This window comes from Raphanus sativus, chromosome 2 (genome assembly GCF_000801105.2).
Source record: "Raphanus sativus cultivar WK10039 chromosome 2, ASM80110v3, whole genome shotgun sequence".
Lineage (NCBI taxonomy): Eukaryota > Viridiplantae > Streptophyta > Magnoliopsida > Brassicales > Brassicaceae > Raphanus > Raphanus sativus.
The window spans coordinates 22,008,263-22,136,718 of NC_079512.1; the positions used below are offsets into that span (position 1 = coordinate 22,008,263).

At 32.0% G+C, this 128,456-nt stretch overlaps 10 protein-coding genes, 1 non-coding gene and 2 pseudogenes across 12 annotated transcripts; 8 read left to right on the forward strand and 5 right to left on the reverse strand.

Moving 5' to 3' along the window:
• Nucleotides 1–1,950: 1,950 nt before the first annotated feature.
• On the reverse strand, nucleotides 1,951–2,057 carry LOC130508807 (small nucleolar RNA R71). Its single transcript, XR_008942987.1, has one exon. It is a non-coding gene; the product is annotated as a small nucleolar RNA R71 (small nucleolar RNA).
• Nucleotides 2,058–21,759: 19,702 nt separating this feature from the next.
• On the forward strand, nucleotides 21,760–22,641 carry LOC108837556 (glycine-rich cell wall structural protein 1.8). Its single transcript, XM_018610593.2, has one exon. The coding sequence runs from the start codon at nucleotides 21,760–21,762 to the stop codon at nucleotides 22,639–22,641; it is 882 nt and encodes a 293-aa protein (XP_018466095.2).
• A 10,191-nt stretch (nucleotides 22,642–32,832) lies between these two features.
• On the reverse strand, nucleotides 32,833–34,384 carry LOC108840714 (uncharacterized). Its single transcript, XM_018613541.2, has 2 exons — nucleotides 34,227–34,384; nucleotides 32,833–34,135 (listed from the first exon to the last, which is right to left on the reverse strand). Exons 1-2 carry the CDS (start codon nucleotides 34,260–34,262, stop codon nucleotides 33,083–33,085), a joined length of 1,089 nt encoding a protein of 362 aa, XP_018469043.1. The 5' UTR covers nucleotides 34,263–34,384; the 3' UTR covers nucleotides 32,833–33,082.
• Nucleotides 34,385–37,740: 3,356 nt separating this feature from the next.
• LOC108833821 (uncharacterized) lies at nucleotides 37,741–38,943 on the forward strand. Its single transcript, XM_057002613.1, has 2 exons — nucleotides 37,741–38,366; nucleotides 38,583–38,943. The coding sequence occupies exons 1-2, from the start codon at nucleotides 38,152–38,154 to the stop codon at nucleotides 38,917–38,919; spliced, it is 552 nt and encodes a 183-aa protein (XP_056858593.1). The 5' UTR covers nucleotides 37,741–38,151; the 3' UTR covers nucleotides 38,920–38,943.
• LOC108835381 (xyloglucan endotransglucosylase/hydrolase protein 24) lies at nucleotides 38,814–40,377 on the reverse strand. The gene is made up of 3 exons (XM_018608641.2): nucleotides 39,740–40,377; nucleotides 39,452–39,645; nucleotides 38,814–39,375 (listed from the first exon to the last, which is right to left on the reverse strand). The coding sequence occupies exons 1-3, from the start codon at nucleotides 40,001–40,003 to the stop codon at nucleotides 38,982–38,984; spliced, it is 852 nt and encodes a 283-aa protein (XP_018464143.2). The 5' UTR covers nucleotides 40,004–40,377; the 3' UTR covers nucleotides 38,814–38,981.
• Nucleotides 40,378–43,423: 3,046 nt separating this feature from the next.
• LOC108833822 (xyloglucan endotransglucosylase/hydrolase protein 22) lies at nucleotides 43,424–44,568 on the forward strand. Its single transcript, XM_018607220.2, has 2 exons — nucleotides 43,424–43,748; nucleotides 43,835–44,568. Exons 1-2 carry the CDS (start codon nucleotides 43,488–43,490, stop codon nucleotides 44,423–44,425), a joined length of 852 nt encoding a protein of 283 aa, XP_018462722.1. The 5' UTR covers nucleotides 43,424–43,487; the 3' UTR covers nucleotides 44,426–44,568.
• A 240-nt stretch (nucleotides 44,569–44,808) lies between these two features.
• On the forward strand, nucleotides 44,809–46,318 carry LOC108833823 (probable xyloglucan endotransglucosylase/hydrolase protein 25). Its single transcript, XM_056992212.1, has 3 exons — nucleotides 44,809–45,143; nucleotides 45,432–45,625; nucleotides 45,723–46,318. Exons 1-3 carry the CDS (start codon nucleotides 44,829–44,831, stop codon nucleotides 46,102–46,104), a joined length of 891 nt encoding a protein of 296 aa, XP_056848192.1. The 5' UTR covers nucleotides 44,809–44,828; the 3' UTR covers nucleotides 46,105–46,318.
• A 2,701-nt stretch (nucleotides 46,319–49,019) lies between these two features.
• LOC108837485 (putative xyloglucan endotransglucosylase/hydrolase protein 13) lies at nucleotides 49,020–50,093 on the forward strand (annotated as a pseudogene).
• An 11,332-nt stretch (nucleotides 50,094–61,425) lies between these two features.
• LOC108841158 (zinc finger protein 2-like) lies at nucleotides 61,426–62,335 on the reverse strand (annotated as a pseudogene).
• Nucleotides 62,336–79,582: 17,247 nt separating this feature from the next.
• LOC108841241 (uncharacterized) lies at nucleotides 79,583–80,257 on the forward strand. The gene has a single exon (XM_056996368.1). The coding sequence runs from the start codon at nucleotides 79,665–79,667 to the stop codon at nucleotides 80,055–80,057; it is 393 nt and encodes a 130-aa protein (XP_056852348.1). The 5' UTR covers nucleotides 79,583–79,664; the 3' UTR covers nucleotides 80,058–80,257.
• Nucleotides 80,258–83,989: 3,732 nt separating this feature from the next.
• Nucleotides 83,990–87,262, reverse strand: LOC108841523 (auxin-responsive protein IAA33). Its single transcript, XM_018614284.1, has 2 exons — nucleotides 86,820–87,262; nucleotides 83,990–84,068 (listed from the first exon to the last, which is right to left on the reverse strand). The coding sequence occupies exons 1-2, from the start codon at nucleotides 87,260–87,262 to the stop codon at nucleotides 83,990–83,992; spliced, it is 522 nt and encodes a 173-aa protein (XP_018469786.1).
• Nucleotides 87,263–95,856: 8,594 nt separating this feature from the next.
• LOC108837599 (uncharacterized) lies at nucleotides 95,857–102,109 on the forward strand. Its single transcript, XM_057004218.1, has 3 exons — nucleotides 95,857–95,941; nucleotides 100,811–101,368; nucleotides 101,810–102,109. The coding sequence occupies exons 1-3, from the start codon at nucleotides 95,857–95,859 to the stop codon at nucleotides 102,016–102,018; spliced, it is 852 nt and encodes a 283-aa protein (XP_056860198.1). The 3' UTR covers nucleotides 102,019–102,109.
• Nucleotides 102,110–115,746: 13,637 nt separating this feature from the next.
• Nucleotides 115,747–119,255, forward strand: LOC108841979 (AP2-like ethylene-responsive transcription factor AIL5). Of its 2 annotated transcripts, none has more exons than XM_057002614.1 (9): nucleotides 115,747–116,210; nucleotides 116,592–116,980; nucleotides 117,118–117,200; nucleotides 117,423–117,431; nucleotides 117,579–117,667; nucleotides 117,766–117,839; nucleotides 117,938–117,988; nucleotides 118,089–118,165; nucleotides 118,244–119,255. In XM_057002614.1, exons 1-9 carry the CDS (start codon nucleotides 116,010–116,012, stop codon nucleotides 118,894–118,896), a joined length of 1,626 nt encoding a protein of 541 aa, XP_056858594.1. In that variant the 5' UTR covers nucleotides 115,747–116,009; the 3' UTR covers nucleotides 118,897–119,255. The 2 variants fall into 2 exon arrangements, with proteins under 2 accessions (XP_056858594.1, XP_018470271.2); XM_018614769.2 differs by having other exon boundaries at nucleotides 115,749–116,210; nucleotides 116,581–116,980.
• Nucleotides 119,256–128,456: the final 9,201 nt, after the last annotated feature.

Sequence of the window (128,456 nt, forward strand, 5' to 3'; positions counted from 1 at the left end):
TTAGACATGTTTAGGTTGCATTATGCATACATATGTCTCTATCAGGTATTGGAGCACCTCATGAGGTTATTGGAGACATTTGGATGCATTTGGAGCTCAAAAGAAGAATAAGAGTTGATCTTTGGACGAAGCCGACCGGAGCGACCACCTCAGAGCGACTAGGCGACATCGCTCCAGACGGAGCGACCTCAAGGCTCAATCTCAGAGCGACGCCATGAAGTTGCTCGCCTTTTTATCGCTTCGGACATCCGTAAATCACCCTGGAGCGACCCCTCAGAGCGACCACCCGAGGTCGCTCCCGAAGCCCAGAGCGACCTCTCGGAGCGACTGGACGAGGTCGCTCCGCGTTATCAGTTCACGATTTTTATTATTTTCAAGGACCTTTTTGCAATTTATTGTGCACGTTTTTGCACTGAAAAACCTAATGTTTAAGTATGCTTTGTAGCCACCATTGACAGATTATCTTTTATCTATTGAAGAACACAAAACTCTCTCAAGAAAAGTTGTCTTTTGGATTTGATTGTTCTTGTGTTCTTGTGATTTTCTTTCTACATCTCTATATGATTCATCTGAAATCCATCATGGGTTTAAGAGGAATCATGGAGATTAGTGAGTAATCACCTTTTGAATTCATGGGTTAGGGTGATTAAGGGTGATTAGGCTAGTTCTAGGATGTTTTAGGTATAGATCATACTTGTTCCTTGCATAGTAGAGTGATCTTAATGCATCATTTGAGTAGGCCACTCAAAGGGTGATCTCTAGGCATTTCTCGCCCGACAGGTGTTTGATGAAATGCCTGAGTCAACTCTCCTAGGCTTTTAGTGTACTTTGCCAAAGAGATTTGTTGTTAAAGATGCTAAGATAGCTAATAGACTTGCTAGTAATGATTGCTTGCATGTTATTCAACCAAAGACATTTGATGTTTGAGACATATTAGCAAATGAGCATTCATCTAGACATAGAGCTTGCTTAGAATTGTGTCTAGGCTTAAGGTTGATAGTTTGATTTATCATTTACATTCCTTAGTTCGAAACCTGATCACCCAAGGTCTAAATCCCTATACCCATGAGTTCTCTTTTCCAATAGCTTAAAAGTATCATTTCTGTTACTTGCATTCTAGTTTTAGTTTAAAAACCATCCAATTCACTGATTGCACTTAGATTAGGCAAATACTTGCATTCTCTCTTTCATTTGAATCCCTCAGAACTGGTTCGACAAACAACTTCCACTATACTATCATTTGACTTAGGAGCCTCAAAACTCCTAACATCAAATTGGCACCGTTGCCAAATTCTGAGTTTGATTTGAACATTGAGATTTAGTCATTTGCTTGAGACTAAGTCATTTTTATTTTTGTAAGTTACTGATTCTCTTCTTCATCTCTTTGTGATTTTCAGGTGTATGAACTTGAGGAGAAAGGGTACATCAAACCTTGTTCCAAGAGCCGCATACATCAGAGCTTTAGAGAGAGAGTGTGCTAGAAAAAGAAGAGAAGAAGAGCAACAAGCTCAACTGCAGCCACTGGAAGCTGCAATGGAAGAACAACAAAATCTTCAGAACCCCAATGGACCTCAACAGCGACCAGCTCGCCCCATTGACACTTATGACCGCCCCAACATCCATGGTCCTAGACTTGGAATCCGATCACCAGCTGTGGCTGCTAACAACTTTGAGATCAAGTCAGGACTGCTAAACTGCATAGAGAACAACAAGTATCATGGTCTGGCTGTGGAGGACCCATTTGATCACTTGGATAAGTTTGACAGCTACTGTGGTATGTCAAAGACTAATGGTGTGTCAGAGGATGTCTTAAAGCTCAAGCTATTCCCTTTCTCTTTGGGGGATAAGGCACGTCAATGGGAGAAGTCTCTATCAAGTGACTCCATCACCACTTGGGAAGACTGCAAAAGGGCATTCTTGGAGAAGTTCTTCTCTACCTCAAGAACTGCTAAGTTGAGGAATGAGATCTCCAGCTTCCAACAGAAGAACTTGGAAGGATTCAGCGAAGCTTGGGAGAGATTCAATGGTTACCAAGCTCAGTGCCCACACCATGGATTCTCTAAGGAGAGCTTGCTGAGCACATTCTACAGAGGTGCTCTTCCTAAGTACAGAGCCAGACTGGATACAGCTAGCAATGGGTTCTTTTTGGGGAGAACTGAGGAAGAGGCAGAGGCTCTGGTTGACAACATGGTTAAGAGTGATGCAGTCTACAGTGGAGACCATGACAGAAGCAATAGAGGTGATGACAAGCAAACAAGGAATGAGATAAAGGCTCTTCAGGAGAAGATTGACAAACTCATTGCTGATAAGGCCACACAAGCGCAGGTGAACTTTGTTGGTAACCCACAACAGGAGATACCTCCTACTGTCAATGAGGTTGATGGTTTGGAAGGGCAAGAAGAATTGTGTTTCATCAACAGCAATGGTAGCTGGTACAAGAAGGAACCCAACTTTCAGTACAACAACTACCAACAGAAGCCCTATTCAAACAACCAACACAATGGTTATCAGCCTAGAAACAACCAGCAGAGCAACTATCAGCCTCAGCAAAACTCTTCTCCTAGCTCTTCTGCTCCTCAAGAGAGCAGCACTGATGCCTTGCTGAAACAGATCTTGGAGTCTCAGACTAGAAGTGAGAAGCATGTTGGCTATGAGCTGAAGAATCTCCACTCCAAGATCGATGGAAGCTACAATGAGCTCAACAACAAATTCTCCAACCTTGCTTCTTCTGTCAAGAATTTGGAAATCAGTTTGCTTCCATGAGCTCCCACCAGAACCGCCAGTAAGGATCTCTACCTGGAAAGTCAGATTAAAACCCCAAGGAAGCAAAAGCTGTCACACTTAGGAGTGGTAAGAAGTTGACTCCTGTAACCCTCACCAAGGATGCTGAGAAACAAGGTGAGGAGGTGGTCATCAACCTGGATGATGAAGTGGTCATTGTTGATGAGAAGACAGATGCTGAGATCTTGGAGAAGATTGTGAAAGCCAAGGGTAAAGGAAAGGTTGGAGAAGAGAAGAAAACAACAAAAGATGGTGAATCTGCTGCTCCAGCAAGTGAGAGCTCTCCTGTCCCTCCTCCCTATGAACCCAAGCTTCCATTCCCTGGTAGATTCAAGAAGCAGCTGCTACAGAAGTACAAGGCTTTGTTTGAGAAGCAGATGAGTGAAGCTCAGGTTACAATGCCCATCATTGATGCTTTCATGCTGATTCCTCAATACAGCAAACTCCTGAAAGATGTTGTAGCTGCTAAGAAGAAGGAGATGGAGGGCATGATGGTTCTGAGTCATGAGTGCAATGCCATCATTCAGAGGCTTGATGCTCCAGAGAAGCTAGAGGATCCAGGATGCTTCACACTCCCTTGTGCTCTTGGACCTATGGTATTTGAGAAATGTCTCTGCGATTTGGGAGCTAGTGTCAGCTTGATGCCTTTGTCTGTGGCAAAGAAGCTTGGCTTCACTCAGTACAAGAAGTGTAGACTCTCTTTGGTGTTGGCTGATCGTTCAGTGAAGTACCCTGTGGGCATCCTAGAGAACCTCCCTGTGAAGATTGGAAGGTATGAGATACCTACAGATTTTGTGGTGCTTGAAATGGGTGAGGAGGCTCAAGACCCATTGATTCTTGGAAGACCATTCTTAGCTACAGCAGGAGCTATTGTGAATGTGAAGGAAGGGAAGATTGACCTCCATTTGGGCAAGGAGAACATCCTCCACTTTGACATCAAGGAGAAGATGAGGAACCCCAATGTATTTGGACAAGCTTTCACCATTGAAGAGATGAATCCTCCTCCTGCTGATGATCACTTTGATGAGCTACCACCTGAGGAAGATGGGGTGTCAACTCCACTCTCTGCACCTAGTCTAGCCTGATCTAAAGGAGGCAAAGTCAAGCTAGAGACTTAAAACAAGCTCACTTGGGAGGAAGTCCCATGAGTATCCTTGTATATATTGCATTAGTATTTGCATTATCATTCTATCTCATAAAACAATGGGAAAGTGAAGTTGTGTGCAGGTATTGAGCAGAAAGTCGGACACCAGAGCGATCTCATCGCAGCGACACCTCTAGGTCGCTCCACCTGGGAGCGACATGTCCAGAGCGAGATGCTGAGGTCGCTCGCGTCATACGCGAGTGGAAACACAGAAACTGACCGTGGAGCGAGGTCTCCGCAGCGACGTCACGAGGTCGCTCCAGCTGGGAGCGACCTGCCGCAGCGACCCATCCACCTCGCTCCCGTCTCAGGTAACTGGAAACTCCCCTTCTCCCATCTTTTCTTTGTATTTCACATTTCCATTGGGTACCTCACTCACACAGAGACTGTGTGATTTAAGTGTGGGGGAGGTACCAAGTATTTGATCATGTTTGTTTTATGATTTTGAGTCTCATGCATTGCATATTACATTCTTATTTGCATAGAAAAATCCAAAAAAATAAAAAAAAATTGAAAAACACAAAAAGAATCATTTAGTTGCATCATTTGCATTTTTAGGATTGAGTCTAGAAGCATATAGGTTGCACTCATGCATTAGGGGGATTTCAACCTTGTAAAGAGCTCATGCTAAGTACTGAATTTGTTGACCTTTGTAATCATGACAAGTAGCTTGAGCACCCTTTAGAAAGCTTGTAAACTTCGCGCCTTGAATGCTCCTCTTGAAACTCATTTGACTGTTGATATTCTCTCTTTGAAGCAAGCTCCTGTTTTAATGTCTCTTGCATATGGTCCCTTGTGTACTAAGTCATGGATATACACACTTGAGTTGTCCCATCTGTTTTACCAATCTTTTTGACAAACTCAAGTGGTACTCCACTCCCAAAACCCATACCTCCTTTTTAAACCATCATTATTTGTTGAGTGAGGCCTCTTTGGAAAGCTTTACATGTGCATAATGTTGAGAGTATTGGGAACGATAATGCTTAGTCTCCATTCTTGCTAGATTAGTTACTCTATTGTCTAGCTATAGGAAGGGGGTGAGTGTTGTGATTGTGATTTGGGAATATGAAAGGTTTGATGCTTAAATGATTAGTCTTTTTGGGATAAGTGGAGAAGTATCTAGCTCTTATTGTGAAAAGCCTTGGCCCCCAAATATAAAAAAAGAAAGAAAAAAAAAGAAAAAAAAAAGAGAAAAAAAAGAGAATAAAAAGGGGGCTAGCAAAGTTGTTAGGAGCTCAGATTTGTTTTAAAGTTGTGAAAATCCCTTATTGATTTCAAAAAGAAAGAGTCTGATGTGAAGAATGTTCTTGGGATCTTTTGGTGAGAGATGTGAGTTGGGTTTGACATTGAGGAATAATTGAATATCTTGTGTGTTTGGGAAATGGTAGAACAATGGAGATTGAGCATTGTATGCATGAGTTGATCCCTTTCTTAGATATATTATGTGTAATGTCAAAGATACTTTGTTTTGAGAGTAAACCACCTTAAAAGATCATTTTGAACCTCTGATTTCTCTTGCATTGAAGCCTTTGTCTTACCAAACCAAATGACTTGGACCAGTTGACCATTTGTGAGATGTCTATTGAGTTTGCTTCATAAATGTTAGAGAGATGTGGATTTGTGGTTTGTAGATGCATGATTAATGAGTGTAGAGATCAAAGGAGCTGAGATAGGCCTAGAGAAGTTAGAGATGGATAAAATCTTTGCTCTTTCTATTTGGTATGATTATGCAAGGTTGTTAGGTTGAGAACTAAGAAGAGTTTCTTTTGGTTATGAGTCCCCACCTTCAAACTTCTTCTCCTTGGTTCTTGAAAGTTTACTTGTGGACAAGTAAAGGACTAGTGTGGGGGAGTTGATGTCTCGCATATTTGCATTGTTTTAACCATTCATTCAAAAGCATTTTCATCATATAGAATAGGATTTAGACATGTTTAGGTTGCATTATGCATACATATGTCTCTATCAGGTATTGGAGCACCTCATGAGGTTATTGGAGACATTTGGATGCATTTGGAGCTCAAAAGAAGAATAAGAGTTGATCTTTGGACGAAGCCGACCGGAGCGACCACCTCAGAGCGACTAGGCGACATCGCTCCAGCCGGAGAGACCTCAAGGCTCAATCTCAGAGCGACGCCATGAAGTCGCTCGCCTTTTTATCGCTTCGGACATCCGTAAATCACCCTGGAGCGACCCCTCAGAGCGACCACCCGAGGTCGCTCCCGAAGCCCAGAGCGACCTCTCGGAGCGACTGGCCGAGGTCGCTCCGCGTTATCAGTTCACGATTTTTATTATTTTCAAGGACCTTTTTGCAATTTATTGTGCACGTTTTTGCACTGAAAAACCTAATGTTTAAGTATGCTTTGTAGCCACCATTGGCAGATTATCTTTTATCTATTGAAGAACACAAAACTCTCTCAAGAAAAGTTGTCTTTTGGATTTGATTGTTCTTGTGTTCTTGTGATTTTCTTTCTACATCTCTATATGATTCATCTGAAATCCATCATGGGTTTAAGAGGAATCATGGAGATTAGTGAGTAATCACCTTTTGAATTCATGGGTTAGGGTGATTAAGGGTAATTAGGCTAGTTCTAGGATGTTTTAGGTATAGATCATACTTGTTCCTTGCATAGTAGAGTGATCTTAATGCATCATTTGAGTAGGCCACTCAAAGGGTGATCTCTAGGCATTTCTCGCCCGACAGGTGTTTGATGAAATGCCTGAGTCAACTCTCCTAGGCTTTTAGTGTGCTTTGCCAAAGAGATTTGTTGTTAAAGATGCTAAGATAGCTAATAGACTTGCTAGTAATGATTGCTTGCATGTTATTCAACCAAAGACATTTGATGTTTGAGACATGTTAGCAAATGAGCATTCATCTAGACATAGAGCTTGCTTAGAATTGTGTCTAGGCTTAAGGTTGATAGTTTGATTTATCATTTACATTCCTTAGTTCGAAATCTGATCACCCAAGGTCTAAATCCCTATACCCATGAGTTCTCTTTTCCAATAGCTTAAAAGTATCATTTCTGTTACTTGCATTCTAGTTTTAGTTTAAAAATCATCCAATTCACTGATTGCACTTAAATTAGGCAAATACTTGCATTCTCTCTGCATTTGAATCCCTCAGAACTGGTTCGACAAACAACTTCCACTATCCTATCATTTGACTTAGGAGCCTCAAAACTCCTAACATCACAAGATTCAAAGCCAAGTGAAGCGCAGACTTGCTATCACAAAACAAAGTTACTGGAAGTTTGATGGTGACTCTGAAAGCATCAAGCAGTTGCTTCAACCAAATAAGATCACAAGTCGGGTTAACAAGACTTCGATACTCCGCTTCAGCACTCCTACGACTAACGACACCTTGCTCTTGGACTTTTAGGATATCAACGAGCCACCGAGAAAGACACAATAACCAGAAACATAGCGACGAGAGTCTGGACATTCACCCAAATCGGCATCCGCAAAAAGCAGCGAGAGTTAAGTCCGGTGTGGTAGTGAATAAGAGACCTTGACCTGGATCATTCTTAATGTACTGAAGAACCTTATGAGCAGCCTGCAAGTGTAGATCCTTCGGCTTAGAGACAAACTGGCTCAAGCGATTAACTGCATATGTCACGTCAGGACGTGTTATCGTCAAATAGAGGAGACGACCAATAAGCTCCCTATACGGAGTAGAATTCTCCAGAGGAATTCTATCTTCAATGCTCAGATGAATCTTAGGATTCATAGGAACAGAACTAGACTTGCATCCTGTGAAGCCAACGTCTTGTAAGATCGAGAGAGCATACTTAAGCTGAAAACAGAGATGCCCTTAGCTGATCGAGCAACTTCCAAGCCAAGAAAGAATCGGAGAGGACCAAGATATTTGATCTTGAAAGCATGATGCAGAACTTCTAAAAGCGCAGAAACGGCCTTATCATCATTACTAGTGATCACAATATCATCAACATATAATAGCACAACGATGAAGCTCCCACCAAGAAGTCTGAAGAATAATGTTAATCAGCTTGGGACTGATCAAACCCAACATCGAGAAGCACCTTTGAGAAGGTATGGTACCATTGCCGACTTGAATGTTTCAACCCATAAATAGATTTCTTGAGTTTACATACGGCATTAGGAGGAAGAGTAACCCCTGGACGTGGCGTGTATCCAAGAGGAAGACTCATGTATATTTCCTTGTCCAATGTACCATGTAAGAACGCATTGTTGACATCCATTTGAGTCAAACTCCAGTTGTCAAATGCAGCTAGTTTGAGAAGCATCTTAACAGTGACAAGGTTGGAAACAGAGGAGAATGTGTCAATATAGTCAACACCAGGTTGTTGGTGTAACCCTTAGCCACAAGACGAGCCTTGAAACGCTCAATAGTACCGCCAGCATTAAACTTGATCTTGTAAACCCATTTGTTACCAATGGCATGTTTCCCTTCAGGTAGTGAAACTACATCCCAAGTGTATGTATCCTCAAAAGAAACCAGTTCCACATTTATCGCTTTAGTCCACTTCTCTGATTTCATAGCCTCAAGGAAGGATTTGGGTTCAAGATCGAAACTAAATTGAAAGATATAATTTTGAAAATAGGAAGCAATGTTATCATAGGTAAGGACATTTGAAAGATGATAAGGAGTTGTGGAAGGAGAAGAGTTAAAATCATGAGCTTGAGTGAGATAGCAATGGTACTCAGTAAGATATTTAGGTGTTTTAGCTGCACGCCAAGTTTTATTTGTTGCAACTGAAACTGAACCAATGTTTTGGGGAGAAGATGTGGAAGGTGATATGGTACTAGGAATATGAGACGCAGACGGAAGTATTTCGGGTGGATTTGATTTAGATGGATGTGATGCAGGCGGGTGTGATGTAAACGTGTGTGATGCAGGCGTGTGTGATGCAGGCGGGTGTGATGTAAATGTGTGATGCAGGCGTGTGTGATGCAGGCGGGTGAGATGCAGATGGATGTGAAGAAGATGGAGGAAATGAAGGAGATAAAGGTGGTGATGGTGCAGATGAATGAGAACTAGATGTATCTACTCAAAAATATGTAGATGAAGTATGTACATGCAAACCATACGTGGAACATGAACGGGAAAAGCAGGAGAATAGAAGAGTGAAAGAAGTCAAAAGGAGGACTCACAGTATCAGACATGAAAGGAAAAATATGTTCATTAAAAACAACACCACAAGAAATATATATGACATTTGAATCTAAATCTAGCACCCTATAGCCTTTATAACCAATGGGGTAACCAAGGAAAACAGATGCACGAGCACGTGGAGAGAATTTTTTAAGAAACTTTGGATATGTAGAGACGTAACAAAGACAACCAAACGTTCGTAAAACGAATAATCAGGAGCTTTGTTCATCAGCAGTTCATATGGAGATTTGTTGTTCAAAACCGGGGAATGCATTCGATTGATTAAATGAGCAGCAGTAGAGACGCAAGCAGACTAGTAAATCAAGGGAATGTTGGACTGAAACAACAGAGAACGAGCAAAATTCAACAAATGTTGATGCTTTCGTTCAACAACAGAGTTTTGTTGTGGCCTATCAACCCAAGAAAAGTAATGAAAAAATCCATTCATCTTAAGATAATCAGTAAAAGTAAGCATTATCCCATCTAATGTCCTTAATGAAAGTACCAAATTGCATTTAAATAAGAGTAACAGAGGATGAAAAAATTGTCTTAACATCACTTTTATGTCTAAGCAAATATATCCATGTAACTCTAGAGAAATCATCAACTACAGTCAAGAAATATCGAAAACCTTCTACAAAATCTTGAGAAAAAGGACCCAAGATGTCCAAATGTATTAAATCAAATGGTTTCTCAGTATGATTATTATGAGATAGAAAAGGTAAACGATTTTGTTTAGCTAGAGGATAAACCATACAAGGAGTTTCTTTATTAAAACTAATTTTAGGTAAAGACAACTTTTCAGATAAAAGAGATAGTTTATCAAGAGAGGGATGAGCAAGTTGATGGTGCCACAAATCTCCATCAGTAAATGCAGAACCACAAAATAGAGAGTGATTCAACTCAGCATGATTGAGAATGTAGTCGATGTTGTACGCTACCACTGCCAATCATCCAGACCTGAGAAAAGTCTTGAAGAATGCAAAAATTAGGGTAAAAATGAGAAGATGCATTACTAGCATGAAGCAAAGAACTCACACTAATCAGGTTAAAATGGAATGATGGACAATAGAACATCACGTAGAATGAGCATGTTAGATAAATGCACAGTGCCTATATGAGAAATGCATTCCCTAGTACCATTAGGGAGAGTGACTGTAGTATGAGACATTGGTTTAGTATCCTGAAATAAATATAGATCAGAGCAAACATGGCTCATAGCCCCACTATCAATTATCGAAGCACCAATAGGAAAAGATGATATGAGAGATGAATAACACTTATTGTTGGAAGCTAAGACGATTATTTTCAAACTGAAGGCTAGAGGAGGGAAGAGGAATGTTACCAATGGTGGAAAGAGATGCCATGGCACCATGAGTAGTGATTTGAGGATGAGGAAGGAGCTGAGAGATTTTGAGAACTAACTTGAGTGGTTAGTTGATTGATCACATGCGTACCATCAGTCATCAAATTCTAATCCAGTTGCTGTAGATCAGCGCAAACAATCTGCTGATAACCAGAGTAATCTTGTTGAGTATCAGCAGAAACGAAGGCAACATTAGGAGCCCTTTGAATATAAGTTTTTTGAGAAGACTGAGGTGGTCGTTGAGAAGCCTGAAAATTCTTCTATTGAGGAGGCCAGCAGAAACCTGAAAGTGATGTTGCTGAGAAGGTTGTTGCTTGTATCCAGCAAGAACACACTGTTGAGGACGAAAGCCAGCACCAAAATTCAGAGCCATGTATCCAGAAGAATAGCCATAAATCTGGTAACATTTGTTGACTATGTGTCCCAACAAGCCACAATGCGTGCAAAGGGTCGCTTAGAGCGATAAGCATTGTAAGTTGCAGCAAATTCAACAACGCCAGGATCAACAGAAGAGTCATGGCCAATAGTGGATCGAGTCTGAGCATAAAAGATTGCAGGATCAACAGAAGACTTCATCGTATTTTGACGCTCATCTTGTGCTACAATATTGTAAGCATTTTCCATAGAAGGAAGTGCTTTGAGCATAATGATGTGACGATGAGTCTGTTCGTAAGAGTCATTAAGACCCATGAGGAACTTAGTAACCTTGCTACATTCCTGAAGACGTTCCCAGAACACTGCAATACTACACTCACACTTTCCACACATGCATAAGGGAAGCTCCACACGTGCATAACAGAGAATCAGGCGATGGAACAGAGAAGATAGATCGAAAACGAATGGAGGAGAACAATGATGAAGTGTAAAACATGAAGAAAAAAGAGATCAGTGAGCGAAGCATTCATGATCATGGATATTCTCGAGGCTCTGATACCATATTGATAGAGATGAAAAGGATAATGTAAAATGAATAATTAGTTAATCTGTACATTGTACAACAACTTAGTTATATACTAGGTGATAAAATAGTCGTCTAACTGACTCCTACAATATGTACACGTATACTCATAACTAATAACCGATAAACTAATACAAGTCATCGAAAGACTATGAGTGGAGAAAAATGTGAAAATTGTTCTCTTATGTATTAGACTACTTACAATGGACATGTTAAATAAATCATTCAACAGTTTAAAACAATGTAATAGGGTGTTGAATTAAAAAGAAGTACATGTGGAGTAAACACTAGTTGAATAACTTCAACGTGTTAAAGAAAAAACAGATGGGACGCATGTTGCTTTATATTCACTTCTCGTCGGTTGTTTACATTTTAGTGTTTTTTTTTATTTTCACCAAATTCTTAGAACTTAATTATTTTATAAAAAAAAAAAAATTATAGCAAAATTCATCATTTTTGTAACCTATCATTAGAGATTTGTTTCATTTTATTTGGATATATATTAAAATTTTCACTTTTTCTTTATGTTTTTATTTTTTTATTTTTAGTCAAGTGTTTTGGTATTTTTAAACTTTTTTTTGTTAAATAGGTATTAATTATAATATTTTAATATCTTAAATAATTATCAATATGTAATTACCAAATTATAATTGATAAGTATGAATAAAAATAATAAAGTAGGGTGTTGAATTTTATTAAACAAAATTATTGTAGAATATAAAAATGAAGTGTGTGTTGAATAATAGGTGGAATAGAGAGAATATGATATGAAATGTGAAAAATAGAAAAAAATAGGGTGTTGAATAAGCTAACCATTGTGATAGTCTTAAGTGTTAGTATAAAATATACAAGGGGACAATTGATGTCTAACTTTTATGTAAATAAAACTACATTCATATTATTTTAATAAGGTCTTTTATCAATGTTCCTCTGTTACAACTTACAAATCACACATGTAATAAACAAACAAATATCTCTCATTTTCCCAAAGCATCCATGTTTTTGAATAAGTATTACTCTCTCTGTTTTAAATTATAGGTAGTTTTAGCTAAAATATTAATATTAAAAATTGATTATTTATTTAAAAGTATCATTTAATACATAACTTCAACTAATTATAAGATAATCAATATAATTTAATTGGTTACACTATATTCAATAAACGAATGCCAACTTTGATTTAGGGTATAGTTTCAGTTTTTATGGTTTACAGTATAGTATTAAAAGTTTTAAATTAAGATTTAAGCTTTAGTATATATGATTTAGGGTATATATTAGGATTTAGGACATACAATATAAGGTAAGAGAGTAGAAGGTACAGTGTATAGTAGGTATTCGGTTTAAGGTTTGGCAATTTTTGGCACTTGTATGTGATATTCAAATAGAATACTTCATCATATTCACTTTCGTCATGTAATCATGTATACTATATGGTTTCAAAAAAATCATGTATACTATATGATACTGTGACTTAAGTTTAGGATATTGAGTTTAGGGTTTGACAAATTTTGGCATTTGTATGTGATCTTCAAATAGAATACTTCATCATTTTCACTTTCGTCATGCAATCATGTATACTATATGATACTGTTTTTTCGTTTTTTTGTCACACATACTATATGATACTGTTTAAAGGTAGTAAAAACAGAAAGAAAGCAAGAAATGATCCACAACGGGGATCTAGAGAGAGAAAGGCATTAAATTCTCCCAGGCGAGCTTCCCAATGAACGGTCACCAAACTCCTCTTTTTTGAAATTTCCACCGCAGATCCTTCGCTTCCACCGTAAAAAAGAGGAGCTCCTCCGCAACTAACCCTCTCCGATGACCTAATTTCGAGTGAAGAAAATTTGGGTCCGATCAATCGATAGATCTGGTAATGGCGATTCCCCTAATGTATCTCTTTCCCCGAAGTTATCTCTCCCTCTACAGTTCTACAGAAGAAAAGAAATCAGCTACAGTATATTTCTCGAAGAACTAGAAGCTCGGGCGTCAACAAAAAATTTCCCAGTTTTACCTCAGTTTGAGGAGCTCTCACAAGTTTTAAGCACCTGTTGTCTTGTACAAAACAGACAAGATAACTTTCTGTTCAGTTATGGCGCATAAGTACTCTCGAGCAGAGAAAGGAAAATGGGTCTCTGACTCATCGAAGACGGAAAGAAGGAGACCGATTCAACTCCCTCAAAGTGATAACTCAGCTCTTATCGAAGACAATAAACTCACTCTCATAGGAAGAGTTACAAACCCAGCTGTCCAGAAGACACAGTGGGTGGTGGAATGGCTATTGCAGTACTGGAGCGTGGAAGGAGAGCTTACAGGAAGAGAGCTAGGACCAGAGCTCTTCCAAATTCGATTCACATCAGAAGAGGCACTTCAAACAGTTCTTAGGAAGGGTCCTTACCACCACAAACGCTGGATGATACTTTTACAGCGATGGGAACCAGTGGTATCCAACTCTTTCCCAAGAAGGATCGCCTTCTGGATCAGATTTCATGGGTTGCCTCTCCATTTCTGGACCGATGAAGCTCTGGAGACAATAGGAAAGGAACTGGGACCAGTTCTAGATAAAGATGTTAACCATGGAAGAATCAGAATCCATATTGATGGCTTAAGCAATCTGGAGATGAGCCTCCCCATCCAATGCTCTCCAGAAGAAGTCATCTCAGTGGATTTGGAGTACGAAAAACTCGAAAAACACTGTTTCGTCTGCTTTTCTCTCTGCCATGAGAAAGAAAATTGCCCCAGGAATGGGGACTCTACTCACCCCCAAGCGGGCTCCCAAGGAATAAGCCAACAGAATACGTTGCGGAAGCTAGAAGAGCATCATCGTAGACATGATACTCGCATAACAGACTCCCTTACTTCTCGGGACAGAGACTTCGATTCCAGAACACAGAGAAACAACCAGAGCTCCATTCGCTCAAGGCTTCAAGAGGCACACCGAGGTACAAACCAACATATGGACAGGCCAAGAGTGCAACACTCTAGAGACAGGGAACGCCGAAGTTATGAAGATCAGAGAAGAGAGAGAGAGAGGCAGCCAATTAGAGAACTCTCATCGCAGCATAGCTATCCCTCGCAGAGATACCGGCCTCCACAAAGAAGGGTCACAGGAGGATCACCCCCGTCTTACAAGAGCCGAGAGGATCGAAGGACTCACCAGAAAAGTCACAGAACACAGAGTTCGAGAACACCACCTCCTCGCCCCCTTAGAGAGGAGATGAATCTACCGGTGGTTCCGGAGCATGAAGAAGTCAACAGTAGATCCCGAGAGCGAGTCTCAGCTTTGAATAGACTGGAAGAAGCTAACAACCAATCAAGAGAAAGAGTCCCCGCTCTTGAAAGGATAGAACAACCTAGAGAAGAGAATGATCATTCATCAGGAAGAGTCTCTGTTCTTGAGAGAATCGAAATCCCAGGGGAGGCACCACCAAGACCTACAGGTCTATCTAGCTCACTGTTGGCCAGACTTCAAGATGTCGAAGTCATTTATGAGGATGAAGAGCACCAGAGCCCTTACTTATGGGAGAATCCTGCAAGAACAACTCCAATCCCTATAAGCCCGATAAGTCAACAGGACAGTCTAAGGACTCTAGCTACTCTCAGGCTGGGAGCCTCCTCAAGCGCTGGAAAAAGAAAAATTCCCGCTAGAGAAGCAGCAAAGAAGGGAACAGGGACTACTCAAAAGGCAAAAAGACCACCAACGGGAAAGATCACGGGAGCTACAAAAACCAGAGGAAACAGAAGCCCCCTGCAAGGAGGAAAAGCTTCTAAAAAGTTAGCTGCAACTACAAACACACGACCTCCAGCTCGCAAGAAGTTATGTGTGGGGAAAAATGACCAGAATAAAAACTTACCTTTGAATAAGGATGTGGGATCACAGGCAGCAAAGAATGGAGAAGGTACAAGCAGAGGGAAGGTGGATTTTCAAAAGCCACCAAGCCAAATTCCTTAGCCATTTTGAGTTGGAACTGTCAAGGATTGGGAGGTGAATTGAAAGTTCCAAGATTCCGGGAGCTGAAACGTGTTCATGCACCGGATATTTTGTACTTAATGGAAACAAAAAATCAATCTGACTTTGTACTTTCTCATCTATCTCCTGAATACAATAAGCATTGTATATTACCCCCTGTGGGACTTAGCGGAGGGTTAGCACTGGCGTGGAAAGATGATATTGATCTCACTGTGCTAAAATCATCACAAAACTTAATTGACTCAAGGATCATCTACAAAAGGAAAGCCTTCTACCTCAAATTTATCTACGGTGAACCACAACAAGAGAACAGAGAAGCCTTTTGGGAGGAAATCTCTAGGTTGGGCCAAGGAAGAGAGGAAGCGTGGGCCTTAACAGGAGACTTTAATGATATCTTGGACAACTCTGAGAAGACTGGAGGCCAAGTAAGATGTGAAGGATCCTTTATACCATTTAGGAGTTTTGTGTCAGGAAATGGGCTCTGGGATGTTAAACACATAGGAAATCAACTCTCCTGGAGGAGGAAACGCCACACTCACGACGTCAAATCCCGGTTAGACAGAACCCTTGCAAATGTGGAGTGGTTTGAGCTCTTTCCATCAGGAAGCAGCAATTACCTCAGGTTTGAAGGGTCGGATCACCGGCGACTAATCACCTATCTTGAATCTCACAAAGTCAAGAAAAGAGCTCCTTTCAGATATGACAGAAGGTTGAACGATAATGAAGAAGCACGGAAGATCATAGAACGGGCCTGGAGAGAAAGAGTGGAGGAGAGTGTGGATTTAAAAATCTCAAGATGTAGACATGAGATCATCAAATGGGCCAAAGAACAAAAGGAAATCACAGCTAAAGAAGTGCTTCAAAATCAGAAAGAGTTAGAAGAGGAACTTTCAGCGGCCTTACCGGATGTCAGCAGGATAGCTAACCTTTCAGCAGCACTCATCAAAGCATATAGAGCCGAGGAGCTCTTCTGGAGACAAAGGAGTAGGATAATGTGGCTGCAGGAAGGCGATAGAAACAACGCGTTCTTCCACGCGGTGACCAAAAGACGAAAGGCAAGAAACAGAATAACAATAATTGAAACAACTGAAGGCGCTCCAGTGAATGAGGAGGAGGAGGAGATTGGAGCGGTTTTCGCGGAGTTTTACAGAAACCTCTTCTCTTCCAATGCAAGATCGAACTTCTGTACAGTTGAGGAAACCATCACTGCGAAGATCACATCCGAGATGAACGACAAGCTCTGTCAAATCCCAGACATGGAGGAAGTTAGACTGGCAGTCTTCGCGATCCACGCGGATAAAGCTCCGGGTGGAGATGGTTTCTCGGCGAGTTTCTACCAAGCTTTTTGGAGTCTGTTGAGCACAGATATTTACCGAGAAATTCGGATTTTCTTCACGACAGGAAAGATGAACCCACAGATCAACGAAACACAGGTCTGCCTGATACCGAAGACCTCAGCTCCCCAAACAGCAGCAGAATACCGCCCTATCGCCCTATGCACAGTCAGATACAAGATCATAGCTAAGATTCTCACAAGGCGGCTTCAGAGTATCTTACCGGAGTTAATCTCGCAGCATCAATCAGCGTTTGTCCCAGGCAGGGCAATCTCGGACAATGTGTTAATCACGCATGAAACTCTCCATTACCTGAAGAACTCAGGAGCTGTAAAGCGATGCTCGATGGTCATAAAAACTGACATGAGCAAAGCTTACGACCGCATTGAGTGGGAGTTCCTCAAAGAAGTGCTCACAAAACTTGGGTTCCAAGACATCTGGATTCAATGGGTTATGGAGTGTGTTACTACAGTGAGCTATTCTTTCCTCATCAATGGAGCACCTTATGGAAGGATTACTCCCTCACGTGGTCTTTGGCAAGGCGACCCTTTCTCTCCCTACCTCTTCATTCTCTGTACAGAAGTCTTATCAGGGCTTTGCAGGAATGCTCAGAGGGACGACAGTCTGAGAGGACTTCAGGTTTCACAGAAAAGTCCATTTGTGAACCACCTTTTATTTGCTGATGATACGGTGCTATTCTGCAAAACAAATGTGAAGAACTGCAGAGCTTTGAGGTCAATTCTGAGGCGCTATGAATCAAGTTCAGGGCAGTGTATCAACTTGGATAAATCCACCATCACGTTCTCTTCAAAGACCCCGGAGATCATCCGTACAAGAGTGCAGGAAACGCTAGGAATAAGGAAAGAAGGAGGCATGGGAAAATACTTAGGCTTACCTGAGACGTTTGGTCGGAGTAAGAAAGACGTTTTCACAGGGCTAGTAGATAACATTCGGCAAAGATCTCAGTCTTGGACGACGCATTTCCTGTCAGGAGCAGGGAAACACATAATGCTGCAATCAGTATTAACCTCTCTGCCGACCTACCATATGTCAGGCTTCAAAATCCCGCTATCACTGTGCAAGAGAATCCAGTCTATACTAACCATGTTCTGGTGGGATAGTGCTCCGGATAAAAGAAAGATAGCTTGGGTGGCTTGGGAGGTAATGGCACAACCGAAATACTTGGGAGGCCTAGGTTTCAAGAACATTGAAGACTACAATGATTCACTGTTGGGTAAACTTAGTTGGAGGATTGAAAATAACCCTAACTCTCTCTTAGCACAGGTTGTAAAAGGGAAGTATTATCCTGACTGCTCCTTTTTGGAGAGTGAAGAGAAATCAGGTTCTTCTCACGGATGGACAAGCATCTTGGCCGGAAAAGAGGTCCTAAAAAAGGGATTGGGCTTCTTGGTTGGAAATGGAGAGAATATCAAAGTGTGGTCGGATCACTGGCTCTCATCTGTGACTCCATTAACCTCTATAGGTCCTCCAACATGCGCCAATCAAGAGCTCTTAGTCTCTGATCTGCTTAACCCCCTCACCAATGAATGGGACCTGCCCCAAATTCGCCTTCATTTACCTCAGTATGAGGATCAGATCAGACTCATTATTCCAGGTGACTCAAAGCCAATGGATAAGCAAGTCTGGTTGCCTGAACCCTCAGGAGTTTACACAACAAAATCTGGGTATAAAAAGATATTTGAAGAGAAACATGTTGAGACCCCATATCAATTCAACTGGATGCGCAACGTCTGGAAGCTAGCCACTGCTCCAAAGATACAGCATTTCCTCTGGAGAGCACTTAAAAATGCGCTACTGGTTGGTTCACTACTGGCAGTAAGAGGAGTCATCACGGAACTACATTGCAAAAGATGTGAAGAGTTGGAGACTATTGCCCACTTACTGCTAGATTGTCCGTTTGCTGCAGAGATCTGGGAAAAAGCTCCCATTGTAACACTGGGTGACAGAGTATCTACAACTCCGTTTAGAGATTGGCTGTCAACCAATGTTTCAAAAGGCGCTCTCCCCCCCCCCCCCAGGTTTAACAACGTCTCCCCTTGCTCCCTGGCTGCTGTGGAATATCTGGACTGCAAGAAACAAGTTGATTTTTGAAGGGAAATCTTATCAAGTAGAAGACATCATTGCAAAAGCGGTAACTGACGCGAAGGAGTGGGAATCAGCAAACATGGGAAAGACAAAAAAGAAAGAGAAGAAGACTCTTGACTGTAAGAAACTCTCATCGATTCCTTCTTGTTGGATTGATGGTGCTTGGCAAGAAGATACACAAATCGGAGGGATGGGCTGGATAATTAAGAATGCAGCAGGAGAGGTGATCTGCAGAGGTTCTTCCAACCGATCACATGTTAGCTCAGCTCTGATGTCGGAAGCGCTAGCGTTGCGTGAAGTATTAAAGAAGGCAAAAGAGTTGAATCTTCAAAGTCTTCAAGTGTTTTCGGACTCTCAAGTCCTTATTCTAACCCTGCGTTTAGGGAGGGACATGAACGAGATTGCCGGAGTCCTACAGGACATCAAAGTCCTTGCCACTTTCTTCTGTCCGGTTTTTTTCTGTTATATTCCTCGTAGTGATAATGTTCAGGCTGATATTCTCGTTCGTTCAGGCCTTGGTAGATTGATTAATGCTGTGTGATCTTTTGAAGTTTGTAACTAGATGATTTTAAGTAATGCAAGTTTCTGTTTGACAAAAAAAAAAAAGCTATATAGCTCTTAACACGGTTGCCAAAAAAAAGAGTTCTTAACACGTGTGCCAAAAGAAGCTACAAAAATGTAAATATATTATTTATTCCACAAAAGAAAAGGATGATAAGCTAATAGAGTTGGTAAAAAATAGCGCAACAATCCATATAAATGGATATAATGAATGCAACAATAAAAATAATTCTGAAATGTGCAGTGCAAGTACCAGTGCAAGTGCCAGTGCAACAGAGCACGTCTTTAAATAATAGTAAAAACTTTCCAGTGCAACGGAGCACGTCCGTATCACGATTTAATCTCTTTTTTTCCTCGAAAATTAAATTATATTAAGTTAATATATTGGAGACATAAATATACAACGACCAAACATTCCATCAACAATTTAATCTATAGAAATTCGATTTCAAGTGGCAGCGCCGGAATATACAAGAGATTGAATTACAAGTGAAGAATGTTTTAAGATATCATTTGTGTGTGCATGCAAAGAAATTTAATTCATAGTAATGATCACCAGATTTCTTATAAAAATGCGATATTCTTTTTTTCACTTGTATTTACATCACAACTGTACAAGTAGGCCTGGGCGTTCGGGTACCCATTCGGGTTCGGTTCGGGTTTTTCGGATTTCGGTTCTATTTTGTAACACCTTCTAGGTCCCATTCTAGTAAATCTACAAGTTCGGTTCGGGTTCGGATATAACACATCGGTTTCGGTTCGGTTCGGATAATACCCGAAGTAACCATATATCATTCGGATTCGGGTTATATAAGATCGGTTCGGATATACCCTAAGTAAAATCTAAAATTCAATAGAAAAACATAAAAAAATATACTTATTTATATATAATGGAGTATTTAAGATATTTTTTTAAAAAAATTAGATACTTATTGTTAGATATCATGTTGAAATAAACATGAAATTGAATATTTGAAGTACATATTTATGTTTTAAATATTTATATTATATATTAATTCGGACATTCGGATCGGTTTGTTCGGATATTTTTCGGGTTTTTCGGGTTTTTCGGGTTTTTCGGATTATCCATTCGGGTTCGGTTAATAACACTTCGGGTTCGGATATGTTTTGTAACACCCTACAAGATCCATTCGGATATTTTTTAGAATTCGGATTCGGTTCGGATCGGGTTTTTCGGTTCGGGTTCGGTTCGGATTTCGGATTACGGGTTTTATGCCCAGCCCTATGTACAAGTATCAGTCCTAACGTAGTGCAAGTGATGATGAGTTTTTTCTCTAATACTATTTTTTACTTCTTCTTTGTAAGGTCAAGAATTCAAGATGACGGCTATCAGTATTGATTCGGGTCCCTGAGAAAAAAAATAAAAAAAATACTAGTATCACAATAATTTTGACATAGAGAGTAGAGAAGCTATTATTGACATCGAGAGTAGAGAAGAGAACAAGTTGCAACTTAATGTCGAACTAATAGGGTGTCATTTCAAGTTCAGTATTCATTTCTTTTTCGTAGGCTGTGCAATACTTTTTTTTTTGAGTATAACGGCTAAGTGAATAAATCATTTAGATAACTGTTTTCAGTGGTTAAATAAAGCGAAACAAACAAAACTACAACATGCTATTTCTTCACTCTAACATTTATCAAGTTTCCAGTTAAAAAACACAGTTTGCACTACAACATGCTATTACTTCACTTACCATTTATCAAGTTTCCAGTTAAAAAACCATTTATCTAGTCAATTAACATGTTTTTTTTTTGACAAAAAGTCAATTAACATGTTGTTTGTTTGTTTTACTTTCTTTGGATCTTAAAAGGTTACAAAGTTTTATCGCAAGTATGAAGCAAAAGATGAAAGAGTTATGTCATTCCATTATTTACGCCATGATGGTTCGAAACAAAACTATTTCAAATTTATGCAGAATCGATGCAGAGATCATGAGTACGCATGCGCATTGGAAACCTGCAAACTGTGACCTGGAAACTTGAATACAATTATTTAATTTTCTTCTTTTTTTTGGATAAATTGTCCTATTTAATTTTCCGTTTCTCATGGAACACAAATATTTTGGAAATTTTAAGCCAATAATGTTTTCTCGATCATGAATGCGCATGGGCATTGGGAACCTGCAAAGTTGTGACCTGGAAACTTGAATATAGGGAACATGCAAGTGGCAAGTGGCAAGTGGCAAGTGGGCGTCCTATTTTATTTTTTTTGTTTCTTGCGATACTAAGTTTCTTATACCTTATTTAGCCTCTTTTCACCATTAATCTCCTGTCTTGAAAAATTTCTTGTTCAAGTATAACGAAGATGATCAAATTTTCTTCATGGAAAACAATCTTGTTCTATTTAAACGACAAAAGCATAGAGAAAATGAAACACAGAGAAAATGAAGAAAATTTTAGCAAAAGCGATAAAATCAGGTAAGAAGAGCCCTCGCCGTAGAAGCCCTCAGCACGGAAGTCCATCTTTCCATGCAAGTCTCTCTCCGCGTCGAAGTCCTTCCTATCGTGTGAACTCACCTTCTCACGCCGGCTATGGCTGTGGTGGAATCCCTGGCGGTTACCCGTATCAAGGCGGCGGAGGTTTCTATCAAGACCGTGGTTCCCCACCTAATTACGGAGGCGGTTCCCCACCTAATTACGGAGGCGGTTCGCCACCTTATCAAGGCTACGGTGGTGGCCCACCATACCAACCGCAGTATCTAGGCGGCGGATACCAAGGTGGAGGATACCAAGGCAGCGGAAACCAAGGCGGCGGATACCAAGGCGGAGGATACCAAGGCGGAGGATACCAAGGCGGCGGATACCAAGGCGGCGGATACCAAGGCGGCGGATACCAAGGCGGCGGATACCAAGGCGGCGGATACCAAGGCGGCGGATACCAAGGCGGCGGATACCAAGGCGGCGGATACCAAGGCGGCGGATACCAAGGCGGCGGATACCAAGGCGGCGGATACCAAGTTGGCGGATACCAAGGCGGCGGATACCAAGGCGGCGGATACCAAGGCGGCGGATACCATGGTGGCTGTGGAGATCCCGGCAGTCATAGCTACGTCGTTATCGGAGCTCATGGTTACAGCAATGATCTTAGTACAGAAGAGAGAGAACTAGTTCAGAACTTTCCAGGCCAAAGATTTCCACCTGAGTGGGGTTCAACAGCCGACATCACATGGATTGCTGGTTCGACTCCTGGAGCTGGTACTGCATTTGTCGGTTCTGAGACACCTGATGACAATAACTCGGACAAGTCAGGGAACGGTAAGTCTTAAGAGTTAAATCTACGAGACTGTTTACCTGACTCTGCTTGGTTCTCTCTCTCTAATAAAATGTTTAGTGTTTTAATAATGTCTTAATTATGTTTATCTGATGGACTTCTATGGGTTATGTTTTAATTATGGTTTTAGTTATTTATTTGATGTTTTAATGAACTATTAAGTATGTTATGTAATGTATGAAACTATGTGGTAATTTCGTCGGCCTCACTGTCGTTTTAATTATGTGGTGATCCTTAATTAAGACTTGTTGTATTCTCTAAAAGGTACAAACGTAATTAAAGATGCCATACGTACGAACATCATGTCGAGACAAAAAAAAAATCTGAAATTTTGGTGGCTTTACCTATTAGAGAGTAATATTTTACTACAAAATTGTGGATAGAAAATGTTATATAAGTTATAACCTGAAAGATTATAGAGTGGAAACAAATAAATAGGAGAACATGTACAGATAAAGAACAGAAATTCCATCATACGAAATTTTAAATATGCTGACTATTTCAAGTCAACAAACCGGACTATGTTTTATTCTAACAAATTTACCTCTTTCACATATTTACTAGTTTGAACTTCGAATAATTATTTTCTTGAACGACTTTTTCTGATAAACTATATAAATCGACTGAGACCAGCAAACTTTGATGGAGCGCAGAGTCAAATATGACAAGGAAATATATTGGGCTTTGAAAGTAAGTCGCTAATCCCTCTGAAGGCCAAAAACGGTTTGTCAAATTCGACCTTAACTACTTAGTTAGTGGTTATTTTTATTTGAGAATATTTTACCTTTGTAAATGATTGAAAAACAATAGTGAAGCAGAAATTTCTCTGCTAAATTCAATAATATGAGTTGAACCATGTCCAAATCTAAACTTTGTCCAAGAAAATTTGTATGGTGAACTAAATGCTATAAACAATGAAATTTTTATCCAGCCTTTCCTTTCCGTTTCTAATTTTTTTTTTCATTCATGATTAATATTTTCAGACCAAAATGAATACATATAGGATAAGATAGAGGAAACAATTTTGGCAAAAAAAAGAAAAGAAAAAGATATAGGAAACAAGAACGGACGTTTACTTATTGTTCCTACGAGAGGACTTACGCACGGAATCGGGTTCTAGTGCCAGACTAACTTTTTATAATGTTCCAATCCAAAATTTTAAATTATGTTTTTATACAAATTTTATGAAAATTATAAAACAGTATTAAAAACAACTTAAATTTTTATTAAAAAAAGAATTCAAGTCTATAAATTATTTATAAAAAAGTAGTGATATTAAGAACACTTATCGTTGAAATATAGATCTTCTTACATTTTTTCTTACAAATTATCCATTAGACTTATATAATTAAGTCTTTCAACCATTTTCGTTTCAATTGATATTATAACCAACATAATTTACTTTTTTGTGGCATGATAGACAACAAATATTTTTTTACCAACTCCAACTTCAAAATACTTTATTCAGCTATGGTGATCGTTACCGGAATTTTCAACTATAGGCATTAAAAATTTTCTATGTTTTAATAACAATCTTCATTTTTTTCAAAAAATTGAACACTTTAATAGGTTTTCGAACTTTTTTGGGTATTGATTTTCGAAAAATCTTTACTTCCATAAAAAAATTATCACAGCTATGTCTGAATGCGTACAACTCATTTAAAAAGGTTCTAAATATATATATATTCAAGCATAATGCCACTAATGTATCCTCACTTGCATTTGTTACATTTTTAAAAGCAAAAAAAAAATCCAAAAGTTTTTTCATATCTTTGAAATTATTCAAATATGGATTCAAGGGAACTAAAACTTGATTCATGAGTGTATTGAGGTAATCAATTTTGAAGATCTTTCTACAAAAATTTATTCGTTTATAAATATTAATAAGATTTTTTTTCAAAAAATACACCACATTTATTTGGATGCCCTAATCCACGGTTTGGATGGCTTGCCCTCTGGACCGGCCCTATAGGGTTCAGCTGACATTGTTAACAGTAGAAATTGTTACGTAAAATAAAATTATTCTGCAGCTCGGTTGGTAAAGCATCTTTGGATGATAACTCCCACTATACTCTAAGGCTTGACAGGTTTTCCCGCTACTACCCGCAAATGCATTTCTTATGATTGGTAGCGGTTGACAGCGTTTCAAAACAATCATACCGCTACAAATCGTATCAAACTACTCCGAACCTCTTAAAATCAAAAGTTAATTCCATTTAGCGTTTGCGATTGCGGACGGTTGCGGATAGATAAAAAATATTTGTTTCTAAATTTTTAAATATTTTAAATTTAAAATAGCAATATTATAAATAAAAATATATACATTTATATATTAATCAACTTCATGCAAAAATATCATAATTTGTTTCATAAAAAACTTAAACGAGCTATTGATTAGAACATTTTAAAAAGTAATATACGTACATATATGAAAATATACACATATATAAAATGAAACAAAATATTCTTTTAAAATTAAATAACTAAACATAATATTATTATTAATCATATTATATTTTATCACAGCAGTATGTTTTTTATATTTTTATAATGTTATAATATATTTATATTGGTAATTTATTATTAAACTGTTACAATATCTCATAATCAACCAATCACAAACATCCCGCAAACGCAACAATATTCAAACATTATGCCAGTCATACAAAACACTATAACGTTTGAAACCGCGAATTCCCGCACTCGCCAACTTCCGCACCCGTAACCACGACCGTTGCGTTTGAACCAGTCATGCCCTTCTGTTTTCCAAAACCACGACCGTTGCGTTATTATTTTTAATCCAAAAAATTTAAGTCCAAGTTTATTATTTTATTAGTAGGTTAAAAGCCCGAACTTAGTAGGTAAAAAATCCAAACTTATTTTTAATGAGCTTGAATCCCAGTTTAATTTCTACTTTTTTAGATTGGACCAAAATCTAATCTTAATCTGAAAAATGTTGTAAGAATCTCTACTATGCTAATTTGATTTTATACCACAATAATAACAGTATAGTTTTGATTTTTACACACAAATTCTAGAATTTTATACTTTCCTTGTTTTTCTTTCTTATTGATTGTACATTGTAAAAAAATATTTTAATATAATTTTCCAAAATATGATTTTTCATTTGGTTTTATGATTTTATCTTCGTCGTTAATTTAACTTTTTTTTTGTCACCAGCATATATAAATTCTATAAAGACTCTGCAAACCAAAGAGGAGACTCTGAATCCATGTAAACAAATAGTGACGGTTGGCTGCGAGTACCTCTGTAAAACAGTCCGCTATTGTGTTTTGAGTTCGGGGTACGTGCTTGATCTCAAAATAGCTGAAGCTTCATTGTAATTGTTGAATTTCTTTAATGTATGTTGCATAGGCAGGTCATTCTTCTGTTTCTGAAATCATTTTCACCAACTGAGAATACCGATTATTCTTTGCTCCTAATAGTCCATCGAAACCTTCCAATATACTATACCATCTATTTTCTGAAAATAAATCTTTGTCTTTCCAGGATCCATTCGTAGAACACCATCGTCCCTCTCTTCGAAGAGGTTGGTTTGTAATGTCTTGTATATGTAAATCTGGTCCTGATTGTGCCACCACTTTGGAGACTGTCATTTGTGCCTTATTCTAGAGTATTGTTTCTGTTTCTTCCAGTTTTAAAGTTTTTATGGGGTCTTTATCTATACCATTGAAAACCTTATCATTGATTCCTTTCCATAGGTACCACAATATCCAGGCATAACCATTATCTTGGATGTAGGGTGGAATTCTCGCAAACAAATAATCCATATTTGCATAAGGCATAACCATGATCTTGGATGTCGGGTGAAATTCTCGCAAACAAATAATCCATATTTGCATATACTGATTGCATAGAAAAATATTGTGGATTAGACGGGATTTTTGAGAAAATCCAAACCTGGACAGCAAGAGGACATTCGAAAAAACATGATTAATTGTTTCCTCTTCTCCACATCGATCACACCGAATATTACACTTGATCCTTTGGCCTGTAAATTCCTCTGTACCAACAGTAGAAATTAAGTTTGGTATGATTAAGTTTGAATATACCCCCTCTGTACTTAACATTATTTTGTACTTGACATAATAACCATAGTCCGAAATATTTAGCATTTCATCGCAAATCAGTATATCAAATAAATCATAGTAATTTAAGTAACTTAGATTCAACGTATTTAGTATTAGCAATGTTGAGCCCACTACTGAGTCCACTGAAGTTTGTAAAGAAGCCCAGTCGAAGGTCACGACAAATCTCTTCTCCTCTGCTCAGCCTAAAGACGTTCAACGCACACAACAAAGTCGTGAGCTTTGTACGACTGCAATGGTATCATTTCCAGCTCATCAGATAGTCACGACAAACAGATTTGACTGCCTACAATCTGGCATTAGGGCTTACTGATGAGATCATTGTATAAATAGCTAGTAATGTAATAGCATTTCCGTCAAGTTGAAATAAAGAAAGTATTTTCAGTAAAGCATTTCTTCTTCAAAGTTCTTGTGTTTCACATTGAGCATCTACGAGCAACGTTATCGGGCGGGACCATTTTGAGTCCTTACAAATAAAAAAGCAGAGGACGCATGACACACAGTAAGGACGACACAGCAAGGATTATCAAGGGCGTTCTTTATATAAGGACTTTTTTCCTTGGTCCCCCTCGGTTTTGATGATCAGTGGTCCCTCCCCCCCTTAAGGACGCAGCAAGGACGACGCGATAATGTTGCTCTAAATCACTTATATTACTGAAAAGTAAGAGCATAAACCGTCTCTCTGGTTTTGTTACTCATTGCCTTGTGTTGTGGGCTTGTTGTGGTCCTAGTGACAGAAATGTGATTATCATATCTGTAAAAGGATGTTTTGGTCATTTAAATGTTAAGTTTTGGTAATCAAGGTCCAACTTTTTATGATATCCGATAATTAAGAAAAAGCGGGTCCCTCAAGAAATGGGTAAGTACTTGAATTCTAGTGGTTAGAACCATAATCTTCCTTTAACTTTTTGACATTTTTAACTAATACATATATTATATTATGTTTTTTCTGTCTATAATAAATTTATACTAAATTTTAAAATAAAATAATAAATTACTCGGTATAAAAAACGAAAACAATATAGGAGATAATAGAATAAGTAAAACTGCCACTAACTATACACTGAAACTGAAAAATAACATTTTATTAAAATATTATAACTAATACCGATTGTATAGTACATTTAATAAATCTTCTAATACAATCTATCGAAATTTAGGCAAAATAATTTTACGGCCAAGTTATTATTTATTTTTCTTATTTACTAAAACAAATATATTTAAAAGAAACTATATAAAATAATCTAAAATTCTAAGTGGATAAAACAATAAATTAATTATATATAAGGAGGCCATTATTAAAAATATTCTAAAATGTAACCAGTGAATTTTATTTTTGAAAACCTAATAAGTTATTGGGATAATATTGTTTATTTAGTCTTCAAATATAATAATAATATATATAATATTCAGTCATACACTTATTTAAATATTCATAACCAATATTATGTTTTGATTTTGTTTTCTTAAACAAATAATTTCCTATTATATATTCATGTTCAATTATTTAAATTATTAATTTTAAAATAAAATATGTAAAAGAAATAAAAATACAAGTAAATTTAATATACAAATATATAAATAATCAATGTTTTGAGCATTAAACCTAACCACAACAATAAAACTCAAATCTACTTCAAACATGATCTAAAAATGTGTTCCCATTTTGAGCAAACATTTATGAAAATGTATACCACTTTAAACATGAAAATCGTGTCATGCTAATACAAACTTATAATCTCTAATAAGACAAATAAAATAAAGAACTTTAGCTATACATATTGGAAAATAATATAAAAATGTGTTCTCATTATAAAAAAACATAATCAAAAAGGAAAGATAATTATTAAAATAGTATAATTTCATAAAATATATACGAAAGCAAATAAAAAAGCAAGTTATAAAAATAAACGAACATTAAATGTTTAAGTAAAATTAATATAATATTCTTCGTCACTTAAAATTTTCTAAAACACAAAAACCATTATTATATGCATCTCTTGCCAATATAAACCTAAAATACAAACCATAAAATCATAAAAAAAAAAAAAAATTTAGATCACAAGTAAAGTATATCCCGTTTGTAAGGCGGTCTTACCCTAGTCTAATATAATTCATAGATCTAAACATATATTGTGTGAGTTAGTTCTTTAAGATTCTTTTAAAAGGAATATATTTTTATTCTACAAATGGATTACAATCAATTATTATTTGGGATATACTAATATCTTATGACTTATGCCATCGATTCAAATTTTAAGAAGTTGTAATCTAGATTCACAGCATTGGTTCTCTAATATATTAGAAGCATAAATTAACTAACCCAAATAATATGTAGCTAAGAATTTAATCTTGTTTTCTAATATCTTTTCCTGAACATAAATATTAACTAACAACAGTATTTGCTCAACTGAATGTAGAATATATATATATATATATATATGTGCTTATTAGCCTATATGTAATATTTTAGGTTGTAGTCAAATATTAAGTTCGTTATATATATAGATATATATATATATATATATACAAAATATAGGCTAATATATATATATATATATATATATATTAGCCTATATTTAATATTTTAGCTTGTAGTCAAATTTTAAGTTCGTAGTTATAGTATATGATATTGTTTTTAAAATGGTTATACTAAATATTTCAATCTAGTGGTTTAAAATTAAATTTAAATGTAATCTCTTAGTTATTATTTAGCAAGTGATTTTTTCAAATTTGCTTAGGTGTCATCTTTTTTTTTTTTTTTTTTGTTAAATGCTTAGGTGTCATCTTTACAAAGTTTTTCACAAAAAAATATGATATGACATCTTTAAAATATGAGATGGCTCATGTATTAATGCAATGTGATTTGGCAAAATCAAAACTTTCCAACCCTAATATATTTCAATCGTGCATCAATATAGTAATTACAAATTGTATATATCCGTCGTGCATCTATATATTTCAATCGTTGAACCCTAATATATAACAAACAAAAAGTCTATCCACAGAGCTTAAACAATTACAAATTGTTAAGGTGTTTCTTTCAATCTTTTCTATGAAGTTACTGCAAGACACATGGCCAACTCATGAAAAAGTATTACATTTTCATTATTGTTTGACTATGTTCAACACTGCATCAAATTCTTTTTAACCAATAACCATTTTATTTGGTTAAGGAGTTAGGCAATTATCTTAACGAGACATCTTCGGTGTATGAAACATCAGACTTCTTATGTGTCCATTTACGTGGTGTTTACCTATTTTTATAGCTATTTTTAATTGTATCTTCAAAATCTTATGCCATGTTTGAAATATGTTTCAGGGATCCAAAATAAAAATATTTTTTCAAAGACCCAACCAAACAAGTTGTATTAATATAAAAATATTCATATGAAAAAATAAAATTTTGTCAATCTCCTTGATGATCAAGATAAGTCCAAATTCGATGAGATTCTAAAAATACTGTTTCATTGTAACTTTTTGATAATTATACAGATTTAAATCAATTTTAATTAATTTTATACAAATTAATTTAATATATATTTAACCAAAAAATAGATAAAAGAAAATCTAAGATTATAATTTTAAATATATACATATCTATTCTTTAAGTATAATTTTAATTTTTTTTTAAAGTTTATTATTTTAGCTTAATTTTATTTTTCAATTAAAGAAAAAATTTATATTACAATATCGAATATTAATATAATTTTATTTTTGAATATATTTAAAATTTAAAATTTTATTACTGCACATGGTACAAGAAAACACCTAGTATAGATTTGAAATGAAATGTAAATTTGGAAAACAACTGGTTTTAGTTGCGTTCATAAAACTTATGTTTCAAGATGCCATGAATTATCGAGTTAGTACTTAGTATTTAAACCTACTAAACCTTTAAAACGTAAATTGTTTGTTAGTATTATAGTATTTTTTGTCAGCATTAGTATTATAGTATACATTGTGAATTTCTTGGTTTAAGGTAAAATTCAATTTGTTGCTTGCCCTGAATATATAACATTGTACAATAATCAGCAAACACAGATAGTGGTACTTGTAATCTCACGCCTTAGGATGAACGAATTAAATTGACATAAGGTGGTTAAGGGTGAAAGTGCAAACCGGTTAATCTAATGTTAATGTAATTATTAGGAAAATACATAAAGTAAATTTTCTAAAGAATGGTTCATTTGAAATATTAACACATAAACATAGTTATACCTTTTGTTTTAATAGTACGGATGAGATGAATTAACATTTGTTTGATATAAATATATTGGTTACCATATAGTTGTATACAAATCTTATATTTTAGTCACAACATTATTCAATGGGTCCAAATTTATAGTCCAATTAAAATAACACATTAATTAATTTCGTAATTATTATGTACTATTATTATAAATAAATGGTAGTTAAATTTTATTATAAAAAATAAAATAAGAATTATATGGTATTTTTAATATTATATTCTGTATTGTATTAAAATAGAAGTGCTATATGCATTAAATATCAAAAATATATTAAATAGGTAAAGTAACCTTTTAGAAAATAGTTTCATTTAAATAAATTATCACTCATCATTAAGATGGATTAAAATTTGTAAAATATATAATATTATTATACACAAATAAATTTATTAACATAGGTTAAACTTTTATGTCTACAACTATAAATTACCTCTTTTTTGAAACTCTCAAAATATATTGTTTAAAATGTTTATATAATAAATGTAGAAGTATATAACTATTTAAAAATATTTAAATAGAAAACTATATAGTTTTAATTCATTTAAAATATTAATGACAAATCAAATTTTAACTATAAATTTATTTTTTATTTTATTATTATAACAAAATCTATGAAAAATATAAAAAATCTTACCAATAGTTCATTTTTTATAAAATAATGTATTAATATAGTAACAATTTAGTTTTTCAAAATTCATGTAAACGTCTAGACTCAAAAATAGTTGTGTAATTTTCTAAATTTTCTTGAAAAATATAAAATTTGAAATTAATATTAAAACTCAAAATGGTGATATTTCAAATTTTATCAAAGTAAAATTATATATAATAAATAATAACTTTTTGAAATGAAACAAGAAAAAACAAACTATGTTAAAAACTAAAGTAATCTAGTATTTTGAAATAATAATTTAATAAAAAAATAAAACTTAATACAATAACATCCAAAATATCATATATCAATAAAATTTACTAAAATAATATAATAGATGCTACTATGTATAAAATTTATTAAAATAATATGGCTATTTTATTTAAGAAAGACAGTGTATTTACTTGTGCATCCCGTAAAATTCTAAAATGATATATGTTAAAGTATATTTTAAACACAACATGTAAATATAAATTATTTTAAATATATATTTTTCGATAATAAAAATAAAAATGTATTATATGTAAAATGTATAAATTAAAGAAAATCATGTTTTTAAAAATATTCTTTGTTATTTTATGGTATCTAACTCGAAAATATATTAGTAAGTAACTAAAATTAATAACAAAATAAAACTTATTAAAAATCACTATATATTAATAATGGCGAATAATAAATATAGTAATAGTATTATAGAATTACACAATATATAACAAAATGTGCTGGTCAAAACCTATTCAATATTAAAACCATATCATAAGGAAAGGAATAAGGGATGTTTCAAAAAAAAAAAAAAGGAATAAGGATAATTTTGTCATAAGTATCACACCTCGTAGTGGTTTCTTCAAACCGTTGTGTGCGTTCCTTCCCAAGCCGCGCATACAGTCGCTCTAGGATTCTTCATGGTTCGATTCTCGAAGGTGGTTGAGTTGATACATGTTATGTTAACCAAACATGATAACTTATATTTAGTTTACCAAACAATCTATTATTTTCCATTTTTTTAGAAAACTTTGTCAAGACACAAATTTACATCCTAGTTTTGACCATATATACGTTTTATATGGAGCAAATATATAGGTTCCCAGTGAAAGGTTCGGAGAACGTTGAAGACGAATATTAGGACTTAGGTTATTCCTGTAAATTATATATATTATCTGTAATTGAAAACTTAGTAAGTTATGAGAAAGATTAAAAGCTAGCCACAAGAAATTTTACCAGTCAACGCAGAATGAAACGATCATAAATAAATATTAAAATTCAAAGACAACACATCAAAGCGGGTGGAGTGGTTGTAACCACTAATGATGGAAACGAAAACCCGAGGCAAATCTAAGTAGTAGAAAACACAAATCCTAACAAAGCAGTGGCAAGAGTGATAACCACTTATTACTATTATTGAAATAGACCCAAACCCAAGTGGCCGCTCTAGCTAGAGATGGGATCAAGCCAGAAAGGCGCGAGGAGGTTTTTGGGCGAACCAGGCGGATTGTAGGGACGGACAGTACCAGAAGGGAGATGGTGAGAAGCAAGTCCCGGGCCGATGTAGTAGATGGAGTTAGGTATGAGTCCAGGGTACATGGTTGCGGAGAGGCAGAAAGCTTCACTCTTGCCAAGGAAGATGCAGAGATCCCCAATGTCTCGAGTGTAACAGAATGCTTTGGTCTTGTCATCTTGTCTAAAAACCATAAACCGCCTGGTTTGGGTATGAATAGCTTCCACGTCCCTCCTCCCATTATTATTATTATTGTTCTCCTTGTGCAAAAACTGGGTGTACCACTTGACAAAGAAAAGTTCACCAGAGGGTGACTCCACGAAGTGTTTGGTCATGTAACCTGTATCCAACATCTGCCACTCAGCCTCTGGCAACTTAGGCAGGCTACTGAAGCACAGTTCTTGATACTTGAGCTTGTTGCTGCTGAGATGGAGCGAACCCATGTAGAGACCCTTGTCACTCGCAAAGTAGAAGGCGTTGTCTCTTTTGGAAAACATGAGATCCGAGGCTTGCAAGAGTGGGAAAGGGGTTTTGAAATGAGTCCAACTAGAGTCGCAATTAGTCCTGCACACACTTAGCTGAGACTCACTGAAGTTTGCAGCTATAGTGCACTCGTCAGGGGAAGAAGACGAGAGAGAAACTGGTTTCACGCTGACACAAGGATCAAACCCTAGACTTGGCAAGGACATGACTCTTGGCGAAGAAGAGACCCACGGCTTCCACAGATCCGTGAGATGTAAGGAAGAATCCTTCCTGTCCATACAAAGAATCCATCCTTGAGATGCTCCCACGAGAGTGCTCCGTTCGAGCTCCTTGGGAAGGGTTTTCTCAACCCCATTCACTGGTTCCCCCGTCCTCGGATCGAACAGTTTCTGACGCACGGTTTTGCTACCGTCACAAGTCTCTCCCGACTTCTCACTGCTTAGCAGCAGATACGGAGACTCAGGAAGAGATGAGAAGAAGCGAGCATTCTTCACCTTGTGAGCCTGTCAAACAAACAAGATCCGAAAATAGAAACTCAGAACCAATCAAGAAACTTTGATAATATGTGAAGAAGAAGATATGACTGTGTCTTACAGAGGGCTTCGAGATTCGGCTGAGAAACAGAGACATTTTTCTTCTTTCACTTTTCCAAAGAACCCTAATTGCTTATGCCTTAACCTCCTCCGTCCCCTTCCTCTTCTCCTTTTATACAGGGGCTTTGTAAATTTTCCATTTGCTTAGAGATACGAAATTGCCGAATATGGAAACTTCTGAAACTAAGTTTCCTCTCTTCACTTATGTATTAACAATTTGTTAAGTGTATTTAGGGTTGTCCTAGTTGCAACTTAACAGGCTGTATGTCTTAATGTCCAAGTCTAAACGGGTGGGCAAACCCGCTTTCACATCCCTTGATAATGAGTTTTCTTCTAATTTATTACTTCAGTTTTGTAAGATCAAGAATTAAAAGTTGAGGGTAACGGTATTTAACGAGATGCAAGTTAACTTGTATTATCAGAATATCCTTTTAAATTATATTTCCTTATATATATGGGCAACGGCCCATAAAAAAGCCCATCCAGAAATCTGTGTTTAGTTGTTTACTACGGTTAGCTTATCCACGGCAAAGTTGAACCCAAAAAAGTTATTCACATGCCGCACTCCTAAAAGAAACTAAACCTTTTTTTTACCGTCAAGGTTTTTTATATTAATAAAGAAACGGGCCAAGCCCAGAATACACGGCCAATGGCCCACATACAAACTTAAAAGGTCAGAAGCCCAACAACCTACACACTATGTCCAATACTTTAAACGGGCCAACAGGCCCAACCATAAAACCGTGCACATCGTCAGCCAAATGACGCGTCAAGGAGACTGGCAGCTGGACACGTGTGAGCATCTAGACTATCAGTATGCCACGCGTCGCTACCGCCTCGACTTGACCATCTCAGCCGCGAATCGTCACCGGAACTACACCACCGCCTCTTCGTTACACCGGAGCTCAGAACCGAACCGCCTCCGGCGAAACCATCTCACGTCTCCCAACTCTGTCTTTTCATCGGAGAGCTTTATCTCTCTTGGATATCGCTTCCAACAAAGCCAGTACATCACCACTCAAACCACAAAAGCGTAAACACCCGATCCAAAACCAGATTGCAAACCCTAAAAAACAAAAGGATAACCTAAAGTCGGCGACGCAGGCTGTGGAAACCCTCACCTTCCAGCGGCAAAACCGACGACGGTGAAGCTGAAGAAACTTCCACCTTGCGGGGACAGAAACCGGCGGCAACATAGCTGTGTAAGCCTCAGCCTCCCGGAATCGCAAGCTACACACGACGAGCCTCTTCACCGCGCCATGATTTCCAGACAACCGCGTCTTCACTCCACGGAACCCCCACTGGAAGTACCTGGCCAAAGCTTAAACAAAGCGGACACCGGAAGAGATAAGAAAGAAACCAAGAGCGGATGATTTATACACAAAGTCAACAGACTCCAGCGACGGAACGCGTGCTCACGCGCCGTCCGTACGCCGGAACCAAAACCAAGATCTACTTTCTCTCTTTTCTCTTTCTTGGATGACAAAATAAATATAGTGATTTTTAAAAAAAGAAACTAAACCTAGTTGAGAGAAAAATAGAGAAGGATGGAGTGTTTGATTGGTTTCAACTTTCTAAGACAATGGAACATGTCGAAAGTCAAATGTGGTTTTGATGTCAGAGATTATAGCTTCGGTCTGTCGAGTAAGGCTGATTATTATCGTTAAATTTGATCCGATTCGCTATTCATTTCCATTCGATTTGAAGAATTTGGATATCTAAAAAGCTTATAATAAAAAATAGTAAAATGTGATATTCATAAAAACAAAATAAATTACATATATAATTTTTTAAAAAAAATCGGATATCCGATCTGATTCTTATCTTTATAGAATGTAATGTAATTGTATATACAAATCATTATATCTATACATATTTTATGGTACAATTTGGTTAATTTTTTATTTTAAGTTTTTTTCAATTTTTTATTTTGAGTTATTACATATCCAATTTAATTTTTATATTGAGTCAAATGTTAACATGCGATTTCTTAACATTTTAGACCAAAAAACATGCGATTTCTTATTAGGTTTGTTAGTAAATATATATATTTTACTTTACAATTTTTATCAAAGATATTAGTTTATTAGTATGCTATTGTCATTTTTATTTTAAATTGATATTATCTAAGTATTTAATAATTTTAATGTTATATATACATTTTTAATATAATTGATGGATCGAATCGAATAATCTGTGAATATTTAAAAATACTTCGGACATCCGAGTACAGAAACTTCTAAAATTAAACTTCTAATATTTCTCTTTTATTGTTTTTAGAGAACCCCTGTCTGTTGTTCAAAAAAAAAAAGAGAACCCCTGTCTGATATTAGAGGTGTACATTCTCTTATGTCTTTCAAGCTAATAAGGATTCTCTTATGTACTCATATTAGAGGTGTACATGGTCATGATCTTAACAAAGACTTGCTATTCTAGTTTCCATCTTCCAAAATCTGTTTTATATTTTATTATCTAATTAAACACCGTTACCAAAACACTGAAATTCAAATGCCACTTGACTTCACAATCCAAACTAGGGCTAGGCGTGCGGGTACCCATTCGGGTTTCGGTTCAGTCCATTCGGGTTTTGGGTTTTCGGGGTCAAAGATTTCAGCCTCATTTGGATATTTCTAAATTTTGGTTCGGGTTCGGTTCGGATCTTTGCGGGTTCGGTTTGGGTTCGGATAACCCATTTAAAATGTTTTTAAATTTTCAAAATTTATTATATACTTTAAATTTTCAAAATCTATAAAAAGATAATATATTACATATAAATTTTCATAACATATATGTCAAAATACCTTAATTTAACATATAAATTGGTTTTCTTTGAATATTTGGATAAAGAATCAATAGATATTTAACTATTTTGGTGTTTCCAGATACTTATGCTATTTTAAACATTTAATTTTGACTATTTGCATATATTTTCCGAGTATTTTGGAAAACTTAAAGGTATTTTATATATTTTTAATATACATTATATATATATAAATAATGTATATATTTAAGTATATAAATTTATTTCGGATACATTCGGATACCCAAAATATTTTGGTTCGGATCGGGTTCGGTTTCGGTTCTTTAAATACCGAAATTTTGAACCCATTCGGATATTTAATCAATTTCGGTTTGGGTTCGGTGCTACTTTTTCGGATCGGGTTCGGTTCGGTTTTTCGGGTTCGAATTTTTTGCCCAGCCCTAATCCAAACACTGACAAGCCGTTTATGGAAACTTCCCAAAAGCCAAAGCTGTTTACCGCCTTTCTATGAGTGAGAAGAGCAACTAGGGTTCTTTTGGATCTCTGAAAGACAATGGCTCTGTTTTTGTAGCTCTGTGTAAGAAACTCATATCCTCCATATTACAATTCTTTGATATGTGTTTTTTTTTTTTTTTGCTAAAATTTGGGATTCTTTGATATGTCGCAGTCTTACTTACGTGTTTTGTAGTCTCTGACTTCGGTTTATGTCCACATGGACGCAGGGACAATGCTCGTTTCTTCTCATCATTGCCTGAGTTTCCGGAGGGACAAGTCGGGAAGCACAGGTTCTTCGAAACCGAAAAAGGAAGAAAAAGTGTACAGCAGTGAGAAGACGGTTCCGCAGGAGCTTAATGGGCAACCTCTGTTAGGAGCATCACAGGGTTGGGTTGCTTGCCGGGAAAACAAAGAGTTTACCGTGCATCTCACGGATCTGTACAAGCCATGGGTTTCATCCCCAAGGGTCATATCATTGCCTTCTATTGGGTTTAAACCCTCAACACATGCCACCGAAGTGTCTCTCTCTTCTTCTGATCCTCTCCAAGACGAAGACTTTTATGTAGCTGCAAAGTTCAGTGACTATCAGCTCAGTGTATGCAGGCCTTGCGAAGACTCTAAATGGACTCACATCGATACCCCTTACTCTCTTTTACCAGCTTCTGATCTCATGTATTCCAAGAGAGAGAAAACCTTCCACTTCACCAGTTTCAAGGGTCTTTACATGGGTTCTTTGGATATATGCAATAAGAAGCTTAAGTTTCAAGACCTACGCCTACGTAACCAGCCTAAGATTTCAGAGGCATGGTGGGAGATGTTGGACAAGTGTTTCATGAGCAACCATTTAGTGGAATCTCCCTCTGGTGAATTATTCTTCATCAAATGGTAAGTGTTTGGAATCTCTTGAACAATTTAGCTACTTCTAAATACAGAGCCGGTCTTTAGATTTTGGTGGCATCGACGATTTAATAAAGCTTTTAATATGTTTTAAACAATTTTCGAAAAACTTGTTTATGTAAATTATCTCTAAAATTTTGGGCCGGCTATGCAGTTTTAATCCATCCAAGTAGCCTAGAGACTGAGCTGCTTGTTTCTACGTAGGTACACACTTTGCATTCGCAGAGAGGATGAGGAATGGATAATGATGCACAGCGTAACTAAGCGGTTCATGGTGTTTAGGCAAGATGAGAAGAGCAAAGACTTTTATTACACTGATGATATTAGAGATCTCTGCATCTTCCTTGGCCAGAGTGAAGCCTTCTGTCTCTCGGCTAGCATGTATCCAGGACTCAAACCTAACTCCATCTATTACATTGGCTCTGGACTTGGATCTTACAATCTAGCTTCCGGTACGGTCCGTTCCTTTGATCCCCCACGTGGTAAACCCTTGCTGGTCCATTACCCTTACTGGCTTCATCCCACTAATTCCATTGCGTAACAATTATATGTGAACCTTCTTTATAATGATATTTTTTCATATTTGTTATTGGTTTTGTACTTTTAATTCATAACAGCACATTCAGTAGGCAACCCTACGCCAAATCTTTTAGCATCATTGCAGTAGTTGTAGATCATGAAGTTGCTTTGGACCCACTTAAGCCTCTTCATGCTATTTTCATCGATCCCTTCGTTGAGCCATGAGTTTGGACCATCACCACCGCAAGATACATTAGTGCCAGGGGCCGACCATTCACAGTTTTGAACCTTATAGTTCCTGTAAGAAGCCGTGAAAGGCGCTTTGGACCAGTCAGTCTTCACGAGCCCACCTCTCGTGGCCCAGTCATCTGCGTTCCATAAGCTGGAATGGAGTCTCATTGCTTGTTTCTCAGGATAAGCTACGTTCATCGTTTTCAAGTTCTTGAATTCTCTTATCGGTGTACCGTCCACATAGAATCTGTCAAAGATTCGACTCTTAAATATTGCTATGTTATGCTAAAGAGATGAATAGAGGCTAGATATTTTTGGTTTACATTATGGTTTTAGGGTTCCAGAGGATGGAGTAAGTGTGAAAATCAACGGTGGGATCGAACCAGAGACGAAACTGTTGTTCTCTATCACCTTTTCCTTGTGTGATAACATTTGTGTGGACTGTATAAGGATCACCACTTAGATTCCCCAAAAATTCGAAGTCTATCTCATCCCACATCGTTCCTTTAGACGCAAGCTACATAACATACACAGAAGCACATAAGTAAAGAACACGTTATATCATACAAAAATATATTATATTAAAAATGATGAGTATTATGTTTTCTTACATAGTAAGATGTGACAGTACCAGCTGAGTTTCCAGGGACAAGCTTGAGATCCATAGAGATCTTACCAAACAAGGACTGACCCTTGGACTGAAAACCAGAGCCTGAAGCTTTGTCAAGAGACAATGTAATGGCTTGACCGTTTTCGAGGATCTTTGCTTTGTTGCTTCCCCATATAATGTCAATATCTTGTCTGAAATCACCGGCTAAGATTAAGGCAGAACATGACAGAATAGACAAACTGATTAAGATTTGTGAGCAACCCATGTCTTGTTTTGGGATCTCAAATGATGAGTAGGGTTTAATTTTTATGTAAGAAAACTGATACCATATAGAGAATGTAATAGCTTGTATATTAGAAATTTAGAATACAGAGAGTTATATATACAGAGACTACTAGGGTTACATTATAGTGACACTATGGTCCTTTACAGATATAGACTTGTTTCCTTAATTATAACTGAGTGAAGGTGTACAGTGGCTGACATGTGGATGGGAAAGAGGAATAGAAGGAGAAGAATTTGTGTATAGAGATCGCCAGGTTTTGGCTTGTGAGAAAATAGAGGAGCAGATGGAAAGTGAAGAAAGATTGTGTTTGACACGTCGAAAATTAAGTGAGAGGGTTTAGTTTCATCAAGAAATTCAACGATTCTCCTTTATCCATCGTTTATAACGTTTGGGGTTTAAGTTCTGTCTTTACATGAAAACCAATCAAAGGCAGTGACCAATTCATGCTTATGAATATATAATTAATATTTTGGTCCTTTGTATCTTATGTTTATCTTCTTCTCACCTACTTTTTTTTTTTGATAAAGATTTATTTTCTCACCTACAACCTTTAGAAATTATCTTTAGGCAAGAAAAAAAAACTTTAGCAATTATCTATACAAAGTACAGCTGATATGATATAACAAGTAATTTAAATCTTATCATAGAAATCTTTTTTCTTAACCTTGTCAAAGAAATCATACATATAAACTCAAGTTTTTTGTACAGGAAATTAAAATATGCTAAACCCAAATAAGCATATAAGTTAAGATCATATCTACAGAAATTGCCTTTTACAAATATAATCTAAAAGAACTTTTTAGTAAATATCTACAAGGATTTGTAGAATTTTGGACTCAACGTAAGAGTTCAGTTTTAACAAAAAAAAAACGTAAGAGTTCAGACATGCTATCTAGCCACTTGGGCTAAGAAACTTCCTGACTACGACCGTGATCAAGTTGAATGTCTTATTAGCTGTCTCCACCACTACTATATCGAAGTCCGTCAAAATCAGTATTTTACCCAACTACTACCTTATCCCTTTTAACGTGGCATCTATCTTCTTCGTGCACGTTAAATTTTGAATTTATTAATAAAAATATTTAAAACAAATATACAACGCGAGCCTTATCTTATTTTCCTTAGGGCATCATTATTAGAGTGATGGACTTTGTCCCTTAACTAAGGAATTTTTGTTTTTTTGTTTTTTTTTTGTTCAGTAAAAAGTAAGGGTCAGCCTTTAAATAAGGGCTTTTCCATTCTCTTTCCTCCTCAATTCCCACATTTTCTCTCATAAAGACTTTGCTAAAGAACATCAATAAAAATGGTCTTACCACTTGTGTTATGTGAAAACACGTACCTACATTAAATAAATTTAAGTTTATCTACAGTTTATTATTTTTGTACCAAAATATTGTATAGATAATAAAACTCAATAAGTAACGAAATTAACTTGAAGTATAATATTGCAAAATAACTAACCAAATCAACTGAAATTTTATATGTTAAAATATTAACCGAAAATTGTATAATAACGAAGTCTAATTAATTTCTAGCATTAAAAGACGATATCGAGAGAGCTTCTATTTTATTTAAAAAAACAAGAAAGAGAAAGAAACCTTTTTTTTCGAGAGACTCTTCCCTCACCTCCTAACCCTAAATCAGCCGCCGCCGCATCTTCTTACTCCGGTGACCGGTAGTTTTTTAGCTCCGGTCGCCACCCGGTCCGTCTTGCGTTCTAGCCTTCTTCCTTAACCCCCTTGTCTTGCCTTTCTCCTTCTTGTTTGGTGTTGCTGGATTTTCACTGGATCTTCGGTGGATCTAATCGAGTATTGCATGGGTGTGTGGCTTCTCTGGAGCGCTGGCGAGGAGAGGGGTTCTCAGGGAGATTAAAAAGCCTGTGATTTTCGGTCTCTACTTTCAATCGGAGCAGATCTGGGTCAGATCTGATCTCGCCTTCGCCGGGAAGGATGGCGGAGCGTCGCTGCCTCCGCCTCTGCTCATCGGCACCGGCTTGTACCCGTGCGTCTAGCTGATTCGTTTGTCAAGGTCTCGTCAGAGCTTCTCCTCTCCGTTTTGGAGTACGGCGGTGGTAAGGCTTCACCGCTCAGAGAACCTCTGTTCCATAGGTCATGAGACGTCAACCATAGTGTACCTTTTGGAGATCGATTGGCTCTCCTTGCTGCTCTTGATGTCGACTCCTAGGGGTTTGAGGACAACCCCTGCGACCGCGTCCCCTGCTCCCAAGGAGAAGCCTTCTCTTGTTGGTTAGGTCGCTTGCTTTCAAGGAGATTCATTCTCCTTCCGTACTTCATGTCCCCTCTTCCAAGCTCCAGCAGATAACTTCTTTGTTTACTTGTGTCTCCGCCGCGTCTTTTGTATCGTGTAGTCGAATGGGGAGCTGCACTTACCGGCTGCGCTTGACCGTAACTTGTGCTTCACTGTTAGTGGCGTTGTCTCAGGTCTACTTTTTCGTTGTCAGCTGAGCTAGCTTGGACTCGTTTGTCAGCTTCTTCCTCCTCTTGTGGAGCTCCGGAGCGGAAGCCAGCCGTCTCCGTCGATGCCTGCTCGAGCCACTTCGGTGAGAGCTTGACTGAACTTGTTTCTAGCTATTCTCTTGATGGTCTTGTTAGCTATCTAGAAGCGCTTGAGTGGAGAGTTAATTTTGATGTCTCATGTTCTAAAATGTTTATTAACTCAAGTTCATCATTGTTGGCAAGCTTTGAGTTAATCTCTTTGTGTCTTGGGGGCTTTTTTAAACTTTTTTTGCGGCTCATAAGATTCAGAATGGCTGTGAAGCAGAATCTGGTTACGATTCAATTGTAACCAAACTTTCATTTTGATTAATGATATTTACAATTTAGAAAAAAAAAAGACATATCATGAACTATAGTTGTCTAACTAGTAAAAGAAAATCTGTAGAACCGTTAAATCAATAGATGTCTAGATCACTAATCCAAAAAAATAAAACTCATGCCTTATTATATATTGTTCTTTTTTTTGTTAAAGATACTAATGAACATTTTAAAACAAACAATTCATCAATTATTTTGGCTTTAGAGGAATGAAAACTCCTTTCTTTTTTTTTAAAAAAAAAGAAAAAGAAAACTCCTCTTCCAAAGTCGGTTCAAGCCGGTGGTATTTCCAACTTTTTGAAAGCAAAACTCCCAAAATCCATTTAAATTTGAAAAAGTAATTATATTCAGTTTTATAAAAACAAAATTTAAAAAACATTACTAAAACAAAACGCGTGAAGTCCAAAGCCAATTGAAGACAGCTTTTTAGCCTTTTATTACTACAACAAGGTGGCCCAATCACCAGCTGTTGCATCAAACACGGCTTCTTCTTTCACCCATACGAACCTTCTTTCGAACCTCCTCTTAAACCTACTATAGTACTATATATACATCCATCCATAAACCCTTACAACTCACAAATCAAAACCCCAATAGGAAAAAAAGAAGAAACTCATAAATCTCTGAAAATGGCAAACAGTTACTTACTTCCTCTGTTTCTTTCTCTTATCGTCATCTCCTCTGTTTCAGCTAACTTCCAAAGAGACGTAGAGATCACATGGGGAGATGGACGTGGACAGATCACGAACAATGGAGAGCTTCTCACTTTATCTCTAGACAAATCCTCTGGCTCTGGCTTTCAATCCAAGAACGAGTACTTGTTCGGTAAAATCGACATGCAAATGAAACTCGTCCCTGGAAACTCAGCCGGAACAGTCACAACCCTCTACGTAAGTTACATAACAAAACAATCTTCACGTTCTTTTGTTACATTTTTGAAGTTCTTGTTTTCTAACATTAGTTTTTATTGCTGCAGTTGAAATCACCTGGAACAACATGGGACGAGATTGATTTCGAGTTTTTGGGAAACGTAAGTGGAGATCCTTACACACTACACACAAATGTCTACACACAAGGCAAAGGAGACAAAGAACAGCAGTTTAAACTCTGGTTCGATCCAACAGCTGATTTCCACACTTACACCATTCTGTGGAACCCACAACGAATCATTTTCACCGTCGATGGAACTCCAATTAGAGAATTCAAGAACATGGAATCTATTGGCACTCTCTTTCCCAAGAACAGACCAATGAGAATGTACTCTAGTCTTTGGAACGCTGATGACTGGGCCACGAGAGGCGGTTTGGTCAAAACCGATTGGTCTAAAGCTCCTTTCACCGCTTCGTACCGTGGCTTCAACCAAGAAGCTTGTGTTTGGTCGAACGGCAAGTCGTCTTGCCCTGATGTCTCGAAACAAGGGACCACTGGCTCGTGGTTGTCTCAGGAGCTTGACTCAACTGCTCAAGAAAGGATGAGATGGGTGCAGAAAAACTATATGATATACAACTATTGCACGGATTCAAAGAGATTCCCTCAAGGTCTTCCAAAAGAGTGCTTAGCCGCATAGAGAGTAAAGAGTTGAGAGCAGAGCAGTACTTTTTTTATTGCTACAAAATATGTTCATTTTATTGTAGATCACGTTAAATTTTATTGATTCGTTTGCATTGTATTAATTCGTTAACGTAATACTTTTAAACCGATTTTTAAATTCTTTTTTTCTTTATATCAATTTAAACCAGTTACAAGTCTTAACCAGATTACCAAACTCGAACCAGGTTAAACTAAACCGGGCCAGACCGATTTTAACCGAAACAAAGAAATGAGCACACGTAAGCACATGCTTGCTTCACAACAACCAGCTGTTTACATATTAAACAACACAAGAGTCGCAAGCGGCGAACTAAACTACAAGTGTACTAAGACTAGCCTCCCTTGTATAAAACCACCCCCAACACACACGGTCCCAATGAATGAATTCAATTCTCAAATCTTACCGACACACAAGCATGGATCGTTCCACTTTGATCTTTATATTACTCACACTCACCGCCACGGCCACGACCTTCTTCTCTCCGGTTTACGCGGGAACTTTCGACACGGAGTTTGATATCACTTGGGGTGATGGTCGTGGGAAAGTGCTCAACAACGGAGAGCTTCTCACTCTTTCTCTCGATAGAGCTTCTGGCTCTGGATTTCAGTCCAAGAAAGAGTATTTGTTCGGAAAAATCGATATGCAGCTCAAACTTGTGCCCGGAAACTCGGCAGGCACCGTCACTGCCTACTACGTTAGTGTTACATAATATCATAGTCATATATTCATTCTACGATGTTAACATGTCACATGGTGGTTGATGTTTTCTAGCACAACCCAAAAAAATATTAGCCTTGAGCCCACACAATATACATAGATATAGGATTCAAAAAGTTGAACCTTTTTGTTTCATTCAAGCTTATACTAAATGTCTGGTATTCAAATTCCAGGGCCAGCCATGTTTTATGGGCTTGATCGTTTTTAACATACGGATTTTAGCGGTTAACCATGTCACATGGTGGTTTTTTTTGTTTTCATGCAGCTGAAGTCGAAAGGTGATACGTGGGACGAGATTGATTTTGAGTTTCTTGGTAATCTTACTGGTGATCCGTATGTGATGCATACTAATGTGTATACTCAAGGCAAAGGTGATAGAGAACAACAGTTTAATCTCTGGTTCGATCCAACGGCTGATTTTCACACTTACTCTGTTCTATGGAACCCTCATCACATCGTGTAAGTATAGCAAATAAGTTAAAGCTTGTATGTTCAAACTAGAAAATTCAAAACTTTTCACCAAATCATTATGTTTTCATTAATATATTTTATTCAGTTTCTTGGTTGATGGAATTGCGATAAGACAATTCAAGAACCTGGAACATAGGGGGATTCAGTATCCGAAACTGCAGCCAATGAGGCTCTACTCGAGTCTATGGAACGCGGACCAGTGGGCTACAAGGGGAGGTCTTGTTAAGACAGACTGGTCCAACGCGCCATTCACCGCTTCTTATAGGAACTTTAGAGCGGACGCATGTGTCTCTTTCGCTGGAAAATCATCTTGTCCAGCCAGTTCGCCAAGATGGTTTACTCAGAAGCTTGATCTAACGGCGGAAGATAAGATGAGAGTGGTACAGAGTAAGTTCATGGTTTACAACTATTGTACTGATTCCAAGAGGTTTCCTCAGGGGTTTCCAAAGGAGTGTAGTATTCACTAGCTTCGGGAACTTGTGTAGTTGATTAAGCTTTGGTTCGAAACTCCAAAACCAGTAAGTATATAGGTTCGTTCAAATTATGTATGTAATGTTGTGTGTAGTTGGGGTACATGTCAAACAAACTCCCCTGTTTCTATATACATACTCATAATAAAATGGGTGTGTTATGATGTTTTTATAACAAAATAATATGCATCATATCGGTCTGATTGTACAATGACAGCATTAGCAAACCACTATGGTACATGCTATAGCGTGATCGTTTTTGTAGTTTCATCTACATATATAAAATCTAATGTTTTCTTTTTAGATATCTATTTGTATATTGTGTTAAATATAATTTATTTTTGTCTTTTGTCAACAAGATAAATGAACACCTAAACTTGGATAACCAAACCAGATATACATTGCAAGAACAATAGGTGGCAGCAGAATTAGCGCAAAATAAAACTAATAAAGATATATTATAATTTCTATTTCTAGAAATAAATTCTTGAAAACAAAATCGAGCTAATTAAGATATCTGATCATTTCTTGAAATAATTTTTACTATTTGAATAGTAAGAGGGATCCGATGACTATAAACCCTTTCCTCGGAGAAGAGGCTAAATAATCTAACCTACCATTGACGATATCTTGTTTCACATGCAAATACGTCAGTGAGAGACCTTATCTCTTCTCAGTCACGCTCTTTTTTTTTTCTTTTCCGTAACATTTCTCCTTTTGTATTCATTTATCAATTTTGTTTGTGTTTCTATTGCACACGCTTTTTTTTTTTTGTAAAATGTTAAATATTATACTAATTTTCAATTTTTAACAGACTTTACAAAGAGAACTAGTAGCGGAAATTAGAACAACGACAACAAAAAACATGAGTACCTAAGAACAACAGCTTTATTTTTACATCACTGTTTTTTCATGGAACTTCATCAAGTTGTATGAGGATGAACGAAACTTAATGAAATATCGGGCAAAGCCGCAGAGGAAGAACGGTGAGATTCATTTAAGATGTTTCTGGAGGGAAGCTAGAAGAGCAAGAGAGATAGCTTTTAAGATATGATTTGACCTTAATTAAGGGAAAACGGCCAATTCCACCATGAACTTAACGTCTCCATTGTATTCATACACCAACTATTGGATCAAGCTAAAAGCACCATGAACTAATTATTATTTTAAAATTCTCACATGAACTTTTCCAATCTGGTCAATTACTACATAACATGAATCAATTTCGGTTTAATTGCTGATGTGGTGCTTATATAAACGCTATGTAGGAAATTGGTTTGATTCGGTTTGACATCTGTCTAAATTTTTCTTTTAAATCGAATAGTACAAAACGACGTCGTTTTGATATTTAACAAAATTTGTTGTCAAAGAGGATTGAACCCTAAACTTGGAGTTCTTCAAAGAAGTGCTCAACCACTAGACTAATTAAAATTTCAACGATTATATTCCATTATAATAATAATCGAACACAATATTCTAATAAGAACGAACATGTGTGAAGGCACTTAGAGATGGTGGTGGCGTCACGGAGGAGATTGTCACAGAGGGAACAAGTCATGCATGCCACCACCGTCTCCCTCTTTACTTTAGCCATCGTTTCTCCTTCAATTCTTCAATGAATCGCACGTAAACCACCCAGGAAAGAAACACCCCCCCCCCCCAGATTTACGTTCAACTCATATTTTTCCGTGATACAATCACACTCAAGTCTCAATCAAAGAAAGATGGAGAAGCAAATAATTAGTTGGTGATTTTGACAAAGAGATTTGTTACTGGTGAGAGATTCATTGGAGACAATCTTAGATCGAAGGAGATGAAGTAGATAGGATTAAAACTTTTTAAATCTATTTTATTCTCATAGACGTGAATTTGCTTGACGAAAATATTTAGTTCAAGTATTATTGTAATGGAACATAATCGTTGAAAGTATAATTAGTCTAGTGGTTGAGCACTCCGTGAAGAACTCTAAGTTTAAGGTTCAACCCTCTTTGACAACGATTTTTAAAAATATCAAAACGACGTCGTTTTGTACTATTCGATTTTAAGAAATTGGAAACATGTCAAACCGAATCAACCCAATTTTCTATATGGCGTCCACGTAAGCACCACATCAGTAACTAAACCGAAATTGATTTTGGTTATGTAGTAATTGACCAGATTGAAAAAGTTCACGTGGGAAATTCAAAATAAAAATTAGTTCATAATGCTTTTGGCTTGATCCAATAGTTCGTGTATGAAAACAATGGAGACGTCAAGTTCATGGTGGAATTAGCCGTTTTCCCCCTTAATTAACTATCGAGTGTTTTGAACTTTTCGACTATGATTGACCGAGTTTATCAACCTGAAAGGGAATATTCTGAATTTTTTTTTTGAACTTAATATTCTGAATTTGTATAATGATTATGCAAAGCATGGGAGAGACTCCATGAATACTTCACGTAGGTGGGTGCCGTGCCTTAAAATAATTATGCGCGACAATTCTTACATACGTGGCTGACATGTTCTTTCTAGAGTTCAAAAACGTTCATTTTACCTAAAATCAAAACAAATATTCAGAGTTATTGCTCAATTAATTGTTAAAATTAGTTTTAAAATTCAAAATTTATTTTATGAACTAAATTTACAAATTTGATCCAAATGCATGTTTAATTTATGTATAAGTTGAACCACTAGTATAGTTTTTTCCTTTTTTTTTTTTGCTAAAAAACCACTAATATAGTTTATAAGCTACGATAATTCACCTATATAATACTAACTAAAAGTTGTTAGTATAAGACTACCACGTCCATAATGGAACACACGAACCTCTAATTCACTCGTTTTCTAAAATCTCTTTCCCTATTTAAACACAATTTCCGATCATACTAAAACCATCAGAAAGCAATTACTCTAACAACAACAGAGCAAAAGAAATGGCGGCCGGTTTTGCGACCAAATTGACGATGTTGACGTCGTCTCTTCTGCTCTTCATCGGCGTATGCACGGGAAGTTTCTACGACAACTTCGATATCACATGGGGTGATGGTCGTGCCAACATATTCGAGTCTGGACAGCTTTTGACTTGCACTCTGGACAAGATCTCCGGTTCAGGTTTTCAATCCAAGAAAGAGTATCTATTCGGAAAGATCGATATGAAGATGAAACTTGTCGCTGGAAACTCGGCTGGAACAGTCACTGCTTACTACGTACGTAAAACCATCATCGAGATCGTTTTCTCAACATTTATTGTATGGTTTTAAATCTGATATTAATAATGTTTTCACAGCTTTCCTCTAAAGGCGAGACATGGGATGAGATCGATTTCGAGTTCTTGGGTAATGTTACTGGACAACCATATGTTCTCCATACAAATGTGTTCACAGGTGGTAAAGGTAACCGTGAAATGCAGTTCTATCTCTGGTTCGATCCCACCGCAGATTTCCACACTTATACCGTCCTTTAGAACCCTCTCAACATCATGTAAGTAATGCAGTTCAACACAATGTTGTTTCTGATAATTTAGAGGCTATGCGACCTATATATAATATCTCTAGATAAGGTGAATGTTTCATTCAGTTATACCCAGAACCGCCATTGCTTCTAGAATCTTGTTTAGTTGTTTTGATCCATGACGGTTCTTGACTTTGTGTTCTGTTTTCCATCGAATCTCAAAAGATTTCTTGTGGACGGTATTCCGATCCGGGTGTTCAAGAACAACGAGGCTCACGGTGTGGCAACGCAGGGTGGCCGAGTCAAGACTGATTGGTCTAACGCTCCATTCAGCGCTTACTACAAGAGTTTTAGTGATGTAGACTGTTGTAGCCTGACTTCAATATGGAGTTGTGTTACTTGCAATGTGAATAGCAACTCGTGGATGTGGACTACTCTTAACTCCAATCAGATAGGACAGATGAAGTGGGTGCAAGATAAGTATATGATTTATAACTATTGTACTGATTACAAGAGGTTTCCTCAAGGTTTACCCACAGAATGTAACCTTGGTTGATGATGTTGCCAAGAAAAATTAAGCACTTGATGCAGTTTCTTTCTTTCTTTCTAAGTTGACCTCATGATTTCATTTTGTTATTCTTTTGAGTTTCTTTGATTTGTTCCCCCTAATTGGATTATTGATTATATAATTGTTCATCTGTCATAATTCTACTACGCTGCTGATTTTTAATATACTATTACAATGTCAATAAGATTTTATTCAGTCCTAACCAGACCGATCTGAAATAGAACAAAGAACCATAATCATTGCAACCATTTAAATGAATCATTACAATTGTTTGGATGTAAATTTGCAATTGTTTAAATGAATCACTACAACCTTTGATGGTTAACTGTTACAAATTTTGATGTTCAACTTGCAATTTTTGGTGATTAACCATTGTAATCTTTGGTCATTAACCATTGCAATCTTTGATCTATATATATAGTAGTTGTGAGTAGTGAAAAATGTTATAACAAAGACATCATAGAAAGAAATAGATAAAATAAAAGAGAGAGACACACACTACCCAAAAGATCATAAACAATAAAGCACGTATAAACCTTGAGAACTTTGTTTGTATATTTTGTGTTTAGTTGTCTTATCCTATAAAAACATTTCATGTAACTCGACTGACAAGAGTCAAAATATTTTTAAGAAAAGTTATTTGAGCTTCAAATGCTAAACAACGACTTTAAAAGTTACGAGGATATTTGAGGGACCCGATATTTGATGGTAAAATTTACGACTCTTTTAGAAATGCATGTGTTGGAAGAGATTTATTAGAAGGAGATGAAGAGTGGCAAGATACAATGAAAAAACATAACTTAGGGTAGGGGCGCACGCTTTACCCGATATCCGAAACTACATCCGAACCCGATCCGAAAAACCCGAACTAAAATTTGAATCGAAATAACAAAATACCCGAACGGATATTGATTTAGAAGAGATTGGATATCCGAACCCAAACGAATAATACCCGAACCCGAGTGGATATCCGAAGATAACCGAACATATATATATTTACCCTTATATTTCTAGTTTTCATCTCTCATTTCATTTAAAATATTTATATTAATGCACACATACTTTAAAATTATATAATATACAATATATTGATGTCACACATACTTTAAAATTATATAATATACATATAATTACGGACAAAAATAATTTGATATTCACTTAAAATGAATATCAAGTTTTTTGTTTCATGTATTAACAAAAATTACATCTAAATTCTAAAAATAATAACCAAATGAATGTCTGTTTATTTTTGAAATTTACCTCCAAATCTATTAATAATTCAATCTATTAAAAAATAGTCAGTTAATCGAAAACTAAATTTTTAAATACAAGAATCTTAAAAAATAAAATAAAAATAAAATTTCTTCAAAATCTAAATACCTGAATCTGATCCGAAATAACCGAACCCGAACTAAAAATGCCCGAACCCGACCCGAAGTTCAGAAATACCCGAACGGATATTATACTTCTATACCGAAAATATCTGAAAATCCGAAATACCCGATCCAAATCCGAACACTCACCCCTAACTTAGGGATACACTATATCAATTGGTAATTTATCAATCATATTATTAGTTCACTGCAAAATAATTTTTTTTTTCAAAAAAACAACTGGTGAGAAAATTTATAACAAAAGTCATGGTTCATATTAAAAAATCGGATCAGAATAACCTATTTCATCTCGCTTAATAATTACATAATTCCTCAATTTTCTCTAATTTACTAATTTTCTCTTTCATTCTAGCAATTTTTTTTGTTAACACTATTTCAGTTTACTGTAATTTCTTAAGAATTAGATACACAAATTATTAGTAATCCATATAATTTTTGGAATTGAAAAAATAAAAGTAAAAAAAAAATACACCACTCTTATTAGAGACTTTTTCACCATGTATTTTTGTGTGTTTAGGTATCTTGCAGTCTTAATTATAAATTTATTTTAACAGTCGTAAAAATATTCTTAAATTTCATCTTTAAGTCAAAATTTTGTTATACTGTTTCCAACGATTTACCATTACAAGAAATTTTTTGAAGAGTAATATTACTTTCTCAAAAGTTTTTGTTTGCTATATATATATATACGCTCTATTTTTTAAAAAATCATATTTTCAGTTTTAACTATATTAATCATAGAAATTTTTTAAATGCTTAATATATAATTGTTACTTATTAATACATATTTCCTCTGCGACATCGCGGAAGTTCCATCTCTAATAAATTATAATAATATAATAGATATATATATAAATATATAATGTTTCATATCATGTATTATTATTCTAAATAATAAAATTATATTATTTTATTTTCATGAAATTCTATTTTATAATATATTAGTTATTATAATTCATCAATAGTAAATTATATACAATTTATATAGCGTAATTGTTTATGTAGTTAAGGTAATATCATCTTTTAGAGTCTTAGTACATCTCTAACTCTATTATATTTTTAGTTCTAAAGTATAGTTTAAACTAAAAGTGCTCAAATTGTATTATATTTTTCATTCTATAATAAAGTGAAAAATAAGTTTACTCTAAATATAAAATAACTTATTTTTTTTTATATAACTCTATGTTTTATTCTTAAATAGAGTATCATTGAAGGAAACTTCAACTCTATTATAAAATTAATCTTTTTAGAGTTAAAAATAGAGTAAACTATTGGAGATAATTTTAGACTTAGCAACTGCATTCACTTTTTAAAATACTGCTTATTTTTCTTCACATGGGCTTTGTGCTTTTTAACATATAAGGGTTGATCTCGGTTCTTCTATATTTTATATTTTTTGTTAACTTTTATTTCGTATCTGTAAACAGCAATATACTAATTATGAATGTAACGTAACATGCATATGATATGGCTTGTTTAGTGGTACGTGTCACTAATTCAGTTTCAGAAGTCTCTAATTCGTACTCTAATTTGATTGCAACTTAAAATCTACAATATACTAAAAAGCCTCTTAAAAGAAAAAAAATATGGTAAACTTTTTTTATAAATTATTCGAATATGACCACTTAATGAATGGAATAAATGAAAAAATATTTGAACAAAATTCACTTGAAAAACTGAATTAATAAGAAAAAATGAATAGAGAAAAACAAATGTTCCTTAGCAAAATTAGAGGAAGAAAATATTTATTGGTTAGTTCCTCTGTATACGAGGAAAAGAAAAGAATGAGTGGAGTCCATGAATTACTAGCTTGACAACAAAAATCAATTTAACTTATATTAACTTGGTGAGGAATTTATCTTTTTTTTCTCTAAAACATGATCACCGGTTACTTGAAACGTATAATTTTAATGATCTCGGGAAAACGATTATTTCATATTTAACATATAGCAATATTTTCAATTTATACTCGACTTATATGCCGTACCAAAATATACCCGAACTTAAATGACGCTTCCAAACATACATGATTTATAATTTTTTGGCAAAATCATATATCAGCCAGCTGACACATCATCTATTTTTGTTTGCTTAGATGTTACATCAGCTAATTTTGCTGGCAATGATTTTTATGTGTACAACTTTCTAAAAAAAAATAAGTAGTCATTTAATAAAAATAAATTTTTAGAAAATACAAAATTTCATAAATTTTTATTATTTAATAAAATTAAAAATAATTAATTAATTAAATAAATTTTAATCTTATATAAGAGATATATTCATAAATATTTATAGATATATTGTAATAATTCAAATTCAATGCTAGTGTTGTAACCTTGTTATGCTTCATTAATCATAGTTATGTTATTTACATTTTAAAAAATTAGATTGACATAACTATGATTAATCAGGAGTAACACGTCTCCAACACTAACATTGGATTTGAAAACATATATAACTCTTATAAAGAAGATTTGAGATATGATTGAAACATTTACAAATATATCTCTTATTTAAGATTAAAATTTAATTAATTATTTCTTAAATTTTACTAAATAATAAAAAATTTATAAAATTTTACATTTCCTAAAAATTTATTTTTATAAAAAGACTATTTAGTTTTTTTTTTAAAATATGCACATGGTATTTCGTTAGCAAAATTAGCTTACGTCGTATTCACGCGAACAAAAATAGATGACATGACAGACGATGTGGCGAACAGTGTACGATTTTGCCAAAAAATTATACGTCGGATATGTTTTTCCACCACCGTATAAGTTTAGCTATATTTTGTCACAGTTATATAATGAATTGAACATACGAGTATATGTTGTAAAATAGTTGTTTTCCCTGAATGTCTTATCAACAGGGCAATTAAACGGTTGCGAAGCCGCGTTTTCAATAAAATGCATTATTTTACTTTTAACCAGCCTTGCATGTTTATTAAAAAACTCCGAATATAAGTAACTGATAAAATGTAAACGTAGTAATTACCCATACTTGATTGATTCTACATGCATGTAAATATAGTAGTTGCCGATAATTCAACTCAAATTATTGACTTTACATGTCATCAATAGCATAATACTTTTCAAGCTCACATACATATATAACATTCATAATTTCTGACGTCTGACTGATCATCAATCAGAATACAATCATATCTCATGCATCTCTCTCACTTTTACAATATCCGTTGAATACAATCATGTATATCCAATAGAAAAATGCTTTAGATAGATAAAACACCGTTTTGAAATTAAACCACCTGTAAGTTCATTACGTGTAGAACTCTCATATGTTTTTTAATTTGTTTTTATTACTCTTACTCGGTATTTATAGAACAAGTAATTTAAAATGAAGATCGATCAAAATGAGAAAGAGTTCCATTAGAAATGATGGACAAGATTGGTAACTAATAAAGTTTAGAAATTATAAGGTTGCATTAGTGTTTGGATGATAACACTCATCTCTTAACATCTCAATCACACGTCAACAAAAGCTATCTTTTCCCTTTTTTTGTCATCACAAAAGCTATCAAGATTCAGTGTATCAATTTCGACATGAAAGAGATGATAAATATTTTTAACGACCTGTTTGAAACTATTTAACCTTTGAAATATAACCCTAAAATTTTATAATTAAAGATCAAAACTTAAAATTATAACCCTAGTCGAGGAAATCTATCTATTTTATTATTCGGTTATTTTAGACTTCGTATCAAAGGTTTCACTGCGGAAATTTTATAGTCTAGAGATTTGTATACCTATGAGTTGGAGTTTTTAAATCTTTAATTTTAAATATATTTGATTTTTTGGAGGTTTCAAGAAGTTGGGTACATGATGCTAACTAAATTATTTATAAACCCCACTTTAAAATGGTTCAAATATTAAAGGACTGTATTCAATCTAGAATTTGAAGTGACTTGTTTTAGAATGATTTTTAAAAAAACTTACTGTTATTGAATTTATATTGATAAGATATTTTTAAAATCCATTGTTATTTAAAATATTTTAGTTACTACTTTCAGAATTTTTCTAGTCATTTAAAATGTTTTAGTGAAGTTTTTAGATAATAAAATAAAAAATAAAATATTATAGTTTTAAATAAAATTCTAAAGTGGTTTTAAAAGTAATCATAATTAATAAAGTTACTTCAAATTCTAAACCACATACACCCCTTAAGTATCATTGTTTCACAGTAAATATTGTTTTTCAAACAATGTTGATTTATCATTTTCCATACAAATTAAGATGACACCTAATATTTAATCCCTAGCAATTAAATTACATTGAAACACTACTTAATTATTTAAATATTTTCTGTAGTAATTTAAACTTTTCACACATATTATGAAATTTTTGACACTTGCCATGTAACTTTTTGATCAAATGTTATTTAACATGTATCTTTAACTTATGTACAATAATGATAAACTAAGAAAAGAGCAATAACTATAAATTAAAAATTAAAACATCTTGATCTTTGCATAGAAAATTTTAGACCTTTTTTCTTTAAACCACAGAAACTTTTAAACCATTTATAGTTAAAACAAAAGAAATAAATATTAATATATAGCATTTTAATTCAATTTCTCTGTGATTTTGTGTTCAATAAGTTAATATAAATTTTAGGGTCACGAAGAAGAGAAAATTGAATGTGGTCGAGTGGTACGGTAAGTTTAAAAAAGCAAGACCGGCTAAGTAATCTGCGTTCATTTTTTTTTTCATTTCAGATTTATCTGTTTGTATAACCGAATGATATGAATATATAGTTATTTTTACGGATAACCGAGTTTATCTAGCATCGATAAACAAATTCCCATAAGATTTACCGAATTTCAAACTTCGGCGTTTTGATATTTCCAGGTTATAAAAAAGGAAATTATTTTTAGGTTCGTGAAAAAGGGAAACATTGTGGGTGATTGATTGGAATTTAGTTTGGTATTTTAGCTTTATTTATTTATAAAGCAACATATCTAACCTATCATGATGTAGCTTTAGTTTTAAAATTTAAAATTACAGCAAAATTTTACCAATCAAAATGTAGATTTCTTTTTCAAAGTTACAGCAAAAAAAAGAACTTCTTTTTTCTCTTTGTTTTAGTTCATAGTGCTACATCCCTATTATTTAGGCTATAGAAGTTTTTAAAGAAAAAAAACATTTGTACTTATTAAATAAACTTAAAAACATAAATTTCACTTAAGAAAAAAAGAAAATATCAAACATCAAAGAAAAAAAACTCTAACGTAGAACTTATATAATGACTAGTAATTGATCTTCTAATCTATCATCATAAGATAAAAAACCGAGAGGTCGTTCTATACTTTTCAAACACAAGCAGTAAGTCTTCTATTCTAATCTTATTTTTGTTTTTTCCCGTAATTTTACATAAAATTTCTTTTGACTATTTGTAAAACTCATTTTCTTCGTCAAGGCTTTCGTGATGAGAATGCAATGAATTTATGAAATTTTCGTAGGTAAAATTTATTATTATTTAGATAGTGGTTTTGTTATTATTATATGTTTTTATTATAAAATATTAAGTTTTTGGGGATTTTAATTACATAAAAGTTTTTTATATATTACATTAAAATACTATAACTAAATACTATTTAGTTATAACTACAGCAAAAATCTCTGCCAATCATGTTTTATTTTAATAAAAATTACATCAAATAAATTTACAGCAAAAATCTCTGCCAAAAATTTACAGTAACAAACTTACAGGTACACCCAAAATTCCTACAACCCAAATTTTAAAGCTAAATTTTTACAGCAACATCCTAACCAATCACCGACATTATCTCCATGGTTTAAGTCATATTCTTTACAGCTAAAGTTTAAATTATTTCATTTAAAGTCATATTCTTAACTTCATGTATTCTCTCAATGTCATAGACGCCACTTGATAAGTTGATATACCTTCACTCCGGTCAGTTCTATTTTCTTTCAGTTAATTTATTCAGTCACATTAATTATGGGAAAAATGTTAAACAAATCCTCAACTTTGCGATTTGGACCATTATAATCCCCAACTTTCAAATAACCACAAAAATCACACATTTATTATCAACTATCTAAAAAACTTCTATTTTTTCGTTTAATGGATCAATTTAAACCCGACGTTAATTATACTAACAAAATATTAAACTCAGTTAATTCTCGTTGTTAACCGCAACGACGCTGTGTTTTTTCGATTAAAAACACATCTCCTCTCATTATTTCTCAAATCGATTTGGGGTTTTCTCTCAATCACGAACCCTAAAACACGAACCATCACTAAAAATCTTCGACGAACCAAATCGTAGAGAGAGGAGATGGGTAATCAAAAGAACAAGAAGTCTCGACAAGAAAAACTCGGTGGTGCCAACTCTGTAGCGTCTATGTCAGCAGCATCGGGACAATCTCGTGGTGAGTTTCTCGGAGAATCATCCAAAGCCGTTAGGGCCAAAAGTGGATCGAAAAGAAAAAGTGGAGTCGACGATGTAGGTAAGAAAATGAAGATGTGTTTTTTAATTGACAAAATACTGCGACGTTTTGATTAACGAATAGAATTAACTGAATTTAAATGTTCTGTCAATATAATTAACGTCGGGTTTAAATTGATCCATTCAACGAAAAGTTAGACTTTTTTTAGATAGTTGATAATAAATGTGTGATTTTTGTGGTTATTTTAAAAGCTGGGGATTATAATGGGCCAAATCGCAAAGTTGAGGATTTATTTAAAAATTTTCCCCATTAATTATCGGTTAAGCAAATTAATTAAATGAGTGTGCTGTACACCTCATATAAATACTATTTCTGTTTCAAAAAGATGTATATCTTATACTTTTCACATACTCCCTCTGTTTTTTAAAGATGTATGTTTTGGAGTTTTCACACATATTAAGAAAACACATTAATCATGCATTGTTTTTAGAAATTATCAAATTTTAATGCATTTTAACCAATAGTCTTTCAATAAATTCAATTAATTTTATTGAAAATTGCAATTTTTATATAGAAAACAAAAAAAATACATCTTTTTGAAACAAATATTTTTTCCAGAATATGCATCTTTTAAAAACAGAGGGAGTATGTATTAAAAAAAACACATTAAATTTGATTGTAAATGCATTGTTTTTTGTGAATAACAATTTTCCATAATGTTTAACTAATAGAAATCCAATAAAGACTATAATTATTTTGAAAGTTAACATTTTTTATTAAATAATACATTGAAAAGGTAAAAAATGTATCTTTTTGAAACAATTTTTTTTTCCTAGAATGTAGATCTTTATGAAATGGAGGGAGTAGTGTTTTTAAGAGGAAAAAGTTTTCTATCTACACAAAGTTTACACTAATATGGTAGAATTCATCTAACGTATGAAAATATATCAACAATTACACGAAGTTTATGTTAATACATGTCACATGTACGAAGTAAATGATAATATGCTGGTAACATCACAATCGGTTTAATTGATCTTAAATTAAGTTAATGAGATCAATCCGTAATTTATGAAACCTAATAAAATTAATTTATTATATTAATAAACTTAATAATTATTAAACTTAATAAAATTAATAATTTATTAAATTTAATAAACATAAGGATTCCTAAACATAATAAACTTTTAAACTTAATTAATTATTAAACTAATTAATAAATTTATTAAACTTATTAAATTTATTAAACTTAATAAATTTAATTGATTTTATTAATAAAATTTATAATTATTTAAAATTTATTAAACTTAATAAACTTAAGGAAAAAGGTTTAATAAATTTATTAAATTATTAAATTTATTAAGTTTACGATTAAGTTTATGAATTTTAATAAATTACTCATCTTGTTAAGTTTAATAATTGTTAAGCGTATTAATAAAATAAATTAAGTTTAATCATTTTATTAAGTTAAAAAAATTATTTTGTTTATTAAGTTAAACAAATTATTAATTTTATTAAGTTTCATAAATTACGGATTGATCCCATTAACTTAAATTAAAATCAATTAAACATGATTGTAATGTTGCCACCACATTATCATTTACTTCGTACATGTGACATGTATTAATATATAATTCGTGTAATTATTGACATATTTTTATACATTAGATAGTTTACTTAAATTTTGTGTAGTTAGGAAACTTTTTTCCTTTTTAAAATTAGTTTCCAGATTATAAGAATTACTTTATTAGTTTCATTGTTTCACCATGGCACCATAAACTATGGTGTTGCCGGCTGTCATGCTTAAAAATAAGAATCCAATGCATGCTTTATGGTAAAGTACCAGGCACAAGTAATAACTTTTGAAAACTAGATTTCCTCATTAGGAGGCTGAAAACTTTTACAATTCAACATATAACGATATGTCAACAACCCTTTCTGGTGAAGGTCATCTCTTAATTAATTTACTTTGACGGCACGCTTTATCGCGAGATGTTCTGAGTCGATCCTAAAACAATTAGTGAAAAAGTAAATATTCCACCCGTTTCTAAAGCTATATTCTTGAGAAGACTTTTGTTTCTAAAAAAATTTTTTTTTTGCATTTTCAATGCATATTTGATGGTGGGAGTTTTCAAGACTCTTAAGTCAAATGATAGTATAGAAAGGTTGTCGAACCACAGAGAACTATAGACTTATAACACCAAGAATACACAAGCTTTCCTAATCTATATTTTATTAAATAATTGTAAATTTCAAAAAGTTTAATTGCACTTATTGGATTTTTATTGGCGTAAAATTGTGAGAAACAAATAATCACAAAACTATACAAATTTAATGTATTTTCTTAATATATATGAAAATCCTAGAATATAGATCTTTTAAAAACGGATGGAGTACGTAATATAGTTGTAATAATTAACGAAACCTTGGATTGATGACAATGAAAAGTACACCATTCAATTTCGTGTTTTCAGTAATTAAAAATATGAATAAATTGTACTCCATCTATGTATTTGATCATTCAAAATATACTTATTCCACCTCAATTTTTTTCTGAAATTTAGTATACGTAACCTCTAAATTATGTAAATTAACTTTTTTTGTTTTAAGATATTCATGTATCAAACATGATACTAAATCCAAATATGGTAAAATGCTCATGAACTAAGGGGGGTGTATTCAACTGAGAGTTTGAGGTGATTTGTATTAAAATGACAAATCCACTGTTATTCAAACATGAATTTTAAAAACTCATTTAAAATCTATTGTTATTGAACTTGATATTTCGTAAAATACTCTAAAATCCACTGTTATTGAAAATATTTTAAGTTGTGGAGTTTTAAAGTTTTTGTGATTTTAGGGTGTTTGGGTGGAGTTTCTTAGTTAAAAAAATCAAAACTCAAATCCCATAGTTTTAGGTGATATTCTAGAATAGTTTAACAAAAATCACATAAATCTCTGCAACTTATTAAAATCATCTAAAACTCCATTAAAAATCAAATCACATTAAATGTTAAATTAAATACACCCCCCTAAATGTACATAGATGAGAATATATTATGAAAACCATGGACGAATACTTTTTTTTAGCAACAAACCATATATGGACATTCATTAAAATATTAATCAGCGAGAAATCAAATAAGAAAAAAAAACTATTATGTATTTTTTTTTTGTCAACAAACTGTTATGTATTTATTGATGTCAAAAGTGGATATAAGTATATAGAAATCTACTTAAACTAATAAGTATAGTTTCGCAGCAGTTGTCTCCTTGTCGGGGCACATTGATGTATTGATCAATAATGTATTAAATATACGCGACACTCATCCATTTTATAATTCAGCAGCAAAATAATAGTAATATATATGTGCACATACCATTACTAAATAACAATTTTCTTCATTTTTCATTTCTTTAACTATGTATTCCTTTTAGCAAAAAAAAAAAACAAACTATATACAGTATTCCTTTTGTAAAAAGAGGAAGACAGACAATAAAGCAAAAAACATAGGTTTCTTTAGTTTCTTCCGAAACAAAATTTTGATTTGAATTTAGGACTATCGTGAACTCGATTTAACATACGAAAACATGACTAATAGGAAATTGACTTTATGAAAAACAATTAATATAAGGATTAACAATTGATATGATTATATGACTAACAATATATAATATTATTTTAGAGCCTTAACGACAAGTCAAGGTGGCTCATCTCCTGATCCTGATCAAGACCACTCTCCGGCACACGACGGTTAAAGAAATCCGTCGGGCCACCGCTTTTGACAAATCCTTCATAGCCATGGCCGTAGATCTCAAACCGGCCGGAGAAAGGGTAAGGCTGATCAGAATCAACAGTAGTTGAGGATCTAAAGAGTTCTCGACTCTTCTTGGCTAAGGTTCTCTCTAGCTTATGAGCGTTTTGATGGCCACCTAGAGCTTGAGAACTGTAAAACTTTCTTTGACAATAGTTACAAGAGAATACTCTTGGCTGCTCCAAATATGATGATGAGTTCGTGGAAGAAGAAGAAGACGTAGAAGAGGGTTCGAGGACAAGTTCTAGGTTTAGTTGGTGGTTCTTGTAACTTGGTGGGCTCAGACGTAGAGATGTGTTTGGCTGAAAGTCCATACCTAAATGTGTAGAGAGCGAGAGGGAGGAAGGGAGATGTTAGAGAAAATGAGAAGAGAGAAGTGTGTTTGAAGCGTTTGGGGGTTGAGGGGCATTATATTTAAGGTGTAAAGGTGCGTAGGTCTGCTCAAAACTCAGGTTGGGTGCAGCTTCAACTGTAAAGTATGATGAGACATGAAAGCTGAAAGAATCAGTGGCGATCCGAGTGTTGTCGCCTCCATTAATGGCATCCTTTGAACCATTTTGAACCCTTTGTCGGTCCATCCCTCTGTTTCAATTTACATGATGTTTTAGCTGTAGTTTGTTGTTTTACAATAGATGATGTTTTCACATATCTAGGCAACTTTATCTTTATCAAAAACAGTGTAGCCAATTATATTTTTAATATTTACTTTTATAATTAAATAAATTTATATTTTAATGTTATTTTAAGGAAACAAATAGATTTCTTAATATGTGTGCATTGATATAAAACATCATCTAATATGAAACAGAGAGAGTATTGTTTTCCTCCTCTCCGCGTTTTTTTATATTAACATATATTATTATATCTACTGGTATCGTTTTAGAGGACTGAAGACCTCAAAAATGATGTCCGATGTGGAAGTTGTTAAGACCAGACACCACACCTAGGACATCAGTTTTTTGTTTCAATGTCTTCTCTTACTGCCGGCGTTTAGTTTGAATGTTATAGTTTTTTTAAGGATTTTCTATTTGACATTGCTTTATACCGTACGTAAATTACTTTGAACGTTATAATTTCGATATGTGCAAATTCCTTGGAATTTTTCCTTCGTACTCAAAGTATACCAAAGTTTTCTACGAACAACCAAGAAATCTATTTGTGTGTTCAAATTTATTTCATACAAAAAAAAGCAAGATAAATATGATCATATAAATAGAAAAGTTAATTTTTTCTAGGCAATCGTTTGAACTTTGAAATGATGTCATGTTCAAATCAACTATCAACAATTTACAGAATTACGAGTGGTTGTAAAATTTTTTTAAAATAAATCCTAAACATATTGGTTATGAGAAAATAAATTCTCTCAAAGTAATTCTATATATTGTACTTTGAAAGTTTATAAATGCATCAAGTATCACAATTTATATAGATAATAGAGATAGCAAATCCTAATCAGTTAAGCTAACAAATGGGATAAATGAAAGTTTGTTATACAGAAAACATGAAAAGAACATGACAATTTTACAGATTAAGGACGGTTTTGCAGTTCAGACGACCACATTATGTGAGAAAAAAAAATATACGACAAAGTCTCATAACTTTATATGCAAAATGTAAAATTTTGATTTGAACAAAAATTCGAATATATTCAGAGGTGGTTTTCGTAATAATTGTTTTTAACCGGTGAAAATGGTGTATACATTGACAGAATAGCCAAATTTTACTTTTCACATAAAATACTTCCTTAATTTTTGCAAGCAAACATATGTGAACAAATAACACTGGAAAAACTTGTATGAGATGCTTGAAGTTCTTCAACAGTTATGTTTTATGTTGATTCTGTTTTACCTATTTGCCTTTCGGAATCAAGTTCTTATTTAAATTAACTATTGTTGGAAAATAAATATAGATAATGAATTGTAATTCATAAATTTAGGAGTTACATTTTTATTAAAGTTCAGAAAAATGAAAATTACCATGAATGACATAATTGTCTGTACAAAAGTGAATAGAGTTTCAATCAAAACAGCTGTTAGGAAAGACTTAAGATCAAAGCTCTCTTATCAAATTTCCAGTAACAGCAATGAACACTTGCCGTGATAAAGCTTTTTGACTCCGCTTAAACCTGTAAGATGATGCTAACCACATTTAATGGAAATCATCTCTCACCGTATGATCATTTTCTCCATCAACGGTTCACAAGGAGTTCGCACCAGATAAGATGTGGACTGAGCAACAGTGAACCCACTTTGGATACATCACGTTTTGCCTTCCATGAGTTTAGAATTGATCGCAGAAGTCATTTCAGCTTGAAAATTTTCAAGTAAATTCAATTAAAATAATTACTTAAGATCAATGAAGCACATCGATGTCATGTGTATCATTAAGACTTTTGTCGTTTAAAGATTGAAAGAGATTACGTTTTCGTACTAATCTCTCATCCTGTTCGCTTTCTTTAATTAATTTCTGGTCAAGTCGATATTTAAAACTATGGTACTCTGCTATTGCTAACCAGCCGAGTGAAATTTTGATCTATTATTTTATTCTAACCAGCCGAGTGAAACTATGGTAATAACTCTAAATCCTTGTTCTGATGTCTTGAAATTTAGAATCATCGTGTGCAGTTCAAACCTAATGGATTGTTCGTAAAAAAAAGGGGGGGGGGGGGGGGGGGGGGGGGAAGAGGGCTTAATATGATACATGAAAGTCACCTAGTGGTATGTACTAGTGGTGAAATTGTGTCATCATTCAATTTTGCATATTGCATGTTACTAACTAAACGTTGTAAAATAAGATATAAAACCAAGATATTAATTAGAAAGCAACTTAAGTTTTATAGTTTTAGGCCAATCACAAATAAAGATAATGTTTAACTAGGTTTTAACACTCGGATTTCTGGTCCAGTTTAGATCGGTCTGAATGTTTTGGTCATAAACATTTGGATTCAACTATGTATTTGAAAACTTTTGATTCGGATTTAGATAGGTTGCTTTTGGATTTAGGTCGGTTCAGGTCCATTATCAAAATACCTGTAAACTATTTGTAGATTTTGGATACATGACAAATCCTAGTTAGTTTAGGTATTTAAGACCTAATATACCCTAATTGTACCCAAAAATACTTGAAAAAGAATATCTGACAACACAAATTTTTTATCTATGAAGTATCTATAATCTGACCCCAAAAACTAAAATATGCAATATTTTATCTGAATACCTTAATATATTATTTTAAAATCCAAAATTTTACCTTTCGAATCCGAACCTGAAACTTATAAGACAATATCCATTGTAATAAAATATATCTAAAATACCAAACTATACATAACATACGTAAAATATTTTAGAATTTGGGATACCTGATTAGGTCACAGTTAGGATCCAGACCTGAACTGAGACTTGCGACTATAAGAAAATATCTAATAGACTCTTTACTCTAGACCTGGATCCGAATCTATATTTTTGAGTCAGTTTTGGTTCGGTGTTTTGGTCTGGGTAAAATGTTAGGCATATTTAGCAGACAAATAATTTTATTAATAAAAATCACAATTATAATGTACATTAACTATATCTTATAAAATAAATGATTATATAATTAGATATATGCACTATATATTGAAAACAATACTAATATAAGAAATGAACTGGAGGATGTTTTCGAAGTAAATTTTATTATATTTATTATATTTTATATTTTGATCTTTCTCTAGTAACAGTTAATAACATGTTTTGACAAAGTTTGAATATAAAATAAAACTAAAGAACATAATTATTTATATACTGATTCATACGAAATTCAGTACAATATTGGTTACCTTTATTTCTAAACTAAAAGACCTAAGAATCTGAAATAAACTAATCAAAATTACAATTGATGACTTTGTTGAAAATAATTAGTATATGTTTTTAAATATTCTTCGACTCCAACGTAATAACCATAATTAAATTCAAAGAGTATACTTCTTCCGTTTTTAAATAACTATTACTTTGACATTTTTCATACATATTAAGAAATGATGGAAATATATGTAAATTGTTATTAATTACATCTCTTTGGTTAATAATATTTAAGTTAAATAAAATTATTTATAAAATAAATGCAGTTTACAATTAATTTTCAATAATTGAAAGTAAGTATAATTTGAATTGGAATTATAAAGTAACATTTTTATGTAACAAAAAACGGTTAGAATGATACTTATATGAAACAGAGGATGTATAAAAGTATTAGTTTTTTACAGTTGGTACTTTCATAGTAAAAACTGGTTTTATTTGGTAAAAAACTCATCTATCAATACAAATACAATTTGCTGGTATATTGTATTTTCTAACATTCATTTTTGGTAAAAACGTATAGGCCATGTAAATAGTTATTTTATGTCGCAGACTCGCAGTTAGTGATACAATATAATACAATATATACATTATGTGGATAAATACATATTTTATGTTTTCTATGCCTTCTTATTAATTAATGTTTATAAATTACAAACTTTAAAATGATAAATTGTACTTACTATTGGTCTTAAATATTGTAAATTGATAAATACAAAAATAATGTATTTTTTTGTCATCGATTTAAACATATTCATAATGACTCTGTAAATCACACTAACATCCATGTGAACGATAAAAGACAGTTGTTTCTTGACACTTCATGCTAGACTATTCGCTTTCAAATTCTGCATTCGTGGGTACATAAATTATCTTTGAGCTGAGAAAACTTTTTGTAGGATCTTTGTATCTTCTAAATAACTTGTAAAATCAGGTCATTTTTCTGATTCTGAAACTATCTTCACTAATTAAGAAAAATCCGTTGAAAACATAATCCGGAACTGCCACAATTCCTCATACATTCAATTGCCCAAAGTAACGTTTCCACCTGAGTGTAGAGGGGAAAGATTAGCTCGAACATTTATTACTCCCACTAAACCAGTGAATCCTTCTAGAGTACTAACAACCTTGTCCTGAAAATGAATCATTATCTTTCTAATAACCATCTCTAAAACACCAATGCCCTGAAATTGTCGGTAGATTCGGGGGATCTATTTGTCATGCTGTTGTCTGTGTAGTTAACGTTTGTGGTTCTACCTAAAACACTGATTCCATTTCCGCAAATTTAAATTTGAGTGTTTCCCTATGATCCGTATCCAGATTACTAAACACCTTATTATTCCTTTTTTTTTAAATTTACTATAGAATCCATACAAAATGATGATCATTCATTTTCGGATAAATTCTCTAGAATAAATGATCCATATTTATGAAAAGTAATTCATACAAAATAATGTATTATTATTAAAATATAATATGTTTTTTAATATATGAAATACATTAATATTTATCTTTTAGAAGCAAAAGTATATATAGACAAAAAAGTCTTGAAATATAGATTACCAAAAATTAAACTCTCGAAACTAAACAATTTGATGCATATATGTAATATTTATTTGCTGCCATAAGAAAACTAGGCAATTATGAGATTGATTACAAGGAGACGTGGAAGATGGGGCGACCAGAATTAAATAATATTTTTCATTTAAAAATAATGTATATTTTAGAGTTTTTATGCATATTAAAAATATATATATTCTTGATTAGAAATGTATACTTTCCGTGATTAGCTATTTTATAATTTATAAATAATCAAAATTTAGTAAACACAATTAATATTTTCGAAGTTTACAATTATTATCATTATTATAGTTTTTTAGAAATAATTTTTTTCTTAAAACATAGATCATTTTTAAAAGAGAAAGAGTATAAAAAGAAGGTTGACTATTCTAAACCTATGTTGCTGTCCACCTCAAATCTATTTGTCCTACGATGGACGACATTAGTAATTCATGTGACTATTAGTCTACAATACATCATAATATGTAGTAGTACTTTATATACATCAATTTTAAAATGCTACTATGTAGTTCGGAATTAACTGGACAACACGCAGAAGGATTAGGATACAATACATTATACGATAGATTGCGTTTATTGGACAATAATGTCTTTTTGAAACAATTGGCAAGAATCTGTATACAGTACCTTATTACCTTAATCTTATCTCTAATCTTATCTATTCTCACACTGTTTCAGAAATTTATCAACGTAAATTATGCTATGCACACATTAATAATGGAGAAATTCTTGGGCACCCAGCCAACAGAATTTTGTTATTTCATATTCAGTATCTTTTAAAAAGGGAAACAAAATATTCTCAAGTTTTATTATGTTTTTAAAATAAAAAATAAAAATAAATAAAAAATAATATTAATTGTAAACAAAAACACGTTTAAAAAAATATATTTTTAGCACAATCCTAAACCCTTGGGTAAATCTTAAACCCTTGGATAAATCCAAACCCTAGAGTTTAGGATTTATCCAAGGGTTTAAGATTTATCCAAGGGTTTAATATTTATCCAAGGGTTTAGGATATAACATTTAGGGTTTAGGTTTAGTGTTTTGCTGATTGTGTTAAAAATATATTTTTTTAAAATCAAAAGATTTAGGATTTATCCAAAGGTTTATTATGAGTTTAGGATTTATGATTTAGGGTTTAGGGTTTAGTGTTTTGTTGACGGTAGTTTAAATACAAAATCTTTTTTTTCGACTACTATTATTCTCTATTTATTTTTTTATTTTAAAAACATAATAAAAATTGACAATATTTTGTTTCCTTTTTCAAAAGATACTGAATATGAAATAACGAAATCCTATTAGTTGGGTGAACCTAAAGGTTCACTCTAGGGGTGAACCCAAGAATTTATCTTAATGATGTATCTAGTCAACGTTTTTATTTGTAACAAAAAAAGGTACCTAGTCAACTAAAATATAAGACTACTTTGATTTATGTTAAGATGTATTTTTGAATAATGGTCCATCAAAAATGACATTTAGTGAAATTCCCCAAATCATAACAGATTGTTTTGTTGATGGATTGTATTAGTTCTGTGAAACTTGAATAATGCTAACCTATTTTAGGTTTTTCATACACAATAATAAAATAAATTAAATTTTAGTATTAAATGAATAATTTTGTGATTATTTATTTTCTATAATTATATCCAATAAAAATTCAGTAAACATAATTAATTTTAAAAAATTATAATAGTTATTGTTAGTTGATAAAGTGCATTGAAAATACACAAAACTGTATCTTTTAAATGATTTTTTTAAAAAATGTATATTGATTAAACAGAAGGAGTAATTTTTACGATAGTATAACTGACGATTAATAATTTTTGATTTTTAGGCAGTGTTTGTTTGTTAAAACGGTGATTAAAAATATATGTAATAAATAATTGCTTATAAATAATTAATTTTGGCTTTTGAACAAAAAAAATAATTGAAGGATTAACATGATTGCAAATAAAAAGGATTATTTTATTGCTAAAATTGGTAACTTAAGTTTCTACGGAAACAAAATATCAAAATAGACAAATGCCACTTTATCTAAGAGCGAAAGCTCTACAATTACCGGAGCACAATATGTTGAACCATGTGTATTACTTGCTAAATTAATTTGTATCTTAATTAAATAGTTCTAGCAAACGCCCTACTAAGGATGGCACATGGGAGAAGTGAATGCCTGACTGAATTATGAAGCTACTGAAAAAAAATTCATAAATATTTCAGTTTTTAGTGATTATTAAAAGACATATTCATTAAGTTGATTGGTGTATGCATTTTCGGTGTACGAGTACGACTTCAACCAATAGCAAAAAATGAGTCACATAACTCTCTCATTATGTCCACTTCCATCTAGATAGATGCAACAACAAATAAGAAAATCGATAAACAAAAAATAAGAAAGCAAGATCAGATCTGATCACTATAAAATTAATAAATTTTCATAACCCCTTTTTATTTAGATAAAAGAAAAAGGAATGATTAGAACAAGATTAGACCATGATTGTGGGATTATAATCTGAACAGTCGGCTAAGTTTGCGCTGAGCATTTTGTCTCTTTATTACAGACACAACACAACAAGATTTGGTTCACATGATTTGTTATTTTCATGTTAATTTTTTTGATTTGTTCTATACAGATTCTAAATTGAGTATATGGGAAAAAGAGATTAAACATTATAATTATATACTATATGATCAGTCAAAGATATAGTCTTTGTACTTGGTAACAAATATATCTGGTCTGTGATTTGTATATATCTACGAGTGTTAGGGTATGTACATCCATCGAAGAAACTTAGACAGGAATTCCTGTGAACATGTTTTTCCTTTGTCCACTTCTAATAGCAATATCTTCGTTTAATGTGAAATCAAAATTTTGTTAACAAAAAATCAATTCACACACATGGCCTGTGTTAGCGAATATTGGTATGCCATAGTAACAGTTCTATGAATAGTAAACATAAATATTTGATAATAGTATTTAGTATTTACTGAATAACATATTAAACTTTATTGTTACTTAAAATATACTCCCTCTGTTTTTTAAAGATCCATGTTCTAGGAAAAAAAATTGTTTTAAAAAGATACATTTTTTACCTTTTCAATGTATTATTTAATGAAAATCTGTTAACTTCAAGAAAATTAATTGTGTTTATTAGATTTTTATTGGTTAAAGATTATGGAAAATTGTTATTCACAAAAATCAATGCATTTTTAATGTGATTTCTTAATATATGTGAAAAGTCTAGAATATGTATCTTTAAAAAACAGAGGGAGTATTTATTATAGCCCTTTATTATATATAGGAAACATTGAAATACTGTACATACACAACATATAAACTAAATAGTGTTATCACGTTGATAGAAGGATGGAGATTAAAAACTAAACCTCTCTCAAAAGTTTCGATTGGTACAGATGACGAAGAAATATTAGTAGTATACTATAAAAGTAGTATGCTGCAAAAGTTTTATATTTTCATTAAATTTTTTAATAAAATGATTGGTAAAACAGTAATAGCATACAATTTTTAAATTATTATAAAACTTGGTGTATAATATATTTTTTAAAAATAAAAATATATTAAATTATAATAAATATTAATAATATATTTTTATCAAAAACAATGAATCTTATTTAATTATATAAATTAAATTAAACTTTAAATGTGAAATATTATTATTTAAAATTAAAAGAAATATATTTGGATATAAAAATATTTTATATATTATTAAATAAAATAAATTAATTATGTATAATTTGTATACAATTTCTCTTTAAAGTGCCTGACCAAGTAAAGGGTATCGTATATCGCGTTTAAGGTGCATTCATCAATTACTCAATGAAATTACTTTTCAAAACTTGAAAAAATGCATAAAATATGATGAATGTTAATGAATAATCTAAACATTTTTTGAACTATAAAATAATCTAAACATGCAGAAAATTATTTCCAAAATGCGACTATATATGCCAATATCCTGTATTGATATTGGTAGGTCCATGACCTAGAATTTCAACTTAAAATTTAATCGAGAGAGTCGAAGAACTTGACGATGCACAATCTAAAGCAACACTCCCTTGAGAGAAGAAAACTGTTTCTTATGGTGAAAGTCACTGTACAAGCTTCAATCGTTGTACACTTTTTTTTTTTGATCAATTGTGGCTATCATTGTACAAGCTTCAATCGTTGTACACTTTAACTTGTCAGTGGATTAATATATAAACAACAAAATTCATGTTATTTTATATATATCCTAAAAGGAGAGGAGGATACTATGCATAATGCAATCTCAGTTCGTCATGTTAGTGCGTTCTTATTCGGATCTACATCCCTTTCTTTTATCATCCTGTCCTATTTCTATTATATATCTATCCACCAAGAGCTTTCTTTTATCAGCCTGTCCTATTTCGATTATATATCTATCCACCAAGAGTTAACATATCCTTAAACAATCGAAAATAGCGACAGATTAGCTAGTGATGTAAAAGGTTTGGCTATGAAATGCTCAATTATGATGGTTTTGGACCTATTGGGTGCATTTTTCTAACGGGTCCATTCAGCAATAATTTGAGTGAAATTAGTTTTTTTTTGTAACCATTTGTAGTTTAACGATAAGCCACCCGATATAATGCATATCCAGTAATTAATACATACTTAGAAAGTACCGAATCTACATTGGTTATAGATCTTGCAATTCTTATAATATAAAACCTCCAAAAATGTAGCTGTATGTAAGACTGCAAAAAAAGCATTTGGAAAAGGCGTTAAGCACATACAAAAGACTAAGAACCTAAGAAGAACAGTAAACATCTGGCTAAAAATAAAAACTATACTAGTATCAAAGAAACCAAGTGATGATGAAATTCATAATGGATTCAAGATATCAAAGAAAACCACGTTCTTTTGTTAAAGAAAACGAAAAGATGTTACAAAATCAAAACGGGTACGCATTTCTACAAAAATTGTTGAAAAGGTGGAAGACAGAAAAGAGTGAAGCAAAGTTGACGATTGGAAGTTGCAAGCGTGAACATGAAACTGATGTCTTATCATTTATCCCATATGCTTTCTTATGAAATGTTATAATCTTTAGCTTTTTAATATTATAGATCTGTCATTAAAAATATAGTTTATGTGATGAAGTCATCAATTGTAAATCATATTAACCGTAGGGCCGTACGTATTCAGCAAAATTAAAACGACTAGATCTTTTTCTCGTGTTACGCACATATTATGTATTTTGAATTTGTTAAATTTCATGTTTAAAATTTTTGGTTATATTAGTAGTTGTGCAAAAATTCTGGCTAATTATTTTGGTATTTAAATTTAAATGGGCTAATTCTTTACACAAACTAAAATATATTTCTATTAAATCAGCTCTAATACTATATACTAACTACATCACCTAAACCGTTTTATAAAAATCTATATATGCCTGAATTTACTTGTACTTTGTTGAAAATCTCTTGTAAACTTTTATTTTGTAGTCTACATAATTATTTAATAAATTATTTGCTATGCAAATTGAAACATAGATCTCTTATAGTGTGTAAAATCAGCTCTAGTACTATATACTAACTACATCACCTAAACCGTTTTATAAAAATCTATACATGCCCGAATTTACTTATACTTTGTTGAGATTTCTTGTAAACTTTTCTTTTATAGTCTACATAATTATTTAATAAATTATTTGCTACGCAAATTGAAACATAGATCTCTTGTAGTGTGTAATCTGTAAAGAATTTCATAGTCTGAGATTTAAACCTTAAAACTTGGGTGTAAAAACTATTAAACCTTAATCATTAGGATACAATGTTTCCAAATTTTTTTAATAAATTTATTTATTAAATCAACAAAATAAATTTCAGTTTTATTTGTGGGTCGTCGCTTATATATGATAGAACATTAGATGGACTATATTTTATTTTGGGAGATTGATTTTCATATTAACTTTTCGGAGTTGGCCAAGATAACATCAGACCTAACATCAGACCTGACATATAAATCAGTTTTACAAGCTTTTAGAAATTTTATATTAAAAAAAAAGAATATTCAAGTGTATATATACTAGTATGATCTTCTGTGCTACGCACGGTATTATATATATACACTAAATATAATATTAGAACACTTAACAATGACAAAAATATTATTTTGCATCTTAAATAAGATAGATTTTTTATGTTTATATTTTACAATAGTCTAATATAAACCATAAATGTAAAATATTTTCAAAACAATGACAAATTTTATTACATATAATTTTTTTAACAAAATCATATTTCGCTGAAGTACAAATAAAATACAACATTTAATTTTATAGGTAACTGACGTTAATATCTTTTGTAATATGTACCTTCTTTTCCTATGAATGATGTTTTCTTTCATTGTGTATCTGTTATAGCTCTTCATTTTCAATGATATGCATGCTTCAACCTTTTTTGTTCTAAGAAATCTATAAATTTGATTACAGTATATAAGAAAAAAAATGTATATATCGCTGAAAGTGAACAAAATAAACACATAAGGAAGACCAACCTGATCAGATTAGGTTTTATCTAAACAGTAGATAAGTCTTTTTGATTTCCCGTATGCCCCATTTGTTGCTTTCTAGTTATTATCACATTTTTTTCTTGTTGTTGTGGCATGTCTCAAAAATTTTAAAAGCCTTGTACGTGTCCTTTAAGATGAAGTCTCTTTACAATCCTTCCCTGGATTATCAGCACCATACAAAATAAGAATTTCCAGCAACAGGAAATTCGAGAACAACAGGCTACATTGGCTATGTGTAGGCGATGGTAACAACAGGCACTTTCATAATGCGGCAAAGACTCGGGAAGTCAGGAATACTATTCGAGAAATTAAAAGAGATGATGGATCAATGGTTTTCTTGCGCATCAAGTATTGGACTATCAGGGTATCTCAGTTGAGAAGTTGAAGGAGATTCTGAATTTTGAATGTGAAGAGCTGGATCAGACAATGCTAGCGCAGGAAGTCACTGCAGATGAGATAAAGGAGGTAGTTTTTAAGATGGCAAGAAATAAATCTCCAGGACCTGATGGATACACTTGTGAATTCTACAGAGCAGCATAGTCAATTGTTGGTAAGGAGGTGGTGACAGCAGTAACTTTTTTTTGAGTTTGGTTTCTTGTCAAAGGGTGTCAACTCCACAATCTTGGCATTGATCCCTAAAAAAGACGAGGCCATAATGTTCAAAGATTATCGGCCAATCTCCTGCTGTAATGTTCTATACAAAATTATCTCCAAGCTGTTGGCAAACAAGCTGAAAAAAGTGCTACCGAAATTCATATCCCCGAGTCAATCTGCATTTGTAAAGGACAGGCTGCTGATGGAGAATGTCCTCCTAGCTTCGGAATTGGTTAAAAATTATCATAAGGATTCTGTCTCATCTCGATGTGCGCTTAAAATTGATATATCAAAGGCTTTCGACACAGTGCAGTGGCCTTTTCTCTTGGGAACTTTGAGGGCATTGGAGTTTCCGGGGAAATATATTACATGGATAGAGAAGTGCATCACGTTAGCCTCTTTTTCTGTTCAAGTTAATGGTGAATTGGCTGGCTATTTTAATAGCAAAAGAGGGCTAAGGCAGGGTTGCTCTTTGTCTCCGTACCTGTTCGTCATCTGTATGCAAGTGCTATCTCGGTTTCTTGATAATGCAGCTATATCTAGACAGTATGGCTTCCATCCTTATTGCCAAAGTTTGAAACTTACGCACTTATGTTTCGCGGATGATGTTCTTGTGTTCTCTGATGGGAAGAAGCGATCTGTAGAGGGTATGCTTGAGGTGTTTCGGCAATTTGCAGAGTTCTCGGGTCTGCAAATAAGCATGGAAAAATCAACACTCTATCTTGCTGGAGTAAAGGATACAGAGAAAAGTGAAATTCTTGAGCACTTCTCCGTCGCGTCTGGTACATTGCCAGTTCGTTACCTGGGATTGCCTTTGATGACAAAACAAATGTCGGTGGCTGACTATAGTCCTCTTATAGAGAAGATCAGAAATCGCATAAGCTCATGGAACAATAGATTCCTATCATTTGCTGGCCGACTCCAACTGGTAGGATCTGTAATTCATAGCTTGACAAATTTTTGGATCTCCGCTTTTCGATTACCGAAAAAATGTATTCAGGAAATATATAGTCTTTGTGCGGCTTTCCTCTGGTCTGGCACAGAGCTGAATGCAAAGAAGGCGAAAGTCTCATGGAAAGACTGTTGCATGCCAAAAGAAGAAGGTGGGCTGGGATTGAAATCAGTTGCTGAAGCAAACAAAGTGGCGAGTCTGAAACTCTTTTGGAGGTTAGTCTCTTCCCCATCGTCTCTATGGGTTAAATGGGTCAAGAACTACTTGATACGAAAGGGTTCTATATGGACAGTAAAGGAGAGTTCTACACTGGGTTCATGGATATGGAAAAAACTCTTGAAGCATCGGGACGTTGTTAAAGAGTTTTTGAAAACTGAGATACGAAATGGGGAAGAAACTTCTTTTTGGTTTGACGTCTGGACTCCGGCTGGAAGATTATTTGACATCACAGGCAGAAGAGGCTGTATTGACATGGGCATAAGACTAGATGCAACAGTCGACATGGTGATTAAAACGCATCGTCGACGACGGCATAGAGTGGAGACGCTAAATGATATAGAAGATCATATTCAGCGACTGAAAGAGAGAGGTCTCCTGGAAGGGGAAGATGTTAAGCTGTGGAAGAGGGGAGATAAGTACAAATCGGTCTTTAGTTCCAAGGAGACATGGAAACTAATACGAGTACCTCAACCGAGAGTGAGCTGGAATTCTGGGATCTGGTTTGCTTTTAACACACCTAAATACTCTTTCATGGCTTGGCTTGCTATTCTCAACAGGCTTGCAACAGGAGACCGAGTTCAGCAATGGAACACAAGCAACCCCAGCTCTTGCGTGCTCTGTAATGATCCGATGGAGTCAAGAAATCACTTGTTCTTTTCCTGCAATTTTTCGGAAAGTGTGTGGAAAGGATTAACTCAGAAGCTGCTGGCTGCGAGCTATACTCATCAGTGGGATCAAGTCATACAACTACTGTTGGATAAAAACAGAGACAAGACTGAATTATTCATAGTGAGATATGTGTTCCAAGCTATTCTATATGCCATATGGAGGGAACGTAATCAGCGAAAGCACGGAGAAACTCCAATGACATACGGACAGATAATCCAAACGGTGGACATGATTGTTCGCAACAGGCTCTCATCCATCCGTGACACGGCGCACACAGGTGGATTGGCCAAATGGTTTGCCACTCGATAGCTACTTCAAGCTCTGTTTTGTTTTAGCTCTTGATTAAAAAACTTCTACTCCAATGTAACACAAAGTGTAAAACAGCTTTTTTGTTTGAATTAATTTAATATTCTTTCAAAAAAAAAAATTTCCAGCAAAATCAAGAACTGATTTAATCTAGTTTGAAAATATTATTGACTTGTTTTATTTTCACCTATGTAGCTTTTGCTTATATCTATTAAAGAGAAAGAAAGAAAAACGCAATAAGTAGATTAGAAGAGTTTGAGTGTTTTTAGAGTTACTAACCAGGACTTTACGTTCTCCAGTCTACTGTGGAATACGCTCTGCCACATTTTGGAGACTATTCTTGTGCCACATTTTGGCCAGTGAATATGTTGATATGGATCCAGAGTGGTTGATTTGATATTGTGGTTAAGGTAGAAGTTTTCAATCTACATGCTTAAAATTTGAAATTTCATCATATTTTGGAGAGAGTTAGAAGTTGTTACAAAGAATTTTAGAACTAAAAATTCTGAAAGCAGGTAGAGATCAATTTACGTTATAGTTATAGGCATTTTGAGTTTACGAAGATAAATAACTGTTCCAAATATTGTGAGTTCATGGATGTGATGTGAGAAATTTTAGGGATTTTCTAGTTTATATTTCGTTATTTTTTTTAAAAAGCAGTTGAGATAAATAGACGCAAATGATTTGCACTATTTCTTTTTGCATTTATGATTTAAAATTTTTGTCAAGCAAATACTGTGTCAAAATTTTACTGGTGATGAGATTTGTAATTTAGTATATAAGGGATATATAATCATGTAAGACCCTTAATAAACTAAAAAAACCCATTATAAACTAATTGTACAAGTTATTAAAAAGGATAGTCATATAGAACAATCTAGGGCCGTGCCCGATAATTATTGACCCACAAATCAAAAACTTTATTTGGCCCACTAAATTTTAAAATTAAATGAAGGTCCGAACCAGGTATGTAAGTATAATATCAGCCGCCTTTACCGGTTTACATGAAATTTCTGATATTTCTGACCCCAACAAATACTCCATCCGTTCCAAATTAGATGATGTTTTAAAGAATTTTAGATGTGTTAAAATAGATGATATTTTGATATTTTTATATTAGTTATAACTTTATTGAAAATTGTGTGACCAATAATTTTTATAGTTTTTTTGATGATTGGTTGGAATAGTTTTGATTTTTATTTCTAATGCTACTTTTTATGATAAAAATGCATTTCTTAATTCTTACGTCATCATCCAAAACATCAGGTATTTAAACAGAGAGAGGGAGTATATATTGTCTGAGCCAAAAAAAAAAACAAATATATATTGTCTTCGGGCTTGAAGTACATACTTCTTCGACCTTTATTCAGGCCCGACCCTGGAACAATCCGTCGCATCTTTCATTTCCAATAAGAAATCTGATACCGCGATTAAGAAAAGCTAGGGCTTTGATTGATAACCATGCAGAATGGCATAATGGCGTATGAAACACGATTACGCAAGAATTTTACCAATCAACAAAATGTTGTTGAATGAAAAAAACGCAAAAACGTGTATCTGCGTTTTTGCTGACAAAAATGTAAAAAAAACTTTTGTTAAGTGAAAAGTGAGTTTTTGTGGATTATGGTGGAATATTTTTAAAAATTAACACTTCCATATTATTAAATTATGTACTAATACTCTCTTAAAATTTTAAATACATAGCAATAAATTTCTAATAATAAATAATTATGTTGTAAATAAAGTTATATTATAATTTGTATATTATAAAATGTTAACCTATTGTTAAAACTTATTGAAAGATAAGTTAGATATTTATAATAAAACTAAAATGTTTTTAATAAATCTTAGTTGTTTTCACATTTTGTAATAATTAGTTTAGTTACCATATAAATAGTTTAATCAATTAATATGTATTCCACCATTCCGTAAATTTTAAATTTTTTTGCAGCTTAATTAATTTTTCCGTAGCTTAACTATTATTTCCGTGATTCTACAATTAAGCGATGGTTACCGATCTGAACCTAAGTCTTCGCACGAAATGTTGACTGACTGACCCATTCTTTGTTTGGTTTTGCCGTTTCTATTTAGCTTTGCGATCAATTAATAAAATTTTGCAACAAATAAAGAAAATATATGAAAATTACATGGCCCCCATTTCTAGACGTTGAATCAGTCAAAAAACTAATATTTAATTGGTTGGTTCAGTACTAAATTATTAGCTTGGAGTTCTATGCGGAGAGTTCGTGATTTATAAGCAATAAATATTACTTCCGCTGTTTTTAAAAGATAGATTTTTAATGTTTTTACACATATTAAAAACCGCATTAAATCACTATAATAAACTTATTATTTTCTATAATTTTCAATTTTCAACAACTTTTAACTAATAATAATCCAATAAAACCAATTAATTTTCTTAAAATTTGCAATTTTTTCATAGAAAACATAAAACAACTATCTTTTAAAAATATTTTTTTTCAGAACAATCATCTTTTAGGAACGGAAGAAATAGCTTGGAGTTCTATGCAGGGTTTTTTCTGACAAAGTTCTATATAAAGGTTCTAAACATCTATATATTATATGTATATATTATATATGCATATGTAGTTGTGGAGTCTATAATTTTGTGAAAAACTCAACCTAAATTTTCTTAAAATTTTTGGGTTTAAAACTTTAGATTGACTTTTCAAAAAATTATGGATCTCACAATTACATACACATATATATATATAGTATATATAAATGTTAATACAACTTTAACAAATGAGCAACCAAAAAAGGAAAAGATGTTATAAACTATATAATACACTCAGTTACAAAAAGAAAAAAAAACTATATAATACACTCGAGTATACGATCATGTGAATTACTTGCACCCCACTTTTCTTATAGAAAATTAGAAGTTTCTCGTGCTATACCATATTGATACGCCTCAATACTGTGGTCAGGCCTGATTGTGGTACGTAAACTTCCATTTACTTTCCTATTCTCATATTATAATAATTAAAAACTATATGCTTAAACAGTTTTCTTTGAAAATTTCCTTAGAAGATAAGGCTACAGCCGACGTTGCCCAAGTATATATAAGACCAATACTTTTGCAATTCTAACATATTTCAAAAGAACGCATACAACAACAACAACAAAAAGTGAAAAACAACTCAGCCACTTTTTTAACAAGAAAAAAAGAGGAGAACGTATTGTATTCTTGGCATGGCAAAGAGCAAAGACGGTTCGCTACTAAACCGGCTGAGACAAGCCGTAAATAAAGTGAAATTCGTGTTAAGTTTCAAGATAAATAGCCTCTGGGGTCTCGTACCAATGTTTGGTTCTTCTTCTTCTTCCTCATCTTTTCGGTTCAGTTTCAACGATAGACAAGGTTTAGCAGCGGCTTGTGCCGAGGATACCGAACCGGACTCAGCCAGTTCTTCAAGAGGAGCATTGTATAGAGCCGGGAGTTATGATCCATCTTCAGACGAAGATATTGACAACAAAGCTGAGATGTTCATAGCTAACTTCTACAAGCAGCTTAAGATTGAGAGACAAATCTCTTTGGAACTTAAATACTTGGGTAATAATCAGAGTTTCAACTATAGGTCACCTTAGTTTCTATACTTTTATTTATTCATTCGTTCATTTGTTGTAATTATAAGATCCTTAAAAAATTTCATTGGGTCTTGGTTAATGATGGGGCCTGCTATTTTTTTCGTGGTTAGGCTTCACGTATAATCATGACATTTTATAACGTTGAATGTAATGATCACATAAGAGAAATTGTGATGGTGTAATTAATGTCATTTTGAATATTTCAAGCTTTTGTTGCTATTTTCCTTAGAAAGTTTCTGGACATATTGAACTATACTCGATCAAGAAAAGAAGATGTAATCCATCTAATTCTAACTTGCAAATTCGGATTAAACCTTCGTTATACCGCTTCACTATAATTACATATCAGAACAATGATATTTTGACCCAAAAAAAACAATGATATATATATTTTCTATAATTATTTAGACTTATACTATAAGCATGGTACATAAATTGTATTTAAATTTAAGTTGTACCATGACAAGTCCAAGTTATCTAAGTTGTACAAAATTGTATTTAAATCTAAGTTGTACCATGACAAGTCCAAGTTATAGCATGATCCGATACACCAATCATATTTCTTGCAACCTTCATATCATCCTATCTTAATTTTCCAGTTGAGTCGTGGTCCTTTGGCTCACTTTAGTCGAATGGATATGACCTAATTGTTCTGAATTTGAATATTGGTCTTTGTGGGCAAATGGATAGTTGACCTTCATTCAGGCATCGCAAATTCCAATTTCATCGAGGACTAAGGAATATCAATTTAAAAAAAAATATGTTTGACTTTTGAAAACTAAGTCAATATAGAGGATACACAGATTTGAGGCAAAAATCTGTTTTAGAAAAATTATGTTTGTCAATAAGTACACAACAAGAAAGAGTTTTGTTGAGATACCAATCTTTGATATTTTATGGATTGCCTCATATATTATGCATGAAAATAACTACAGTACGTGTGAAATATGAGGCAATCCATAAAATATCGAAGATTGGTTTCTCAACAAAACTCTTTCTTTGTTGTGTATTTATTATTTGTATCGGTGAAAAAAAAATATTACAAAAGAAAATATAAATATTATTATTGTTGTAGTGGAGAAAAGCACGAAAAACTAGAGAAGAACAAAAATTATATCACCAAATCATGGTGGTGGCTTTACCCAGCGCTGAAAGTTTCAACCGATGGCATGAGCACCGCTTCTCTGAAAGCTCAAATTATTTTATCGACCAGTGTTTTCGAAGCTGAACCCGACTTTCATTTGGATCTTATGTTCATGTTAGGCTGAGGGGGCACCATGATTGAATACGAGCAAGAAAAGGTCCTCGACAGTGCACCGATAGTGATCAGAAGTTAACGGACCATGAACTTTAAGCCAGGCATTAGGGTCGTTTAGTTAGTTTTTAATTGGTTTCTGGTGTAGTTCTTAGTTCTTGTTATGTTTTTTTTTTTGGTAACATAGTTCTTGTTATGTTATAGTAGACATTGTTGTACCATGAGGTCAAATTCTTAGGTGGTTAAAGGGGTGGATTGCTCGGGTCATGAGTGATTTCACCCCATCATGGTTGAAAATACAATGAAGGATGTTAGGTTGCGTTGGTTCTAACAGGGCTGTAGTCAAACATGTCATGGTCATATTATTTCACACGTTCAAAATATACAGTGTAACCATAGATTTTAGTTACTAAGGATACGAGTTATGAGTCTAAGATATTAAAAATAGAAAAGGAAGTTATAATGTATCAGTTTTCGTAATAGATAAAATATGGAGAATAGTGAAATTTTATTTGGTTGTTATACAATAGGTTAGTTATAAGATTTGGTAATATAATTGGTTGGACTAAAAATAAAAGGATCCAACAACTTTGTTTAAATAGATTTTTTAAGAATATTTTCTTTTAATAGAATAGATATATAAGTATTCAATTTTCTTGACACCTACATACGTATCTTCAATTATATATGTTTATGTGCATATTTACAATACAACTTACTCTTATAGACTTGATTGATTTTCCCGTAACAACCCGCGAATGCAGTATTTGATGTTGGTAACGGTTGACAGTATTTCAAAATAATCATATAAACCATTACAAATCGTTTCAAACCGTTCTAAACCTCTTAAAATCAAAAATTCGTTCCATCTAGCGTTTGGGTTGCGGATGAATAAATAAATATAAATTATATTTTAAAATATTTTAAAATCTGAAACTAAAAATTTTAAATGGAAATATTATAAATAAAAATATATATACATTTTATATATTAATTTAAATTCACAAACAGTATCATAATTTGTTTTATAAAAACTTTAAACTAACTATTTTTAGCATTTTAAAAAATTAATATATATACATATATAAAGATACACATATATATAAACGAAACAAAATTCTTTTAAAAGTTAATTTTTATATAAATATTTTATTAAAATTATAACTTTCAATTAATTTACAAAATTAAATAAATAAACGTAATATTACTATTAATCATATTATATTAATAATTATTATATTTTTTACATTAGTATGTTTTATACTTTTATAATGTTATATATATATATATATACATATATAATATGTTAATATTGGTAATTTATTATTAAACCACATCAATATCTTATAATCAATGAGTCATAAATATCCCGCAAACGCAATAATTCTCAAATATTATGCGTTTGAAACCGCAATCATCTGCATCCGCAAACTCTCGCAACTGCAACCAATTAGTCGGGTCCTTAGACGAGTTTAGTGGTTTACTTGCAGACCAAAAGCTGGAAGACTATTTATATACATTTGATCTACACCAAGATTATTCCTCTTGATTCTTCTTCTCTACAGGAACGTGGTGATGGTATACCCGATCCTAGTCTAGATATCTCTTACCATGACGTTGCCAGATCAAATCATAACTTCTCTACTCCAGTTCAAACCAGTGGAATGGGGTCTGTCCCCATTCGAGGCTTCATACTAAGTGATATATATATAACAAAATGGTATGATAACAAGTAGTGTTAAAAAAAAGTATGATTATTTTTTTGACTGAAGGCATAAAAAAAAAGGTATGATGACAAGTCATAATCATGAATCGGTGAGAAAGCTTATCGTTTTTCTTTATTATACTCCTCCGTATAATTTCAATTTTGTTTCAAAATAAATAATGTTCTCTTAATTCTAGATAAAATTTAATGTAATTTGAAATTTATGACCAATTACAAAATAATATTTTTTTTTATTATTGGTTGAATTAATTCAATTTAATATTATTTTATGTAACCAAGATAAAATACATAAAATTTTGTGTTTTCTTAATATTAGTGCAAAAACCTTAAACATCTCTTTAAATGATACAGAGTGAGTATTTGTTTTGGCGTTTACATGAAAAAGCTATGAGGTTTTATGTCCTCAAGGGTTATGATTTTTGGTTATAGAAGCCAAAATGGAAATTTAGTAGGTGACATGACAAGAGGCCAAACAAAAAACTGCCTTAACGTTTAAACAAAAAAAAATTTGAACAAAACTCCCAACTCTAAACATTGGCTTATCTGCTCTTGTTTTATTGTCGGTTGCTCAATTGATTCCTTCTTAGTTTATGGTTGGAATCTTATCTCCCTTCTCTACGCATCACTAACATGTGTCATTTACAACCTACATCTAATCCTCTATTCGTTTCTTCAAATTTACTTGAGTACTTTTTGCTCATATGCGATGTGAGTTGTTGTTATGTATGAACAAAAAAATGAAGATATGTCTCTATTGTAACACGATTTGTGATCCTGATAATTTGTTGTTCCATTTTATTTCTTTCGTTTCATGGGAAGATAAGTGAACAAAAAGAAGCAAGCACATTCGATGAAAGTTTTGTAAATGATATAGCCTTTGAAATCACCGACATAGGCTGCTACAGACATATTCTGACATCGTTGGCAAAACGTTATCTCTCTAGTCTCTACTCACTCGTTCCTTCTACCCTTTCTTGTGTTTCCTTTCACCGGCAAGATTCGAATTCTCTTAGCTACACGAACAAAATCCCTGTATCCTCACAAACCAAGTTTGTCATTAACTTCCAAATATTTATATATATACAACTTCAAATACACGAGAAGAAATTAAGTTGTTTAATGTCAGAGAACCGTAAAAGTTAAAGTAAACCAAACACTGAAAGTTCTTAGTTTTTAAAAGGAAAGAGTATGTATATTCTTAAAAAGGAGGATGTGATTGTCTTGCATGAAAGCTCTCACGTACACATATGTACATATATTTAGAAAGACATGTATATATTTTTTTTTGGTGCAAAGACATGTATATAGATGTAAGAACATGGCCATCTTTTATCACGCGTATGTATGTGTTGTTAGTTTATAATAATTGAGTTTGGTATGATTACAAAATTAATTATAAAATAACTGTAAACCTAACAGTTGTGTTTGTAAGAGTCGTGACTGTTTGTAAGAATCGTGACGTATCATTACGAACAGTCACGTTTGTTCATGTAAATAGTCTATATATATGACAGTGTTATCTTCTGTAAAATTTGTCAATAATAAAAGAGAAGTTTTTTCAGATATATTTTGTTCTCTTTATTTTGTCTAATATGGTATTAGAGCCAGGTTGATTTGAGGGCCAATTTAAGTACAACAACAAGCCATCACTTTCTTCTCCAAAGATGAGATTCACTAACAGCAACTTTATTGCTTAATCTTCTACTTGTTGCTGAAATCCTTTACAGATTATTGCTTGTTGCTGTACTTAAATTGGCCCTCAAATCATTAGGACTCTGATAATAAAGAGAACATATAAAGAGAACAAAATATATCTGAAAAAACTTCTTTGAAATCCATGTTTGAGAAAGTATGAGTCGATTCTTCCATACCAAACCCGAAGGGCTTGCTTTAAGCCATATAAAGCTTTGCGCAATTTCAGCACCTTTTCTTCTTCTCCTTTAGTCACAAATCCTGGTGGTTGTTGATTATCTTGAAACATTTGCTCATGTTTCAAGACATGATACAATTAGAGCAATTCTTGCTCATGCTGCACAAATGAAGTGGAAGCTCTATCAAATGGATGTTAAGTCTGCATTCCTCAATGGAGAACTTGAAGAAGAGATCTATGTTTCACAACCATCAGGATTTGTGACTAAAGGAGAAGAAAAAAAGGTGCTGAAGTTGCGCAAAGATTTATATGGCTTAAAGCAAGCCCCTCGGGCTTGGTATGGGAGAATCGACTCATACTTTCTCAAACATGGATTTCAAAGAAGTTTTTTTCAGATATATTTTGTTCTCTTTATTTTGTCCAATATGGTATCAGAGCCCTAATGATTTGAGGGCCAATTTAAGTACAGCGACAAGCAATAATCTGTAAAGGATTTCAGCAACAAGTAGAAGATTAAGCAATAAAGTTGCTGTTAGTGAATCTCATCTTTGGAGAAAAAATATCTCAAGGACGCACATACATTGGAAGTCGGTGCTCCGACTCAACCAATGCAAACGAGTAATCAGGGCATGGAATATTCAAGTGATGACAAGCCAAGGAGAGAAGATCATCAAAGAGGTGTTTCTAGTGCCTAATTAACTTAGCAAGGAATTTGTTAGGTGTTTCCAAACTGATACAAGAGATGTGTGCGGTGATGAAGAACGGTGTTTCAAATCAACCGACACAAACAAAACAAGACGTCAAAGGAGACGTGATGGTGATCAAAGGAAGACACCAAGCAAGAAAGGAGGCTGCTTACCTAAGAGAAAAAGGGAGCGGGAACCTGTTAATAAAAGAACCGAAGAAGACGTGACGAAGATCACGCACGGCACAAGATGGAAACTTGTTATTGAAATAATAGAAGAAGACGATGGAGGGAACATCATAACAAATAATTCCTATATTCGATAGGATGAGTACGAGTTCTGGCGTACTAAGATAACGAGCATCTTCAGACCAGAAAACTAGGAACGGTGGTGGAACAAGCGATTCCAGATCGACCGTTGATGTGACGTATGTAAGAAAAAAAAAACATAATCACATGAAAGCCTACTGTTGAAAAAGACAAAGTAAGGCAAATTAGCACAAATGAGAGTGCTGTAGAGTCTTTCGTTAAAGACCACATTAGAGAAGACCGAGTTGATGGTCAAGAGAAGACCAAAAAAACTACGGTGAACAGAAAAAAAAAAAACAAAGTGAAGGTTCAAAAATTGTGTGGCACAAATTGATGATCGAAGAAGTTATTAAAACAAAAAAAAAGCAGAATAGAGAAGAAGCAACATGACGACAAAGAAGAAGGAAAAGTCGCAAAACTTGAAAAAGGATGAAGGCATGAAGTTCAAGTTTGAGCACCATGTTGTGAAGAACGAAAAGAAAGACTACACTGAAGACCCAAACTCAATTAAGGGGGAGTGTTAGTTTATAATAATTGAGTTTGGTATGATTACAAAATTAATTATAAAATAACTGTAAACCTAACAGTTGCGTTTGTAAGAGTCGTGACTGTTTGTAAGAATCGTGACGTATCATTACGAACAGTCACGTTTGTTCATGTAAATAGTCTATATATATGACAGTGTTATCTTCTGTAAAATTCGTCAATAATAAAAGAGAAGTTTTTTTCAGATATATTTTGTTCTCTTTATTTTGTCCAATATGTGTATGTATCGGAACAACTAATTGTTTAAAACAAAAATAGGCACATCAAATATACTTTAGTAAAGAATTTGCATGGCTTTAAAATAGTTTAAGAGGGTCTAAAAACTCTAAATATAAGTAAATTAGTAGTATAAGGGAAGAGATGAATATTACTTCCAACTAAGATCACCAGCGAGAAGGAGATCGTTCTCCATGTCTTCATAAGCAATAATATGGCCAGGGATGGCGTTGGACAGATCAAGATCTTTCGTCTCCAAAGTCGAATCAGCCCCATCGACAAATAATTGCCTGAGAGCCAAAGCCAAGGATTGATAACTCTCATGCTTATCTAGGCTAATGCGTTGGCAGATAGAACGTCCCTCGAGCACAATGGTAACGGGAGGAACCACAGATGAAACTAGATCATCGTCGATGTTGAGTCCAAACCCTGAGAATTTCCTGGCGGCTCCGGAGCTTGAGGTAGGGTTTGTTGCAATAGATTTTGGCATGAAGGATGTTGTTCTTGACGTGGTTTCACGAGGTTGATGCGTGGTCGTGTTGTCTTGATGAAACCTTCTTTTCAAGGATTCTTGGCTGTGTGGCTCGAAATTGTCCATAATGAGATTTAGGGTTTTAGGGTATTTGTAGGGAACTCGAAGTGTTTGTATGTCGACAGAGAGAGTGAGAGAGAGACGCTCGATTTGGTGTTGCTGGGATTCTGGTGAAAGTAAATGTATGTACTTATAAATAGTCAAAGAAATAGAGAAGGCGTTAAGTTGTGTGGCAAAAGGTGTCTTTTATTTTTTATTTTATTTTTGTTTCATTATTGTCTTACATTTTCCAAGATTTTTAAAGTACATACGCTATTTAGGTTTCCCATTAAACAATGGATCCATAATCAACAGTCAATTTGATATTCATTCCATTTCAAAATAATCTATATTTTAGAGAAAAAAATAAATACACTTTTTTACATTTTAAATATATATTTTATAAGGTAATCATGATGAATTGTAAATGTCAAAAAAAATAATTGTGTTTATTAAATTTTGTTAGTTAAAAGTTGTGGAAATACTTAATCACAAAATATAATATATTTATAATAAAAATTTAATACTCCTTTTGTTCAAGAATATTTGGTTTTTAAGGTTTTTGCACACCAATTAAAATATTATAAATTTTATTCAATCTATTTTGTTTGTCTAAAAACAAAAATAACTACAACTAATTCAACCAATAAAAATTATACTGCAAAATATAAATGGTCTTAAACATGAAATTACATTTTTGTTTATTAGAAAATTATAGAGCAGAAGTATGATGTAATTGAGAATTTTTTAAAATACAAAGTAAAATTTACAAAGGAAGACTTCTCAAAAACTATGCTAGTAGAGTAGACTTCTTAAGAAGCTTTCCTTAGTAAATTTATAATTGCAACATAATCTAAATAAAATACTTATGTATAAGTTTTGTCATGGAAGATATCTACAGAAATAATCTTTGAAGAGACTTCTTTAGAAGTCTTCCACGTCAATATTTACTAAATTTTCATTTACTCCAAACTTAGAATGATTCTTTAAGATTTTTTTTGTATAGTTAATATTAGGTCTTCTGAATGAAATTCATAATTTAATTGGTTATATTTATGAGGTTACAAACATTCATGTTTATTGATGGTTTTAGCTAATGAGAGAAAATTTCTTAAGAATTCATCTCTCAATTTTTTTTTAATATGATATTTTTTGTTCGCTAATGTGTTTTAATGTGATTTTCTTTTTGCTGATGATGGTTTGCTACATATAGTCTATGGAGAATGATCTGTCAAAGGAGTGAAAATATTCTTTTTGTTCTACACATGATGAACTTGTTGAAATGGCTCGGAAAGATTATAACTTGGACATGTACAGAGAGTTAGTGGAGTTACCTATTCATAACGAAAGTTTTCTATCTATCTATATCTAGTAGTATGAACATATTTTTATGTTTTCTATGTCTTGAAACTTATATTATTGTGTTACTAACTTATTGTTATGCTTTGAAACTTATATTATTGTGTCATGTGTTATATTATCATAACCCTCCCCTTTATGTTTCACAACAAAAATCTTTAAAAAAAAAACATTTACAATGATGACAATAGTTTATGGAATACAAGAAATTAAATGAATGAATAAAGCATTTGACAAAGAATTTATTTGTAATAGATTAGAGAAAAGGTAGATATATTATTTACAATATTATATAAATTATCAAAATAAGAGTTTTCTAATCCTAAGAGGGAACTAAAAGTTTTAGTAAAATTTGCCAGCGAATTAGAAAACTTCTAAAAGTATGCTAATTTTCTGTTAAATTTCAATTTAAATTTTAAGTTTTTCACTTAAATTTTAATTTCTTGCTTAATTCACATGAAGTCTCCCGAAATCTAGTTGAGAAATCTGCTCAATAAATCTTCTGAGAAGTGTGTTATTAAGTCTGATATATAGTCTTCAGATCTGGAAAATGCATATCTAAAAATATTTAAATAATTTTCAAAAAATAAAAATCTTGACCTTAAATAAGAAGAAAACAATTACAATAAGTTTAATATATATTTTATTTTTATTTAACATACAAAAGTAAAAATATACTTTATATTATTTGAAACTAGAACTTTTAAAACTAAAATAATGACAAAAAGATATATAATCACAATGATTTTGATTTTGAATGTTTATGTTTACTTGGTTTTAACACACACAAGAAATGAGTATATCAAAAATTAATGATTTATATCCTACTATTTAGACAAAATATAAGCCATGAAATTTTAACCTAAAATGATAAGAAAATAATCACATTAAGTTTAACCTATAACTTTATTTAGATTTAACACACAAAATAACAAAAAATTGGTGAAAAATAAATCTTAGCAATTCTGGCAGTAAGCAGATTTCTTCAAAAGACTTCTGGAAAAATCTGAAGTCCAATATTGTCCTTAGAAATGAAAAACCATGCATATCAAAAATTGTCAAAATAGCTTCAAAATAGAGAAAAACTTTAAATAAAAAATATATGCTTAAATAATAAATTAAATTAATCACATTATTTTGAATATATAGCTTTTTCGTCTAGCATATAAAACCCCAAAAATACATATCCAAAATTTATAGATATACTTTTAAAGGAGTGGAAGATGTAAGCAATAAAATGCAAAACATGCAAAGCCAAGATAAAGTAGTGAGAAATACATGAGATAAAAATATGAGAAATTAATATAAAGTTTAGTGTCTTCAAGTTCAAAGAGATTAAATAAAGATTGAAAAGTTTATAGTGAAAAATATTATATTTTTATTACAGCAATTTGAGAGGAAGAATAAAATATGTAAATTTTCTTTATATAAAAAGAAAAAAAATTCAATTAAATTAAATATTTCCGATTAGTTAGAAAACTTTTTAAGAAATCTTTAAACCCTTAAATTTACTATTCATCCCAAGATATTTCCTAGAAGTCTTCCAAAGCATTATATATTAAAAGACTTCTTGATATCTTCTAAACCTTAAAATCAAACAACTAACTAAATAACAACAAATACTTCACTGCACGTAAGATCAACCTATAAAATGTTTAATATACACAAAATTAAATATAATATATATATGTAAAATTTATTTTATTTTTTTAAATTGATTTATTATTCATAAATATAACCCTAAAATACAAACATTACTACAACATGTTATCAAACCCTAAACCAAAGATAATCATGACTTATAATATATATTCACTCATCTATGTTAAAAAACAATTTTAGTAAATCCAAATTTATATCATATCTATCTTATTAAAGTAGAAGTACTTTAAGCTTTTGTTTGGAAACATAGATAGTAGTAAAAAATATAATGTTGTTTGGATAAATGAATAGTAGTATATATTAAGAAAAATAATAATGGGCTTAATTTGAATCATAGATTATTATGGCCCAAAATACAATCAACATTATTTTTGGATTTTGTATGATTGTTATTAATTTGTTAAAGAAAATTTTAAAATTATTTATAGTTTCTTTTGAAGGGATTTTTGAATAAATAAAGAACAAAATGTAATTTATTTATATAAATATATATTTTGTATGATATTTTCTGTTTTGGTATATTTTAAATACTTTTCGCAAAATTTCTTGATATATAATTTAAAAAATATAGTATAACTATATAAGTGATTCACCTCATGAGTTATTATGTGTATTTAAGAGTGAAACACTATTATTAAGTAAAAGAATTATTAAATTACAAAAGTATAAATATTTGTAAAATTCTTACTACCGTGTTTACGGGTCACAAACGCCTTTATAACACGACACAGAGCCGAAATACATAGTTCAAACAATAAATAAAAGTAGTAAAACTGAAATCGTTAAATGTTAGTTTTCTAAGTTTGTAAATACTGTAAATTCATCATAATTATTTATCAAAAAGGTATATACATATTTATTCCTAAAATTTTGGAATATTTTACTTGGGGATCTTCTCATTAAACCAAAGTCCAACACTTATCTCCACTAAAATAGAATAGAGATTAATAGCAACTCAGTTACCATTAATTAGTCCTAAATATTTTCATATAAATTTAAATCAAGCAATTTTTAACTAATTTATATAATTGTACATACATTTTAGAAAGATATGACGTGGGTATCTCCTCATTTAAATCAAGATCTCAAACTTGATCCCCACGAATTAGAATAAAGTTTAATAACTACTAAATTGCCATATCTTTATAGTTCATAATTATTCCTAAATATTCTCACATATATTATTGTTTAAATCGTACGAAATCTTAGCATTTAATCTTAATAAAATCATTTTCCAAAACAACTTTGCTCGCTTTATATATATACACCTCTTACGCTTACACATACATTCAGATTTCACAAAAAGAAAACGATGGAAAACAATCAAAATTATGTCGACGTTCACAAAGTGAAACCACATAAAGATGCTTGGAAAGTGCACGTGAAGCTACTCCATTGATGGACATCGAACACAAGTTTTGGAGGGGAAACTCTAGAATGTGTTCTTGTTGATGAAATAGTAAGTCATCACCTTACTAAATTGTCAAGATATGTTTTATCTGTTCGTACAATTTTGATCATTGTTAATTTCGTGTGTTTAGGGTGGCAAAATACACGCAAGTTGCAAAACAAATCTGATGTTTCGCCTGAAACGAAATCTCCCAATTGGTGAATGGAGATTCGTCGAACACTTCAAGGTTGTTGCTTCTGGTGATATAATTACGAAATACAAAGTTTAAATAATAAACAATAAGCAATACAATTTCGTTCAACCAATTTAAAGTTCTGAAATGTTTATATATATCATAAAAACAAAAACCAGCCCAATATCCATGTGGATGCGCGAATCAGCTTCTAATATTATTTACCATAATAAACTAAGGGGGATGTATTCAATTTAACATTTGATGTGATTTGATTTTTAATGGTGTTTTAGATGATTTTAATAAGTTACAGAAATTTAGGTGGGTTTTGTTAAACTACTCTAAAATATCACCTAAAACAATGGGATTTGAGTTTTAGTTTTTTAACTAAGAAACTCCACCCAAACACCCTAAAATCACCTCAAAACTTTAAAATCTCACAACTTAAAATATTTTCAATAACACTGGATTTCAGAGTACTTTACGAAATGTCAAGTTCAATAACAGTGGATTTTAAATGAGTTTTTAAAAATTCATGTTTGAATAACAGTGGATTTACCATTTTAATATAAATCACCTGAAACTCTCGGTTGAATACACCCCCTAAAGTAGTAAAGATTGTACCCATTAACCTTTTATTTTTCAAGATTTTATATATATCATAAAAATAAAGACCCGCCTAGTTGGGCGGATTAAGATCTAGTAATTTTTATAATTATATCATTTTAAAAATATTTTTTTGTAAATTTTATAAATTATTTTTAAGATTAAATACACGAGAAGACTTGTAAAAATGTTTTTTAATAGTTTAGAAGTTTTTCAAAGAAGATTTCACTAACTTGAGAAAACTTTGCATTGCTATAATCGTAAAAATGATTACATGTTTTTTGTTCGGTGACTTTGATCATAAATAAATGTTGTAATTTCATTTTTGGTTATTTTTATGGCTGGATTTAGAGTATACTTTTTCATTTAAAATCAAGTATAAAACATTGTTGGCAAGAAATACTTGGGCTCATCCCTAAAGTGAACTTTTAGCTTTACCTAACCAATATGATTTCATTATTTCATATTCATTATCTTTTGAAAAAGGAAACAAAATATTGTCAAATTTTATTATGTTTTTAAAATAAAAAATAAATAAAAAATAATAGTAGTCGCAAAAAAAAATTTATATTTAAAATACCGTCAAACACTAAACCCTAAATCATAAACCCTAAATCCTTGGTAAACCCTAAACCCTTGGATAAATCCTAAATCTTTGGATTTAAAAAAAAATATATTTTTAACACAGTCAGAAAAACACTAAACCCTAAATTCTAAATACTAAACCCTAAACCCTAAATACTAAACCCTAAACCCTTGGATAAACTCTAAACCCATGAATAAATTCTAAATACTTAGAATTTATCCAAGTGATTGGGATTTACCAAGGGTTTAGGATTTATCCAAAAGTTTAGGGTTTAGGATTTAGAGTTTATGGTTTAGTGTTTGGCTGACAGTATTAATTTTTTTTAAATGTGTTTTTGTTTGAAATTAATATTATTTTTTGTTTATTTCTATTTTTTAGTTTAAAATTGAATATAACTTGATAATATTTTATTTCTTTTTTTAAAGATACTGAATATGAAATAACGAAATCATATTGGTTGATTGAACCTAAAAGTTCACTCTAGCGGTGAACCTAACAATTTCTCATTGTTGGCAATCCCCTTTAAATTAAATCTTATAAACCAGTTTTCAACCACATATTTTCTTTCAACTAACTTACGTGGACAATAAGGAAGCTGACGAGAAAACATAAGTTTATTGAGATCTTATTAAAAGCATTCTTAAAAGAGTCAATATAATAATAATGTAATGAATAGGAACTATAAAACTCCAAAATCAAGACTATAAAATGAGGATAAAATCAGAATAGAAATTTGACCCAAAAAATAATCAGAATAGAAAAAGAGATCTTGTAAATTGTAAACGACCGCGCTTCCATCGCCGAACGCCTCGCTTCCTTGACTCGCGCCTGGTCGGGAGCTCCAGCAGACAAAGAATGTATGTAAAAAAAAAGACACGCATACGCACATCAAAAGTCATATATCTCATACATGCATATACACACCAATTCATACATCCATAGCGTGTCCACATATACATACTCAACCACTTGTTGTTACATTTCTCGCATACTTACACTCTCAGGTTTGAGTCAAGGATTCAAGATTATAACAAAAATGTCAGTGTAATCTAGTTCAGATATATAGTAAGTGAAGTGAAGTTGCTGCAGTCTTAACGTTTACTTGACTGGTATTATGCTTGTAGGAGTCGTAACAGTCCAAAATCCGTCTTTGTAAGATGTGACACTCTTTTTTTTTTTTGAAACAAAGAGATGTGACACTCTTCTAGTATTCAAATCCCGGAATTTACCAACTTCCAAACCATTTATCTTGTGTGAAAATTCATTTGGGACCGGTAGATGCGATGATCTTCATCCCAATCTTGGATAGTGTTGTGACTTCACATGCCATTATAACTAATTGTTTGTTATTTGCAGATTTTGAAGTGTGGTTTGAATTTTTCATCAAATCGATTATTAATGACAACTTTGATTCTTTCTTAACATTTTATCGAACTTGTATAAGTTTTATCAAACATTTTGTATGATGTTGCTTTTGTTCATGTAAACCCTTAATATTACTCCCTATGTTTTTTAATATAAATCGTTTTAGATTCGGATACATAGATTAAGAAAATAATTAATTTTTATTATTTTAAACAAAAACATCATTAATTGTTTACCTAACCATAATTCAACCAATGTATATTATCATTGTCAAATAATATTATTTTTAATAAAATTTTACATAGAAAACTGAAATTTTTTTATCTAAGACACCTTATATTAAAATAAACAGAGGGAGTATTATTAAAGAACAGGCTAGGGCAAAGCCAAGGCAATGACTATGGTGGCACATGCACCCATAGTTTTATTGATATTAACCATTTTACATGTAAAAATTTATGGAAATCAGCTAGGAAAGATGGTTTAATGTTGTCGTGCACCCGCTGATGTCTTGACTTCGTTACTCCTTTGTTATTTATTAAATTTTTGCACCCCCTAGAAAATCATTCTAGTTTCGCCCATGCTAAGGAAAACGTTGGTGCACAAAAAAGGAGCCACAACAATAACAGTTGTGATGTAATGCTGAAGTGTAAATTGTTTTAGGGAGTGGATCCAACAGGCCAGAGGTGAATGAGCTAATTAAACAACCCCAAGAAGACATAAAAACGAAGCACAAGAAGCATATTTTCTTAGGTTTAAAGCAATCAATAGTCTATTTCTAAACAATTAAAGATGATGTAAGATGAAATAGATTTATTTACTAAATCGGGATTCGAAGAAGACTCGAAGATCCGACATGGGAGCTATGAAAAATGTTTAAAACTAACCTCATCGGTTACATGAATACTTCAGCCTATTATTACCAAAATTTCAGTTTAATTTAATCTTGTAAATAATTTGTCTCGATTTTTGTTTTGTTCGATTCTACAGACATACGTTAATCTTTGCTTATTTCACTCCCCGATAACAATCGAAGTCTTAATAACAACCAAACAATTTCCCGCTGTTTTGATCTGTTTCTAACCAAACAATGACGATCATTTTGTCAATGTGTTCATCTACATTAGTCTCAACACAAACCATTTGGTCTTTACACATAAGCCCAAGAAAGCCCAACTAAAACGGTTGGGCCCATGTTTCGCCTTTCTTAAAAGGTGAGTTAAGTTTATATCCCGGGCTGGCGAGTCAAAATCACGTATAGGAGCACAATAAGGCGGTGAGTTTGACCGCACTGGATCATAGCGACTACCATCGTCAAAGCAAAAGGTTTTAAACGTTCTGTTTCAAATAATTTGACTTTTGAATTCTGTTTCGCATAGATCTCTTCCGCACAATAAAACGCCGTCATTTCACGGAGGAGGCAAAGATGAATCCTTTTCATCCTCTTTGTCTATTTGCATATGCGTCTACTGAATGGTACACTTGGAGGATTCACATGGGCGATCGGTAACCTGCTTGGATTAACTACTTCATGTCGAGGAATTGGTACTGATGAATTGTCAACAGATACATTTTTTTTTTGTAAACTAATTGTCAACAGATACATGAAATGAAGAAAAGGAATAAGGATTACATTAGGCTGCAGGTTGTATCAAGTATTGTTTCTCTCGTAGGAACGGTTGAATCAAGTATTAATGGAGAAAAGGAAAGAATCAAGATAAGGAATGGAGGTTATGAATTTGATGTACATAAATAGAAAGAAGGGAGGCAGCGTGGGACCTGGAATGTCAAGAAGAACGATACTGACTTCTGCAAAATGATAGTACGTGTCTAACTACAACGAACTCATAAAGATTTTTCAGAGTTTTATAGGCGTGTGCTTTACTTATATAGTTATATCGTTTCCTTTAGTTGGATGCATATGAAGCGAAAAAAACAAAAGTTAATAGGCTGAGAACACTAATCTAAGAGCATTACTTTCGATCCATGCAGGTAAGCTCTTTCTTCACACTAGGCTTAACTTCAATGTATTAACATGTTTATTCATAATCAAAGTTTCTTTGTAGGTTATGTTGCAGACTGATATGTGTGATCTTTTTTACAATGCCTCAGCTTTTTAGTTGTACCAGAACCAGAGATCCTTTCTCTTTTTTTTTTTATATCAAAATCTTAGAATCCTCATACTGTATGATCCCACTCTAGTATTTGCAGGGGCGAAGCCACGTTACGGACTGTAGTGGCACGTGTACCCACATATTTTTTTATATAAAAATTTTTACAGGCAAGGTTACTAAAGTTTCAGTTGTTCTGAAGGTAAAAACCAGCAAATGCCCCCATAATATCTTAAGTTCGAACCCTCCTTAACGCATGTTTATTTTTATGACCAATAATGCACCCACTCAATAATTCTTCTGGATTCGCCCCTGAGTATTTGTACAAATGAATCAAAGCTCAATGATATAAGCTTGGTTTTACAGCCATTGACAGAATTCACAAACCAAGACTTGAATCAAAGAACATGAGCGAATTGACCCGGTTCTCAATAATTACTTGTAAATTGTAGCAGAATTCATAGAATGAAGACTTAACTCTAGTGTTAAGAGTGTTCAGAATTTAAGGTTCATATAACACAAAATATCAAATCATTTTCTGTGTTAGATTTATCATACCAAACAAACATCGATATTTATATACTTGATGGAGTTCCTTAAAATATACTAGAAATTACACTATTTAAGACAAACTAGACCATGACCCGCCCGTTCGGGCGGGTGTTTATTTCATTTTTTAATTTTTTGGTTTATACGATTATTTTGTAATAGTTATTTGTAATATATTGAGTTTTTTTGTGTGTTTGTAATAACAATAAAATGTGTGGAAAATATTTTGTAATATATTAAGAAAGTTTAAAATGAACAATGATAGATTACATAAGAAATATATAAATCAACTTAGTTAAACAGTGATAGATTATATACAAAATAATTTTGTATTATATAAAGAAAGCTTGATCCGCACATCTGTGCAGATATTAATTTTTATTTTTTGTAAAAAAATATTATATTGTACGAATAATAGTCTATGTTTTTTGAATTTATTGAATAAAATAACTGTTTAATATGCAATTTAATAGTTTATATTTTATACTATTATTTATATAAAAATATACATAAAGTTCTGTATTTTTCGTATACGCAGGTTTACTAATGTAAATCAATTATTTCTTTGTTTTAATTATGTTATGTATTAAAGGTAGCCGAACATGGAAATACATATATTTGAGTTATGTATATCACCATATTATTAATATAAACCTCCACAGTAACAAAGAACATTTTTTTTTGAAAAGATATTCATTACATTTCTGTTATTATAAACATCTTATATTTTTAGAAAGTATTTTTCGTTTGAAAGCAATGGTAAACTGATTTGCCTAAATTAATATCATTGGATTTTTAAGGAAATTAAAAGAGATTTAAGAAATGATTTAATAAAATAGAAAAATATATAGATTGCTTAAATGTAGGGTTATTTAAATCATATAATAATAAGGAAACAACGAAACACGTTAGGAAAAACAATAATGATGGTTGTTATAAATCTGATCATTAATTAATATCGAATCATTTAATTAAAATAATTAAAATAAAATAAGGTTACAAAAAGTCACGTTTAATAATAGGTAGGTTAGTTTAGCATTAATATGTGGATGTCCAACTTTAAAATCCACCTAGAAAAAGTTGTAATGTTTCTGTTTTAATAAGATAGATGAAATAATGAATCGTGTCTTGACATGGGATGGAAATGATATATCTCATTAAAACCAATTAATGTGGAATGTACAAGTTCAATGAAAGCCTCCCTTTAACCCCTTTGTCTAAGTAATAAATGTTATTTTAGGTTTTTTATTTTATTTTAAAATAAGTGTTATTTTACGTTTTCAATATAATACTATACATTAAATATATTTTTACCTTGTTAAATAACCAATAGATTTTTATTTAAATTATTTTTATTTAATTAATCATACATTAAATAAAATATGTTATTATGTTAATATGTTATACAATTTTTTAATCTCCTTGACAAATGTCAAAGTGACTAGTGTAACCATAGCAAGTTCTTGTTCTCGTGGTTACGTGATGATAACTTCTTTTTGATTAAGCATATTTAGAGCATCTCCAACAAGAAACTTCATTTTAAGAGCCAATGATCTTCAAAATGAGGGTTTGAGGGTGGGTTACTCCAACAAGGATCCTCAAATTTATTTTTAGAATTTTATGTGATTTGCATTTCAGTCCCTAACTTTAATATAGATTAACTATCATCATTATATTTTTCATAGATAGATAGTACATACACACTGAAATTATAAACATAATATTTATAAATACAATTTATTATAACACAAAATTACATAAAATAATAATAAAACATAGATTAATTCATAAAAATATAGAAAAATACAAATTACTCATTATTGCCATTTCCATAGTATTCCCATATATACTCATTATTGCCATTTACAAAAATATAGAAAAATACAAATTACTCATTATTACTTGATCAAGGTAATAACTCATCTACAGCTACTACGGTTTCATCAAATGAGGAAATCCTTAGTTTCTTAAAGGAAAATGCAACAACTAGAGAAAAAAATTACGAGATGGCCCAATTGCGTATACAAAATCAAGCAAAGAAATTAGCATTAAAAGAAATAGATCAAGAAAATAAAATACTGCTAACGAGTTTAAGCTCTATCGATGATGCTAATACACGTGAGTTTATTCGATCTGAACAAGCAAGAATCATCCAGAAAAGAAGAGAGCAACAACAGTCTCCTAGTACACCAAATTTCTATGGACCATATTTTGGTGATCTTGGAGGCCCGGGATCAAATCTACCTGATTATTAATATCAGTGTATTGATTATAATTTGTGTAATATATATGTGTGTAATATTTATTGTAAAATATTTAGTCTTGTACTTTTGATCTTTAATTTGTAATATATTGTTAAATTTAATATAAATGTTCTGTGAAATAATAAATATCTTTTAAGTAATATTTTTTATTTATTTATTTTATTTTAATTTTAACATATTTTATATTTTATATATATATATATGTGTGTGTATATATATGTATATATATCTGTATATATAAGATATATTTAAAGATTTAAGTGAAATATAGTTACAAGGATGAAAGTAATAAAAAAATTAATATTAGTACAAATATATGTAAGTTACAAATTTATAAGGACTAAATTGAAAAGTAAATAGTGTTTTGAGGGCCTGAATAGTGGAACCTTAAATTTGAGGTTTCACTATTCAGGCCCTCAAAATTTAAGGATTTAAGGGTCTGTTGGAATGACAAAAACCTTAAAATTTGAGGATTTGAGGGTCTGTTGGAGATGCTCTTAATTGAGTATATTTTCCGTAATAAATGGATTCTGTTATACTAATTGCGTGATTACTGAAATTATTAAATCCAAATGGATCAAAGGCTTAAGATGAAAAGAGTTTCCTTTTTGATGAAATTGAGGAGTACGTAAAGTTTGGCGTCTCTTAAGGGATTTGATTATTTACCTCACATGCGCATATGAATGCAAACCGTCCCTAGACTGCATTAACGCGCGCTTCGTATTATAAAGTAATCTAACTATAGATTCTAAAGGAAATAATAAATTAATTATTTCTTAAAAACAACTGTACATGCATATAAAGAGTTTAACATATACACGCACAAAGAAACTACTATAACATATAATCAAGGAACAAATATTTTTTTTGGATGATACCAATTAAAATATTAAAAAGTTTTCCATGTAAAATGATTTACGGCAGTATTTCCCGGGTGGAAAAAAGATATACAATAAATGTCTTTTCTGAGAAAAATTGGAAAGTCAGGATATACAATAAATGTGTCGGTTAACAATGGTTTATTTCTTCTTTCGGCTAATTGAGTTTCTTAAATCGTTTGTTTAGAAGTAAATATTGTGGTTTGCTATATAAATGCTGAAACAAATAAATGTGCATAAATGAAATTCGATCTTATTATGAATCTTATCCTCCAACTCAATCCATGAAACCACTAAACCATACAAAAATTTTGATTAAATTTGGATGCATTATAAATAATCCGGTTACAATGATAAGAAATAAAATATCACCATGTAGTTACGTTTTCATGTGCAGAAGCAACCATGTCACCAAAGAAATAAGCAATATAGCTTGTTTGTATAATATAAAGTCAAACCCTTAGTTATTATATTGATAAAAGGCATTGTCATCAAACTTGTTACATGTAATATGCGTCTACGATTCACGTAGTCAATTCGTCTAACCTTAATATCAATATATATATATATATATATATATATCTATTCTTACCCCCGTTTACTCGGGAAAAGATCTGTATCTTTCCTTAATCATATATACACTTATTTTTCATTCTATATCATCTCCATATATCTCACATCTCATATCTTCTGTGATTCATCGATCATATAATAAACTTCTCAGTTCTCACATATCTCATAGCTTTTCTCTCTATCTATACAAACTAGCATACATCATGAATCAAGAACGCAATAACACAGCTCCAACACCAAAAGCTTCGTTATTATTGATGGAAGATAAACTATGCAAGAGAGGATCAGTCATTTCAAGAAACTCCTCGGTCGGAGTCTCTTCTAGAATCTTTTATTATTACCATCATCGGGGTCTCGACGGTGGTGTTCCTTTCAAGTGGGAGATGCAGCCAGGAACTCCGATCAATCCTCAGCCGGAAGAAATAGTTCCTCCGCTTACTCCTCCTCCGGCGCTTCTCGGCCGTAGCCTCACTAAACCCTCCTTCGGAGATTCTAATAAACATTCTCTCTTTCCAGCGAATCTTAAGCTTTGGAAATGGAAGCATCTTCGTAATAGATACTTCTCTAAATGGTCAAGCCAAAGCATGCTTAGTCAAGGTAATTAATCGTTACGTTTATTACACCTTTTATATATTACATGAATACTTCGCAAAGTATATAGTATATTGCTTTTATAATTAAGTGCAAGCCAAATATTTATTATCTTTTATTAAGTTTTAATTGATAGCAATATGAAAGGAATGTGGAAAACAAAAAAAAATCTTGTTAAACTGCGCAATCAGATCGAACTTGTGCAATGTTATGTATCTTTGTCAACTAATCTTGCAGAAGCAAGGAATATCATATGGTAAAATTGTATAACTGGTAAAAGTCTTAAGTTAATCATTTTTTTCTATTCTGTAAATCATAACTTATATATATTGTTACCAGTATACTGAATGTAATCCTCTCGTCATTCTAAAGCTCATACAAAATAATGTTTAAATATCTATAAATTGTATTTTACATAAATATTTGCATGTATGATCCTTATGTCAGACTATAAGAATGCTCGTCACGGTGATTCAAGCTCTTGTGGAGAATCGGAGAGAGTTGAGCTGTCTGAGGATTACAGGTCTATGAGCTCTTCTTCTTCTTCATCGTCATCTTCCTCAAAAGATCGAAGATTGGTAAAGGCATCACCACGTCAATGGTTTAGCGGTGGTTCACCTCGGAAATTAAAGAATATTCGTACCGGTATTCGTTAGAGTTCTTTTCTTGAATAATTCGTATTGTACCAAATTAGAAGTTAGATTTCAAGGATAAAAATGAAAAAGAAAATATAGATTGCGTTGGCAATATCAGACTATTGTATACCATTCTTATTATTTAGCATTAGTTTACTTTCAAATATTGATTTATTGTTAGTATTTGTTAATAGGCCTTTTTGGGTGTAAATGTTAAGATTATTAATAGGTTTATTTGACGGACAAAGTGATGAGTATTTTAACTTCCACGTAAACGGTGTAAATTTGTATCCAAGTTCAGTTAGTACTATTATAGTTCAGTAGTTTGTGACTTTGTTCGGTGTTATACTTTTTATTTTCTTTCTGAGATATATATGCCACTTTTAAGTTTTAATCGTTACATGTTACATGTTAACGTTTGTAAGTTTATTTAATCGTTATAGCATTGTTTAGTTTATAAGGATGAAAATAATGCGGTGTGCAGATTTATAAGGACAATATGATCCTATGACTGACTTTGAGATGAACCAGTGGAAATTGGGTATTTGAGTGTACATTCTGATTGTAGCATTTACATACGAGATGAAAATTGATATTTTATGTTTGTCACTGATCTTTTGCAATTACGAAATATCGTGGTTTTGAAAATATTTTAAAATTAAAGATAATTGTTGCATGAGTATGGGATCTTAAGAGCAGGGCTCTATTGCTGGTTTTTAAGTCAGTGTCTCTCTATGAATTATCAAAAAAAAAATGTATTACTTTAACGAAAACAAAAGAAATGAGAAAGAATAAAATTCGTTATTTATTTGAGTAAGTTTTAAAAACTCATTAGTTGCCTATATGTCATGAATGTTGTCAAAAGTTTTCATTTAATTAATCAATTTATATTTGAACTATCAGTACTTTATTTATAAGATATCATGAGAATATCTCCAGCCATGGAACTGCTCTAAGTTTATTCAGATCACCAGACACCACGAATATACATGTAGATGAGTTGAGTAATTTGTATCAATAATAGTTTCCCAATGTTGGAGAGAGATAGCAAATCTATTGGCACTGTAGCGATGGGCCACTCTTTATTTAGGCCCATATGAATTGGAGAGGTCAGATACTAAAATATCTTCATGTACTGCCTCTAGTCAGATAAGCTTATAATAAACCGGTTAGAATTAGAAATAGATCTTGCGATGCAATAACGACTAAATGTCGTGGGGCTCTGCTTCTATCAGCTCATGACTACTAACTATGGTATGGCGGACCAAACATAAAGGAGCCTGGAGCCGTCGGATAGACAGCCAACAAAAGACTTGCTCCAAACGAAATGAACAGAAGAAAACAAACGCCTATTTTATTGTCCAATAAGCAGCAAAAGGCAAAAGCGAATGCATTTATACAAATATTATCAAGGTCAAAAAAGACAAAACTGAACGTATCATGGGATTGCAAACAAGCGAACGTGTGGAATGATTTGATTAGCTTTTCGAAAGCCGACGCATTTTATATCCACTTTTTTATACACTTTTTATTTTGTTTATATCTCAAAGGATTTACATTCTTTGGAAAATTAAATTGCATGCTATGAAACCCGCTATGATTCAGGAACCGGTAGTAAGGTGCGTTTTAATAGCTCGGTTTGAATAAACTAGCTCCAGATATCTTCTTGAGAAAATATAGCTATGACGAAATAAAATTATAACATTCATGTATTGTAAATAAATTAACTAAATGTCTCGGCGCCGAACTCTTCGACGGCAAAATTTTCTTGTCCACTTTTTCTTCTTTTTCTTATATATTTTTAGAACTTTTTAATTTGCTTTCATCACACCTCGTATATTTTTTCTGCTAAAAACACCTCGTATTCCTACAACTATCGCAAGTTGGAACTGAAAACTGATCCCATTTTTTTGTCCTATTAGATAAGTAAAACTATAAGAAAAAGATGAAATGCACATCTTCATTAAGTACGCTGTGTTGTTTGATATCTTCATTCTTCAACATATCCCACATGATATCATGAAATCCAATATCTGAAAGATCGGTGTAATATTTACTATTGAGTAAACTGATATTACGTTAATGAAATTATGAAATAGAATCTCAAGCTCACTGATAAAAAAAAGCTGCATACACGCTTCGTCTATTTTACTACGTTTCCTTTTTATAACAATTGAAGTTGACATATAATACTTTTATTAGGGAACTTAACATTATAATTAATACAAAAACATTATAGATAATAGTATAGTAAGAGTCGCTTAGTGGGAAAGTAAACAACACCCAATCCGGGTTTTTAATGCCTCCACATTCGATCGATTCACCGTCATCTGCTTAGTTGGAAATGGAATATTGATCTAAGTAATTAGCTATACAATATTCATGTTGCTAAAAAATTATATAATAACCTTGTGCTTTCAGATTCTTTGACCGCACATTGTATAGATATTTCTTCCTTTTTGATAAACTACTACAGGGCTCGACCGCTTTCAGCGGAAAAGGTGGCATATACTAGTATGAGATAATAGAACAAAATAAGAGTGTATGATAATTGAACACGTGATGCACCGAATTCATGACGTGACCCTGGAGACCAAATACGTGCATATTTACATTTCAAACTATTTGATCAACGAGTTGAATTGTTGCAATTAGATAAACATATAAAAAAGTTTTTTTTGACCTCAAATAAACATATATAAAAGTTAAAGCATATATATGGGCACGGCCGATCCTGAAATTTTGAGAGCTTGTAGTAATGTCTATGTAAATTTTTTTTGTAAACTTGGAGGCCTAAATTATGATATTTTGTGAATTTAAATTATTATATAACATGTATATATTTTTTATTACAATATTTCTATTTTAAAATTTAAAATATTTTAAAAAATATTTTTTTTATCTATCCACAACTGCATGTAACCGTAAACGCTAACTGAAATCATCTTTTGAATTTAAGAAGTTTGAAACGGTTTAAAAGAATTTGTAGCAGTTTGTATAATTGTTTGGAAACGTTATCAACCGCTACCAACCGTAAAAACTGTGTTTGTGGGTAATAGCAGAAAAACCAGTCAATTTCTATATATGTAATTTTTTAAAAAATTCGAAAAGCATATTACAAATGTTTCACTTAGCATGGTTTTTGAAGATTATATGGGTTTATTACTTTATTATATCGCATACATACATGAAATGCGTCTAATGTATCTGCACCTGTCCAAAAAGAAAAATTTCAAAATGAAATCGTATCCTATGAATACATTATGATGTCATGATCTTACGCAATTTAATAATATAGTTAAAATATTTCACAAATGATATACAACAATAGAACATTTTTTTTTCACAAATGATATACAACAATAGAGCATATATAAAGGTTAATTGGTATAAATAATGTTGATGCGTAGAAACAATAATTGAAGGAAGATATAATTGTTAAAAACACGATAATGGAGCAGAATGAAGAGATAGACAATGGGATAATGCAGCATGCAGAAGACACGTGTGCACATAGTGGCTGACACGTGTGGGCGGCTACATGCAACCATGTGCGGGCACCAAAACATGTATATCTTCTTTTCTTTTCTTTTTTTCCCAAAACATATATATACGTAATTTAACTTAACAGGGTTTGGGCTGCTTGTATAATAGTACCAGTGAAGAAAAAAAACTTTAACAGGTTTAGCAGATCTCAAACTTCCTTTCGTGCTATCACTCGCGAATCTAACGCTATTTTTCTTGGCAAAAGTTCATTTTTCTACCCCAACATTTTGTGTCGTGTATTTTTATGCCCAAATAAAAGATAGATGTTAAATACGACTTAAAACTAAAAATTAGTTTGAATAGTAGACCTAAACTATGGTTCGTGTATATAAAATTTACCTTGACTAATATCTCATTAGTCAATCACTATCTTACACAAAACAACGGCTTCTATCGTGGAGAATATTTTAAAAAATTTACACTAGTTGGTAATCGGAACTCTGATCCCTCAAAACAGCTTTACTTACCACTCTATACAACGTCTATATTACTCTTTTGCTAGATTTATAAACATAAGTAAATTTTAGTCCGTACATTCTAAGGAATAATTTTTTCTTGCCTACAACTTTTATTAATAGAAATTCATTAATAATTTATGTACTTTAAGTTTTTACACTTTTACACATGTGATAAAAATAAAATGACATTTCATAAATTATTCAATGAAATTTTAGAATGACAGTTCTCAAATAATTATCTAATTTTAAATGTTAAAATCTATATTTAATAGTGATTATAACTTTTTTTAATAAAAACTTAAATTTTAAAATAATCAATGTACACAAATCTAAATAAGGTTATATAAAACTTAAAATACATATATTGTAGATGTAAAACTTAACTTAATTTTGGTTGCAATTTTATTTAATATAATTATAATTAATATCTATAATCTATGTATTTAAAGTTTTATATAATTTTATTTAGATTTGTGTACATTGGTTATTTTAAAATTTGAATTTTTATTTTTAAGAAAAAAATTATTAGCACTATTTAATATAGAATTTTAAATTTAAATATTTAAAATTACAAAAATATTTGAGAAATGTCATTTTAAATATTGATTGAATAATTAATGAAATGTTATTTTTTACCTTTTGTTACATGTGTAAGTGTAAATATAGGAAAAAAATAATTTCTCCCTTAGATTATACAAACCAAAATCTACTTATGTTTATAAATCTAATAAAAGAAGAATATAAACGTTGTAGTATAGTGGTAAGTAAAGCTGTGTTATTTCGGGGGATCAGAGTTCGGTTCCCAACTAGTTCATTTTTTTTAAAAATGTTTTTTATGATAAAATGACGTTGTTTTGTGTAAAATAACAGTTGACTAATGCGGTGTTAGTCAAAATAGATTTTATATACATGAATCATAGTTCAGATCTACAATTCAAATTATTTTTTAGTTTAGGTCATATTTAGCATTTATATTTTGTTAGATATAAAAAGGCACGATAGCAATGTTGGGATCAAAAAACATTTTTCCTTATTTTTCTTCTTTTTCTTTTTTTTTAATATAACACTATTTAGCACAAACATTTTGATAACACCATCTCTGATGATTTAACTTATAATAAAATTAGATACTGATTTAATTTAATAATATTCTATTTCATAATAAAAATAAAATAACAAAAATAAATAAATAAAATTATTTATAGGATTAACTTATTTTTACTCTGTTATATACTGGAAAACAGAGTTGATTTAGAGTTTATTTTACTCTAAATTCTATTTTAAATAAAATAGAATAAAGTTGGAAATACTCTAAAACCATATTCATGATTTACTTTTAGGGAATTTCAAATTTTACTCTTAAAAAATATAAAAAAATAAATATTTGTTTCTATTTTCTATTTCATAACAGAAGAAAAGTGAATATAATTTTCTATATAAATACAATAATTTATTTTAATTTATTTCTATATTTATTTTCACTCTAAAATAAAATATCACTGGAAAAAATAATTCTATCATAGAATATCTATTTGTGAAGAAAAAATAAAATAAAATGTCTAAGATCATTACCAATCTATTGCTTTGGATTTAAGTGTTACAACTGAAAAAAAATATTTCAATCTATTTTTATTTATTCTTCTAAAAATGATTTTTTTGTCCTTTTAAATATAGAGGTATAGCATGTTTCTATCATAAATTTCTTCTTTTTTTTCAAAATGATATTTAAAATTTTAAACTTTCATAATTGTAACTACAACAAATTTTTTTTTAAAAAAACTACAACAAATATTCATTAAAGAAACAAACTTTTCATAGAAATAGAAAATCATATTTTAATGTTTATAGTATTCCTTTTAAAGAATTATAGTTTAACAAAGCAATAATTTTAAAGAAAATTTGTAATAGTTAGAAGTAAATATGGATCATTTCTAACTCCCCTAAATGTAAGGTATTTGTTTTAAGATGAAAACGAATAGTTTGAACATAATACATTTGAAATAGTCACATTTTTATTTTAGAGGACAAAATAAAAACTACATTAAAAATAGTGACACTATAAATCTAATGGATGTAGCCGGCGAGGTTTAAAATCTGAATTCGCTTTTGATGATCAAAAATCCATACGGATTATAATGTCCAAAACATATGCGTTGTATGGCGACTAAACCTCTCGTTTTTTTGCTCATATTACTTTATGAGCATACTGTATGTGGATCATCACACCAAAAGTTGGGTGCGATTAGCAAAATATTTCCGAAGTAGTTTACTCCTCAATTAGATATACTCATATACGTATTACGATAGGAATACAACATCATCAAAAGGAAGAATCCAACATCATTACAAATAAAAAGATTAAACAAATTGTAATCAAAAGGATGGAAGTGGCGCCATAGCATTGATATGATTCAGTGTCCGTAAGACGCGCTGTGTTTCTCTTTTTCGCTTTAAGTAGATAAAATAATTTAGAAAAGAGATAAAAAATGAATAGTATTGGAGCGGTCAAAGAATGACAAAAAGATTAGAAACTCAGCCAAATTTGTAATAATTGGACACAGAACAAAGGTAACACATGTCATCTTTTGGACCATCACCAATTATTCCACCATCCTTGCATTAAATTTTTTGACCGATTTTTTAAACTTAACCAAGTAAAGGAAAATTTGATCATATATAACACAAAAACTATAATTAAGCTAATGACAATCAAAATTGCATACAATATATATTAATTGTCATTTCATCCCTATATCTGAGTTTGTGTGACGTTATTTTGTTTTTTTTTTCTTTTTATTAGCTACAATTATGTTTTCTTTTCTAGTTTAATAACTTTTATTTTTAACATAAGCTATGATACATGTATATCAAATATCACATATTTGTAAGATTTTTCTTTTAGTGAGAGAAAATGATAATTTTGCTCTTATTTTCATTTTCCTATACGGTTTATAAAACTACATTGCATTTTTCAAATTTTTACAATTTTAGAGTTTTACAACTGATTTTAATAGGTTATAGAATATGATAGATATTTTGCATAAATTAAGATTTAACACTCAAAATTTTTATTTTGCAAAAAAAAAAATTGTATTTCCGCCTAAACTAACCATACAACACTTCTTTATGATACATTTAAATTGTTTTTTTTAGTGCAAACTAACAGAGTAAACATAGTATTTGAAATTTAATTCCATAATTAGTTTACACTTTATTTCTATAAGAACAATATCAAACTAAAATAAATCAATTAAACTCAAATAAAATAGTTAAAATAAAACAAGTAACCGAGCTGATTAGATTTCAGATTATAAAAAAGCTATGTCAATGGTGATTCATCGGGATATCTAAGATCATGAGACACACAACTATTTAAGGATAATATACAAGACAATCTCGAACTTGGACAACAAGATTAGATAAATGCACCGTTATTTTACTCATTTATCAAGCAATCCTAATACATAAACTATTGGTTCGATTAAAGAACATGACAAGAATTATGATTTGATTCAATTGGTTCACGATTTGCCTTAACATCCGCTTTCATTGGCTATGGACAAATCGCCTATTTATGTTCTTTCTACCAATTAAAACACGTTTGATAGATATGTTTAACTTAGATTCAGATGCTAAATAACTAGTCTAACACAATCAATAAGTTCAGAAATAGACAGAGATATCAAAGCAATCATATTTGTATTTAACTCACTGATCCATGATCCCTAACATCCTAAACCTAACAATTGACTACTCAACCTTAAACAAAGAAACACAAAGATAATAGATGAAGAAAACATGATGACGAATTGCAGAAATAAATAAAATAGAGTTTAGAATTCTTTTCGAGAGTGTAGAGATTTTTTTCTTTTAAATTCCACAAAAATCTCAATAAATCTCTCTTTCTCTCAAAATCTCTCTATGTAAAAATAGTTTGGTCTAACAAAAATAATAAGAAAAATGGGTTTGCAGGTTTGTGACGGCCCATGAGCAAAAGGTTGATATGACAATAACAAAAAAATACAATTCGTAGAAAACATCTCCAAAATTAGTGTTGTTCAATTAGAATCATTTAGATTAGGATATCCCGATCTATTATTATTTTTGTATATATAATAGGATTTAGAATCAGATTCATTTTTATTTTTCCTAAAATAAATATTTTTATTTGTTCTCTATATATTTAGAGGAACAGATAGCAATTTCTATTTTTTTTTTTGAAGATTGCTATTATAGAAAATACATTGAACAAACTCAATTTTTATTATAAATGTTTTTTTTCTTTTGAAAATATAGCAAAATACATTAAAATGGTTTCAGTGAATCTCTTTTTAAAAAAAGTTTTTAGAAGTTAGTGAATCTTTTTAAAAATCTGGTTAATGTCTTTGTCAATTCATTGTTATTTTTGTTAGTTTAAGTTAAGCAATCATATTATCGAATGTGTCCATGTAATGTTATGCATAATCTAACTAATTTATCTTTGTTTTTTTTGCTTTCTGATTTTTTTTAAATTAAAATTTACTTTCATTTATCAATCAGAAAGAAAATTCAGGATCACAACGCTGATTACAAACTTTAATTGACCAAATTTTTTTAATTCAAACATAGCAAAATTAGTTCTGCTCGTCTGCGAAACCGACGCGTTCTGCTACCAAGCTCCGAAATCCTTAGAAATCAGTTTCCATTCTCAGCCGTTTATGTTAACCACTTGAATGTGGAGTTTACCACGTTTCCTCGGTTGCCAGCCTTCTCGTGACATCGCTAGAGTAGCCGGGTTTTGATAATCTCTTCAAGTTTCGCAATTTAAGTTGTCGATGAAGCGCTCGACACTAAGGGATAAGAGAGAAGATAGCAAACCTTGCGGGCTCTACCAGAACCACTCAAACCGCCTAATAATCAAGGATATGGACCGCCAAAGCCAAGGGACCACTCAGCTCATAACTAACGGGCAAAACCTCGGACAAAGCAGGTTGCAAATGCGACGTACCCTAGTTACAAACACTTCAAATCCTGCAAAAGAATAAGGGGATTAGTCTGCCAAGGAAGCTAAATAGACTTCTTGGCAATGGGAAAACTCATCACCACCCATGTCTCCTCGCGATCCATTACCGACTGACAAATCAAGGAAGCTAAACCGCAACCTGGTCCGAATTAGAGAACCTAATTTGATCATCTTTGCGCTGCAAAACTACTTCACGATGGAGCACGGAAAGGAGGAGAAACAGAGGACCGAAGAGGTCAAAACCACTCGCGAGAAAGTTTTGCAGTTTGAATCAGTACGAGAGACGAAACACACAAAGAGAGAGAAGCTTCACATGACGTCAAAATACCCTGCCATAAACGATAGATCCTCGCAAATCCCATAACCTTCAGACGCCAAACCTCAAAGCTACAACCACCAAACGACAACCGTAACCCTAAGCACGAACCGATGGAAACACCACTATCACTCTTAAGTAGAAGACAGACCCGACATCTACATGAGACACCAAGCGTCTACGAGAGATAGAGCTTCACACACTACTCCTCAACGAAGAAGGAACATCTTCGAATATAATAACAGATCCAAAACTAGGAAGAGAGATGTCACAAAACATGCGCCTCTATTGCGAAAGGAACCAAGTAGATCTACAAATTAAAACGAAGATCCGCCGGAGCCTTTACTATAAAAGTTGACTATGTTTGCCTCCACAGATCATCGCTGAAACTCCAGAATAATGGCCAATCACCGCGGCTCTAGACTTCCCCAGAACAGATCTAGAGAATTCCATGGCAGATACCCTTCCACAGCACCACGCAAGAAGACGACAAAGAAAAATAAGGCAAAACACAGCAAATATGAAAAAGGGAGAAGAGATGAGAACATCTCCGTCGACCACACGCTCAACCGACGGTCGCCGGTGAAACACGCCAAAAAAAAAAAGGAAATTGTAAGAAAGAAACATATAAAACTTCGATGAGCTCCAGAAACATATAAGGAAACCCTCTGTCACAAACATATAAACCAAATTTGGTGTCAAAATTATATTAAATTTTGTGTTTTGGTGTCAAAATTTTTTCTTCATCTCCAACCATGACACTAAATATTATACCAAAAGTAATATTATATATTATTTGATGTTTTCTATTCTAATAATTTTATTTATTATTTAAAATTGATAAATAATTGTTTTATCACACTTTGATATTATGTTTATTAAATTTTTGTTATTATATGTTATAAATTTATTTACATTTATATTTTTTTGGTTTAACAATATTATACATGTATTTATTTTATATAAAATACTATATTAAAAATTACAAAACACTAATTATGAAAAATACATAACAAAACAATATATTTATTTTAATAAAATTTGTATTAGTTAGTAATGCAGGTTTAACTATATTATAAAATTAAAAAAAAATTATTATAAAGTTTTGTGAATTTAATTGTATTAAATATAACTTAAATAAAAATTATAATCAATATTTTAAAATAAAATAAATGATAATAATCATTTAATGATTTCTTATTCAAAATAAAATAAAAAATATATATTTTTTATAACTTAAAAATGATAATAATAACTTAGTGATTTTTACTTGAAAATAAATTAAAAAATATTTTAATTTTGTAAAGATAATTTAAAAATATAAATAATACAATATTAGTTATAAATTTGAACTGATTAATAATAGTAATTGAAACAAATTTAAACTAATTAATAATAATTGAATTATACTATTCAATGTATATTTTTTATAACTTAAAAATGATAATAATAACTTAGTGATTTTTTACTTGAAAATAAATTAAAATATTTTAATTTTGTAAACATAATTTAAAAATATAAATAATACAATATTAGTTATAAATTTGAACTGATTAATAATAGTAATTGAAACAAATTTAAACTAATTAATAATAATTGAATTATACTATTCAATGAAATATAATAAAATATGTATATAAAATATTTGGTGTGATGAATAGTGTTATACTAAATTGGGGGTAATACTATTCACTCTACATCTAATTTGATGGGATTGTGTTATTTTTAGTGTTTTATTAAAGATAAAATTACACCAAATTTGGTATTTTGGTATCTCATTGGAGATGATGGCATGAGACCCTGTCAAATGTCACAACGGAAAGCTGCTCCAGATCTACATGAGAAAATATCTTTAGACTAATTTTACAGAAAATAAAATATCTCAAATTATTAAAACATTTAGCTAAGATTACGAGAAAATATCTTTACACTAATTTTACAGAAAATAAAATATCTCAAATTATTAAAACATTTAGCTAAGATTACTAATCCTCATCGATATAGTATTGGTCGAGGGTGATGAATTTATCAAAATTTTCATCAAACTACTAGTTTTGAAGTCGGTTGATAAAATCTCAATTAATTAACTTCTTGTTTTAAATTACTCGATTTGTAAAATCAGTTGAAAAAAAAATTACTCGATTTTTTTATGCGTGCACGATGAATGTCTGATCTTGACGAAGATATTTTTTCTATTTATAATGCTCCTTTTAAAAAAAATAACATCTGAATTTTATTTGGAAGTGATTCCCAACTTGCGTACAACTAAAAAAAAAAAAAAAAAAAAAACTTGCGTACAACTAAAAAAAGAAAAAAAAAACTTGCATACAACTTGAAAATACTATATATTTTCTTAAACATTCACCGTATGTGTACGTTAATACGTAGACCGTTCGTCCTTCCACGACACGAATTCTAAAGAAACACATAATAGAAATAAAATATGAAGACGGCTAAAATTGAAATTAAAAAGATGGAAAGAGACGTGAGATCAGTCGCCGCCCAGTTCATCCCATCAAAAGCTTCCACTTGCCCTTTTGCTGTCTTCCTCTCTCTGTCTTTGCCTCATTACTGTTTTCTTTCCATTATACTGTTTTTTCTTATAAACATTTTAATTCACCATTACATTATTTAGTTAATGTATAAGAAATGTGACACTGACTCTTCTAATTGCAGCATCTGGTGACAACACTAAGAGCACTCATTTTCTAATGTTTTATCAATCTAAATTTATGTACCATTGATAATTTTAAAGAAAACGTTATGTTTATTTTTTCAAGAAAGGAAAACGTTATGTTGTGAAGATCGTATTTTCACTGTAAGGCCATCTCCAACCATTACGCTATTTTAGTGTAAAAAAATAGTTTTAACACCAAATTTCTTTTCATCTCCAACCACAACACCAAATATCACACTAAAAAGATATTTTTATTATTATATTATTAAAAAAGATTCTTTTAACTATTTAAAATTTTAATACTCATTATTCTTATAACATATACAAGTAACTATTTTTTATAAAAACAAGATTAACACATTTAAAACAATAATTATAACTATTAAATAATACTTTAAAAATACATATGAAATTAAAATAACAAAAACATACAAATGAAATTAAAGAAGAGAATAAAATATTATTCACAGATTTGAATTCTATAACTGATCCTGCATCTCGTGCTTATATTGAAAATCGGAAAAAAGAAATTAAAAAAAAATGAGCTCAAACCAGTCAATCTAACGAACAAAGAGAAGGTGTCCAATACCAATATCATGGATCACAATATCAAACATCACAATATCAAAGAAATCAAGCTGAAGGAAAACCATCTCATAGAGAACAAGTTCAAGGTGAAAATCAAATGTCATGATCAACAAAATTATACCCCGTATTATAATTATTTCGATGGTGCTGATAATAATTTTCCGGGTTTTTAGATTATTATGTTAGTTAATCTAATGTTTTCCAGTTTTTTTTTTGCAACTTTATGTAATTTTTTTAATTCTACAAATCTATTTTCTTGTATGCATTTTTTATGTTTGGTTGGTGTTTATTTAGTAATTTTATGTATTTTAAATGATTTTTATGTGTTTTAATCCTATTTTAAATGTTTTATTAATTAATAATTTATATTAACTAAAATTTAGAAATCACATTAAGATTTATTAAAAATAAATTTAGTATCACCTTACATATTAGTAAATTTTATTTGCTATTTTGTAAAAGTAAATATAATGAATTAAGTTATGTAAACAATAAAAAAAATTTAAAAAAAACTTATCCCGTCGCTACAGTACCCACACTATATTTAGTGTGATACTGTATCAAAAATGACGAACACTATAATGGCGTTGTATATAGCGTCTTGTTGGAGATGAAAAGTCCAATTTTGACAGGAAAATGATGTTATGCCGTCGTCATTGGAGTTGCCCTAAGTGCAAGAAGTGAAAATATCAAAGTAAGTGTTTTTGTGTTGATAATGTAACATTTTCAATTTCACTCTATTTTTCACTTTAAAATATAGTTTAGAATAAAAATATTTTAATGGTACTCTATTTTTCACATTATAATAAAATAAAAAAAAGTTTACTCCAAATATAGACTAAGTTATTTTTCTTTTGTTCATCATTTTACTATAAAATAGAGTACTATTGGATCAAACTTCAATTCTATTATAAAATTACTTTATTTTACAGTAGAAAATAGATCAAATGGTCTAAATATAAATATAAGTATATAACTACATAACTGGATGTGTTACTAAAGAAAACTACATAATTGGATACATGCGACATTCTAATTGTTTTATATGATACGTGGTCTCTGCATGTGATTTCCTAACCAAAGATTTGTTAAAAATAATTTAGTTTTAGCTTTCCGAATATAGAGCACATAGTCTCGACCCTCGTGCTTTCTCTCTCATACATTTCCTCACTCGTCTCTCTCATCTTGACCTCTATATCTGTGTCTTGTCCTCTCTCTTTCTCTATCTATCTCCAAGTCTCAAACCCTAGAGGAAAGAAGTTAAAAGACGAGAGACGTTCCACTATTTCCAAAGTCGTGAAATCACCAGAGATAATCGCTTTACTCTCTCTCACACATCCAAAAACACTTCACGAGTCCCCAAGAAAAGAAAAAAAAAACCTATTTCCAAAATGAAGAACAATAACAACAAATCTTCTTCTAGTTATGATTCTTCTTTGTCTCCTTCTTCTTCATCTTCTTCCCACCAGAACTGGCTCTCGTTTTCTCTCTCCAACAACAACTTCAACTCTTCCTCAAACCCTAATCTCGCTACCTCCACATCTGATCATCATCATCATCATCATCATCATCCTCATCCTCACCCTTCTCACCTATCTCTCTTTCAAGCTTTCTCCACAACTCCAGGTCCTCCCTCTATCCCAATCTAAATAGGGTTTTGTTTTGTGTTTTATTGTCTTTTGAAAATTTGTATGAATTAGGACAGACCAACTTTGTGTTCTGTTGCACTTAGACCAGTTTCTTACTATTTTTGATTAAATTAAACTATTTTTTCTTATTTAGACGCTGTTGCATATCTATTTGACCTTTTTGTTATGTGTGAATTAGTCAAATCAAATCCAATAACTCATCCAGTCTATTAGATCCCCTAATTAGATCTACCACAAAAAAATGAATACCTATATTAATTTTCTATAGAATCTTTCACTAGATATTGTCCCCTTCAAAGTAAAAAGTTATTTACAACAATACCCTGGTTAATGAAATCAATTTTCAGTTCACCGGCAGGATGAGTCACCGGGAGTTTCTAGCGGCGACGCCACGGCGGTTCTTTCCATGTACCCCGGCGGTCCGAAACTCGAGAACTTCCTCGGCGGCAAAGCCACAACCACGACGACAGGACAAATGCAACAAGGTCAATCGCTTGGCGGCGTTGTCTTCTCTTCCAACGTAGAGCCGCCACATCATCCTCCGACCGCCGCCGAGATATATGACTCTGAGCTAAAATCCATAGCTGCTAGCTTCCTCGGGAACTATTCAGGTGGACACTCATCGGAAGTCTCAAGCGGACAAAAACAACAACATAACCCTCTAACTGTCACAGAGGTTTCGCCGACGCCAAAGAAGAATGTAGAGAGTTTCGGACAACGTACTTCGATTTATCGAGGAGTTACAAGGTGCGTTTGACCAATTATTTCTGGTCTTTAAATAATGAAACGATAATCTAACATTCTTCGTACTAATTGTGTAAATGCATGTCTTTATTTCAATGACTATATTTTAAATTTAACTCACTAGTGAGTTAATGTAACAGGCATAGATGGACTGGAAGGTACGAAGCTCATCTATGGGATAATAGTTGCCGAAGAGAAGGCCAAAGCAGAAAAGGAAGACAAGGTACACTTTTGTCTATAATGCGCTTAGTTATATCTAGTTGATGTTTACTATAATGCGCTGTTTATTCTAATATGTACTTTTACTTCTTCTTTTTTACTTGTGATGTCACGGCCAGAATCTAACGTCGCTTTTAATTTTTTTTTGTGTTTGCATCTTTGACTTGGAATCATTACCCAACCGTGGACGATCTGAAATTCGTAATGATTATTAATTGTTCTGCAGTTTATTTAGGTGAGTTCCAATAAATTCTCATGACTAATTTATTTCGTCATCATATGTATCTCTTTTAACCCTTTTCAATTAAATTCTCTTTTGAAACTTATCACTCTCCTTCAAATTCTTATATTAATTTGAAAACATGTTTTATGTTATGTTCAGGTGGTTATGACAAGGAAGACAAAGCTGCTAGAGCTTATGACCTTGCAGCTCTTAAGTATTGGGGTCCTACAACTACTACAAATTTCCCGGTAAATTTCTTTCTCTTGTTTTTGTAGTTTTATAGTAATTTTTTGATATTGTGTTGTAGCATGTTTTGCTAAGCTTCTCAAAAAATACTTGTAATTAGATATCGAATTACGAGCTTGAACTTGAAGAGATGAAACACATGACTCGACAAGAGTTCGTTGCTTCTCTAAGACGGTAATAATTACATTTGACATATGTTTTTTTCATAATTGTTGAAAGAAAATCAGCTCTGTTTTCTAACCAAGTTACATCTTTTTGGGACCTGATTAAAGGAAAAGCAGTGGCTTCTCTAGGGGCGCCTCCATGTATAGAGGTGTTACTAGGTTCGTTAAATTCCAAAATGCAGATTTTAATTCTCCAAGTACCACCAATTTAATTGATTTATTCATTAAATTATTATATTTTACTATAATAATAATGCAGGCATCATCAGCATGGCCGATGGCAAGCACGAATTGGAAGGGTTGCGGGAAACAAAGACCTTTATCTTGGCACATTTAGTGAGTTCCATTTCAATATTTTCATGAGTCTGATAAAACAATAGTTGTTGACAGTTATTGTCTAACTCACATCTTCAGGCACTCAAGAGGAGGCTGCAGAGGCTTATGATATAGCCGCTATTAAGTTCCGCGGGCTAAATGCGGTCACCAACTTTGATATCAGCCGCTATGATGTCAAATCGATTGCTAGCTGTAATCTTCCAGTGGGTGGACTAAACCCTAAACCGTCTCCAGCGACCCCAGCCTCTGACAAACAAGTTGATATATCTCCATCTGATCCTCCATCTCTTACCACACCATCACTCACCTCCAACGTGGCAACACCGGTCCATGGCCATGAAGGAACCTTTTTCCACACCGGAGTACCGATCAAACAAGATCCAGCTGCTCATTACTGGTCCAACGTTTTTGGATTCCCGCCAAACTTGAAAACCGAGACCCGACAAATAGCAACCTTTGGGTCAGATCTTCACAACACCTCTCCGGGGTTTGCTATAATGCAAGACGGAGGAAACAACTTTGGTGGTGGGTTTGTTGATTCCGAAGGGTATAACAATCATTCAGCTGCATCAAGTCCTGTCTCGGCAATTCCTCTACCCTCAACGGTAGATAACGGCAACGAAGGATATGGTGGAAACGTAAACTGGATAAGTAACAACACCTCAAATTCTTACCAACCTTCCAAGTCAAATCTCTCCGTCTTGCAGACTCCGGTTTTTGGATTGGAATGAGCTCTCGAACTCATCTTAGTGAGTACCAAAGAAAAGGTTGTAGGATAATAAAGAACGGCGTTGTTTGAAATGGAATATTCTCTTGTTAGATTATTTAAATAGTTTTCTTAAAGATATTTTCAATTTTTTTCACTTTTATGCTTGTCTATTGACCAAGAATTTAGCGGGGATCTGACAGTACTAACTCTCTGTATTAATGGCTTTATGGGTTCCTTTTTCTCTTTTCAGAACTTCTTTACTTCCTTTTTCACCTTTTCTGTGTGGACACAACATGAACTATTGAAGGTGGAACGATATGTATTAAATGAAAAAAAACCGATCTTCGGTAAATCTCGTCTGCATGGCAGGATTTCTTCATATCTCTGTGTGTTATTATAATTATAATGTCTGAGAATGCGCAATATATTATAACGTATCTTTGTTATCTTATATATGTCTCCCAATTCAACGTGATCTCGGTATACTTTTATGTTCTTAATTCAGTCTCCAAATTCAATTACTCATCTAGATAATAAAGGTAAAAGGGTTGGAAATTTGATCAGTAGCAAAATGTTACCCTCTTAAAATAGGATCTAGAGCATTTCCAATATATTTATGGAGTTAAGTTTTATTTAAATCCTAGTTCATTTGTGAATAATAGAATAACGAACAAAATAAATAAATGTATTATTTTATTCACAGAGTAAATTTGATTACTCTATAAATAAAATAATACATTTATTTTAAATTTACTTGTAAAAGGTGGTTTCACCTTTTGATTACAAAGCGGAATATGAAATATAGTTAAATCATTTTTTATTTTAAATTTTGTTTTTGAAATAAGCAATTTGGAATTTTTATATGATTTTACTTATACCACTCCATTTTGATTTCACAAGCACCTCCGTTTTACAAATAGTTTCGTTTCATTGTAACGTTTGTAGACCAAATGTGAGCCTAAAGTTTCTCTTGGAAGACGTGTCAGAATTTACTCGAATTTGTCCATCCTTTTGTACGTCACTATTGTCATTGTAACAATTTGCAAGTCACAACATACACGTATATATGCCAGAGTTAGTTGGCCCATTATCATTGTTTCTTTCCTGTGCAATTACGTAGTCGCATAGTTGAGACCTAGTTGAGAGCAAAGCATTATGTCTCATAAAAGCTTATAGATGGTTGTGTAGTTGTTGAAGTGTTGGTTACTGTAATACACAGTCAAAAAAAGTTTTTTTTTGCTAAAACTATGTACATATATTAAAACAGAATTGAAACAAAGGGACAATGATTGTTTAAATTACTTTCTTGATTTAGATTTTGTAAACACATTATATTGTGAAACAAAGTTCTTTTTTGTTAAAACTATTTACATAAAACATAAAGAGTATTAAAATAAAAGTCAGTTCAAAAAAAGAGTATTAAAATAAAATAGGTACAGAGTTCAAAGCTAAAATGTTTTTTTTTCTATAATTGTGGGGATCTCAAATGTTTCCTAGACTCTAAAACTAATTTCACGAAACCTACGTAGTTCCGCATATTTTTACCATTTAAAACAGTCTAGATGGTCAAATGGACTCGAATCCATGACGGTACTCACATCTGTGAAACATTTACCACTAGACCAAAACAACTTGGTTAAGTTTAAATGTTATTAATCTTAAATGAGACAGGTTTAAATATAACGACTTTACCTGTTTTAACATGTCCAACAATATATTTGATATTTTAACATGTCTAACGATTTTACCTATTAAGTTTTCACAACACAAAATATTAATGTTTTAAATAGTGTGAATCAAAAACTAGTTTACAATTATAACATAACTTACAATTAAACTTTATTTAATATTCTAAAGATCGTGGGTATTTGGAAAATAGACACAAACGTAAACGCAATGGAGCCTATGTGAGATGGTAATTGTACGTAGAAATAATATCTTACGACATCTTTTACTACAAGAAATTGGTCTTTTACTATGTAAAAGATGTCGTAAGATATTATTTCTACGTACAATTACCATCTCACATAGGCTCCATTGCGTTTACGTTTGTGTCTATTTTCCAAATACCCACGATCTTTAGAATATTAAATAAAGTTTAATTGTAAGTTATGTTATAATTGTAAACTAGTTTTTGATTCACACTATTTAAAACATTAATATTTTGTGTTGTGAAAACTTAATAGGTAAAATCGTTAGACATGTTAAAATATCAAATATATTGTTGGACATGTTAAAACAGGTAAAGTCGTTATATTTAAACCTGTCTCATTTAAGATTAATAACATTTAAACTTAACCAAGTTGTTTTGGTCTAGTGGTAAATGTTTCACAGATGTGAGTACCGTCATGGATTCGAGTCCATTTGACCATCTAGACTGTTTTAAATGGTAAAAATATGCGGAACTACGTAGGTTTCGTGAAATTAGTTTTAGAGTCTAGGAAACATTTGAGATCCCACAATTATAGAAAAAAAACATTTTAGCTTTGAACTCTGTACCTATTTTATTTTAATACTCTTTTTTTGAACTGACTTTTATTTTAATACTCTTTATGTTTTATGTAAATAGTTTTAACAAAAAAGAACTTTGTTTCACAATATAATGTGTTTACAAAATCTAAATCAAGAAAGTAATTTAAACAATCATTGTCCCTTTGTTTCAATTCTGTTTTAATATATGTACATAGTTTTAGCAAAAAAAAACTTTTCTTCACAATGTAAGGTGTTTATAAAATTCAAAGCAATAAAATAATTTAAATAAACAATAATTTAAATAAACAATATTAAATTTAATATGTACTTAGAAACTACATTCGACGGAAAAGTGGCTTTTTTACAATTAGTAGCATACGCATTCCCCATATTTAGAATTTTAATTAATAGTAGATTGTTCGTTCTAAAAAAAGTAGATGAACTTGTTTATTTTGGATTTCATTTTTTACTAACTCATTTTCCGTAAAGACGAATTATATTTTTAGTAGAACGAAATTTAAATTTTTACTTTTTAAGTTTTTCAACAAAAGAAAAGTGTTTGTGATATGGATGTTTTATTAATTGTTTATATTTTTAATATATTTTTGACTCATAAAATTATTTATTTCATTACTTTTCAGAAATGAAAAGGTTAAAAAGGAGACAAAAAGGACAAAATAGTTTTATACCAAATGGACAACTATGCCAAATTTTTGTTCCATTTTGACAATTTTTCTTATTTTTTTCTAATTCAAACAAAACTCGTTAGAAAAAGAAGAAGACAATTTAACAATAGCTACGAAGATATTCAAATTAGTCCAGGTTTTTTGGTTAGTAATTCATGTTGACTTATTATATTCTTTAAAAAAACAGTGTGTTAAGATTTATGTGTTCATCATTCTTCATAGTATAATTAATCTTCAATATAGTTAATAGTGTCTTCAATTTTTTTTGTTGGGATTAAGTTCTACAATATCATAATGCATTTTATTTAAGTCAAATGGCCGAGTGAACATCTGCAGGTTTGATTGTGTTTTGTTATTATTTTTGAACATTTTCTATTTTATTTTCCTTTTGATCTTTTATTCAGTTTGTTCCCTAGTTTTATGAAAAATTGGTTGAAAAAATAAATCAAAGGAAAAACTATTGGAGGTTAACTTATATCTATAGTGAATTAGAAAATTAAGTTTTTGGTAACTAATAAATGCTAGTTTACTACCATTGTAAGTACTAAGTTGTGTTCAATATTTTGGAAAGTAACAACAATAATTATGATTTTAAAGTATTAATTGAATATTGCTTATTTAAAAATTTTATTGCTTTGGATTTGTAAACATATTTATTTGTGAAATAAAGTTTTGTTTTCTAAACTACTTACATACTGAAACGGAGAGAATATAAGTAACACAAGTGTTGTCTTACTCCAATAGTTGTCCTTTTGGTTTGCTTCCTTCAACCCATTTTTTCTTCATAAAACAATTGAAAAAATGAAGAAAATATTAAAAAAATAGAAACTGTTTAGAAAATCAACAAAACACAATCAAACTTGAAGATGTTCACTCGGCCAATTGACTTAAATAAAATCATTATGATATTGGAGAACTTCATCCCGAAAAAATATTGAAGACACTATATTAGCTATAGTGAAGATTAATTGTCCTTAGAAGATAACACGGAAAATACCTGGACTAATTTGAACACATTCATAGCTGTTGTTAAAACTTTTCTTCTTATTCTTCTTTTGATGGAATTATTATATTCAAATACTAAAAATTATATAAAAGGTAAAATATTTTTCTGAACAAAAATTTATTTTGAAAAATATCTTTTTTAAAACAGAGAAAGAGTACTAAAATAGAAATTCAAAAATTTTCATATCGTCTATGTGCTGATAAATTTGAAGACTACACCAAAATTAATTAACATCTATACTACTGAATTGAAGTAGAATCACTCATATGATTTTACCATCGATTTTGTGAAATAATTACAATGTCATACAACTCCTATATTATGCATAGCATAATTAATTAAATCAACCAAACAATTAATTTAGGAAATATACCCAAACTAAAAGGATAATTAAATAATATATAATATCTCTTATTTATAATTTCCTTTCAAAATTTACTACTATATTTATTATCCTTTCAAAATGTACCCACTATAACTTCTTTATATAATAACTATCTGAGAATACTATTGTTTTCCAGTTTGGAATTGTTTGATAAACATTAAGCTAAACACTATATATATTTTATTAAGTTAAAAATATTTTAAAATGTAAATTAATTATATAAAATTAATATTGTAATTATGTTAGAAATATAAGAATGGGTAAACAAACATCTTAACAAACAATCTATTAATGTGTATAAAATCCCCAAATTTAACATATCAATACCATTTTTTGGAATTTGTCAGAACAAAATTATATTCCTCAAAAAAATTTGTTAAATAGAACTTTTATCATTAATAGTTATATCCAGTTTTAAACATTAAAAATCATGTAAAATAATAATGGACATGTCTAAATAGACAAATTATATTATTTTATTCTCATATATATATATATATATATATATATATATATATATAGAACTTAGATAAATTTTGGACCTTAATAATATTAAATTATATATGTTAACATACACTATATGCAGGACCGGTCCAGAAGGCAAGCCACCCAACTAATCGATTAGGGCATCCGAATTATCGGGGGCACATTTTTTATAAAAAAGATCTTATTAATATTTCTTAACGGCAAATAAAATTTGTAGAGGTTTTTAGCTAAATATTAATGTTTGAGGGTTATTTGGCAAAGTTTAAACGATTATTTCATAGAATCAATACTATTAAAACAGAAGGTCCTTTTTTGAGGTGCCCTTCTACTTTAATAATATTTACAGGTCTCTGCCACTGGATTATTTTAAACATATGCTTTTTATTAAATACTATATTCACCGAAAATCTTTTTAATTAACTATTTACCGAAGATTGGGGACAGGTCTTCGTTTCAATCTTCGTTTTTGATTGAGATCTTTATGGGTCGGTTGCGATTCGGATGGTATGGTTAAAGGGAGTTCACATTTGTGGTTTTCGAATGGTTGTGACTCGAGATTTCTCTAGCTTCAGTATAGAGAAACGAAGGAGGTTCGGAAGATCCATGGGTTTGATATGGATTGTGGTAGGTTTTGTCGAGAATCGAGATTCATGTAATCTCTGATTAAAGAGATGAATTACTGTAAAGGAAGAGTTTTTCTGAGGAATTTTTTGAACTCAATATCTCCAAGGATTGCAATCGGGATTCAAAAGCAGTGTACAGATTCGATTGATATTTTTAATTTCTTTGGTTATTCACTCTCATGATTGAAGTGGGGGAAGAAAATCTATTAGATGTAATGGCTTCCGGGATCAATCAAAGGTTTTTCTAATCTTTTTTTTTTTTCTGATGCAGGACATGAGATACAAATTCAAAGGAAATACGAGGAAGAGGAGCTACCAGGTATTGGACTATAGTTTCTTTTTGTTGAACAACATTGTATTGGAGTACAGTTGTACGGTCCCTTTTGGTGTTTTATTGCTTTCCTTATACTATGTTTCTCTGTTGAATTTGCTATAATTCTAATAAGATATTGGTTCACAATTGATGGTTCTAAATGGTCTCTGATGGAATCGAATTTCAAATATTGTTCATGTTTAATGGTATATGGATCATGTTTTACTATACAACTTAAGGCTATATCTGTACTTGGTTTTTATTTTGACAATAAGGTATAGTAGGCTCGATCCAAGCTACACAGTGTATGGTTTCTGGGAATGTACAGGTCATCTCTTTATTGTTGCAGTGCAGAAGAGTAATGGCATATGTTGGGTCCACTAATATATTGTGGTTGTCTTTTGGTGTTGGCACGTTATGTTTTTTGGGACTGTCATGGATCTGAACAGACAGAGATATAGAGTTTATATCCATTGTTTACGTGAGGTTAAGGTGGGGGGAAAGAATAAAGAAATCCTCACTGGAGTTTGGTTTCCTGAGACAATAATTATTCACGCTTTGGTTTTATATGCAGGAGTTTTATGCCAACTGACACAATTTGGTCTATTGAAGTGGCTGGTGATTTGGACAAGAGTGATGGAAGGGATAAGATTCAGTCCCATGAAGTATGGCTTATGATATTGGTTGAATTTTTTGGTACATAATTGTTTTATAATAGATTATGGGACTTTGATTTTCGGGTTCATTCCGAATCATTTTTGGATACGAATATTCTTTACTAATTATGTTAGGTACCTACTAAGAAAATATAATATGTTACAAAATTTAGAAATAAAGTTTAAAATTAATTTCTGAAATACATATGATATAAGTGTATAGTTATGTAACTTGACGTATTTAATATAGTTATAAAAATTATATTAAAATATTAAACACAAATATGATTAAAAAAATAACAAAAATATAAAAAATTAAATTTCTCACAAAAATTAAAACAGAAAATATACCCGCCCTTTTAAAGGGCGGGTCAGAATCTAGTTAGAGTTAATACTGTATCAATTATAAAAATATTAAGTATGATATATATAGAACACTCTAAGATACAACTATTGCAATTTCCATTAGAATTAATATACTTTTTATTCTTTATATATATTAAAAATAATTTACTATATATTCTAAATGATTTAGAAATCTTCGTAAAAGATTTTAAAATTTTATAATATAATTTTGTAAGTCAAAATAAATGACTTTATACATTTTTTATGGTTTTATAAGTTCTAATATATGATTTTTTAAGTTTTTTTTATAAATTATTTACAAAATAGTATGAATTTACACACAACTGGCGATGATTTATTTATAGAACTGAAGATTCTTCGAAAATCAAGATCTGTGTAGTTCAAGAACCTATTTAAGTGCTTAAGTTTTAGAAAAAGAAATCGGAAGATTGTTATCAAACACATAAATTACTTATCATATATTATTAACCTTTCTGGTATTAGTCACCACAACTAAAAAAAGTTTTTCGAAGTTAAAGCTGATAAAAATATTTTGCGTTTTACCATGTCATAAACAATTATGATTGAAAGATTTAACTATATAGATATAGTTGATGATTTTAAGAGAAGCAAGGTAAAAAATATTATATTTTAGACAATGAAAGTTTTCATAAACTGTTTATGATTTGATTTTTTATTGTTTGATATTATTTTGTAATCTTGAGAAAATATGTTTAGAGACAAAAAATTTAAATATAACCTGAGGCATTATAATCCGTTAGACTGGCACAAGCTATATGCAGATTATATACATATCTTTGGATTTATATGTTCGACCATGAATCTGTGTCGGACATGAAAACACTGTTAAAACTCGAATACTATAGTAGAACAACTTTAGAATTATTTATTTCTAATAAAAAATATAGATTCATGCATATTTTATCAAATGCTTAACAAAAATAATTGATTTTTAAAACGCGGATTAAAATCTAGTAAGTATTTATTTCAAAATGATAAATACGCTAATGAATTGTGATGTAGTTTGATTACGCTCCAAGAGATTAACCATATATCCATAGTAATAGTAAAGGCACAAGTACACAACGTAATGTATAAATTAAAGGCTCACCTTTCTCTAATATTTTCTCATTTTGTTCATTCGAATAGAGGTTAAATTAGTTAAACTTAATTTGTTTTCTTTTTAGGTTAACATCGGGTATCCAATCATCAATTTTAGAATCAAAATTAGAGACCAGCGTCGATCCCATTCAATTAATGGTGAGCCGAATTATTTGTTTTAGTCCAACCAAATTATTTTCCTAATTTGGTGTAGTCCCACCAGCCACCACTTATAATTTGTATACTAGAATATGACATACGCCTTGCACTTGATGAAAATGTTCAAAAAAAAATTAGGGAACATTTTTTATAAAAAAAACAAAAAAAATTAGGGAACATTACATATTCTATATGTGAAAATTGTCAAAATGGTATGAGTAATAATATATAGGGATTAACATTATTAGTAAAATAATATACTTTAGACTTTAAAATATATGTTCCGGTCTTGTGCTAAAATAGTTGGTTGTCACTGCATCTCTTTGAAAAAATAATGGTCCACTTATATACCGAAGCCATACCAAATAGCAATGAGTGTATGCGATTATAAACATAAATACACGTGTCATACACAGTCATAATTTTGGTGAGCAACACAGCTATCCAACAAATTCTAATTAATATATTTGTCCAATTTCCATTATTAACGACCAAAATTTTAGCAAGTTTTTTTTTTTGACAGCAAACGGTTATTCTATTACTCAAACAAATTTTAGCAAGTTTATATTTATTGTAGATCGTCTTTTCATAATTTAGAAAATGCATAAATATCATGGTCAAAATTGATAAAATTATCTTCGAAATTATAGATATTTGGCTCAAATAATATCAATCACCCCCAAATCACTATAAATTTGGCTCCTAATTTTATATGCTTCTCATATTCCAAAACATGCAATAATGTTGTATGTGGTTCCTATTTTCGAAAATTCAAAATGTTGAAAAAAGAGCACACATATATAAAAAAAATGTATAATTAAAAGAATATATAAAAGAATGTATAAGTAGATGTATACATATATGCATTTTTCAGATATTTCATATTTCATATCTTGACCAAAATTTTAGCAAGTTTATATTTATTGTAGATCATCTTTTCATAATTTAGGAAATGCATAAATATCATGGTCAAGATTGATAAAATTATCCTCGAAATTATAGATATTTTGCTCAAATAATATCAATCACCCTCAAATCACTATAAATTTGGTTCCTAATTTTATATGCTTCCCATATTCCAAAACATGCAATAATGTTGTATGTGGTTCCTATTTTCGAAATTCGAAATGTTGAAAAAAAGAGCACACATATATGAAAGAATGTATAATTAAAAGAATATATAAAAGAATGTATAAGTATATGTATACATATATGCATTTTTTACATATTTCATATTGCAAATAAGCATACATATATATATATATATATGTACAAAAGAATGTATAAGTTCAAGAATATATAAAAAAATGTATAAGTTCAAGAATATAT

Coding starts and splice junctions, on each gene's coding strand:
- LOC108833823 (XM_056992212.1), top strand. CDS start 44,829: ATGAATTCAATTCTCAAATCTTACCGACACACAAGCATGGATCGTTCC. Junction 45,144..45,431: donor GCACCGTCACTGCCTACTAC/GTTAGTGTTACA, acceptor GTTTTCATGCAG/CTGAAGTCGAAAGGTGATAC. Junction 45,626..45,722: donor TGGAACCCTCATCACATCGT/GTAAGTATAGCA, acceptor TATTTTATTCAG/TTTCTTGGTTGATGGAATTG.
- LOC108841523 (XM_018614284.1), bottom strand. CDS start 87,262: ATGGACAATTTCGAGCCACACAGCCAAGAATCCTTGAAAAGAAGGTTT. Junction 84,069..86,819: donor GCTGGTGATCTTAGTTGGAA/GTAATATTCATC, acceptor GTGAGGATACAG/GGATTTTGTTCGTGTAGCTA.
- LOC108833821 (XM_057002613.1), top strand. CDS start 38,152: ATGTATTCCAAGAGAGAGAAAACCTTCCACTTCACCAGTTTCAAGGGT. Junction 38,367..38,582: donor GAATTATTCTTCATCAAATG/GTAAGTGTTTGG, acceptor GTTTCTACGTAG/GTACACACTTTGCATTCGCA.
- LOC108837556 (XM_018610593.2), top strand. CDS start 21,760: ATGAAGAAAATTTTAGCAAAAGCGATAAAATCAGGTAAGAAGAGCCCT.
- LOC108841979 (XM_018614769.2), top strand. CDS start 115,976: ATGAAGAACAATAACAACAAATCTTCTTCTAGTTATGATTCTTCTTTG. Junction 117,668..117,765: donor CAACTACTACAAATTTCCCG/GTAAATTTCTTT, acceptor ACTTGTAATTAG/ATATCGAATTACGAGCTTGA. Junction 117,989..118,088: donor ATGTATAGAGGTGTTACTAG/GTTCGTTAAATT, acceptor ATAATAATGCAG/GCATCATCAGCATGGCCGAT.
- LOC108841241 (XM_056996368.1), top strand. CDS start 79,665: ATGGCAAAGAGCAAAGACGGTTCGCTACTAAACCGGCTGAGACAAGCC.
- LOC108835381 (XM_018608641.2), bottom strand. CDS start 40,003: ATGGGTTGCTCACAAATCTTAATCAGTTTGTCTATTCTGTCATGTTCT. Junction 39,646..39,739: donor GTACTGTCACATCTTACTAT/GTAAGAAAACAT, acceptor TATGTTATGTAG/CTTGCGTCTAAAGGAACGAT. Junction 39,376..39,451: donor TGGAACCCTAAAACCATAAT/GTAAACCAAAAA, acceptor AATCTTTGACAG/ATTCTATGTGGACGGTACAC.
- LOC108833822 (XM_018607220.2), top strand. CDS start 43,488: ATGGCAAACAGTTACTTACTTCCTCTGTTTCTTTCTCTTATCGTCATC. Junction 43,749..43,834: donor GAACAGTCACAACCCTCTAC/GTAAGTTACATA, acceptor TTATTGCTGCAG/TTGAAATCACCTGGAACAAC.
- LOC108837599 (XM_057004218.1), top strand. CDS start 95,857: ATGCGTCTACTGAATGGTACACTTGGAGGATTCACATGGGCGATCGGT. Junction 95,942..100,810: donor TACTTCATGTCGAGGAATTG/GTACTGATGAAT, acceptor ACTCGGGAAAAG/ATCTGTATCTTTCCTTAATC. Junction 101,369..101,809: donor CCAAAGCATGCTTAGTCAAG/GTAATTAATCGT, acceptor TCCTTATGTCAG/ACTATAAGAATGCTCGTCAC.
- LOC108840714 (XM_018613541.2), bottom strand. CDS start 34,262: ATGTCTCTGTTTCTCAGCCGAATCTCGAAGCCCTCT. Junction 34,136..34,226: donor GCCGAATCTCGAAGCCCTCT/GTAAGACACAGT, acceptor TTTGTTTGACAG/GCTCACAAGGTGAAGAATGC.